This window comes from Podarcis melisellensis, assembly GCF_964234715.1.
Source record: "Podarcis melisellensis genome assembly, chromosome: 8".
Taxonomy (NCBI): Eukaryota; Metazoa; Chordata; class Lepidosauria; order Squamata; family Lacertidae; genus Podarcis; species Podarcis melisellensis.
Genome location: NC_138540.1, coordinates 11,998,862 through 12,123,192, shown reverse-complemented (window position 1 = coordinate 12,123,192; position 124,331 = coordinate 11,998,862). Strand labels below are relative to the sequence as shown.

The following is a 124,331-nucleotide window of genomic DNA, read 5'->3' as shown; positions in this document are numbered from 1 at the left end:
CCGCAGCTTCCTTGCTTCGAGGGGGGCTTGCCACCCCTTCGATGCAGCATATTGAGATCAGATGCTTTGGGTTGAAGCAGGAACGCCGCACAGCTGCCTTGGGAACAGTTGAAAGCGATCTGCCTGTGATTTGCATCTCATGAATAAACCAGCGCTCGTTTGCATGTCCCCTCTCCTACCTGACTGTCTCCCCTTCAAAAGCGACTCGCATTCCCATCCTGAAAAGCTTTGAAGCTGTTTTTTCTTTCTTCTTAAGCCTGCCAAGTGCTCTCGGTGTGGTTTTGATGGCCCATCCAGGCATCTTTTGAGAAGACTGCCAGTGAGCTTAAGAGAGGCAGGATGATATATTTGGCCCAGTGAGGCTTTGGTACAGGGTGGAGAGAGGAGACGGCAAATTGACCATTTGCTCAAGAGGAGCCCTTTGATCTGAGGCTGCAGTCGCTGTGGATCATTGCAAAGTGGGCACCTGTTTCTCCTGAGAGCATCAGGAGGCCTGGCTGCAACCCACCCCCATCCATCTTCCCTCCCTCCACCCCCTTTTTTTCCCCCTTCTCCCCCTAATGTCTCAAGAAATGAAACAGATTTGTAAAAATGTTACATGGAAAAAATACGAGGCATTACACTTACTTCTGTAAAACAAGAAAATCCTTAACAAAATATACAAACTAACTGGGTCACCTCAAATTGGGGACCACTTAGCCCATGGGTAGGCAACCTAAGACCCGGGGGCCAGATCGCCTAGTCAATCCGGCCCACAAACGGTCCGGGAATCAGTGTGTTTCTACATGAGTAGAATGTGTCCTTTTATTTAAAATGCATCTCTGGGTTATTTGTGGGGCCTGCCTGCTGTTTTACATGAGTAGAATGTGTGCTTTTATTTAAAATGCATCTCTGGGTTATTTGTGGGGCATAGGAATTCATTTCCCCCCCAGTATATAGTCCGGCCCCCCACAAAGTCTGAGGGACAGTGGACCAGCCCCCGCTGAAAAGGTTTGCTGACCCCTGACGTAGCCCAACCTCCTGTTCTCACAGTGGCTAGCCAGATTCCCCAATTGGAAACCCCCAAGCACGACCTGGGCACAACAGCAGCAACTTCCCAGCTAGACCAAATGGCTGGGAGGTTGCCTGCTCTTGATAGTGTTATACTTTCTCTCAAGGGTCCAGCTCCGAGGGTCCAGCTCCGAACACTGTCCAGCTCTGAGGGTCTTCTGGCAGTTTCCTCCCTGTGAGAAGCAAAGTTACAGGGAACCAGGCAAAGGGCCTTCTTGGTAGTGGCACCCACCCTATGGAACACCCTCCCATCAGATGTCAAAGAAATAAACAACTACAGTGGTACCTCAGGTTACATACACTTCAGGTTACATATGCTTCAGGTTACAGACTCCGCTAACCCAGAAATATTACCTCGGGTTATGAACTTTGCTTCAGGATGAGAACAGAAATTGTGCTCCGGTGGCAGCGGGAGGCCCCATTAGCTAAAATGGTGTTTCAGGTTAAGAGCAGTTTCAGGTTAAGAACAGACCTCTGGAACGAATTAAGTACTTAACCCAACTGTATCTTACTTTTAGAAGACATCTGAAGGCAGCTCTGTTTAGGGAAGTTTTTAATGTTTGATTTTTGATCGTGTTTGTAATATTTTGCTGGGAGCCACCCAGAGTGGCTGGGAAAACCCAGCCAGATGGGCGGGGTATAAATAATAATAATAATAATAATAATTATCAGCCATTATGTAGTAAGGTTAAAGCTTACTGGGAAATGATATACAGTGAAATGAAAAGGATGTTTAAAAGAACCTTTGTAAAAAAACCAAAAAAAAAACCAGAAGCTTTTCTTTTGGGAATCACAGGGACAGAACTACCTAAGCTGTACAGAAACTTATTCATGTATGCGACTACAGTGGCAAGAATGTTACTTGCCTCAAAATGGAAAAGAAACAGAAGTCCCAGCAAAGGAAGAATGGATACAAAAACTTATGGAATACGCAGAAATGGTGAAAATTACCAGGAAAAAATAAGAAATCAAGATAACAACCTTTTTATAAAAGAATGGAAATGGTTTCTTGAACATTTACAGACAAATTGTACACAGATAAGAACATTGGCAGAATTATTGTATTAACCTGCCATTTCATATATTTATGAATATACCTGCCAGTATATATTTAAAGAAGATGTATAAATGAGCATATTAAGTTAATTTGGATATGCAGAAGATATTAAAAATAAGTTTAAGGAACCTCAGAAGGAGGGGGAAGGAAGTCAAGGAAGGAAGTCAAGTTTTGAAATGTTAAAATACTGGAAAATTATTAATGCATAAACCTGAAAAGTATAAATATTTTTTTTTTTTTAAAGAAAGAAACAGGTCAAATACCTGAGTGGTAGATCTCAAAAAGTTCCAGTTTCAATACCTACCACCTCCAAGGGAAACTGGGAAGGAGAGAGAGATGCTGAAAGGCTGGACAGCTCCTGGCAGGGCAGACAGCGCTTAAGACCCATTAATGTGTGCTGTGAGGACATTTCTCAGCAGGGAGGGCTGATGACCACTAGAGCAGGGACAGCAACCTTTTTCAGCCATGGGCCTGTCCACCGTCCCTCAGACCATGTGGTGGGCCAGACTATATTTTTTTTGGGGGGGGGGGAATAAACGAATTCCTATGCCCCACAAATAACCCAGAGACGCATTTTAAATAAAAGCACACATTCTATTCATGTAAAATCACCAGGCAGGCCCCACAAATAACCCAGAGATGCATTTTAAATAAAAGCACACATTCTACTCATATAAAAACATGCTGATTCCCGGACCATCCGTGGGCCGGATTGAGAAGGCAACTGGGCCGCATCCGGCCCCTGGGCCTCAGGTTGGTGACCCCTGAAGTAGTGCTTGTGGGACTGTGGGCAGGGCAGCTGAGAGTTGGGGGGGCAGAGCTAGGAGGGGGTAATTTCAGGCAGAGTCTGCTTATTCTGGTTTTCTCCCTTGGAACACACACACACACACACAGCAATTCTCAGATCTAGAGGAGAGAGAGTGGATACACAGAGACCTCTCAGGTATCTAGGAATCAGTGTTGCAGGGGGTTAGAATGGATGACCCTTGGGGTCCCCTCCAGTTTTAGGATTCTAGGATAAATGTCTACACACAACTGTAATTATTTGATTACTGCTTATCTGAAGAGAGGTAGACAGGAAGTGCCGCAAGGAATCTCAATATGACTCTGGGGCCACGTAGATTGGTGTTGTCAGTGCTGACCTCTGACAACCCTCCAAGATATCGAGGAGAATAATAATAATAATAATAATAATAATAATAATAATAATAATAATAATAATAATATTTTTTATTTATATCCTGCCCTCCCCAGCTGAAGCCAAAGTAACACAGCATTCTAAAATCAATTCATTTTAAAATCAATTCAGAATCAAATTAATGGCAACCATTGGGCTAGATTACAGATTACAGAAGGAGGGGGTCAGACTGTGCCTTGGCCAAAGGTGGAACAGCGCCGTCTTCCAGGCCCTGCAGAAAGATGTCAAGTCCTGCAGGGCCCTGGTCTCTTGTGACATGACAGAGCGTTCCACCAGATCGGGGCCACGGCTGAAAAAGCCCTGGCTCTGGTTGAGGCCAGCCTAACCTCCCTGTGGCCCGGGACCTCCAAGATGTTTTTGTTTGAAGACCATAAGGTCCTCCAAGGGACATACCAGGAGAGGCAGTCCAGTAGGTACAAGGGTCCTAGGCCGTATAGGGCTTTAAAGGTTAAAACCAGCTCCTTGAACCTGATCCTGTACTCCACCAGGAGCCAGTGCAGCTGGTATAGCACTGGGTGAATGTGATCCCGTGGCAAGGACCCTGTAAGGTGTCTTGCCATGGCATTCTGCACCCACTGGAGTTTCTGGGTCAGTCTCAAGGGCAGCCCCACGTAGAGTGAGTTACAATAATCAAGTCTGGAGGTGACCGTCGTGTGGATCACAGTGGCTAGGTCAGGGCGAGAGAGGTAAGGTGCCAACTGCTTAGCTTGGCGGAGAAGTCTTCCCAGCTCAACTGGCAGATCCTGCAGGTGCGTGGGTGGAACTGTGGAAACACAACCCAAGCAGGAATCGATAGCCCAGATGGTGCCTGTATAAAAAGCTTAATGGGGTTCATTATGCTTGTGAGGCAAGCTAGACTTTGTCCCCATTATAAACCTGCCATGAGATTAAGGGGAAGGAAATCTGGGCAAAGGCCCATCTAAAGGAGCTGCAGGTTTTCCAGAGGTGGAAGCAAAATTATAAAATTCAGGGGAGGCTGCTCATGAGGACATAGCGAGTCAGAGCCCCACACTTGTTTCCTTCTGTCCCTTGCTTCTTTTGGCACCCCTTTCTATCCCCAAGGAAAACCAGAAAGGTTCAGAGCCTTGGCAACTTATTCATACTGATATTTGTGGTCCAATTCAACTGATTGTCTCATGATGGGGAAAAACAACAAACTGGAGAAACAGCTTTTTTGCTTGTATATCTTGCTAGTATAAATTTGGTTATGGAGAACAAGCAAGATTGTACAAAACTTGTCGAATGTTTAAATGAAAAAGTTTAGAGCGTTTACATGCTAGATGAAAATGGATTGATTCAAATTGGGCACATTGAGAAGGGTATTGTAAGTAAAATACCCTCTTTCGAACTTGGGGCCGAGTGTCTCCTCTTGTTTCTTGCCTCAGGTTGCTGTATTTCAGGGGTCAGAAAACTTTTTCAGCAGGGGGCCGGTCCACTGTCCTGCAGACCTTGTGTGGGGCCGGACTATATATTTTTTTTGGGGGGGGGGAATGAATGAATTCCTATACCCCACAAATAACCCAGAGCTGCATTTTAAATAAAAGCACACATTCTACTCAGGTAAAAACACCAGGCAGGCCCCACAAATAACCCAGAGAGGCATTTTAAATAAAAGCACACATTCTACTCATGTAAAAATACCAGGCAGGCCCCACAAATAACCCAGAGAGGCATTTTAAATAAAAGCACACATTCTACTCATGTAAAAACACCAGGCAGGCCCCACAAATAACCCAGAGAGGCATTTTAAATAAAAGGACACATTCTACTTGTATAAAAACACACTGATTCACGGACCGTCCACTGGCCGGATTTAAAAGGCGATTGAGCTGCATCTGGCCCCCAGGCCTTAGTTTGCCTACCCATGGTTTAGGCACTAGGCAGAACTGAGCTCAGGTCCCCAATAAAATATTTGAGGAGCCTGGGTCCCCCAAAGTTGATGGGTGTTGTTATTCAAATGGTGTCCGTGTGCCCCATCATGTGAACAATTGTGCAAGGCAGGGGTTACTTCCCCCCCCCAATATTTTGTTCAAGTTGGCAGCCCTGCTGCCTAGCCTACCTCGCAGGGCTGCTGTGGAGATTAAATGACGTGGGGAGGGGAGAACCATCAACTCCACGTTGAGTTCCTTGGAGAAAAATGGTGAGGTATCACAGCAGTCACGAAATTAAAAGACGCCTGCTTCTTGGGAGGAAAGCAATGACAAACCTAGACAGCATCTTAAAAAGCAGAGACATCACCTTGCCGACAAAGGTCCGTATAGTTAAAGCTATGGTTTTCCCAGTAGTGATGTATGGAAGCGAGAGCTGGACCATAAAGAAGGCTGATCGCCAAAGAATGGATGCTTTTGAATTATGGTGCTGGAGGAGACTCTTGAGAGTCCCATGGACTGCAAGAAGATCAAGCCTATCCATTCTGAAGGAAAATCAGCCCCGAGTGCTCACTGGAAGGACAGATTGTGAAGCTGAGAAGAAAAGACTCCCTGGAAAAGACCCTGATGTTGGGAAAGATGAAGGGTGCAAGGAGAAGGGGACAACAGAGAACAAGATGGTTGGACAGTGTTCTCGATAGCACGAGTTTGACCAGACTGCGGGAGCCAGTGGAAGACAGAAGTGCCTAGCGTGCTCTGGTCCATGGGATCAAGAAGAGTCGGACATGACTAAACGACTGTGTGTGTGTGTGTGTGTGTGTGTGTATACACCGAAGAATTGGTGCTTTTGAATTCTGGTGCTGGAGGAGACTCTTGAGAGTCCCATGGACTGCAAGAAGATCAAACCTCTCCATTCTGAAGGAAATCAGCCCTGAGTGCTCACTGGAAGGACAGATCGTGAAGCTGAGGCTCCAATACTTTGGCCACTTCATGAGAAGAGAAGACTCCCTGGAAAAGACCCTGATGTTGGGAAAGATGGAGGGTACAAGGAGAAGGGGACGACAGAGGACGAGATGGTGGGACAGTGTTCTTGAAGCTACCAGCATGAGTTTGACCAGACTGCGGGAGGCAGTAGAAGACAGGAGTGGCTGGCGTGCTCTGGTCCAGGGGGTCACGAAGAGTCGGACACGACTAAGCGACAACAACAAAAAATCAGTGCAATCCAATGCAACAAACGTGCGCTGCTACTGCTGATCTCGGGATTTGCCTCCCCGCAGCCGCGCGCCGCCCTCCTTCCGCGGGCGGCCAATGGGAGCGGCGCACGGGCTGGTGGGCCACGTGACGCCTCGCCTCGCCTCGCCCGGCGCTCACTCGGCTCGCCAGTGCGGCGGAGGCGAGCAGCAGGGAGGCGGAGAGGCGCCGCTCCGGTAAGCGCATCTCGGAGCGAGGGGGAGGCTCGGACGCCTGGGTCCTCCTGCGGTCGAGGCGGCGGCTTGGGCGCCTGGCTCGCTGCGCACAGGTGGGCTGGGGCCGACCTTGCGGACGAACGGGAGAGACACCCCTTACCCGGGTCTAGCTAGCTCCGTCGCTGTCCGCCTTCACACGTGCAGTGGCGAGCGCGTCCCGCAATCTCGTGTTTTCGAGGGCGAGCGGGGACTTGCAAGGGGCGCCCCTTCCTCTCTCATCGGGGATGTTTCCCTGCACGCCTCTCCTGGCCTTTGCCAGCGTCACGTCGGAACGCGCGGGCGCGCGGGTCCGGTCAAGGAGACAGGCCCGCCGGCCTCCCCCCACTTCCCCGCTGCCTTTGAGCAGGGGAGGCATCCACTCTGCATCACGGGGCTCATGGGTCCGGGATGGGGTCGGAGGGGGAGTTGGACGAGAGGGTTCCTGAGCTTGTGCCAAGCGCCGGGGTTGCATCCCCCTCCGAGTGGATCTTGAGCGAGTCGTGGCGCATTCACTCCAATAGGTCTACTCTGAGTAGGGCAGGCGTCGGGTACCACCCAGGGCCTCGCCCCCTCCCGCCCCTGCTAGCGATGCGCTCTTGGCTGTTTTCCCATTTACAAAATTGCCGAAAACCAGCTTAAGACAATGTCTTGCGTGCAGAAAGGTCTTTCCGAAGCTGGAAATGCGCCAAACGAATCAAATAGCTGGCTGTGACAATGGAGGGGTTGCTTGGAGAGAATGTTGCTATTTTATGCCCCCCCCGCCCCATCCTTCCTCGTTTCCCCCCCCCTCCTCCTCCCCCCCCCCACCTTCAAGTGGTCCTCAAAGTCTGTCAAATCTCGTTAAGGCTGAGGGGAGGCCTTAAGAACGAAAGCTCTCCCCCCCCCCAGCCCAGCTCCTTCTAAGCTGCAGTCTCCTTGCTGCAGGGAAGGCTGGAGAGAGCTGGGAGGGATGCGTTGGGGGGGGGTAGTGAGAAGCTGGCAGGGTGGCAAGCACTTCTCCATCCCCTATGGGGGTCCTGGGGGGGGGGGGGCGACTGCGCCTGACCTTGATTTGCGGGCCGACCTGCCGTGCTTTTCCAGACGTCTTTTGCTTGCAGTGGGGGGTCGATGCTCAGGGGGAGACGTCTCCTTGGACAGGAAAGCCCCCCCAGCGTGACTTCCCTTTTGTGGGGGGCGGGCAGCTGGTGAACCAAATGGGGTCTGTGACCAGAGAAGAATATTTGGACGCACCTGTCTTGCATACAGTTTTCATCCCAGGTAGGGGAGAGACTCCCTTCTGGAAACCCAGAGAGATGCTGCCAGTCAGTGTAAGCAGTATTAGGAGGACCAAGTGGCCTGACTCTGTATACGGTAGCTTCCTGTGTTGTGGTGATGATGGGGCAAATGTCAACAGAATCGGGAGGACTTTAGTTCAGTGGTCTCTAGGTGACAATCTTACATGGTTAGGGACAACTTCTCTATTCTGTTCCTTCTGCAAAGGACCCTCTTGCTAGTTTTTTTAAAAATGTATCACATTTCTATCCCATCTAAGTAATGTATCACACTTCTACCCCATTTCTCTAAGGCGGCATACACTGTTCTCTCCCTCCTTGTTCAGATCTACACAACAATCCTGTGAGGGAGTTTTGGCCGAGAGAGGCAGCGTCTGGCCCAAGGTCACAGACCCAGTGAGCTTTGTGATAGTGGGGGACATAAATCCTGCTCTCTCTCAGGTCTTTGTCTGGAACTCTAACCACTATGCCATCCTTCCCTTTTGCTCTTCCAGCTGCTGGAGCTCTTCCAGCTTCTGGTGGCTCTGGAAGGAGGCTGTTGAGTTGCGGAAGCGGCAGGAGTGGCATGAGGAATTCTTGCTGGCTCATCGAAGCCACGTGTGGTTTCTGGTGGTAGCTGCTGGCGCCCCGGGTCTCGTGAGCCTGTGCAGGCCGAGGTGGCAGAGAGGACAAGCAGGGCCAGCTGTACCAGTAGGTCTCTCGCAGCTGATTCTTAGTGGTGTGACTGGGCAGCACAATCAATTCATTCTCATCATCGTTCGTTGCATTGGCAGCATGGGTGAGACTCCCTAGGAACCTGTGGTGCTGAGCATTTTTAAGTGCATGCAAAATGGCCCAGGTTATCCCCAATGACAGCATCTCCATGCAGGGCTCCGGTGCATGAAACCCTGGCGAGTCATCGCTGCCAGTCAGTGCCGACAATATTGAGCTTGGTGGACCAATAGGAGGCAGCTTCCTTTCCTCCCATTCTAAGCATTCTAAAACAAGGATCTAGTCCTCAAGGTTCTGTACAAAGGGCTGATTTTATTAGAAAGCTGAAAGTTGTACAGATAGATTAGCATCACCAGCAACAATCTGCAGTGTCTTTCTGGGGTTTGGGGAGGGGTTTTTACCCCAGCCCTACCTGGGGGAGATGTTAATGGCCCTGTTCATCCCACACCTTCAGCCAAGGTCCGGACTGGATACTTTCTGCTGCCACGGTTCCCCAAAGAGAGCCGTTTCCATACGGGTTAGGCTGGGAGCAGTATATGCCTCTCGTATCAGGCAGGTAAAGGGCTTTGCTACACGTGTGTGTGTGTGTCCATTGCATGCGGGCAAGCACACGCCACGGGCATCAAAGCACGTACAGCCTATATTTGGCTGCATTGTTTGGCCTGGGAATTGCAAGAGTCCCCAGTGACTCATGTCTACGACGTGGGCAGGAGTGGGAGACTCAGGGAGGGGGCGGCGTGGCGTTTGTTCCAGCCGATGGCTGTGGATGCGGGAGAGATGGCTCATGTGAAAGAGAACTGTGTCTTCCTCTGTGTGCGTGTGTGTCCCTCCATGTCTGGCTTTGCTCTGCCTTCTGCCACGTTTTTCAAGTCCCCTGTCTCCAACAACCCATCATGTGGCTCTCCAAGGGCTCAGCTCGCTTTCAGGCCACTGGTTGGAAGGCACAGAGGAGAGGCTCAATAGGTTTGGGGGCTCCAGAGCTTAGACAAAGGTCTGGGCAGAGGCACAGTGCTCCATTTCTAAATGGGGATTCAGACCTGCGTCAAATCCAGGCAATCTGAGCCAGGGGCCTGATTCTTTAGTTTGCAACACCTTGGAAGGATGAGGATTTTTTTCAGCAGCAAGGGGGAAGGCATTCTGCACATGCACGGAAGCCCTGCCGTTTTTTACTAGGACATGTTGTAGGGACTGATCTCGGTGCCGGAATAAGGGGTGGGCTGCATCTCTGTGTGTGTGTGCCTGAGGCCCGTTGGCAGTCAAACAGGAGGCAGTGCTTGGTCATAAGAGTCACGGGATTCTAGAGCTGGAACAGACCACCTGTGGTCATCTAGTCCAACCCCCTGCAATGCAGGAATCTCAACTGAAGCATCCATGGCAGATGGCCATCCAACCTCTGCTTAAATACTTCCAAGGAAGGAGAGTCCACAGCCTCCCAAGGGAGACCATTCTGCAGTTGAGCAGCTCTGACTGACAGAATAGTTCTTCCCAATGTTTAGCCGGAATCAACTTTCTTGTAACTTAAAGCCGTGGGTTCGAGTCCTACCCTCCAGCGCAGAAGAAAACAAGCATTTGCTCCATTCAGTTTTGTCTCTTTTAAAGCTGGATAAGTTGGTGGCCATCACTGGATCCGGTGGGAAGGAGTTCCATAGTTTAACTATGTGCTGCGTGAAGAAGTCAAGAAGTTGCTCTCGGTGAGAGCAGTGTTGCAGCCTCGTAAGAATATACCAAGCTGCTTTGGATCAATTCTGAGCCCTGGTCTTGCCATCTCAGAGTTGCTCCTTTTCCAGAGTTCCAGACAAGGGAGCCTTTCCCAGACGTACCTGGAAATGCTAGGGCCGGAACCAAGCGTTTTTTGAATACTAAAGACGAGTAATGGTCTTTCCTTTTAAAAAGAAACCAAGGTTCTAGTCCACATGTTTCTGAACAAAGAGCTGATTTAAAGAGGAACAGGGAGGGTGCGTTAAATTGGGGTCACACGTCTGGCCCACCTAACACAGGGTTGCCTACTCTGATTGGCAGTAGGTTTCAGGTGCAGGGCCCATTTCCAGCCCAGCCGGTGGAGGTGCTCCCAGGAACTGAGCCTTCAGTCTTCTGCATGCAAAGCACATGTCCTGCCACCAAGTCACAGTGGCACTTTCCCAAAACGTTTTGGCATTGTTGCCATTTGTAAGTGGCAAGTCTACCTGCGTTGTCCCTGGCTCTTGGAGATGACTGATGTCGCAAGGCCCGTGGCTCAGGTGTGGTGGCTGCCTTTTCCCTCGTCGTGTGACTGGATGGCTTGTTCATTGCAAATGGCTTCTGCTGGAGGGTTGGCCACTCTACGGCATGACTTCATCCTGGCATTCCATCTCCCCTGCCTCTCCGCTCTCTGTTTGTTTGTTTCAGCGCTCGGGAGGTAGGTTTTTCTCCCCCTCTGAACTGCACATTGCAACAGCTGATGCTGTAATTAATGGCTGGATCTCTCTCTAGCTCCCAACTCTGCCAGATTCCAGAATCTGGCGTCCGCCTTAGTGCCTTTGCACCTCCCACCCACCATCCTGAGCATGGCAAGATCTCGTTGGCAGGTTTTCTTTTTCGGAGATACTGAAATATCTGTGCAAAAGGAATTGATGCGGCACAGTTGCTCTGCTCTGCGCGAACAGAGAATGAGTGGCATCTCTCTCTGCACCTCGGTTATTCTCATCTGTGATATGGGAGCGGCGATGCTAGCCTCCTTTGCATCGCTGCTGTAAACATGTGGAAGGGTCATGCCGGAGTAGCTGGAGAGAGCGGTGATGCGGGTCTTGCATCGCTTTGGCGTTCGCTTGGGGATCCATGCAGACCAGGGGAGATGGCGCTGTGTTTGAGGAGGTTAGCAAGGGAAGTAGGGTGAAACTGCTCTCAGGTTTAAGGTGCTGGTTTTAACCTTTAAAGCCCTATACGGCCTAGGACCCTTGTACCTTCGGGACCGCCTCTCCTGGTATGTCCCATGGAGGAACTTATGGTCTTCAAACAAAAACAACTTGATCTCCCGGGCCACAGGGAGATTAGGCTGGCCTCAACCAGAGCCAGGGCTTTTTCAGCTGTGGCCCCGATCTGGTGGAACGCTCTGTCACAAGAGATTAGGGCCCTGCGGGACTTGACATCTTTCCGCAGGGCCTGCAAGACAGAGCTGTTCCACCAGGCCTTTGGCCAATGCACAGTCTGACCCCCTCCTTTGGGAATCCTTATAGAACTCTAGCCCAATGGTTGCTATTAATTTGATTTTGAATTGATTTTAGAATGAATTGATTTTAGAATGCTGTGTTACTTTTATTGTTGTTAGCCGCTCTGAGCCTGGCTTCGGCTGGGGAGGGCGGGAAATAAATAAATAAATACCGTCTGACCAGAGAAACAGCTTGCTATCAGTCCCAGATAGGCTGTGCAAGCACAAATATATATAAAAAGTAGGGGGACCGAGCAGGCAGCAATAAGCAAGACCACCAAGATTCTAGTCCACATGTTTCTGAACAAAGAGCTGATTTAAAGAGGAAGGGTTGGGTTGACAGCAAGCCTTGTTAGAGTAGTAATGCCCTTAGTATGCCAGCCTCTGCCCCAGGTCCTCCCTTCCCATCTGGCAATGGATTTAAAGAGTATGATGCCTTGGCCTGTGGTCTTGGATAAGAGAGAGCTGATTTGTCTCTTGATGTTTCCCATACAATGCACATGCTCTGTTAACTTGCACAATATGCATAGGATGCTGTCTTGTTTTTCACAATGTGGTTCCCTACAGCCAGTGGTTCGAAATCACCCAGGCGCTAGGCGCATTTTGCACCTGGCCTTCGACCGCGTGAAGATGCCTGGGTGCCAGGATGGCACCTGATATCTCCACCATCTGGGGATCATTGGATCTGGACCGTTTTCACATGTTCCATCCTGTAGAATCCTATCAGTTATATTTTATCGGAATGAATTTCTGGAACCAAAATGCTTTTTTTCTGTGCAAGCTGAGCAGGAGCGATCACCCTTAGGAAAAAGATGTTGGAATAGGCCAATAGATATGTGGACTGTCCCTGGATCAAGTGACTTTTCTTCTTTAAGTTCTCAAAACTCTTAACCTATCTCAAGGCAGTCATCTGAACTAGTCAGATGTTTAACAGAATCAATCACAGTTAATCCATCATTTGAAAATAAGACTTTAGAGCCATCTTGCCCCAAAATAGCAACTAGACATTCTGTTTTGGCAACTGTAACCTTGGCTTAAGGAGCCATTTGGCGCCTAGATTATATACCGTATTTTTCGCTCTATAGGACGCACTTTTCCCTCTCCAAAAATGAAGGGGAAATGTGTGTGCGTCCTATGGGGCGAATGCAGGCTTTCGCTGAAGCCTGGAGAGCGAGAGGCATCGGTGCGCACCGACCCCTCTCACTCTCCAGGCTTCAGAAAGCTATCCGCAAGCCGTGCGCGCCTGGCGGGAGGTCCCGCCGGGTGCGCGAGGCTTGGGGCGGCAGCCTGCAGCCCGAAGCACGCGGAGCCCTCCGGAGGGTGCCCCGTGCTTCGGGCAGGTGTGCGCAAGGCTTGGGGTGGCAGCCGCGCCTGGGGGGGTGGAAATATATTTTTTTATTCACTTCCCCCCCAAAAAAAAACAAGGTGCGCCCTATGGGCCGGTGCACCCTATAGGACGAAAAATACGGTATCTGAATTTCTAACACTGCCTCCAGCCCAGCTTTAGATGCGTTTTGACTAATTAGCCTTCCATGGAATACTACCCATTTTTCTATGCAAGGTTCTCCATCACAGCTGTTTGCTGGTGCTCTCCAGATATTTTGGGCTACACCTACCATCAGCCCCAGCCTGTGTGACTGGGAATTGTGGGAACTGCGGTCCATAACACCTGGAGGCATCTATCAGCGGCTGTACAACTGTTTAGGCAATCATCTTTCCTTGTCTTTTCCCCAGAGATGTAGAAGCTTGGACCTCCAGCATGCAAAGCATCTGTGCATCTGCTAAGAACACTCGTACGCTCTGCTGCGTTAAACCTTTGAGTCCATTTGGCTCTGTGTTGTTGGCACTGACTGGCAGCAGCTGCCACTTTCCATTGTCTCTCTTCCCAGCCCTCCTTGGAGAAACTGCATTGGCGATTGAACCTGGGACTTCTTGCAATACAAGAAGGATCCTTCTCTTGAAGATTCTGAGCCAGATGTCTTGTCCATCTAGCCCAATATGGTCTACACTGACTGGCAGCAGTGGAACTTCAGGGTTTCAGGTGTTGCCAGCCCTACCTGGAGTTGAAGCCAGGATTGAACCTGGGACCTTCTGCCTGCAAAAACAGATGCTCCAGCACTCGACCCTCCCTTACTGAGAATTCACCTCCCCGTGGCGCATAGCATTTGCCCATCTAGCCTGGCACTGCCTGCTTTGAGTGGCAGCAGCTGCCCAGCAGAGAGAGCCCTTCTCCCTCTCCTCCCACCTGAAATCCTTTTTATCTGGGAGTGCTGAGAATGGGACCATGCAGACCCCACCCCATTAAAAAAACGGCTTGCTTGGTTTCCTAGTCAACGCGGATGCAACTTGACCTTCCAATATTGGCAGTTGAGCAGATGGTTGCGTTTTGCTTGCCTGTTTTTTTCCTCGTCTCTCTCTCTCTCTCTCTCCCCCTCCAATCTCTGAGAAATGCCCAGAGTTGCGGCATCACTCGTGGAGCCCACAGAATCTGAGAGGCTGGCTGTGTGTTGGGGGCGTTGGGGTGGGGTTCTGTTGGCTGCAAAGTGTTCAGGGATGTGTGTGTCATTGTCTTGTGATTTATTCTAGGAGGAGCAGGCTGTGTGTATGTATGATGTACCCCAGCCATGTGACTGCGTTGCCCCATTCCGGTCACTTTTTCTCAGTGGCCCCTCAGATGCCCCGTTAGGAAGACCCCCCAAGCAGGACATGGGTGCAACCACAATACTCTCCCCTGAAGGATTCAAGTAGCAAGGAAGGAGATTGCAATGAAACATTAGGAATAGCTTTTCAGATAATAATTTTTATTATCATCATCATTTATATATATATATTTAGTCTTTTTTATTCTTAAAATAATTCAACATTAATACACATACAAACATACATTTCATACAACATACCAACATACCTACAACATACCTACATTCAATCCCACAGATAATTCCCAACACCATCCACCACCCCTCACCCTTTGTGTTAGACTTCCAATCTAGGTAAAGGTAAAGGTACCCCTGCCCGTACGGGCCAGTCTTGCCAGACTCTAGGGTTGTGCGCCCATCTCACTTAAGAGGCCGGGAGCCAGCGCTGTCCGAAGACACTTCCGGGTCACGTGGCTAGCATGACAAGCTGCATCTGGCGAGCCAGCGCAGCACACGGAACGCCGTTTACCTTCCCGCTGGTAAGCGGTCCCTATTTCTCTACTTGCACCCGGGGGTGTTTTCGAACTGCTAGGTTGGCAGGCGCTGGGACCGAACGACAGGAGCGCACCCCGCCGCGGGGATTCGAACCGCCAACCATGCGATCGGCAAGTCCTAGGCGCTGAGGTTTTACCCAGAGCGCCACCCACATCCCTACAATCTAGACTTCCAATCTACTCAATTGCAATTTCTTTCCACTTCTGTTACTTTCTTTCACACACCTTTAACCTAATTTCATGCTTCTTTTTCTATTACACATTGTTATCCATCTTATTTAGTATTCCAATATTTGAAACGAAACTTGTTTATTCTAATAGGAGTTCTGATTTTTCGATATAGTTTTGCAAGTATCTTTTAAACACCTTCCAGTCCCTGTCTGCCTTCTCTTTTGAGATCCTTCCAATTTCTCCCATTGTTTTGGATATATTGTAGTACTCCAATAATTTGGCAAGCCACTCTGTCTTTGTTGGTACAGTACCACTTTTCCAATTTTTCGCAATCAATAGCCTTGCGGCTACTGTTGCATATAAATATAAGGTCTTGTCTTCTTCCTTTAGGCTTCCTGGTGCTATTCATCATCATCATAATTTTAAATTTGTACAGTGGTACCTCGGATTACATACGCTTCAGGTTACAGACTCTGCTAACCCAGAAATAGTACTTCAGGTTAAGAACTTTGCTTCAGTATGAGAACAGAAATCGTGCGGCGGCAGCAGGAGGCCCCACTAGCTAAAGTGGTACTTCAGGTTAAGAACAGTTTCAGGTTAAGAACGGACCTCCGGAACGAATTAAGTACCACTGTATACCGTCTTTCTATCTTACAGTACTCAAGGCGGTTTACAAGCTGAAGAAACAAAAAATGTACATCTTAGAACAATCTAATGCAATGCAAAAATGTGACAATAAAACATAACTTTAAAATAGGCAACCTATGTCAAAAAAGTAACGTTCAACAATCATTAGAATAGTATTAATTAATAATAATAATAACATATAAAAGTTAAACAGAAATCCACTCAACAGTTACAATAAATAATTTCTAAACTATAATCAATAAAGCAGCGACATAAAATAATACAATACAAATTGAGAAGCAGAGACTTGAGAGTGAGGCAAGGCAGGTGGAAGGAGGCCTTGCCTGACGAAGTCTCTCCCCTTAGTTTTCAATTACAATCCAATAATAGCCTCATTATAAAAATACCAATTTATTATACAATTATTAATACCAATAGTTCACATACTGAATTATATAATTTAGATAAGGTGCCCCCCCCAAGTGCTAGAATAGGGGCCTCCTTATCTAAATTATATAATTGGGAATTTGAACTATTGGTAGGAATAGCTTTTCTGAGTGTGAAAGCCATTTGACAGTGGAACAGATGCCCTCAGAAGGTGATGGACTCTCCTTTGTTGGAGGGTTTTTTTTTATTCCAAAAAAAGGTTGGATGTCACCTGTCATGGATTTTTTTAAAGCTTTGACTCATCTATTGCAGAGTGTTAGACGAGAAGACATTTGGGGTCCCTTCCAGCTCTACATTTTATCATTCTTGTGCATAGCTGTCAACTTTTCCCTTTTCTTGCGAGGAATCCTATTCGGAATAAGGGAATTTCCCTTTAAAAAAGGGAAACGTTGACAGCTGTGTTCTTGTGACCCCTTCCCCACCCATAGTGGGCATAGGATGTGTGTGTATTTTCCAATCCTAAATTGGGACACAGGTGGCACTGTAGTCTAAACCACTGATCCTCTCTTGGGCTTGATGTTTGGAAGGTCAGCGGTTCGAATCCCCGCGACAGAGCGAGCTCCTGTTGCTCTGCCGCAGCTCCTGCCAACCTAGCAGTTCGAAAGCACACCAGCACAAGTAGATAAAGCGGTACCGCTGTGGAGGGAAGGTAAACAGCATTTCCAGTTTCTGTCACAGTGTCCTGTTGCCCCAGAAGCGGTTTAGTCATGCTGGCCGCATGACCCGGAAAAGCTGTCTGTGAACAAACGCTGGTGCCCTTGGCCTGAAAGCAAGATGAGTGCCGCAACCCCATAGTCGCATTTGACTGGACTTAACCGCCCAAGGGTCCTTTAAGATAAAGGTAAAGGGACCCTTGACCATTAGGTCCAGTCGTGGCCAACTCTGGAGTTGTGGTGCTCATCTTGCTTTACTGGCCGAGGGAGCCGGTGTACAGCTTCCAGGTCATGTGGCCAGCATGACTAAGCCGCTTCTGGAGAACCAGAGCAGCGCATGGAAACGCCATTTACCTTCCCGCTGGAGCGGTATCTATTTGTCTACTTTGACGTGCTTTCGAACTGCTAGGTTGGCAGGAGCAGGCACTGAGCAACGGGAGCTCACCCCGTCACGGGGATTCGAACCGCTGACCTTCTGATCGGCAATCCTAGGCTCTGTGGTTTACCTTTACCTTCTTACAGTTCTGTCATTCTTGTGACACCTGCGCCAGCCACAGTGGGCATAGGGTAGTGTGTGTGTTTTGCAGCCCTAAAAGGGGAACTCCCAGGATCGCTGTCCAGGGTGCTGAATGATTCCTACTGCCTCTTGCCCTGGTGAGGTTCCTGCTGAATGCTGTCCGTAGGGGGCGCTTTCTGACCATGGCTCAACCACCCATCCTCTCCTGACAGACATCTCTCACCCTCCCTGTAAATGAGCAACCAATCCAATAGGCAAAGCTACTTTGGTAATCAACCAGGCATCTCCAGGTGCTCATGTGTGTTTGGGGGCCGGATTGGACCACCATTGGTGCGTAATGGCAGATGTTCTTGGCTGTTTTCAAGGCTTGGAGATATCTCTGCCAGTCCACGACGAGCTCAAGGAAACTGGTGGCAGTTCAGAGTGGCATCGCCTGTTGGGTTTGGCTAATCTTCTTGGCTGCTCAGTCAAACCACAGGCTGGAATCAGGACACCTGTTGTTATCTCATCTTTTGGGTGATGCTCAAATTTGGTGGTAGGCCCTGATTTCCTGCAATAAGCGTCACAGGAGTTATAGGCTGCTTAGAAGACAACTCCCATCATCCCTAGCTAACAGGACCAGTGGTCAGGGATGGTGGAGTTGTAGTCCCAAAACATCTGGAGGGCCGAGTTTGCCTATGCCTGGTCTAGATGCACCTTTGCCAACACTAGGTGCTCTATATATACTTTGGACTGCAGCTGCCATCAGTTTCAGCCAGCGCATGAAGGGAGTTATAGAATAATAGAATTGTAGAGTTAGATGGGACACCCGAGGGTCATCTAGTCCAACCCGCTGCGTTGGAGGAATCACAGTTGTTGTTGGTAGCCGTTCAATGACAGAGGAAACACTTTGTGCATTCTCAGAAAACACTTCTGTTATCTTTCATATGCCTCGATTGAATCCTGGTAGTAAACATGAGCTCTTTGAGCGAAATCCTGATCTCCTCTGACTCCAGTTAGGCCTGTGTAATGTTGTTTTGGGGACGCGGGTGGCACTGTGGTCTAAACCACAGAGCCTACGACTTGCCGATCAGAAGGTCGGCGGTTCGAATCCCCGCGACGGCGTGAGCTCCCGTTGCTCAGTCCCTGCTCCTGCCAACCTAGCAGTTCAAAAGCACATCAGAGTGCAAGTAGATAAATAGGTACCGCTCTGGCGGGAAGGTAAACAGTGTTTCCGTGTGCTGCTCTGGTTCGCCAGAAGGGGCTTGGTCATGCTGGGCACATGACCCGGAAGCTGTATGCTGGCTCCCTCGGCCAATAAAGTGAGATGAACGCCGCAACCCCAGAGTCGGCCACGACTGGAGCTAATGGTCAAGGGTCCCTTTACCTTTAATGTTGTTTTGTTTATTGCATTTGTATCCCATTTAAAAAAACTTTTTAAATATAATTTTCAGGTTTATGCATTTCAATAATTTTACAGTATTTTAACATTTCAAAACTTGACTACCTTCTCCCTCTTTCTGCAGTTCCTTAAATTTATTTTTAATATCTTCTGCATATCCAAATTAACTTAATTTGCTCATTTATACATCTTCTTTAAATATATACGCTTATGAAATGGCAGGTTAATACAATAATCCTGCCAATGTTCTTATCTGTTTACAATTTGTCTGTAAATATTCAATAAACCATTTCCATTCCTTTATAAAAACGTTATCTTGATTTCTTATTTTTTCCAGTAAGTTTTGCCATTTCTGTATATTCCATAAGTTCTTGTATCCATTCTTCCTTTGCTGGGACTTCTGCTTCTTTCCTTTTTGGGGCGAGTAACATTCTTGCTGCTGTAGTATCATACATGAATAAGTTTCTGTACAGTTTCTGTACAGCTTGACTGCCTTTTCAATTCATTATATATCATCTCCCAGTAAGCTTTAACATTTGTATCCCACCTTTTGCCCCAAAGGAGCTCCAGGCGGTATACATGGTTCTCTCCCTCCTCATTTAATCCTAACAACACCCCTGTGAGGTAGGTTTAGCCAAGAGCAGTGGCGTAGCGTGGGGGGTGCAGGGGGGCCCGGCCGCACCGGGCGCAACATCTGAGGGGGCGCGCTCGCACTCGCAGTGCTAAAATCAGTGCTAAAATCCACAGGTTAGGGGGCGCAAATTACTTGCCTTGCCCCGGGTGCTGACAACCCACGCTACGCCACTGGCCAAGAGTGAGTGACTGGCTCCATGCAGTGGGGGATTTGAACCCTGGTCTCTCCCACATCCTAGCCCCACACTCTCTAACCACCATGCCACATTGTGTCCTACTGGGAGTTAATAATAAACACAAGTACCTTTTTTTTTTTTTAATTGTTTCCCTCCTCCCTGTTTTATCCTCCCAACAACCCTGGGAGGCAGATTAGGCTGGGAGGCTGAGTGACTAGCCCAAGGCTGAGTGGCAAGATTTGAACCCAGGTCTCTCCCAGCTCTGAGTCCAGCACTCTAACCCACTACACCGCCACTGGCTCCTCCTAATTCAGGGGTGCCCAAACTTTTAAAAGGGTTTTACCCCAGGACATATACTGCCACGGGGGCTGGATTAAATCAACCGGCGGGCCGGATTAGGCCCCTGAAACGGACTTTGGACATGCCTGTCCTAATTGCAATGAATATACTCTGAGTAGAACTTAGTTGGGACGCGGGTGGCACTGTGGGTTAAACCACAGAGCCTAGGAATTGCCGACCAGAAGGTCAGCGGTTCGAATCCCTGTGACGGGGTGAGCTCCCGTTGCTCTGTCCCTGCTCCTGCCAACCTAGCAGTTCAAAAGCACGTCAAAGTGCAAGTAGATAAATAGGTACCGCTCCGGCGGGAAGGTAATCATCGTTTCCGTGCGCTGCTCTGGTTTGCCAGAAGTGGCTTAGTCATGCTGGGCACATGACCCAGAAGCTGTACGCTGGCTCCCTCGGCCAATAAAGCGAGATGAGTGCCGCAACCCCAGAGTCGGCCACGACTGGACCTAATGGTCAGGGGTCCCTTTACCTTTACCTACAACTTAGTTGGAGCCATACCCCTCCTTTGCTCAGCACAGAATGCTTTTCCGGGGCGTAGAAAAGAGGCAGGCCTCTGGTCCGCAAAAGGGACATTTGGGAACATCTCAGCAAAGAGACTCTTACTCGCTGTGCCCACCTGCCTGGCACCTGTTGGCACTCACTTGCAGGCTGGCACCGTGGCACTAACTAACCTGTCCCCGGGGCGGGCACTGGCACAAGCACTGAGTGCTGCTCCTTGCGCTGCCCTGCTGCAGATGATAAGGCAGGTTGCCTGGCAGTCAATTTCCTGAGATGCCCGTGCCAGCTTGTGCCCCTGCAAGACCCACTCGGTTGCTGGGAGCTGCCCAAGTGCCCTCTGGGACCTTGCTGGAGGAGTTTTGCTCCAGCCTGTGCTGGTTGGACAGGTTTGGCCGGGAGGAGGCGGGGAAAATACAGGGCCCCTCCCTCTTTCCCTCCCTCCTTTTCTCCCCAGCCAGATTCTGCATGCTTTTGCTGCAGCCAGGCATCTGTGTTTCTGCTCCATGGACGGCCTGATCCGCAGGCGCCTCCTCTGACTTCCCCTGCCCTCTGTTGCCGCCATGGGTTCCAGGAAGCGGAGCTTCACCTTTGGGGCTTATGGAGGGTGAGTGAGTGGCTGGGGGGGGGCAGCTCTGAAGGCCAGTGGGAGGGAGCTGGGAGTTGGCTGGGGGCCAGTGCCGTAACTGGGAGAGGATTGGAGCAACACGGTGTGCAAAAGTGCATCTCAGTGTAACCTGCAGTTTCCTAATAGTATATATTTAAAGTAGATGAATAAATGAGCAAATTAAGTTCATTGGATATGCAGAAGATACTGAAAATAAATTTAAGGAACCGCAGAAAGAGTGGGGAGGGAGTCAAGTTTTGAAATGATAAAATGATTGAAACGTATAAACCTGAAAATCATAATTTATTTTTTTTAAAAGTGCATCTCCGTGTGACGTGATGGAAACTTGTAAAATGATGCACAGTGGATAGAGGAAAGGTTTCTTTCTCCCTCGCTTTTAATACCAGAACCTCCCGCAAAGCTGAACTGTGGGAGGTTCAGGATATTAAACTGTGGAACTCCCTGCCTCAGGAGGCCAGGATGGCTTTCAAAGAGGATGGGGCAAATTTGCAGAGTAGGAGAAGGCCATTGATGGCCACTACTTGCAATGGCTGTGCTTTGCCACCAGCAGCCCCCTTGCTATCTCAGTCTCTAGTGATAGAATCATAGAGTTGGAGGGGACTCTGAGAGTCATCTAGCCCACCCCCTCCAATGCAGGAATGACAGCTCAGTAATTCCTGACAGGTGGCCCCCTAACCTCTGTTTGAAACCCTCCAGTGAAGGAGAGTCCACCCTTTTCTGTTCCACTGTCAAACATACTCCTTCATTTGTCAGCCTGGAGTGCAAAATTGCTCCAGGTTGCTGGACTAGAAAGAACACTGGGCAACATGTCCGTGTGGAGACTGACCACTTTTTTTGCAGGATGCAGCAGGTGCTATGAACGGGGGGCAGGTGTGTGCTCAGGTGCAGCTGTGCTGGGGACTGAGTGCGAGTCATGACCTCCACAGAGTAGTGCCCATCTGCCTGTTCCTCTTTCCAACTGCCCTCTGTTTTGGGTGAAATGCAGGCTTGGACGTGTAAACGAATGAAGACTGCCTTGCGCTGAGTCCATTGCTTTGGTCCAGTGGAAGGGAACCTGTAGCCCCCCCACCCCAGGTGTTAGGATCATGGAATTGTGGAGTTCTAAGGGGTCCCCAGTGGTCATCTAGTCTGACCCCAGCAATGCAGAATAATTGAATATGTTGAGCTCCAGCTCCCAGCAGCCACTGCGGCCAGTCGTCAGGGATGGTGGCAGTTGTGGAGAGTCTTTCTCTCCACCCCTTCATTAAAAGAAGGCAGAGATTCCTACACTGCAGGAGGGGTTGATTCTATGAAATATGTTGGCTTTGGATTTGCTGATGAGAGTCAGAGCTCAGGGACTTGGATTGGGGTGGGGTCCTGGGTTCGAATCCCACCTCTTCAATGGTCTCCTTGTGGGGCTTTAAGTGAGGTCTGCTCTCTTGCCTCCATCAGTAAAATAGACTCTCAGCTCACAGCTTCATCGAGGTGGTTATGTTTTGTTCTGTTGCCTTCAGCCTTGACCATGTCTTAGAAACCAGCTTTATACTGAATCAGTCCATCTTGGTTTATGTAGTGCAGTCCTATCTACCCTGACTCACAGTGGGGACTTTCCAGGATTCCAGGAAGGGAACGTTCCTCCCTAGAGATGCCATTGGGAATTGAAGCTGGAGCCTTCTTCTGTATGCCAAGCCGAGACCCTTCCTCCTTTTTTAGGGCAGAGGGGCTATTAATTCTTTACCGTCAGCCATCCAACGAACTTATGTGTTATTGCTGGGTTGAGCAGGAGCATCTGAATGCAACACCCCCCCTTATTTAAAAATAGAATTTATAAACTGCTTGATTGTCAAAAAGAAAATTCAGAGTGGTTTCCAAAGAAGAAGAAGAAAGCGCTGAAATAAATACAAAGAAAAAAATAGCAATAAGCTGTATAAAAAGTTAAAGTAGCAATAGACTAAAACTCACATCGACTTGACTAAACATCTTTCTAAATACCCCTCCCACAAGCCTTTTAAAATTGCACATAGAGATATATGCATTTTGCAAGCTGAAAGACTGCATTATTCTCCATTCTGCCCACCCTACAAATCTCCCACCTCTGCTCAACTACATCATGGAAACATTCCCCTGTCTCCGCGGCTGCCTTGATCCTTCTGCCCACTGAGTGTGGGTTAGACTCAGCTCCTCATCTGTGCCCATGGACACTGCCTCCCTCCTGTGGCTGCAGTTGCCCCTCCAGGGCAGGGACAAGGCTGCTTCTGTCCCCCTGGCCTTTAGGCTCCCAGCTTAGGTATTTCCCTTGTGGGAGGAGGTTGTGACCTCCATGCCGCTGCAGCAGAGCCGGGAAGGAAAGCCCCCACAGCCTGGGAACCGTGGAAGGGTTCCTTCCTGGGATAGGGCCAGGAGCGCCTTCTAATGATGTTGTCGGTGCTTCTGCAGCAAAAATTCCTGCATCATGGGGGTTGGAGTACCTTGGGGGTCCCTTCCAGCTCTACAATTCTGTAGAGTTGTAGTGTTGTAGCAAAAGGGCACAGCAGGAAATCAGGGTCCGCATATATAAGCAGCAGCAGCAACAAAGACAAAAGGCAACCATGAAATGAGAGCGATTTATCGGCTGCCGTCCAGGAAATAATTCCCTGGTTTCTGAAGAAGTACAGAGCGAGAGGAGATCTCCCGGAGATCTCGTCAATTATCATCGGCATTGTTTTGCGGAAAGGAGGCACAGCTTGGATTAATTCTGCACTCCGCGCATGTAGACCTGTCCCCATGGATGTTTCAATCATCGCTTTCATTGTCTCGCAACCTCACTTTGTCTTTCTGTAACTTAGACCTGCAGCCAAAGTCTTCTTCTGTCAAATCTTTATTTATTTCTTGGTTGCATTTATATCCCACATCCCCCCACCCACCCACTGCAAGGAGTCAAGCTGCTGTGCACACAATTCTCCCCTTCCTCATTGAAACCCCACATCAACAATGAAATTCCTGTGTTGCAGGGGGTTGGATGATGCCTTCCAGGGTTCTGTGATTTTACAAAGTGAGGCAGATGAGGATGAGTGGCAGCCTCATGGCCCAGTGAGGATTTGAAGCCTGGTCTCTCCCAGGTCCTAGTCCGAAGCTCTAACCACAACACCATCAGATCAGAGTTGGATCTTCCGCCTCTTTGCACACCCATGACATGTGGCTCTCGTTGCCTGCTCTGCATTTTAGATTTCATTTGCAGAGAATAGCATGGGGAAGAGGGGTTTGTTATTTTTTTAGCAGGGGCCGGAAAGAATCATAGAATCATAGAGTTGGAAGAGACCCCAAGGGCCATCGAGTCCAACCCCCTGCCAAGCAGGAAACGCCATCAGAGCACTCCTGACATATGGTTGTCAAGCCTCTGCTTAAAGACCTCCAAAGAAGGCAACTCCACCACACTCCTTGGCAGCAAATTCCACTGTCGAACAGCTCTTACTGTCAGGAAGTTCTTCCTAATGTTTAGGTGGAATCTTCTTTCTTGTAGTTTGGATCCATTGCTCCGTGTCCGCTTCTCTGGAGCAGCAGAAAACAACCTTTCTCCCTCCTCTATGTGACATCCTTTTATATATTTGAACATGGCTGTCATATCACCCCTTAACCTCCTCTTCTCCAGGCTAAACATGCCCAGCTCCCTTAGCCGTTCCTCATAAGGCATCGTTTCCAGGCCTTTGACCATTTTGGTTGCCCTCCTCTGGACACGTTCCAGTTTATCAGTGTCCTTCTTGAACTGTGGTGCCCAGAACTGGACACAGTACTCCAGGTGAGGTCTGACCAGAGCAGAATAAAGGTAAAGGTAAAGGTACCCCTGCCCGTACGGGCCAGTCTTGACAGACTCTGGGGTTGTGCGCCCATCTCACTCAAGAGGCCAGGGGCCAGCGCTGTCCGGAGACACTTCCGGGTCACGTGGCCAGCGTGACATCGCTGCTCTGGCGAGCCAGAGCCGCACACGGAAACGCCGTTTACCTTCCCGCTGGTAAGCGGTCCCTATTTATCTACTTGCACCCGGAGGTGATTTCGAACTGCTAGGTTGGCAGGCGCTGGGACCGAGCAACGGGAGCGCACCCCGCTGCAGGGATTCGAACCGCCGACCTTTCGATCGGCAAGTCCTAGGCGCTGAGGCTTTAACCCACAGCGCCACCTGCGTCCCTCCAGAGCAGAATACAGTGGCACTATTACTTCCCTTGATCTAGATGCTATACTCCTATTGATGCAGCCCAGAATTGCATTGGCTTTTTTAGCTGCCGCGTCACACTGTTGGCTCATGTCAAGTTTGTGGTCATCCAGGAACTCCTAGATCCTTTTCACATGTACTGCTCTCAAGCCAGGTGTCACCCATCTTGTATTTGTGCCTACAAGAGTGCAGCAAAGGTGTCAATAGCACAGCTGTCAACTTTTCCCTTTTCTTGCGAGGAATCCTATTCGGAATAAGGCAATTTCCCTTAAAAAGGGGGGTGGAGTTGACAGCTATGGTCAATAGGCAGGGAGTTCCCAAGATTGGGTGCTGCTGCACTAGAAGATCCATCTTGGATCATCACCACTGAATCCTTGACTTTCTCAATCTGCGTCGGGTATCTGAAGCCAGGCGGCATCTTGCCACCCTGCCATCGCGCTCGGATCTAATCGCTAAAACTGCAGCAGGTGGGAAACAGAGAGTCACAGAATGTAGAGTTGGACACGATCCCATTGAGTGTGTGTGTGTGTGTGTGTGTGTATGGTGGAGAGCTGGGCTCCTTCTGGGCTTCCATGGCCGCTCCTCCTTCCCTCTGCGAGGCTGTTTGTTTAGATGGAATAATTCAATTAGGGCTGGGCAGTAAGTGCCTGGCACCAGGCTGTGGAGAGCCTGGGGAGGAGGAGGTGGGGGGAGCCAGCTTCAGAGCAGCCCCAGCTCAGCAGCTTCCCAGCAAAGACTCCCTTGGCATGCTCTGATGGTTGAGTCTTCCTCTCCTCTCCGCATCCCTCCTCTGTCTCTCTCCACCTTCTCCCCATTTTCTTCAACACTACTAGCAAGTGGTTAAACTGTGAGACTGCAGCCATCTCGAGTAAAGATGTAGGAGCCAGCTGGACCTCATCTGGCCTGCGTGACAGCTGTGTGACGTTAAGCCGGGCTCCTCTAAGTGCAGGGAAACCCATGCCTGAAACTGAATTTGCTCTGTGTTTGTGCACTTAAGGGTTTTGTAAATATCGAATTTATTCTGCGTTTGCCAAATCGTTGATTTTTTGTCCTTTTTGGATTTGCTGGCTGTCATGGGCCGGCTGGATGCATCAGGTGGGGAACCCCCAGGGAAGAAGGCTCAGAGCCGGGGGATTGGTGATGGGGCGATGATGAGTGGTCACAGGGAGAAGAGGAGGAGGTGTCAGAAACTGCAGAGGTAACAGGGTTTAGTGAGCAGGAAGAGGCTGTGGCAGAGAGCAGTCCGGAGACAGAGGCAGTAGCAGAGGCTGCAGAGGAGGGGGACCATGAGGCAGGCTGCTGAAGAAGCCAGGGGGTCTCCCACCCCTGCTGAGATCAGTTCCATTTCCCACTGGTCTCTCGGAATGCATAGAGAAACGAAGAAGGCAGAGCGAGGAGATGCAAGATGAAGGAGCCTGAGATTGCTTGGGAAGTACCCAAGGGAGTAGTAGTCTTGGAGAGCTGTGGGAAACTGCCTCACTGGGGCAAGATCTACTGTGCTCACCAGGCCTGCACTGTTTTGCTTCCTTTGAATAAAGAGTTAACTTCACTGACTCCGGGTCTTTTATTGCTGACCTACTCCAGACTTTGGCTCCTGAAACTGACTTCAAAGCTGGAATCAGCCGGTCTGGATGCTAAAAGGTCCTGCAGGCAATTGATTAAGAACATGGAACAAGCCATTGTCAGTCCAGCTAAAGAGGGTCCATTTAGCCCCAGTCTCCTGTTTCCAGGAGTGGACATCCAGTGGGGTGTGAAGGCAACAGCCCTCCCCTGTTTTTCCCTCCCTGTCCCTTAGCGGCTGGCATTCGGAGGTAGACTGCAACCATAAAGTGAGGCTCTAGAATTCATGCCAAACTCTTGAGTTATGGAATCTCTCCTTCAGATTCCCTAAAACTAGACCAAATTACTGCTCAAAGACTGATCCGCCAAAGACTGGATGACATCGATCTACAGCGAAACTATATGCTGGGGGGAGGTGTTTGTTCGCCCCAGAACATTGGTATCACTTTAACTTACTGTGTTCCATCATACCTCTCCTCCCTTTCGACTGTTGCCCATAGACTGGCCTTCACCAAAGCGAGGTTCAACGTTTTTCCCTCTAACGTCCTGAGACATAGATTCTCAAAGGGCCAAGCCCCCGCCACGTGCGAATGTGATAAGGAGACGCCGGAGTCGCTCCAGCACATCATGTTCACTTGCCCCCTGTTCAATGTGCCACGGGCAAATTTGCTGGGATCAATCATACAGAAACTAGAGGGTACCCCACCAAAATTCCACCTTGCTCAAATCTTGCAGGATAAGGATACCCATACGACCCTGAATGTGGCTAGGTTCCTGTTGCTGTCTTTACCCAAAAGCGACGCCAAGGAGCACTACAAGCTAACTAAGGCGTAGTATGCCATTCTATTTTATAGTATTTTATTGCTACTGTGGTGTTTTAGCGGCTGTTTTTTTTCCCCCACGTGCACAAGCTGTTATTTATGTGTTGTTTTTACCTGTATGGGCCTATGGCCGTAATAAAATATTGTTGTTGTTGTTGTTGTGAGGCTCTATTTGGAAGCATCATGGCTAACCCAGGCGTCTCTGATGGATAATAATAATAATAATAATAATAATAATAATAATAATAATAATAATAATAATAATAATTTATTTATACCCCGCCCATCTGGCTGGGTTTCCCCAGCCACTCTGGGCGGCTTCCAACAAAACACTAAAATACAATAACCTATTAAACATTAAAAGCTTCCCTAAACAGGGCTGCCTTCAGACGTCTTCTAAAAGTTTGGTAGTTATTTTTCTCTTTGACATCTGGTTCCACAGGGTGGGCGCCACTACCGAGAAGGCCCTTCCCAAAGGCCTCCCCAGCCCAGCTTCCTGCTTCCAACAGTTGTCAGCTATGTGGAAGCCCCCAAGCAGAGCACAAGGTTGGGGGGGGGGGAGAGAGGACTGTTTTGTTGTTGTTGTGTCCTTGTTATCAGAGGTAGACTGCCTCTGCACATGGAGCTTCCATCTCACTAGCATAGGTTCCACAAATGTGTCCCTTTCCATAGGAACCTGGTGAATCAGGCAAAAAAATGCTGCAAGCCAACCATCTCATTCAGGGAAGCTCGCAAACTGGCAGCCCTCCCTCTCCCAACGACTGAGAGGCCGTCTGAGGGGCCACCATCGCCCATCCTCCTGTTCATTGCAGACTAGGGGCTGCTGGCCCCTAAAATGGCTGCATGAGGGCATAGGGGATGGGGGCTTCTTTTGTCCCCTGGGGGGGCTAGAGGAGCTGTGGGCGATGCTGGCTTGACCTCTCTCTCTGGTGACGAAGTGACCTGCTGCACAAGACTTGCTGCACAAGCCTTGTGTCAACCCCAAACACAGCAACCGGTTCCCCGGCCAGACAGACAGGTTTTGGACGGCGCAGGGAGAATCCCAAAACAAGCCTTGTTTTTCAGTTGCTGCTGCTCACATTTGGCCCACTTTGGGGTTGTGGCTGTTTTTGGTGGTGGGAAGGGGGGGGGGAGTTGAAGGTGGGGAGAGGCCGGGGAGGAGCAGAATTTGTAAACAGTAGGCCAGAGCTTTCCAAAATGTGTCTCCGTGCTCCTCACGGGGCTGGAAAGGGGCACGTTTAACCTCCGGTTTGCTAGTAAAAGTGAACCGCCGCGTCGTGAAATGATGCACATCTAAAAAAGCACAACTGTCATCTTTTCCCTTTTCTTGCGAGGAATCCTATTCGGAATAAGGGAACTTCTTGACAGCTGTTGACAGCTATGCTAAAAAGCGTGTGACCAATATTAAAAGTTTGGAAAGCTCTACTGCAGGTCTAAATTCAGGACAGATAAGAGAAAGTACTTCTTGGCTCAGCGCAGAGTTAAACAGTGGAACTGTTATGTCCCAAGTTCAATAGGATCCAAAAGGCGGCAGTCTGATTGGTCCACAGGAGCCACCCAATCCAGCTCCAGGTGGAAGGGAATCCGCAACCTGATTGGCCTACAGGAGAATCCCGGAATTAGCCAATCACGTGGGGCCCATTGTGTAAATAATGTATATAAAGCAGACATTCTGGGGGAACTTCCATTCTTCCTCACCACTATGAGCTGAATAAAGAGCATGAAATCCACTCTCGACTCCGAGTATATTTCACCCCCTTTCTGATAAGACTGTCCAGGTCTATTTAGACCCTGAGCACCATCTAGTCCAGCCCCCTGCAATGCAGGAATATGCAGCTGTCCCATGCGGGGATCGAACCTGCAACCTTGGCGTTATCAGCATCGTGCTCTAACCAACTGAGCTCTCCCTCTGCAGGAGGCATTGATGGCCACCGACTTGGATGGCTTCAAAAGAGGATTAGGCAAATTTGTGAGGGGGGGATAAGGCTCTCGCTTATGAAGGGCAACTAGCCACAGTTTCAAGGGGGGGGGACGCAATAGGGGAGAGTATTGCTATTCATTCATTCATTTTATTTGCTGCATTTATCTCTCACCTGGAACTACAAGGAGTTCAAGAGTGGTTCTCCCCTCCCCCCCTCATTTGAACCCCACAACAAGCCTGTGAGGTAGGTGTAGCTGAGACAGCGACTGGACCCCAAGATCACCCAGTGGAAGCTTCATGGCCGAGTGCAAGGATTTGAACCCCTGGTCTCTCCCGGGTCCTAATCTGACGCTCTAACCACTATGCCACACTGTCTCTCCAGGTGGTCCTGTGTGGACCAGGCACTTGGTGCTCATGCTGGACTAAGATGGGCTGCTTTTGGCCTGATCCAGCTGCTGCTGAGCTCTTCCGGTATTCTCACCTGTTCACACACTGCATTTCCTCCCAATGAAAACCCAGGACTGCGTGCAGATGGGGAGAATAACAGGGGGCAATCATATAGCCCCATACAACTTGGGACCTGTTTCCCTATGAAATTGTAGGTACCTTGTTTTCATCTGCTTTATTGCTTCAGTCGGTGGAATTGGCCCTGTTCCAGGTGCCACAAAATACCCGCTCCACATTTGTATCTCCCGCTTGGACTACTGCAATGCGCTCTATGTGGGGCTACCTTTGAAGGTGACCCGGAAACTACAAGTAATCCAGAATGCAGCAGCTAGACTGGTGACTGGGAGCGGCTGCCGAGACCACATAACACCGGTCTTGAAAGACCTACATTGGCTCCCAGTACGTTTCTGAGCAAAATTCAAAGTGTTGGTGTTGACCTTTAAAGCCCTAAACGGCCTCAGCCCAGTATACCTGAAGGAGCGTCTCCACCCCCATCGTTCTGCCCGGACACTGAGGTCCAGCTGCGAGGGCCTTCTGGTGGTTCCCTCATTGCGAGAAGCAAAGCTACAGGGAAACAGGCAGAGGGCCTTCTCGGTAGCGGTGCCCGCCCTGTGGAACGCCCTCTCATCAGATAAACAACTCCTGACATCTTAAGGCTGCCCTGTTCAGGGAAGTTTTTAATGTATGACATATTAGTGTATTTTTGGTCTTCGTGGAAGCTGCCCAGAGTGGCTGGGGAAACCCAGCCAGATGAGCGGGGTACAAATAAATTATTATTATCATCATCATCATCATCATCATCATCATCATTATTGTAAGAACTCGACTGTTTGGAACTTTGGAACTCCCTGCCCATTGACATCACAGCCTTCACTGTGCTTTTTTGGGGTTCCTGCTTAAAAATAATTATTATTACTTAGGCAAGCCCATCTCGATGCTTAGAAATTCTGAGGTGGTTTTTAATCTGCTTTTTAGTGTTTTGACTCTTTGTACATTTTAAAGTACGGTTGTGATTGTTTCTTGATTTTACCTTTTGAGTCCTTTTTTTTGCATTCTAGTGGCGTATCCAGTTTATGAAATTATATACACACATGCATAAACACGCACACTTTCAGAAAGACATCAGTCAGGAATCATGTGGCCACCCACCCTTGTCACCCTTCCCCGAAAGCTCTGACAGAGGCAAAACTGTATTTAACTGTTGGTGACAAGGTGAGATATGCCTGCCTGGTTACTAATCTGCCCGTGTCTTTTCTTTTTCCCCTTTCTCCTCTCTCTGTCTGTCTGTCTCCAGGGTGGACAAGACAACCGTCTATCACCGGAGCCTGCGGTGAGTGCAAATTTTGCCTTTTGTCGGACGGGGCGGGTTGGGGAGCTTGCCGGTGGAAAGTCACTGCCAGCCAGCCAATGCAGAACTGCATGGTCTAACTCAGTCTAAGGCAGCTAAGGTAAAAGTAAAGGGACCCCTGACCATTAGGTCCAGTCGTGGCCGACTGGGGTTGCGGCACTCATTTTGCTTTATTGGCCGAGGGAGCTGGTGTACAGCTTCTGGGTCAGGTGGCCAGCATGACTAAGCCGCTTCTGGCGAAACCAGAGCAGTGCACAGAAACGCCGTTTACCTTCCCACTGGAGTGGTACCTATTTATCTACTTGCACTTTGAGGTGCTTTTGGACTGCTAGGTTGGCAGGAGCAGGGACCGAGCAACGGGAGCTCACCCTGTCGCGGGGGATTCAAACCGCCGACCTTCTGATCGGCAAATCCTAGGCTCTGTGCTTTAACCCACAGCGCCATCCGCGTCCCTCCAAGCCAGCTACCAACATCTTAAAGGCTGCAGCTTAGTGGCAGGGCACCTGCTTGGCATGCAGAAGGTATCGGGCTTAGTCCCCTCTGCCTAGCACCTCCAGGCAGTGGTGGGAGAGACCCTTCTATCAGTCCTTACCCCATATAGTTGAACCAGTGGTCAGACTCATTATGTTTCTGGTTAAACATGAGGACTAGAATCTTAAGCTTTGATGAAGGTGTCGGAGGTCAGCAGCAGAGCACCTGTCTGGCATGTAGAAGGTCCCAGGTTCAGTCTCTGGCAGCAGCATCTCCCAGAATAGAAAAGAATTGTAGGAAAGGACCCCCAAGGCTCATCTAGTCCCAACCCCCTGAAATGCAGGAATCACAACAAAAGCATCCTTAGCAGATGTCCACCCAACCTTTTGAATGGCACCTGCCTGAAATCCTGGACAGCCGTTGCTGCCAGTCAGTGCTGGCAATAGTGAGCTAGGTGAAGGTCTGACTCTGTATATAGCAGGTTTCCTATGTTCCTATGTGTGTGTGTTTCTGCCACCACTAGGCTGGTCTCTGGAACTGAGGACTCTGCCCCCCCCCTTGGCACATGACCCGTGACTCCTGGGCACCCGGCTGCAAAACAATAGGAGCCACTCAGAGTCCCTCCTGGCACTGTGCCCGCTTTGCTTGCCTCCGCCTGGCGTGCTTGCCAGTCCTGGTCTGAAAGGAGCATTTGTTGGCACGCAGGGCCCTTGTGTCTGGAGGGCTCCCTGCCCTTCCCTCAAGGGCTCTCCCACCCCAAACACTGCCCCGTGTGAATAGCAAGGCAGCAAACCTCCTCCACAGGGCGGCACAATCCAGAATGCTGCTGCGAGAGGCCCCCGCAAAGCCAATGAGCAAGCCAAGCCACGTACTCAGGGAAGGGGAAATGGGGAAGCTTCTGGGGGCAGAGGGACAGTTCCTTCCTGATCACCTATCACAGAATTGTAGAGTCATACTTCTGCTCCTGCCAACCTAGCAGTTTGAAAGCACGTCAAAGTGCAAGTAGATAAGTAGGTACCACTCTGGCGGGAAGGTAAACGGTGTTTCCGTGCGCTGCTCTGGTTTGCCAGAAGCGGCTTACTCATACTGGCCACATGACCCGGAAGCTGTATGCCGGCTCCCTCAGCCAGTAAAGCAAGATGAGCGCCGCAACCCCAGTCGGCCATGACTGGACCTAATGGTCAGGGGTCCCTTTACCTTTACCTTTACTTCACCAGATCTTAACCTATTACAGTACAGTCATACCTCATGTTATGTTTGCTTCATGTTACGTGTTTTCAGGTTGCGTCCTGCGGCGACCCGGAAGTACCGGAAAGGGTTACTTCTGGGTTTCACCACTTGTGCATGCACAAATGATGTCATGTGCATGCGCAAAAGTGGCGAATCGCAACCCGCACGTGCGCAGACGTGCCGCTGCGGGTTGCGTTCTTTTCATTTTGTGAACGGGCCTCCGGAATGGATCCCGTACCACTGTATTTGTAAGAATGGAATCCAAATATCGTTGGATTTGTCCATGGCAAGTTTGCATTTATATGGAAGTTGTTCCTATGTTGCGAGTTTGAATAAGTCCTTTATCCAACTGTAGAAGGGAGCTGCATGTTTATTTTTCAGTCTTTTTGCTGTGGTAAGGGCACAGAGAGTCCACTCATAGTGTCCTTTGGTAAGGTTCCATGTGCCAGGTACATACCGTAATTCAAGGTGAAGTACAATAACAACCTTGTGAAATACACAGTTTTGGGTCCCTCCTCTTTGTTTTCCCTTCTGCACGGGTTCTATTTCTCTCTTTCTCTTTCTCTTTCTCTTTCTTTGTTTGCGTCTCACCATGTTTGGTGCACATATCGTTATGTACTTTTCAAACATTCAACAAAGATGTTAATATTTTTTAAAAAAAATAAATAAATAAATTATAGAGTTGGAAGGGAACCCCAGGGGTCATCTACTCCACCCCCTGAACTTTTGGCCAGTTCCTGGATGTGAGTGGAAAGGTGGGTGCGATGAGTCCCTCAGCTCACCTGGAGTTCAAAGGGCAGAGAGGAGCTGTGAGGCCTGCCTTGGTGTGGGAGACTTTACACGTATGTGTGACATCCAAATTGTTGTTGTTGTTTAGTCATTTAGTGGTGTCCGACTCTTCGTGACCCCATGGACCAGAGAAAGCCAGGCACTCCTGTCTTCCACCCCCTCCCGCAGTTTGGTCAAACTCATGCTGGTAACCTCGAAAACACTATCCATCCATCTTGTCCTTTGTCGTCCCCTTCTCCTTGTGTCCTCAATCTTTCCCAACATCAGGGTCTTCTCCAAGGAGTCTTCTCTTCTCATGAGGTGGCCAAAGTATTGGAGCCTCAGCTTCACGATCTGTCTTTCCAGTGAGCACTCAGGGCTGATCTCCTTCAGAATGGAGAGGTTTGATCTTCTTGCAGTCCATGGGATTCTCAAGAGTCTCCTCCAGCACCATAATTCAAAAGCATCAATTCTTCGGCCAAGAAGTCCCTACAACATGTCCTAGTAAAAAAAAACAGCAGGGCTTCTGTGCATGTGCAGAATGCCTTCCCCCTTGCTGCTGAAAAACTCCTCCTCCCAAGGTGTTGCAAACTAAAGAATCAGGCCCCTGGCTCAGATTGCCTGGATTTGACGCAGGTCTGAACCCCCATTTAGAAATGGAGCACTGGGCCTCTGCCCAGACCTTTGTCTGAGCTCTGGAGCCCAGAACCTATTGAGCCTCTCCTCTGTGCCTTCCAACCAGTGGCCTGAAAGCGAGCTGAGCCCTTGGAGAGGCACATGATGAGTTATGGGGGACAGGAGAGGGAGGGCAGAGGACAGGGACCCCACTCTGATGCCCGGAGGCCAGCTGCTGTGAGCAAGAAGCTCTTCCTCCTCTTGGGATAAGAATCCTGCCTTTGCAAAGCATGATGCCTTGGGGCTCAGCTTCTGCCCGGGGGCTTTTGCGGGGGGAGGGTGTCTTCTGGCACAGGCATTCCTCTCCTTTCAGGTTGGGGAAGGGAGAGTGAAAAAGGCAAAATCCATGCGAGGGATCATTAGGTAGGGAATTGAAAATAAAACTGCCAGCGTTGTAATGCCATACCTCACTCGGAATAATGCGGTGAGCAGTTCTGGATAAAAGGTAAAGGGACCCCTGACCATTAGTTCCAGTCGTGACCGACTCTGGGGTTGCGGTGCTTATCTCACGCTATTGGCCGAGGGAGCCGGCATACAGCTTCCGGGTCACGTGGCTGGCATGACGGAGCCACTTCTGGCGAACCAGAGCAGCGCATGGAAATGCCGTTTACCTTCCCGCCGGAGTGGTATCTATTTATCTACTTGCACTTTGACGTGCTTTCGAACTGCTAGGTTGGCAGGAGCAGGGACCGAGCAACGGGAGTTCGCGCCTTGGCGGGGATTCGAACCGCCGACCTTCTGATCAGCAAGTCTCTGTGGTTTAATCCACAGCAGATTGTGAAGCTGTAAACGGTTCCAAAAAGGGCAATGGAAATATCAAGGGGGTGGAGGGACTCCCCTGTGAAGGAAGGTTGCAGCATTTGGGACTTCTTAGCTTAGAGGAAAAGTGACTCGGAGGAGGCTGGGAAAAATGGAGAAGAGTTTTCTCCCTCTCTTCTAATACTTGTGGGCATGTTGTTGCAAGATTTAGGACAGTTAAAAAGATGTCCTTCTACACAGGGCACATAGTCAAATTATGGAACTTGTTCCCGCAGGAGGCAGGGATGTCCACTAATTTGGATGGTTTAAAACATGGGTAGGCAAACTAAGGCCTGGGGGCTGGATCTAGCCCAATCGCCTTCTAAATCCGACCGACGAACAGTCCAGGAATCAGTGTGTTTTTACCTGAGTAGAATGTGTGCTTTTATTTAAAATGCATCTCTGGGTTATTTTGTTCTTTTTTTCTTCTTTCAAAATATAGTCCGCCGTCTGCCCCCAAGGTCTGAGGGACAGTGGACCAGCCCCCTGCTGAAAAAGTTTGCTGAGCCCTGGTTTAAAATGAGGTTTAGGCCAATTCATGGGGGAGGGCGGCTATTGACAGCTGCAAGCCACAATGGCTATTCCCTGCACCCAGAATCAGAGGCAGGAATGTTTCTGAATACCAGTTGCTGGAAATCACATGAGGGGAGAGTTGCACTAATGGTTTATCCCAGGCATCTGGTCAGTAGGGCTGGGCAACGTCTGGTTTTCAACAGGGTGATATATCACCAGCTAAACAGCTCTATGGTGATGTATTACGATGTCTGAAATAAGGGTGGAGCTGTACAGATGCATTGGCTGGCTCTACTTTTTATTTTTATTTGTATGCTAACGGTTTCTCTTGTGATTTGCTGCTCCCTGCATGAGGCCGGGGAGAGCTGAGCCGACGGGGGCCGCAGGAATCAAGAGAAGCTTTGGCTGGCTTCACGGTCCCCCCCCCTCCATTGTGATAGCACACAAACACACACAATGATTCATGATATGTTGCCAGGTCAAAAATTATGAAACCGGTATCACAATATGGACTTCAAACCAGTTTGGGGCGGTGTGTCAATATATTGCCCAGCCCTGCTGGTCGGCCAATGTGGGAACAGGATGCTGGATTAGATGGGTCGCTGGTCTGATCCAGAAGCCTATTCTTATGTTAAAAGGTGATCATTGCATGGCCTGAAATAGGGGCTGGTTTGGGCTCCCCACACACACACACATTTGCAAAAATGGACAATCCTTGATGTGCTGGGTCAAGGCCTTTTCGCTAGTTGCCTTCCTGGCTTATGGTTCATGCCTTTTTGATCAAAGCACCGGTGGCAATTATAACCTGAAACATCTGTGTGTGTCTCTGTGTGAGGTTGGCTATCTCAGCTACACAGCAGTCAAGCCCATCTGCCAGGTGGCTCCAAAACCAGCTTCCTCTCCCGGGAAGGAACCTAGAAAGCTGCTGTATATATCGAGGCAGGTCACTGGCCCACCGAGCTCAGTAATGTCTACACTGACCGGCAGCCAGGGCCTGAGACAGAGTGGGTCACACCTGGAGATACGGCTGCAAGTTGAGCCTGGGACCTTCTGCCACTGAGCTTCGCCCCTCTAGAAATAAAATAAGTTCCTAGTCCTCATAGTTCTGAGTAAGGGGCTGATTTAAACGGGCCTTCTAGCAACTCAAAGCGTCAGACCATCCAGCCATCCAGTAGGTCTCAGAGAGAGAGTCTTACTTGGAGATGCTGCCAGCCTGAGACCTTCTACATGCCTAGCTGGTGCTTGTATCTACTGAATGGACTCTTGCTCAAAGCTTCTCCACTTCCTGCCCCACTTTGGGCAGGTGCTAAGCAAATGGCCTGGGCAGAGAGGCGTGGGTGGGGTGTCACATGCTATCTTCAGTACCAAGGACAGCTCCTCTCCCAAAAGTCGCCTGTACAGCTCATGCAAACAGCATATGTAAATATATAAATTTTATTGTGTTTCTGTTCCACCTCTTTCTCCAAGGAGACCAAGGTGGCATACATGGTTCTTTCCCTCCTCATTTAATCTCCACAACAGCCCTGTGAGGTAGGCTAAGCCGAGAGATAAGAGTGGCTGGCCAAAGGTCAAACAGTGAGCTTTGTGGCAGAGTCGGGATTCGAACCCTGGCCTCCTGGGTCTTAGTCTGACACTCTAACCACTACACCGTGCTGGTGGTTTGAAGTATTTGGCATCCTTTTGCATGTGTTACCTCCCCAGTCCTGAAAACCAACCCTGCAATGTAGGCCAGTGGGATTTATCTCCATGCTGCAGGTGCACCTCCTCTATGAAAGAAAGGTGGCCGTGTTTGGGACTTTTTGGTTTAGAGAAAAGGCAAGGAAGAGGCGACGATAAAGGCCTGTAGAATTATGCACATTGTGGAGAAAGTGAATAGAGGAAAGTTTCCTCCGTCTCATAACACTGGAACTCGTCGACAAGTGACAAAGCTGAATGTTAGAAGATTCAGGGCAATGATGAAAGGAAGTCCTCCTTCGCACAGTGCAGAGTTAAACTGTAAACCAGCTCTATGGCAAGTTGTGCCCTTTACGCATGAGGAGCGGTTGGGATCGTTTTCAGATCGGCTCAGTGGGTTCTTGGATGCCAACTTGCATTGTGACACTCTGCCTTCTCGCTCTTGCCGACGCGGGCAATTGGCCGTCCAAATCTCACTGCCGCGGCCGCCGTGCGACAAAATTGGCCGCCCTCTCGTGCTGTTTTGCGTCGCTGGCGCACTCAGGCGCACTGGAACTCATGTACGCGGGTCAGCACGGTTTGGCAGTGCGCAGGTGCCCTTTTGCTGTCGCTTCCGCTCCCGTGCGCACGCAGGGAGAAGCAGAGAGGGGACTCTGTTGATGCCCCAGTGGCAGCCTTGTGGCCGGGGCCCTGGGCTCGTGCGACAGAGTGGAAAAATTGGCGGCGGCTGCGCTTAGGAAACCGAGGCTCCCGGATGAATTATTCAATGCCAGCATAAATAATGGACGGCTACATGAGTCACTCGGTTTGTTTAATTTTGCAATTTGCTGCCTCGCCTTGGCTGGTTCCTCGACTGCGAGGTGCACTGAGGCCCAGATCTTTGGCACCCGAGGGTGAGTTCGGAAGCGTGGAGAGTGGGTGCCTTTGCCCTGGGCAAAGCTGGCATAGAGGTCAGGGAGCAATGAATGATGTGAGCTAAATTGGTTCAAAGAGGCCTCCTTGGCTGGGGGAGGACACTCCAGGAGCAATCTCTCCTGACCCCCTGTCCAAGGTGATCGGTAAGCGTTGGGGCGAAGCCCCCGCCTGATCTTCCGCAGGTCATGGAATCGGAAGATTCACGTAGCACATAGTTAAAACCGTGGAACTCTCTGCCACAGGAGGCAATGATGGCTACCAACTTGGGTGGTTTTAAAAGAGGATTGGACAAATTTGCAGAGGAGACTAGGCCACAAAGGCTCTGCTTTGCCTCCATGGTCAGTGGCTTCTGAATACCACTTGCTGGAAATTGCAGGAGGGGAAAGGATCCTGCTCGACAGTTTCCCATAATGGGCTTCTGGTTGACCACTGTGAGAACAAGATGCTGGACTAGGTGGGCCATTGGTCTGAGCCATTGGGCTCTTCTTATGTAGGTCACCAGTTCAGAACCACAATGTCAGGTGTGCGTGCAGGAGCCAGACCCTGTGACCGATAGGACTCCACAAGACTGGGGCCTTCCTAAGTTTGTTCTGAAGAGGCAAGGTGCGGCCACACAGGTGAGGCCGATTGGTAACTCACAGCACCTGGTGGCAAGAGCTGGGAAGGGATATAAGGTCAGCATTTCCCTTCGGCTCTTTGCCACAGCAACATGTTCCCTGCCCTGCTGCGTTTGACTCCTTGCTTCTTGATCCTCGGACCCTGACTTCGTGACTCCTTGCTTCTTGATCCTCGGACCCTTGACTTCGTGACTCCTTGCTTCTTGATCCTCGGACCCCTGACTTCGTTACTCCTTGCTTCCTGACTCTCGGACCCTTAGCTTCTTGACTCCTGGCTCTCTGACCCTCAGACTCTTGGCTTTCCGACTCCTGGCTTCCGGACTCCCGTTCCTGCTTCCACCCCGCAATCTTGCCCCCAGTCCCAACGTCCCCAGCCAGGACTTTGATTGCCAGTGAACCGGACTGTGAAACACAAGCCTTGTTTTAGGTGCTGCCCTTGACCTGCTATGGGTGCTGCTAGTGCAAAGGGTTTGACTTCACCCCCAGAGGCTCACTCCATTGCCTCTCGAGACAGATGCTAACAACAAGAGGGAGCTGGGTGCCTGAGGGAGGTGTCTCTCTGCAGGTTGATTTCTGCCTGCACTTTGTTCAGGTTATCAGACTCCAAGGGCCTCCTGGCAGTTCCCTCCCTGCGAGAAGTGAGGTTACAGGGAACCAGGCAGAGGGCCTTCTCAGTAGTGGCACCCGCCCTGTGGAATGCCCTCCTGTCAGATGTCAAGGAAATAAACAATCATCTGACTTTTAGAAGACATCTGAAGGCAGCTCTGTTTAGGGAAGTTTTTAATGTTTGAAGATTTATTGTGTTTTTAATATTCTGTTGAGGGACGCCGGTAGCGCTGTGGGCTAAACCACAGAGCCTAGGGCTTGCTGATCAGAAGGTGGGCGGTTCGAATCCTCATGATGGGGTGAGCTCCCGTTGCTCAGTCCCTGCTCCTGCCAACCTAGCTGTTCAAAAGCATGTCAAAGTGCAAGTAGATAAATAGGTACTGCTCCGGCAGGAAGGTAAACGGCGTTTCCGTGTGCTGCTCTGGTTCGCCAGAAGTGGTTTAGTCATGCTGGCCACATGACCCGGAAGCTGTACGCCGGCTCCCTCGGCCAGTAAAGCGAGATGAGTGCCACAGCCCCAGAATCATCCATGACTGGACCTAATGGTCAGGGATCCCTTTACCTTTTTAATATTCTGTTGAGAGCTGCCCAGATTGGCTGGGTAGAAATAAATTATTATTATTATTATTATTATTATTATTATTATTATTATTATTATTTATTAATTCCCTCCTCATTTGGAAGCCACACTCCCTCTGGGATTGGGGCTTCTCCAGTGAAGGTGCCCAGCTCCCCTACCAGGGGAACTGGCAATGCTGGTTTTCTGCAAGGCTTCCATAGGAGCAGTTAAGACCATCCTACTCTCTGTTGTGTTGTGTTGAAGCAAAGGTAGGGGAACATCTTTGGAAGCTGCTGGGCTGAAACTCCTTGACGATTGGCCATGCTGGCTGGAGTGGGGGGCTGCTGGGAGCCTGGAGATCCAACGTTCAGTCTGTTGATGTCTTGGGTAGAAGGAGCTGCTCCCACCATTGGTGCACCCAGCCCAACCCATGTCTTCTGATTGGCAGTCACTCTCCAAGGTATGAGAGAGGGCTTTTCTGGCTGCGAAGCTGTGACTTCCTGCATGCAAACCTGGCTGGGCTATGACAGTGAATACTGGACATTTGCAATGCTTCAATGGAGAAAAAAGTGCCTAACAGAATATGACCCTTTCACCCAGAACTAATCTGAATGTGTCATCCTGCCAATTATTTGTACGGGGGCGGGGAGAGGGATTTTCACTTCCAAGCCATAATTAATATATTAGTATAATTAGTATATATACAGTCGTGCCTCAGAAGTTGAAGTCAGGAGTGCCTGGCATGCTCTGGTCCATGGGGTCATGAAGAGTCAGACACGACTAAACAACAACTTTGGAAGTCAAACGAAATCCGTTCCGGAAGTCCGTTCGACTTTCATAACATTTGGGAACCATGGCGCGGCTTCTGATTGGCTGCAGGAAGCTCCTGCAGCCAATCAGAAGCTATGGAACCCACGTCGGACGTTCGGGTTCCAAAGAACGTTCACAAACTGGAACACTCACTTCCAGGCGTTCGGGGAAACGTTTGTCTCGCAAGGTACGACTGTATTAGTAGAATATATCATAGTTGTTGGACTAAAGACCTGGGTGCTGCATTTTGCAGTCGCCTTGTGAAGACCAAAGGTCACCTTTATCAAGATCACTGGAGGAGGTCAGTGATTCTTTTCAGCAGAGCTGGTTGGAGGGTTTCCTGCTCTGGAGGGTAGGACTTGAAAGGAGATCCCGACAAAGCATCAAGAGGAACTTTCTTAGAGCCAGCGCTGTTCGACAGTTGAATGGTCTCCCTCGGGAAGTGGTGGACTCTCCTTCCTTGGAGGTTTTTACCCAGAGGTTGGGTGGCCATCTGTCAGGGATGCTTGAGCTGAGGTTCCTGCAATCCAGGGGGTTGGACTAGATGATCCTTGGGTCCCTTCCAATTCTACTTTGACCTTTGACCATGACCTTTTCTGGCTTAGCAATCTACAGGTAACTATTACGTATATGAGACTGGTGTCAATTACCCAGGAAGGATATTCTTACTGATTTATATAGCAAGTGGTGGGTTTAAAGAAAGAAAATAGAGGAAAAAGCAGGACATTAAAGAAAACATCACCTCACATTAATAATACAGCGACAATCAATACATCCATCTCAGAGCAAACATATAAATCGATACGATATTGCCAAGTGAAAGGTCCAGATAGGCGTTCAAAATAAATGGCCATCTGTAAGAAATGGGCTCAGACGTAGGAAGGGCAGCAAGCCTCTTTGATCTATAGGGTGAGAGAGGTTGGCTGTTTTGTCCTTCCAGGTTCAAGGCAGAAGTCTTGGGGCCGCCAGAAGGACTTACAGCCCCAACACTTCCGTTGCCCAGCCCTTATCTCCTAGAACTGCAGGAATATAATTCGAAAAGATGCAGATACTTGCAAATGTCAAGGTTTTCTCTTAACACAAGGATTTATCCCGTAGTCCGTTCCCCATGACATCACCAGGGGCTGCTCCTAGGTCGCATGTCTGGGCCCTGAAAACTTGTGGCCTGGGATGCCACCTTTTTCCACCTTCGCCGCATGAAGCAATTGGTCCCTTACCTTTCCCGCCCCGCCCTGGCCACAGTGATCCATGCGATGGTCAACTCCAGGCTTGACTACTGTAATTCGCTCTATGCAGGGCTGCCCTTGAAACTGTCCCACAAACTCCAGCGGGTGCAGAATGCTGCAGCGAGGCTCCTCACGGGGTCTCTGCCATGGGAGCATATTCACCCAGTGCTTTTCCAGCTGCACTGGCTCCCTTTGGAGTACAGGGTCAGATTTAAGGTGCTGCTTTTGACTTTTAAAGCCCTTCACGGCCTAGGACCCTCGTACCTACGGGATCGCCTCTCCCGGTATGCCCCACGGAGGACCTTAAGGTCCATATATAGCAACACCCTAGAGGTCCCGGGCCCTCAGGAAGTTAGATTAGCCTCAACCAGAGCCAGGGCCTTCTCAACAGTGGCTCCGGCCTGGTGGAACGCTCTGCCTCATGAGACCAGGGCCCTGCGGGATCTGATTTCTTTCCGCAGGGCCTGTAAGACAGAGTTGTTCCACCTGGCCTTTGGCTCAGAATCAGTTTGATTCCCTCCCCCTTTTTCTTCTTCCTTTCTCCTCCTATAATGAGATTGCTCCCTAATTGTTTTAATGTTGTATCTTAATCTTTTAAATTGTATTTTAATCAACTTGTTTTTATTATTGGTTGTTAGCTAGCATCTGATAAATTTGGATCATTTGGGTGTCCTCGGGGGGGGGGGCTGGTTCTGGGCTGCTGATGGAGAGGTCAGCGACCCCCTCCTCACTGCCTCTCTCCAGGCTCCTGGCTCCTGAGAAGCGATTTCCACCCAAGTGAGGAAATCTCTATCAGTTCTTTAATCGTGGGAAATGGATTTCTTCATTAGGCATTAGGCGCTGCTCCTAAGATGCTATAATATTTAGCCAGCAGACGGATGAGTTGGCTGCAGTAATGATAGCAAGGGGTGGAGAAGCTGTGTTTTGACTTACTCTTGGCTTCACAAATGTTTGAAAGGGGCTGTGTGTTCATGCACACACTTAAAAAACAAAAACCTCTTGGGACTAAGTTTTTGTGGGGTGGACTTGCTCTGTTGCAAGATGGGACTGAGGTCTTCTTCTTCTTCTTCTTCTTCTTCTTCTTCTTCTTCTTCTTCTTCTTCTTCTTCTTCTTCTTCTTCTTCTATCCCTCATAGCTGGGTAAGATTGTCTTCCATAAGCACGGTTTTAACAGTGAGTCCATAAGTGACTGTGGAGGCCAATTCTGGATCCACATATCCTTCTGCAGTGGGGGCATAAGTTTCCAGGCAGGAGTTGATCACGGTGAGGTTTTGCCAAGCATGCCTTCCTCTTAGCACGTTTCTCCCTTTCGTCCTGAGTTCGAGCGTCTTCAAAGCCCACAACACCTTTGGTAAAGGCTGTTCTCCAGTTGGAATGGTCGCAGGCCAGTGTTCCCCAGTTGTCGGTGTTTATCCTACTTTTTAAAAATTTGCCTTCAGAGAGTCTTTAAACCTCTTTTGTTGACCACCAGCATTACGCTTTCCATGTTTAAGTTGGGAATAGAGTAGTTGCTTTGGAAGACGATAATCAGGCATCCTCACAAGATGATGATGATGATGATGATTATTATTATTATTATTATACCCCGCCCATCTTGCTGGGTTTCCCCAGCCACTTTGGGCGGCTTCCAACAAAACACTAAAATACAGTAACCTATTAAACATTAAAAGCTTCTCTAAACTTTTAATGCTTTTTAACTTTTAAAGCTTCCCTAAAAATGACTAGTCCTACAAAGTTGATGTTGAAGAATCATTGCTTTGCTACTGGTAGCATACAGCAATAGTGTATCCCCACAGATGTTGGGCTCCAAATCTGTCATGCCTGGCTGCTGAGGCTGATGGGAGTTAAAAGAGTCCAACACCATCTGGAGACCAGCAGGTTTCCCTGTGCTGAACTTGACCATCACTTGCCATTACTGTCCCTCTCTCTCTCCATCACAACTCTGCCTTCATTTAAGGTAGAGACGGGGAACCTGACACTTTCCAGTTGCTGCTGGACTCAGAACTGCCATCATCATCCCTGGCCGATAGGGACTGAGTTGAGACACTGGCTGGCAGCAGCAGCAGCAGCAGCTCTTGGAGGTTTCCGATGTGGTGTCTCTTCCCAGCCCTTTCCTGGAGCTGCTGCTATTGGGGATTGAACTTGGGGCCTTCTGCATGCCAAGCAGGTGTTCTGCCGCTGGGGCATGGCCCTTCCCCAGTGCAGGGCTATATAAGAGCCTGGCTCTGCAGCTAATAATACATTTTTACCCCAACCCCAAATCATGCAGGCACCCACAGCCTCTTTCCCAGCATAAAAGCACTAACTAACTTGGGAATAATATGGGAATAACACTAATTGGGCAATAAGGATCTGGGGATTTTGAACCTCAGGATAAAGCCTTATTGTTGTATTTTTTATCCTGCCTTTCCTCTGAGGAGCTCAAGGCATGCTTACCTTCCTCCCTACTTATTTACATGACAACCCTGCGAGGCAGGTTAGGCTGAATGACTGGCTCCCAAGAACACAAACCAAATGTGTGGCTGGATGGGGATTCGAACCCTGATCTCTCCCATGCCGTAGTCCAAGACTCTAACCCATGAGTAGGCAAACTAAGGCCCTGGGCCCGGATCTGGCCCAATCACCTTCTCAATCCGGCCCTCAGACGGACTGAAAATCAGTGTGTTTTTATATGAGTAGAATGTGTCCTTTTATTTAAAATGCATCTCTGGGTTATTTGTGGGGCATAGGAATTCGTTCATCATTTTTCCCCCTTCAAAATATAGTCCGGCCCCCCACAAGGTCTGAGGGACAGTGGACCGGCCCCCTGCTGAAAAGGTTTGCTGACTCCTGCTCTAACCAATACACCACCGCTGCCTCTCTTAAGAACACACGCCAGGAGACACCCCTTCAGAGGGGGGGCCCAAGCTGTGGTCTGTTCTTCTGGAGAAGTTACTTCTTTATCATTCCATTAACTTTTTCTCCCAAGAAACTTGGTGTGATGTGCATGATTCTCTCCTCCTCATTTCCCTGCTTTAATCTCACAATAACCTTGCAAGGAAGGTTAGGCTGAGTGACTCTGGCAGGCCCCAGGCCACCCACCGGGCCTTCGCAGCCTAGCAGGGGATTTGAACCGGGGTGTCTCCCATGTCCCAGCCCAACCCTCTCTTCCCACTATACTGCGCTACCTCTCCATATGCCAGCAGTGCCAACGCAGTGCCCCTTTGCTCTTTGGAAAGGGAGAAATCTGCTCCTGGCATTAAGCAGATGATAGATATATCTATCTATCTGCCTCGAAGAGAAGAATGGACTTTACCCTCGTTTCTGGGTAACGTTTGCCAAGAACTGTTCCCCCCCCCCTTCCCCTGTGGGCAAATGATGATGGTAATTATACAAGATCCGTAGTCATTTCCCGCCCCCTCCCTCACATACACACACACACAAACAAACAAACACACAAAGCATGATTTCTGAAGAAAGTAGGAATTGTGCAAGAAGGCTCCAGGCCTGGATTTGAGATGTTCTGACGGAGCCCATTAAGCCTCGCTGCTTCCCATCCACCACACTTCCAAAATCGTTTTAGGTAACTCCTGGAGGGCATGTTTCTAGTCCCCAGAACATCTTCCGTGTCTGTGTCTTGAGATGTGGTGTGTGTGTGTGTTTATCACCAAGTCTGAAATGAAGGCAGCCCTTGCACCAAAGGTGGTTTTTGCATAAATTGGTGCATCATCTCAAAATGAATTCTCCTATTCTCCCTCTGTTCTGGTGGAGGAGCAGGGACAGGAAGCAAGGAGCTGAAATTTCTACAAATACATCATGATTCTCCAACAGCTCTGTTCTGCAATCTCCTTCCACTTGCATAGAAATGTCGGCTTTCCGGCCATTGCTTTTAATAAGTCAAAGGAACTTAGTCCTGTGCAAGAAACCCTCTTCGGACAAGATCAGAGAATATAACACAAAGAGCCAGAAAACTGGTGGCCCTGTTGATGTCGGTCCGGAATATGAAAAAGACTTGTGTGAACAAATGGTCAAGCTCCAGCGGTTGTATGGTGGTAGAGATATGACCAAATTTCCAGAATTCAAATTTCAGGATCCCAGACTTGAAGAGGAACAGAAGTGATGTGATAGAAAGTGGGGCTTGCCTTCCCTCTCCCCCTAATTAACCTCCATCTCCAGGGGGGGCGTTGACCTCCTTGGGGCCTGTGACATCACTGCCCTCTTCCCTTCCTCTCTCCCAATTAACCACCTCCCACAGCCCCCCCCCCAAATGGCGTCACCAGGGGCTGCCCCAGGTCTCAGCCCTGAAATCCCAGGGTCTGGGGTGCTCCTGACCTGTCAACCCCAGTGGTGAGCCTTTAAGGAGAGTCAGTGTGGCATAGTGGTTAGTATGTTGGAGGGACGCGGGTGGCGTTGTGGTCTAAACCACCGAGCCTCTTGGGCTTGCCGATCAGAAGGTCGCGGTTTGAATCCCCATGACGGGGTGAGCTCCCGTTGCTCTGTCCCAGCTCCTGCCAACCTAGCAGTTCGGAAGCACGTCAAAGTGCAAATAGATAAATAGGTACCTCTGCGGCGGGAAGGTAAATGGCGTTCTGGTTTCTGTCACGGTGTCTGGTTGCGCCAGAAGTGGTTTAGTCCTGCTGGCCACATGACCCAGAAAGCTGTCTATGGACAAATGCCGGCTCCCTCGGCCTGATAGCAAGATGAGCGTCGCTACCCCATAGTTGCCTTTGACTGGACTTAACCGTCCAGGAGTCCTTTACCTTTACGTTTGACCTAGAGTGTTGGATGATGACCTGAGAGAGACCAGAGTTCAAATCCCTGCTCAGCCATGCCTCTCAGCCCAGTCACTGCCTCTCAGCCGAACTCACCTCACAGGGTTGTTGTGGAAATGAGGAGGAGTGCCATGAACACTGTCTTGAGCTCCTTGGAGGAAGGTGTAAAAGGTAAAGGGACCATTAGGTCCAGTCGTGGCCAACTCTGGGCCTGCGGCGCTCATCTCGCTTTATTGGCCAAGGGAGCCGGTGTACAGCTTCCGGGTCATGTGGCCAGCATGACTAAGCCACTTCTGGCGAAGCAGAGCAGCGCACGGAAATGCCATTTACCTTCCTGCCAGAGCGGTACCTATTTATCTACTTGCACTTTGACGTGCTTTTGAACTGCTAGGTTGGCAGGAGCAGGGACCGAGCAACGGGAGCTCACCCCGTCGCAGGGATTCAAACCGCGACCTTCTGATCGGCAAGCCCAAGAGGCTCGGTGGTTTAGACCACAACGCCACCCGCGTCCCTCCAACATACTAACCACTATGCCACACTGACTCTCCTTAAAGGCTCACCACTGGGGTTGACAGGTCAGGAGCACCCCAGACCCTGGGATTCGAACCGCTGACCTTCTGATCAGCAAGCCCAAGGCTCTGTGGTTTAATCCACAGTGCCACCCGTGTCGCTTGGAGGAAGGAACGTGTGATATAATACAGTAAACGAGGGGAATTAAGACTAAGAGAGCTGAGTGGGGGATGCTCTGTAATCTCACTGTATACAAGTTGTACAAGTGACAATAAAGTATTTCAATTCAATATAAATGCATTAAATGAGGTGGGAGGGCTGTTGATTGATTAATAAATAAGCTGTCAACCATCCTGCAATCCGGGGGGGGGGGTGTTGGTCCCTCTCCACTCCCCTGTCCCTGGGAAGGCGAAGGCAGGGAGCCTGGGAACACACGGCCAATGCTGGCTGCTCAGAGCTGAAGTCCAGTGTGTTGCAGGCAGGCCAGAAGGCTGCTGTGTTTCTCAGAGCCAGTGGCTCGGTTCCAACCATGATAACTGCACCTTGGGAGAAGCATCAAGCCGGAGCATGAGAGGCAGAGCAGCCTGGCTGTTAATGCCGGAGGGTCCTGGTTTTGTTTTGCTTTTGGCTGAGCAATTGCTGTTGACGTTTTAGAATTCTTTCCTCCAACCTTCAGGTTTGGGGTGGAGGGGCGCCACCTGGTGGCCTCTTGTGGTTACTGCAGGTAGTGTTTTTCAGGAGCCGGAAGAGATTTTGCAGCCGCCGAAGCTTTTGTGGAGTTGCCGGTGTTTATCCTCAGCTTCTTAAAAAGCAGAGACATCACCTTGCCGACAAAGGTCCGGTGTTTATCCTCAGCATCTTAAAAAAAAAGCAGAGACAAAGGTCCGTATATTTAAAGCTATGGTTTTCCCAGTAGTGATGTATGGAAGTGAGAGCTGGACCATAAAGAAGGCTGATCACCGAAGAATGGATGCTTTTGAATTCTGGGGCTGGAGGAGACTCTTGAGAGTCCCATGGACTGCGAGAAGATCAAACCCCTCCATTCTGAAGGAAATCAGCCCTGAGTGCTCACTGGAAGGGCAGATCCTGAAGCTGAGGCTCCAATACTTTGGCCACCTCATGAGAAGAGAAGACTTTCTGAAGAAGACCCTGATGTTGGGAAAGATGGAGGGCACAAGGAGAAGGGGACGACAGAGAACAAGATGGTTGGACAGTGTTCTCGAAGCTACCAGCATGAGTTTGACCAAACTGCGGGAGGCAGTGGAAGACAGGAGTGCCTGGCGTGCTCTGGTCCATGGGGTCACGAAGAGACGGAAACGACTAAATGACTAAACAACAACATCCTCCGCCGACACAAGCGGCTCTGGAGTGCAGGCCTTTCAATCCGCTGCCAACTCTTTGTCGCCACAGTCAGAGAGAGGCAGCAAGGCTTCCGATTATCAGTTGCTGGAAACTGCAGGAAGGGGAGAGTTGCTCTTGAGTTCGAATCCTGCTTGCAGGCTTCCCATAGGCCTCTCGTTGGCCACTGTGAGCAGGAACCTGATTCGCCCCAGCCTCTGTGCACCAAAGGCTCTGTGCGCCTGCAGATGGAATGCTCTGGTTGAGAGAGAGAGAGAGAGAGAGAGAGAGAGAGAGAGAGAGAGAGAGAGAGAGAGAGAGAGAGAGAAGGGATAAATATAAACCGTCCCAGCTTCCTTGAAGGGCTGTGTCTTGCTGCTTCTCTTTCACTCCTGTCACCAGCTGTAACTAAATGCATCCATCTCTCTGCTTCTCTGCATCCAACATCTTCCTTGCAAATTATAATTCCCCCTCCAGGATATCTCTCTCTCTCTCTCTCTCTCTCTCATGTCTTCTTGGGAGCATGCCTGGTCAAGAGGTTGTAGCCACAGCTGTTCACGGCCTTTGCAGAATTAGCTCCAAATTTGCATGAAATTTGAGTGAGTTTTATTTAATGCAAATTGAAATTTGCTGTGGCTCCATCAGGCCTTTTACTTGTTGGTCTTTCCAGGGGAGGGGAGACTTTGTGATGGTTTAGAAACACATTTCCCACCCCTAAGTTCATTTTCTCCTCCATTCTGTGGATTTCTTCTTCATCTTCAAATCTCCACCACCATTTAAGATCTCATTTCACCTTCAGTTTTATTAATATAGAATCATGGAATTGTTGGATGGGATGCAATGCAGGAATAATTTTTTTTTTTAAAGAGAGGATTAGAGCGATTCATGGAGGAGAGAGCTATTGATGGCTACTAGACACGATGGCTGTTCTCTGCCTTCACGGTTGCTGGGAACCCCAGCAGGGGAGAGTGGCCTTGTGTTCAAATCCTGCTTGTGGGTTTTTCCTTGGGGCACCTGGTTGGCAGCTATGGGTAGATGGACCCAATAGTCAAAAAACAAATTAAAACACAGAGTTGTCTCCAGCTAAACTCTTGGGCTAGACCCCTTGAAGTGAATGGACCTAAAGAAAATCATGTTCATTAATTTCAGTGGGTCTACTCTGAGTGCAATTAACACAACCCACTGTCAATGTAGTTTTTTGGATGAACACAGCAGCATGTATATATTTGTTCTATGTTGTATTGTTTTAATTATGACCTGATTAAATTTTATTTCCTTGCTAATGCAAATTGAACTGAAGCCTCCATCGACTGTGGGAGGCGATGGGCAAAATTTATAACCTTCCCAACTCAACACTCTTGCTGCCCAGAGATGCAGGCATTGTCAGAGTTGCGGGTCACCTGGCCAGCAGGTTTAACTCTGAAGGTGTTCTCCCAATGAATGTACACTCCCCCCCCCCAAGATAAGAGAGGCTGTGGGTTCAAAAGGTGCCTTTGCTATGCAGAAACTTTTTGTAGCCTTGGGAAGGAGTTGCACTGGGCCTGAATGAGCTCTGGAGTGGGGAAGCAAAGTTATGGGGCAGGAGCCTGGCTCAAGGCGAGGCAAAACTGCCTCTTCCTCTCCTCGGGGACTGAATCTTCTGTGTGTGTGTGTGTGTGTGTGTGTGTGTGTGTGTCACCATGAGGCTTAAATCACATGATGTCATAGCAGAGGGTCCCTGAGCACATGCAGATAACCTTTCACTTGCAGTCGAGCCTTTAAGCTGTGATTCCTGGATTGCATGGGGTTGGACTAGATCAGGGTTCCCCAAACTTGGGTCTCCGGCTGTTTTTGGACTACAACTCCCATCATCCCTAGTGGCCAGGGATGGTGGGAATCATAGTCCAAAAACAGCCGGAGACCCAAGTTTGGGAACCCCTGGACTTAGATGGGTTCCCTTCTGATTCCATGATTCTTTGGTTCTGTTGATCTGGGACTGGCTGACAAGCTCACACAGGCTGGGGCCGTGTGTACATTGAAAGCACAAGACTTTCGCTCCCAGAAGACTCTTGGGAACTGTAGCTTGCTGAGGAAACCAGACGCTGCAGCTTTTGGGGGGGGTATGATAAACTACAGTTCCCAGCATCCTTTGTGGGAAGCCACATGCTTAGAAGGGACTCAGAGGGGTTCACCTCTGCAATTACTCAGCCATTTTCAGGAATTAAAGCAACAGGAGCAGCAACCCAGTGCGCCAGGATCTGTTTTGATTTGAGGATGCTGAGTGCCTGAGTGAAAGGAGAAAAGGGAAAGGGGCTTGACCGCCTCCCCCTCTGCAGCGCACGATTCTTTGGGAGAAGACGGCCCCATGATGGACATGAAGGCAGAAACCCAGGAGGCAGTTTAAAAAAGAAAAAATGATGTTGTTTTTCCCAAGGACACCCCTTTGCTCTGGTTGTCACTCTGCCACCCTGACAGCGTGAGCAAACAAACAAGGCTCCCCTGTCAAGCTCATCTGCATCTCCTGCATACCCAGGGCAGGCAGCTCTCCTGTTTTGCAAAAACAGAGCGGGGATTTGATGCTGGGGGGAGTCAGCAGCCCCCAGGAGGAGGGGAGAAGCCCAGCTGGGGAGAGGCAGGCCTCCCAGGAGCAAAAGAGGCAGGCAGCCTGGCTGGAGCCGCACACAAATAAGTTTCTGCATTTGCTCAAATGATTTTAACAAAAGATCGCAATAATAATAATAATAACAGGACTCTAAATCAATAACAGTCAAATTTGTGCAGGAGGAAGCTATCGGTGGCTGCGAGTCAGAATGGCTGTGCTCTCCCTCCGTTGCCAGAGGCGGTGAATGTCGCTGGAAATCAGAAGCTGGGAGCGTGACCGTTGCGTTCAGCGCCGCTTGTGGCCTCCTTCCCTTTGGGGCATTGTGAGAACAGAAGGCCAGGCAAGATGGGCCAGTGGACTGATCCAGCAGGATCTTAGTTTCCTTTTGATTCCCAAATGGAGCCTCCATGGACAGAGTCAGTCTACCTTAGAATGGCGATTGAGAATGAGAGATGGCTCTTGCTTGGGAGCGTCCCAGAATGAACATCTGGTTGGCCTCTGTCAGGACAGGATGGCTTGGATGATATAATAATAATAACAATAATAATAATTGTGTGGACAAAACTCTGATCTCACGTAACTGGGACAGGACAATGGTGGCTGCTTCTGTGCCAGCTTGGGTTTTGGGATGTGTCACATGCTGGCGACACCCGAGACCTGCAGCTTGGCTTATGCAACGGTGCCTACTGCCTGCCCCTTGGTCTCTGACGCCCGAGGTCTCTGCCTCAGGGTAGGGCCGGCCCTGGTGGTGGGCGACAGGAGCAGCAGGCACCCAGAGCCTTTGGAGGGAGCGTCGGTTCGAGGGCTCCCTCTCTTGGGCACAAGGAGAGCCTGGGTTGCCAGGAGAGAGGATTCATATTCGCCTCCTCCCTCCTCTGTGCGGGAGGCTGGAGTTCGGAGCACGATTTGTCACCATAATTACCCGATTACCCGATGGTAATTGCCAATCAATTACTTGAGCCGCCTCCTCCTTGTCCCTCTCTCCCCAGCATCCCGTTGCCATGGAAACTCTTGAAGTAGCGTCTTGTGTCTCTCTTCTGCCTTTCTCTGCCACGTAGGCCATGGTTGCTGCTGCTGCTGCTGCTGCTGCTGCAATGCCAGGGGCCTCTCAGGATTCAGCCGGTCTACCCCTGGCCATGTGGGCACCGAGGTTGAATCCTAAGCTTCAGAGGGAGGGAGGGAGGGAGGGAAAATGCTTTTTTTTGTTGTTTTTTTAATTCAAAATTAAAACAAAACATATTATCCAAAAACATATCATCCTTATTTTTTTCCCATTTTTTCTCTCCCCCCCCCCCACAAACCCCCCACCCCCACCCCTGGTTTCCCTCAGTTCCAGTCTTTCGTTTCTCTGAGAATGCTGCTTTCTGCATGTTACAAAGTTGTATAGATCCTCAAACTATTTAGCTGATTATTATCAATAAAAAGTTTGTGAATGTTTATTCAAAACCTGCCAAGGAGTCCAGTTTGCTTTGTTGCGTCTTCAGATACTTTGTAAAGGGTTCCCATTCATCTTTAAAGTCTCCGTTATCCTTGTCCCGTAGCTTATATGTCAGTTTTGTCAGTTCTGCGTAGTCCGTCAATTTTTCTTGCCATGATTCTTTAGTTGGGGTTTCTTCAGTCTTCCATCCTTGTGCTATTAGAACTCTTGCGGCCGTTGTCACATACATGAAGATGTTTTTCAGCTTTTTTGGCAGATCTTTCCCTACAATCCCTAACAAAAATGCATCAGGTTTTTTTTAACAAATGTTAAATGGAACATTTTCTTCAATTCGTTGTATATCAATTCCCCCCCAAAATTAATTACATTACAATCCCACCACATATGATAAAATGTCTCCTCCTTTTCCTTACACTTCCAACATATATTTGAACTAGTAGTTTTGTACATTTTGTACCCATCTATGGCACGGGTAGGCAACCTAAGGCCCAGGGGCGGGATCCAGCCCAATCGCCTTCTAAATCCAGCCCACGGACAGTCTGGAAATCAGTGTGTTTTTACATGAGTAGAATGTGTCCTTTTATTTAAAATGCATCTCGGGGTTATTTGTGGGGCATAGGAATTCATTCATTTTGCCCCCCAAAATATAGTCTGGTCCCCCACAAGGTCTGAGGGACAGTGGACCGGCCCCCTGCTGAAAAAGTTTGCTGACCCCTATTCTATGGCATGCAGCCTGACCTTTGAATTTCACTGTTGCTTGATGTTTAATGGTGCCACTGGGTGGCGTCCCTTTCCCAGTTAGGAATCTCGGATGAAAATCCAATTAACAGAAAACCAGTTGAGGTGAGATGTGTGTTTTTTAGAACTGCAAGTGCTTCTTAGATATGTCACAAAATCGTAGATTTGGAAGGGGTCTTGAGGGTCATCTAGTCCAACCCTCTTCAATTCTAAAGATTTAAACTTTTACTATTTATTTTTTTTACTATTATGATTTTTGGGGGGGACGCGGGTGGCGCTGTGGGTTAAACCACAGAGCCTAGGACTTGCTGATCATAAAGTTGGCGGTTCGAATGAGCTCCCGTTGCTCGGTCCCTGCTCCTGCCAACCTAGCAGTTTAAAAGCACGTCAAAGTGCAAGTAGATAAATAGGTACCGCTCCAGCAGGAAGGTAAATGGTGTTTCTGTGCGCTGCTCTGGTTCGCCAGAAGCAGCTTAGTCATGCTGGCCACATGACCCGGAAGCTGTACACTGGCTCCCTTGGCCAATAAAGTGAGATGAGCGCCGCAACCCCAGAGTCGGTCACGACTGGACCTAATGGTCAGGGGTCCCTTTACCTTTACCTATTATGATTTTTATTAAATTTTCTGTTTTACAATTTCAAATACTCATTTTACATCCTTAAATAATCAGTGACTTCCCTTCTCTTTCCATGGTTCATTTTACATGTCTTAAATCCCTGCATATTTTACAAAAACTATACCAATCGCTTTTCCATTATTGCATCCATCACAACTTATTTACACTGTCGAATTTATCTTAATGGAAAGAAGATAAAGTCCCTCCCAGAGATGAATGGCAGATTAAGTTGATGCATTATGCTGAAATGGCTAAAATGACTAGAAGAATCAGAAATCAGGAAGATCAAAATTTTAATAAGGAATGAAAATTTATAATATAAAAAACCATTGTAGGCAGCTGAAACCATTACAGTAGAAGGATTGGAATAACACTTGCAGTTTAATGGTGAATTTTGGACACAATGGAGAGGTAAAAGATTTGGATGATCATAAAAGATGAAGAGGAAATATAGGCCCCATAAAGAGGAGGAGGGAAGTTCAGGAGAATCTTTGGCATTTTGTTTCTATGTTGTATGTTGGGTATGTGATTGTAAAACTTTAATCTGAAAAACCAAATAAATATTTATTTATTTTTTTAAAAAAGAATTTATCTTAATGTTGCCAGCGTTTTCAGCTGTATACCATTATTTCCCATATATCCCATAAAAGTTGTTTTCCAATCTTCTTTTAACGTATGCTTTTCTCGTTCTCTTGTTGTGTATGTTAAGTTTGCAAGTTGTGCATATTCTGTCAACTTAAGTTGCCGTTCTTCTTTGGTTTGGACCTCGCAAAGAGTTAAACCTCGGTTGGGGTCACATCTGTGTCCCTCCAGATGTTGCTGGGTGCTCTGGGTGTCCCTAACCATTGGCTAGGATGGCTGCTGTACATTGCGGGAGGGGGTCCTCCGACATCTGACACCCCCCCAGCACTGATCTAAGACCTTGTCAAACTCCACATCAAGAGGCTGTTTCATGTTTCAAAGCCGGGAATGTCTGACCTGGCAATGGCAGCACTGGCCTGAGCACATGCAGAGTGCCTTCTGCCAAACCCCTGTGAACCCTCCTTCACTCTTCCCATCTCTTCCCATAATCCTTTGCCCCAGCTGCAGGCAGGTTCCAGAGCAGCAGCTGCTGCAACAGCAGCAAAGGATTCTGGGAATAACCTGTTTGCCCAACGGTCAGTGAGGTGGGGTTCGTTGCATGGTTCCTTCTCTCCTCTTCCGTTTCCGAATATTGGAAGCCGTCCTAGGTGACCCACAAAGCTCCTGATTCAGCTTTATAGCCAGGATGAGAAAAATAGAAAAAAACAAAGGCCAATGTCTCAGTGAAGGGGAAAGATGATTCACCAATTGGGATGATTGAATTGCAAAGGGTTGACTGTCGCAATTCTATGATTACAGTGGTACCTCGGGTTACATACGCTTCAGGTTACGTATGCTTCAGGTTACAGACTCCGCTAAACCAGAAATAGTACCTCGGGTTAAGAACTTTGCTTCAGGATGAGAACAGAAATTGCACAGCAGGAGGCCCCATTAGCTAAAGTGGTGCTTCAGGTTAAGAACAGTTTCAGGTTAAGAACAGACCTCTGGAACAAATTAAGTACTTAACCTGAGGTACCACTGTACGGTCCCCACTTCCTTCCTCCTTGACGTGCTTTTAGGAGCCAGGAAGCTTCAAAGAGGTTGGGTGTGATCCTTGACGCCTCCCTTTCCAATGAGGTGCAGGTTACAGCAACAGCCGAGGCGACATTTTTCCACCTTTGCCACATCAAGCAGTTGGTCCCTTACCTTTCCCGCCCCGCCCTAGCCACAGTGATCCATGCAATGGTCATCTCCAGGCTTGACTACTGTAATTCGCTCTACGTGGGGCTGCCCCTGAAGCTGTCCCAGAAACTCCAGCGGGTGCAGAATGCTGCAGCGAGGCTCCTCACGGGGTCTTTGCCTTGGGAGCATATTCACCCAGTGCTTTTCAAGCTGCACTGGCTCCCGGTGGAGTACAGGGTCAGATTTAAGGTGCTGGTTTTGACCTTTAAAGCCCTTCGCAGCTTAGGACCATCGTACCTACGGGATCGCCTCTCCTGGTATGCCCCCCGGTGGACCTTAAGGTCCATAAATAGCAACACCCTAGAGGTCCCGGGCCCTAAGGAAGTCAGATTAGCCTCAACCAGAGCCAGGGCCTTCTCAACATTGGCTCCAGCCTGGTGGAACGCTCTGTCTCATGAGACCAGGGCCCTGCAGGATCTGATTTCTTTCCGCAGGGCCTGTAAGACAGAGCTGTTCCACCTGACCTTTGGCTTAGAATCAGTTTGATTCCCTCCCCCTCTTTCTTTTCCCTTTCTCCTCCTGTGAAGAGGCTGCATCCTAATGTTTTAATGTTGTATTTTAATCTTGTTTTTTAAATTGCATTTTAATCAATTTGTTTTTATTATTGGTTGTTAGCCGCCCTGAGCCAGGTCTTGGCTGGGGAGGGCGGGGTATAAATAAAATTTATTATTATTATTATTATTAAAGGTTTAAACCCTGGCGAGCGGCTGCCAGCCAGTGTAGACAATATTGAGGCAGATGAAGCCAATGTCTTTGTAGAAGGCACCTTCCTGTGTTTTAAGGGAAGGACCCTTGCTCAGTGGAAGAGCCCCTGCTTGGCATACAGAAGGTTCCGGGTTCAATCCCTGCCGGCAGCCTCTCCAGGTAGGGCTCCCTACCTGAGACTCTGGAGAGCCGCTGCTGCCAGTCAGTGCTGGATGGGCCCAATGGTTTGACTCGACAGAAGGCAGCTTCCTAGGTTTCTATTCAAATCAGCCCTTGATTCAGAACCATGAGGACCGGGATCTTATTTTATTTTTAGAGGACGGAAGCTCATGTGCCTTTGCTTCTAGAAGGTTCCGGGTTCAATCTCTGGGGAAGAGACTCCTTGTCTGAAGCTGCTGCCAGTCATTGCGGGCAATACTGGGCTAGAGGAACCAATAGTCCAGCTGGGTGAAAGGGTCGCCTCCACATTCAGATCCGCTCCGGACGGCCTGGACATTTTCCATCTCTGCTGAACTCGAACCTGCAACCCTTGGGCTCCTGGACACTGTCCCCTCTTCTAACAGGACTTTCTCTTTTCCCTCAGCAAACACAGTGATGGGCCAGCCAGCTTCTCCTTCAGCGGCCCCTTAGAACTGCCTTCTCTTGGCGCCATCCTCCCTCACACTGCTCTCCGCCACCCCAAGGTAAGAGTCCTCATCACTTTTCATTTTGGGCTAGAATCGTAGAGTTGGGAGGGACCCCTGAGGTTCATCTAGTCCAACCCCCTGTAATGCAGGAATCTCTTTGCCCAATGTGGTGCTTGAACTCACGACCCAGAGATTAAGAGTCTTGTGCTCTGCCAACGGAGCCAACGGCCAGGACCACATAACACCAGTCCTGAGAGATCTGCATTGGCTCCCAGTACATTTCCAAGCACAATTCAAAGGGTTGGTGCTGACCTTTAAAGCCCTAAACGACCTCGGTCCAGTATATCTGAAGGGAGTGTCTCCAACTCCATCGTTCTGCCTGGAAGCTGAGGTCCAGCACCGAGGGCCTTCTGGCAGTTCCCTCACTGTGAGAAGCCAAGTTACAGGGAACCAGGCAGAGGGCTTCTCGGTGGTGGCACCCGCCCTGTGGAACGCCCTCCCATCAGATGTCAAAGAGAAAAACAACTGTCAAACTTTTAGAAGACATCTGAAGGCAGCCCTCTTTAGGGAAGCTTTTAATGTTGAATAGGTTATTGTATTTTAGTGTTTTGTTGGAAGCCGCCCAGAGTGGCTGGGGAAACGCAGCCATATGGGCAGGGTGTGTGTGTATAAATTTATAAATTTATTTATTTATTTATTTATTTATTTATTTATTTATTTATTTATTTTTATTTCACTGGCTCAGCGAAAGTGCCCAAGAGTAGCCTCTCGCAGCCCCTTCGCTGCCCAGCTGCCGCACAACACCCCTGCAGGGCTGCCAGTGGGTCTTGTTCTCTGCCGCTTAGGCAACGAACTGCAAGGAGCAGATCGGCTTTATTTAAAGCCTCTGCCCTGCCCTCAAACTGTGGGGCAGGAAGATGGCTGGTTCTGCAATGGTTCCTGCGGGACAACTAGCCCAACACCCTGCTGTGTCACTTGCCAGCCAGCACAGAAGGCCCCAGGTGCCATTCCCTGGCAAAGTCTCCAGTCTTTCTGCTGCCAGTCCGTGTAGGCAATACAGAGCTAGGTGGTCTGACTCTGTATCAGGCCCCTAGTTATGACTCAAATCCATGAGGACTAGAATCTTGCATTATTTTGTGGGCGGAAGACCTGGAGTGCTGTAGGTGGGCACCGAGCGGCTTCTGGTTACGACCAACCCCTTGAGACCCAAAGCAAGCTCCCTTCTCCACAAAGGTGAGTCCTTTGGTCTCAAGGGAGACCAAACCTCTGTCTCTCACCCAGCAAGGCAAGGTACCGGAGAAGGTACCTGCCAACTCCACCTGCCTCTGGTTGCATAATAATAATAATAATAATAATAATAATAATAATAATAATAATAATTTATTTATACCCCGCCCATCTGGCTGAGTTTCCCCAGCCACTCTGGGCAGCTCCCAATCAAGTGTTAAAAACAGTACAGCATTAAATATTAAAAACTTCCCTAAACAGGGCTGCCTTCAGATGTCTTTTAAAGATAGGATAGCTGCTTATTTCCTTCACATTTGAAGGGAGGGCATTCCACAGGGCGGGCGCCACTACCGAGAAGGCCCTCTGCCTGGTTCCCTGTAACCTCACTTCTCGCAATGAGGGAACCGCCAGAAGGCCCTCGGCGCTGGACCTCAGCATCCGGGCAGAACGATGGGGGTGGAGACGCTCCTTCAGGTATACAGGACCGAGGTCGTTTAGGGCTTTAAAGGTCAGCACCAACCCTTTGAATTGTGCTTGGAAATGTACTGGGAGCCAATGTAGGTCTTTCAAGACCGGTGTTACGTGGTCTCGGCAGCCGCCCCCAGTCACCAGTCTAGCTGCCGCATTCTGAATTAGTTGTAGTTTCTGGGTCACCGTCAAAGGTAGCCCCACGTAGAGCGTATGGCAGTAGTCTGAGCGAGAGATAACTAGACCATGTACTACTCTGGCGAGACAGTCTGCAGGCAGGTAGGGTCTCAGCCTGCGTACCAGGTGGAGCTGGTAGACACAGAATTAACCTGCGCCTCCATGGACAGCTGTGAGTCCAAAATGACTCCCAGGCTGCGCACCTGGTCCTTCAGGGGCACAGTTACCCCATTCAGGACCAGGGAATCCCCCACACCCGCCCGCCCCCTGTCCCCCAAAAACAGTACTTCTGTCTTGTCAGGATTCAACCTCAATCAGTTCATTATAAAATCAGTTCAAATCAAATTAATCGCAACCATTGGGATAGAGTTCTGTGAGGATTACCAAACGAGGGGGTCAGGCTGTGCCTTGGCCAAAGGCCTGGTGGAACAACTCTGTCTTGCAGGCCCTGCGGAAAGATGTCAAGTCCCGCACGACCCTATTCTCTTGTGACAGAGCGTTCCTACCAGATCGGGGCCACAGCTGAAAAAGCCCTGGCTCTGGTTGAGGCCAGCCTAACCTCCCTGTGGCCCATGACCTGCAGTTCTGCCCTCTTCCTTCCTTCCTTTCTGCCCACCACCTCCAGCTCACCCCCCATCTCCTCCCCTAAGTTGGGGGGTCTTGTTACCAGGCAGGTGGGGGAAGGGGCTCGCTGTTTCCTGAGGCTTGCAATGATTTGAGTCGTCCTCCATGCGAAACTCCCCCACCCCACCCGCCTGCCCGTGTGTGTGATGCATAGCTCCAGCTTGTGGGTGGTCCCCATGGCAACAGAGGCGCCCCCGCAGGTCTCTGGGGTGAGGAGAGCCTGAATCATTAGGGCTCCGGAGGAGGAGAAGGAGGCTGTGCCCTTGGCCCAGCGAGGGGCCACTTTGGCATTCGGGGCAGGATTCCTGCTTGGCCGCCTTGCTGCCTGGCAGCGATAGGCACTGTCCCTCCTCCGTTGTTCGAGGCAGGTGAGCTGGTGGGCATCCTGTGAAACTGTTTGGGGATGGAGAAAAAAAGGGGTTTCTGCACACAGCACAGACTTGAACTGTGGATGGCTGCCAAACCCAGTAAAGGTAAAGGTACCCCTGACCATTCGGTCCAGTTGCAGACTCTGGGGTTGTGCACTCATCTCGCTTTATAGGCCGAGGGAGCCGGTGTTTGTCCACAGACAGCTTCCGGGTCATGTGGCCAGCCTGACTAAGCCGCTTCTGGCGAACCAGAGCAGCACACGGAAATGCTGTTTACCTTCCTGCCAGAGCTGTACCTATTTATCTACTTGCACTTTGACATGCTTTCGGACTGCTAGGTTGGCAGGAGCAGGGACCGAGCAACGGGAACTCACCCCGTGACGGGGATTCGAACCGCCGACCTTCTGATCGGCAAGCCCTAGACTCTGTGGTTTAGACCACAGCGCCACCCGAGTCCCAGAGAATTGCCCAAACCCACGTAAGGCTGTCAGTGGCTATTGGGAGGTATTGATGCTTCTGAAGAACACTCGCTGGGAGCTACAGAAGGAACGACTGTTGCTGCTGTCCTCAAGGTCCTGCTAGTAGGTTTGGGCAATTTGCAGGGTTTGGCCCCTGTAAAACATGAAGCTGGCCCAGATGGGCCGTTGGCCTGATCCAGTGGGTTCCTATGATGTTCTTAGCATCTTTTCCTTCAAGGGTGGTGGGGAGTGCAGAGCAGGAAATTCATGGAATCATATAGTTGGAAAGGGACCCTGAGGGTCATCTAGTTCCACCCCCTGCAATTCAGGAATCTCAACTAAAGCAGCCATGGCAGATGGCCATCCGACCTCTGCTTAAAAATCTCCAAGGAAGGATAGTCCATTACCTCCCGAGGGAGACTGTTCCACTGTCAAACTGTCTGACTTTGACTCTGACTCTGAGTTCCTCCTGATGCTTTGTCGGGATCTCCTTTGTTGTAACTTGAAGCCATGGGTTCGAGTCCTACCCTCCAGAGCAGGAAACCCTCCAACCAGCCCTGCTCAAAAGAATCACTGACCTCCTCCAGTGATCTTGATAAAGGTGACTAGAAGCCATGGGTTCGAATCCTACCCTCCAGAGCAGGAGAAAACAAGCTTGCTCCATCTTCCATTTGACAACCCTTTAGATATTTGAAGATGGCTATCATATCTCCTCTCATCCACCTCTTTTCCAGGCTAAACATACCTAGCTCCTTCAACCGCCCCTCATATAAGGCTTGGCTTCTAGACCCTTAATCACCCTAGCTGCCCTCCTCTGCACACATCCCAGCTTGTCAACATCCTTCTTAAATTGCGGCACCCTGAACTGCACACAGTATTCTAGGTGTGATCTGACCAAGGCAGAAAAGAGTGGTACTATTACTTCCCTTGATCTAGACACTAGACTTTTGTTGATGCAGCCTAGAATAGCATTCACCTTTTTTGCTGCTGCATCACACAGTTGCCTCATGTTAAGCGTGTGGTCCACTAAATCTTTTTCACATGTTCTACTAGTAATTTTCCCCCATCTTACATTTGTGCGTCTGGTTCTTCTTGCTGAAGAGCAGAACCTTACATTTGTCCCTATTGAAATTCATTTTGAAATTCATTTTGAATCCCAATTCTGTCTTCAGAGGCATTGTCTATCCCTCCCAGTTTGGTGTCATCTGAAAATTTGATGAGCATCCCCTCAATTCCTTCATCCAAGTCATTTCTAAAGACGTTGAACAACAACGGGCCCAGGACAGAAGCCTGCTAACTTTTTTTCCAGGATGACGAGGAACCATTAATGAGGACTCTTTGTGTTTGGTCCATCAACCAGCTACAAACCCACCTAATAGTTATCTCACCCAGTCCATATTTTACCAGCTTCTCTGCAATAATACCATGGGGGACTTTGTCAAATGCCTTACTGAAATCAAGATACACTATGTCCACTGCATTCCCATGATCCACCAAGCTTGTAACTCCATCAAAAAAAAGAAATGAGATTCGTGTGGCATGTCTTCTTTTTGATAAACCCAAATTATAATTTTAAAAACCAGAGTGTGTGTGTGTCAGAGGGTGTACCACTTCAGGGCCTGCCTGCCTGCAGAGACTGTTGCCTCTGATGCCCATCTCCAAATCCTTGTTTTAGACCAGGGGTCCGCAACCCTTTTCAGCCATGGGCCGGTCCGCTGTCCCTCAGACCATGTGGTGGGCCAGACTATTGGGGGGGGGGGAATGAACGAATTCCTACACCCCACAAATAACCCTGAGACGCATTTTAAATAAAAGCACACATTCTACTCATGTGAAAACACCAGGCAGGCCCCACAAATAACCCAGAGGTGCATTTTTTTATTTTTAAAAAACACGGTACTTTTATTCTGCTGGAAAGGTAAAGCTGTGAAAACGCCTAAAGCTGTGAAAACGTACACACTGAGTGATTACTTCAGAAAGCATTTTTGTGGTCTTAGAAGTGACAGTCCTGATGTTTTAAATGTTAAAGCTTTCTCCACAACCACACGTTCCTTTGATGTTTGGGTTATTGAAAACAAATTCACCGGACAGTTTGTCTTCTATATAGTCCATTTCAGTTCCGAGAACTGTGACTTGCGCTTTCTTTTCGATAAACACTCTTAACACCATCCTGTACTACTTCCTCATCAGAGTCCCCCTTTGACTTTGTGTATTCTGGTGTATAAGAAAGCCCATTACAGCCTCTTGTATGGACACCAACTTTAACACCTGCATGGTCAGGTTTGTCTTTAAGCAGTTGTTTTATCTTCTGCACAGCAGATGGGGTCAGTGTAAGGGCGGCTCTAGTGGCCTGAATCGTCCTCTTGCTCATGGCCTGAACGGTGGCTCTGACCATGGAAGAGGCCATCTCTCCCGCTCCGCACATTCAGCCCCGTCCTCCGAGGTTATCTTTTATATAAATATATATAATTAATTTTTATTCAATTTCCAATATACATTCCATCCATGTTTGACATCCACTGCTAACATATACATCTTTTAGACTTCCCTCAGCCTATCTGACAATTTTCCATATTATCACAATTACATTTCTTAAATTTATATTGCACTTTAACAATCTTAATCTTATCATATCTTTTAAGCAACATTTCTATCAATCATTTTCACAGAGCTTCTTGAAAGCCAACAAGCGTTAATTGCTCCTCACATGCATTTTTTATATACTCTGTAAATTTATTCCAGTCCTCGGTGAATCTCTGATCGCGTTGGTTCCGAATTTTCCCCGTTAATTTGTCCATTTCTGCATATTCCATCAATTTCATTCTCCATTCTTCCCTCGTCGGCATTTCTTCCTGTTTCCATTTCTGGGCCATCAAAATTCTAGCTGTTGTCACTGCATACCTAAATAACTTCACATCCTTCTTTTTAATTTCATTCCCTAATATTCCTAATAACAATGCTTCTGGTTATATTTCAACATTTTCTTCATCTCATTATAAATCATTTCCCAGAAACCTTTCACTTTCTTACACTCCCACCACATATGATAAAATGTTCCTTCTTATTCCTGACATTTCCAACATTTATTACTGACTTTATACATCTTACCAAGTTTCGCTGGTGTTACATACCATCTATATATCATTTTCATAACATTTTCTTTTATTGTACTGCATGCAGTGAATTTCATATCCTCCGAGGTTATCCATGGACACGGCGCATGGAGCGACCCAAGAGATGAATTTTAAATAAAATAGCACATTCTACTGTCTGACCACTGTCTGACCATCTCGTCCTCTGTCGTCCCCTTCTCCTTGTGCCCTCCATCTTTCTCAACATCAGGGTCTTTTCCAGGGAGTCTTCTCTTCTCATGAGGTGAACAAAGTATTGGAGCCTCAGCTTCATGATCTGTCCTTCCAGTGAGCACTCAGGGCTGATTTCCTTCAGAATGGAGAGGTTTGATCTTCTAGCAGTCCATGGGACTCACAATAGTCTCCTCCAGCACCATAATTCAAAAGCATCCATTCTTCGGCGATCAGCCTTCTTTATGGTCCAGCTCTCACTTCCATACATCACTACTGGGAAAACCATAGCTTTAACTATACGGACCTTTGTTGGCAAGGTGATGTCTCTGCTTTTTAAGATGCTGTCTAGGTTTGTCATTGCTTTCCTCCCAAGAAGCAGGCGTCTTTTAATTTCGTGACTGCTGTGATACCTCACCATTTTTCTCCAAGGAACTCAACGTGGAGTAGATGGTTCTCCCCTCCCTGTGTCATTTACTCTCCAGGCGACTCCCTGGAAAGACTCCCTGGAAAAGACCTTGATGTTGGGAAAGATGGGAGGGCACAAGGAAAAGGGGACGACAGAGGATGAGATGGTGGGACAGTGTTCTCAAAGCTACCAGCATGAGTTTGACCAAACTGCGGGAGGCACTCGAAGACAGGAGTGCCTGGCGTGCTCTGGTCCAGGGGGTCACAAAGAGTCGGACACGACTAAACGACTAAACAACTCATGTAAAAACACGCTGATTCCCGGACTGTCCACAGGCCAGATTTAGTTTGCCTACCCCTGTTTTAGATTCCTTTTCGAAATGGGGAGAGAGTGCTGTTCAGTCAGTGCTCCATCCCTGCGAGGAAGAGGAGCAGGAGGCAGCCTCTGCAGAAACCCAAAGGCTTGCTTCTCTTCTCCCTTCCTCCCTCCCGCCTCTGAGATGCAAATGAGGCACACAGAGAGGTGAAAGGGCTCCTTGTTTGGGGCTCCAAGAGCGGCTGCCAATGTCAATGGAGCAGAGTCCTTCGGCAAAGGAAGTGCCTGCCTGGAATCTCCTGCCCCCCTCCACCTTCCTCCTCTGGGAGAGAGTGGGGGTGTGTGGATAGGCTCATGTGAAAACCACCAGCAGAAATGCAGGGAGGAATCCCAGCCCCAGTGACTTCCCCAGGGCACAAGCCTGGGCATTGTGTTTGGAAGTCCTGGGCTGCCCAGATGGCAGGACTCACTGAGGAGGTGCAAAAGAAAGCAGAGCAATATGTTTGGTACCATCCTGGCAGCAGGAGTCGCTGGAAGGAGACGTACAAGGCACCATCCAACCACCTTAGGGACCCCGCTCCAGATTTGTGCGGGTTTTACTCCCGAGCCTTCTTTTCTCTCAAAGATATTGCATAAGGCAGCAGAAGTTTATTTTGTTATTTTTTTATTTCTATAGATTTATTTATTTGGCTTTTCAAATTAAAGTTTTACAATCACAAACACGCAACATACAACATAAAAACAGGATTCCACAGAATCTCCCGGACTTCTCTCCTCCCCTTTGTGGGTCCTATTATGAATCATTTCCTCCTGCATCTTTCATAATAATCCAAATCTTTTGTATCTCCATTATATCCAAAATTCACCATTAATCTGCAAGTGTTATTCCAATGCTACTGACGATTATAACTGTTTACAGTGGTTTTTAAGATAAATCATAGATTTTCCCCATTCCTTTTTAAAATTTCGGTCTTCCCGATTTCTGATTCTTCCGTTCATTTTTGCCATTTCGGCATAATCCATCAACTTGATCCGCCATTCTTCTCTGGTCAGGACTTTGTCCTCTTTCCATCTCTGGGCTAGCAGAGGTTTAGGCTCAGAGTTTTCCTTCTCCTAGATGGGCTACCTTCTCCAGTGGATGAGCCCCACCTGCCCCTAACTTGGCATTTTCCCTTAACACCTTCCCTAGGATTTGAACCTGTTTTCCCTTAGAACTCAGCTTGCCTTTGTTCCAAGCTGGGGAGAGCTCAGAGCAGCTGCTTGGCATGCAGAAGGCCACAGGCTCGACCCCCTGGGAGAGACTCCCCAACTTGAAATCTTGGAGAGCTTTTGCTGCCGGTCCGTGTAGGCAGCACTGAGCTAGATGGACCAGTCTCCTGCCTCAGTCTAAGGCAGCTTCCTGCTTAAACCAGCCCTTCAGAACCGTGAGGACTGGGATCTTGACTCATTTTTTAAGGGAAGGACCGCAGCTGCATGCTGGAGCCCCTGCTGGGCCTGCAGAAGGAAGGCCCCAGGTTCAGTCCCCGCTGGCAGCATCTCCTGCCCGAATCCCTGGAGAGCCATTGCTGTTGTGAGGCAAGACCTGCCACTGAGCATTGGCCTAATCAGCACTGGCACGACACCGACATCTCTGTGAAACAGAAGATTTAAGAATTGGGTCCCCAAAATGCATGTTTGTTTGGGCTCAAAGAAAAGTGGAAGACTCCTAGTATTTAAGACAATATTGCATTGGAAGATCCGACTGTGCACAAAACACTTTCCTATGTTTGCCTCTGGAGGGCGGCTTTGCTTACTGGTGGTGAGGGAGGCACTCGGCGCATGCTCAGAGGGCCATGCCCATCATGGCTCCATTTGTGCCGGGCTTAAGAATCCCGAGATTTGAAAGAGATTCTGGCCCTGGTGTGTGAGAGAATCAACTCCACTCTGAGAAGAAGGGGAAATGAGAGAAGGAGGGGGTGATCTTGGGCTATCCTCATGAGACCTCCCCCCCTCCCTCAAGGACCTGAGAGTCTATTGAGGATCTGCTGTCCTCACTTTCCCCATATCAATTAAAGGATCAATTAACTGGTTAAAAGAGCACTCTTGATTCTCTCTAATTAACTTGCTTTGATGGCCTTAATTGCAAATACGGACGAGGTGGTTGGGGGCGAGGGGAGGGCGAGAGAAGGAGAGGATTATTATTATTTCCTCAGTTCTGCTTTCACAGAGTTATGGCTGGAGGCTGTGCGCACGTGTGTGTGTTTGTGTGTGTGTGTGTCCTGGGTATCTGAGAGATCTTGGATTCCTTAAGAGAGAATGAAAGTCTGTACCTTGAAGAATCATAGAATTGCACCATTATTACCCATAAAACAGAAACCGCTTAAAACATGGGGGAAAGACACGCATTAGGAAGCAATCCAAACCTAATAAAATCAAAGCACACAAACATATATCATACTTATTTAAAAATACAGATAATCACAATAAAAACACAGCAGCCTTTCCTTAAAACACAGTTATAGAGTTGGAAAGGGGACCCAATGGATTATCTGGTCCAACCTTATTGTAATTTTAGGCCTTTAGGCCAAGCATTGCCTTGTTTTATATGTTTGTGTGTGTTTATATACACACACACAACATATAAACACAGAGAATTATGCATTTGCAGCTTACAAGCATGGAAAGAAAATAAAGTCCCAACCAATTGGTTTTCCATTATTGCATCCATCAAAACTTATTTACATTGTTGAATTTATCTTAATGGGAAGAAGATAAAGTCCCTACCAGAGAAGAATGGCAGATTAAGTTGATGGATTATGCAGAAACGGCTAAAATGACCGGAAGAATCAGAAATCAGGAAGACCAAAATTTTAATAAGGAATGGGGGGAATTTATGATTTATCTTAAAAACCACTGCAAACAGTTAAAATCACTAGTAGCATTAATGGTGAGTTTTGGATATAATGGAGATGTAAAATGTTTGGATTATTATAAAAGATGCAGGAGGAAAGGACTTAATAATAGGACCCACAAAGGGGAGGAAGGAAATCCAGGAGATGCCCTAGAATTTTGTTTTTATGTTGTACGTATGTTGGATATGTGACTGTAAAACTTTGATTTGAAAAAGCAAATAAATATAAATATCATCATCATCATAGTTCTGAATGGAACAAAAGACCCGCAGACTATGAGCATTTAAATAAAACAATTTCTTAATGCCAAATGATAAATTTTGAGAAATGATGGGAGGTGCTCCTCTCTTCCGTCTCCTCCTCCATCCTCTTCTTCGCTGCTGTGAAACTTTGCCTTCTCCAGATGTGAGTCCTGGAGAGAGAAGCTCTTTTTTCCTGTTAGGAGGTGAGGGGAATCCTAGCAGCGAGGCGCCTCCCCTCCACCTTCCAGACTCCCTCTCTCCTCCCATTCATCCCCCTCAAGTGTAGGCCAGTTGCCATGGCGACCCCAGTGGTCCAGGCCCCAGCCAGCCAGCTTCCCTCCCTGCCTCCCTCCCCCCATCTCTCTTACACACACACACACCCGGGAAGGGTTGCATCCGGCTGCAGGGACCTGCCTCTCCTCCGGCAGCACCTGGCTCCACGCCCAAAGAGTACACACAGCGCAGCAGATCCCAGCAGATCCGCCAGGAGGGCAGGGGAGAGCCCCTGGAAGGCTTGCAGAGCTGGCTTCCCTGCTCTCCCCACCGGGCTCCTGCGAGCAAGGAGGCGGAAGGGAGCTTTCGCCATGGAAGCTGCCCATCCCGAGGCAGAGGCACAGAGCCTCCAGCGCCCCGGGCCGGGTGTGGGCAGGATCTGAACCCGAGACCCACGAAGCAGCAGCAGCAGGAGAAGGAGGAGGAAGGCTGATGGCCGAGTGGCAAGCCCTCCCGGGGACCCCCGGGCTGCCCCCTCCTCGGAGGAGGGAATCCGTAGAGGATGGCTGGAGCGTAAGTTAACCCCTCTATGGGGGGCTGTGTCTTGGCTTTAGGGGGTGGCGGCTGCCACAGCCTCTGGGGGGGGGTCTGGGGGTCCCTGCTCCTGATGACCCTTGACTTAGGGGAGCAAAGAGAGCAGGCCATCAAGGTGGGTGGGGGAGCTGGGGGGGGGAGGCAGGAAACGTACAGGAGTTTGGTGGTGGTAGAGCGAGCAAGGGGCTCTATCTGGTGTTGGTCCTACTCAGAGTAGACCCACAGGGTTTCCCACTGGGTGGCCGCAGTGAGGGCAGGGTGCTGGGCGTGATCTGGCTCTTCTTGCATTTCCATGGAACTTCCAGGTCCAGAAGCAGTCTATCGAGATTCCTAGGTTCTTAGGGGTATTTGGCGAGAATGCTGGACTAGATGAGCCTGTTTTCACTCATTCAAGTGGATGTGTAGGGCCGTTGATTTCAGCGGGTCTACTCGGAGTAGCCAGATCCAGGGCAGGCGGAGTGGTTTTTTTGCAAATTCAAAAAGCAGAGTTGTCTTGCCGGGTCCCTCTCTCTTTCTCCCCTGCCAAGCGCTGACCTCCTTCCAAGAAAAGTCATTAAGCCAGCCTTGTGAGGAGAGAGCCTGTTAACCCTTTGTGTGCTGCGCTTCTGGGCTCTCTCACCTGCTGTTGCTTTGTGCAAGGGGGGTGGGTGGGGGAGGGCGACCCTGATCTTCTCCTGGGTCCTGGTGAAGCAGCCATGTTTGTGGGCACGGGGTATGCCCAGGACCCTGCAGATCTGACAGCTGGGGAGGGGTGAAGGAGGTAAAGTTCTTCTCTTGAACCCTATCTCTGTCGCTGCTGTGGATTCGCTACATAGACCCTCTCTCAGACTCAGTGCCACCTCTGTGAAATGGGAAGAAGGCCAGCCTACCCCGCCGGGTTGTTGTGAAGGACCGTTAAGATCCTTGCCAGGGTTGGTGTTAGGGGATGGTCTGAACCCTTGGGGTGTTTTTCTGGTTCGCGGACGTTGACTGGGCCCAGATCCAGTAACCCTCTGACCCCCAGTGATGCTCAGACGCACACCCCACCACCTTAAAATTTCCCTGGGTGACCTTGGGGGCCACTCACTGCCTCTCTCAACCTAACCTACCTCGGAGGGTTGTTGTGGGAAATTGCCCACAGTCTTTTGAATACCCCTGATTCTTGCATCGTTTTCAAGTGCCTGTTTAAAAGTGGATCTTGCCAACTCTCAGGCTGTGTTTAAAGCCTCTTTTTGGGGGGGGGACAGGGTTTTTTTTGGGGGGTGACTATTTCTGACCCCTCCCATGCAGCCAACCATCACCCACTACTCGCTTTCTCCCCGATCTCTTGCAGAACACAGAGCTGTTTGAAATGATTGAGAAGATGCAGGTGAGTCAAATTTACTTGGCAAGACCTGCCTGGACTTGCACCCGGGTCTGACAGAGGTAGACCGGAGGGTGACCAGACACTCTAGGGCAGTCTAGGGGAAATGTGGGCAGGACACGGGCTCCTTCCTGCCTCAGGGGATAAAGGTGCTTTTAGGACAGGGAGATCTTTGGGCTAGAAGCAAGGAAGGCAGGGCACGGAGAGGCAGCTTTCAAGAATGGCCTTCCCCAATTTGGCAGGGTTTGTGTGTGTCTGATTTGGATTGCAGCCCCCAGCAGACAGCGCAGGAGATGGTCAGGACTCTGCACTTGTAGAGTCGGAAGGGTCCCCTAGTGGTCATCTAGTCCAACCCCATGCAGTGCAGGAATCGCAGCTCAAGAATCCCGGATAGGTGGCCACCCGACCTCCGCAGGGCCTGTAAGACAGAACTATTCCACCTGGCTTTCAATTTGAACTTAGCCTGATCTTTTATTCCCCTTCCTTCCCTCCCGCTCCCCTTTTTATGAAGATTACCCACTCTGGGATCTCACAGCTAATTCTCCCCTGGTCTCCTCGCTGGCCCAAATAGGACTAATTCAGCCAGCTAGCCCTGGTGATCATCTAATGTTTATTGGATGGATTTCCCCCCTAAATTGAATTTATTGTTATTCACGTTTTATACTGTATTTTATGCTGTTTTTTGTTGCATCAATTAAGTGTTTTAAATTTGTTGTTAGCCGCCCTGAGCCTGGTTTTCTGAACCGGGAAGGGAGGGGTGTAAATAAAAAATTATTATTATTATTTATTAAAAACCTCCAAGGAAGGAGAGCCCACTGTCTCCCGAGAGAGTCCGTTCCACCGCAGGGGTGTGCGCATATGTGCGTGTGGGAAAAATGCATCTCTTTGTGCTACGTGATGCAAATTTATACAATTAGTCATTGCACGAAGACGGTGGATTTATCTAAAGTGTCTTCTGTGGAAGCTGAATGATAGAAGATTCAAGACAAATGAAAGTCCTCCTTCGTGCAGTGCATCGTTAAACTGTGGAACTCCCTCCCACTGGAGTGATGTCTGCCAACCTGGATGGCTTTAAAAATGAGAATTAGACAGATTCAGTAGCCTTGACAGCTGTGCTCTGCCTCCTGGCTGGAAACCACAGAAGGAAGGGTGCTGTGATGCTCAGATCCTGCTTACAGGATTCCCATAATATGCACCAGGTTGGCCGCTGTGGGATTAGGATGCTGAACCAGAGGAGCCGCACCCTTCAGCCTGATCCAGGAGGCTCTTCTATTTAAGCTGCTCTGGGAAATTCTTTCACAACAAAGCACCAAATGACTCACAGGAGCCTGGCTGGTTGTGGGGCAGGACAGGCTGGGGGGGGGAGCGGATGGGAGACGGCTTTGGTATTGCTCATTAAACAGAAGAAAGGACCCCAGATCTGTGCATGTGAGAGAGAAAGAATCTACAGTTGCAAAGGGAACAGACCTCTCGTTTCTCTGCCCCCACTCCTCCGCCCGCCACCTTTTCAGGGATTTAATCTGCAGGAAAAGGTGGTGTTGGAGGATTCCTGGCCGCTGTGAAATCGCAGCTTCCTGGAAACTGTCGCTGAGGCATTGGGGGATCCGCGCTCTGTGTATGCTCAGAGGGGATTTTCAGAGAGGGGCTGCCCCAGCTGAGAGAGAGGCGATCCTTGATGTTGCTTCTAGGCCTGAAATGTGGAGGAGCTTTGTCCTGACCCCCCCCCCCAAATGCCACAGACCTGGCTGTCTTTAAAAGCAGGGAAATGGGCAAGCGGCTTTAATTCCACATACAGAAGCGTCCTCTCAGAACCGCCTCTCTGTCAACATACTCCTTTGTCCTGCAAACATCATTGTCCCGTTCCGCCTTGCCTGTCCTTGCCAAGCAGGATGTGTCGTCTCGGTCCTCCCCGCCCCCCACCTGTTCTCCACAGCAAAGGTGCTCTTGGCTTGCATGGGGGGGGCATGGCCAGGTGTTGACTCTGGCCCATCCATGTCTCTTGCAGGGCAGCAGGATGGATGAACAGAGATGCTCCTTCCCTCCTCCGCTGAAGGTATGTCCCTCCTTTCCTCCTCCTCTCGGGTACCCGTTGGGCATTGGGGAGAAGAGGGCAGCCCCAGGCAACCTGGGCCTTCCTGTTGCCCCCCATCTGCTGGGAAATGGGGTCTTGCAGCCTGGAACGGGTGGGCGTTTCTGCAGTGGGTATTCTTTAATAGGCCAGCCTTCCTTTTAGCTTGGATTTTGGGGGCTCCCGGCCTGTGCTTCTGCCAAGCTCTGCATGACTGGCAGAGACCCCTCTGTCCCCTTCCCCTCTCAACTCGGGGAGGTCCCTCCAGCCAGGAAATGCAGCAATGTTTGCAAGCCGCTGTGTGGGGCTGTCACCCGGTGCCCCAGAGAGATCTGCCTTGCCTCGGATACTTCCAAGGAGTGGGGCTGGGGTTGTATCGCCTTCAGGCTTAGAGCCTGCACTGCACAAGGTCCCCCACTGGCAACATCTTCAGGTAGGGCTGCCTGAAATCCTGGAGTGCTGCTGCCGGTCAAGGTAGGCAACACTGAGCCAGATGGCCTAGTGGTCATAAGGCACGTCCTTATTTAAATCAGAAACATGAGGACTAGAATCTTACTTTGTGGGGAGAGATGCTGCCAGCCAGTGTTGGCATTGCTGAGCTAGATGGACCCAAGGGTCTGTCTTGGCATTAAGGCTGCTGCTTCCGTTCTGGCATCCTGTTCTCCCCACCCCTGCAGCCCACACACACATGGCCTGTGACTTTTGCTCTAGGTAGAGCCCAGCTGATACCTCATTCTGCCTCGTTTCGCCTCCCGATCCTTGTGGCAAACCCATGTGGCACAAGTCATGTGGCTGGCAGCCTTTGAGGCTTCCTTCAAATTGTGCAAGGAGCCGTTTCGGTCAATTTTTACACAGACGTGCCCGCCCTTTTTTCTCCTTTCCCACAAGTTGGTTAACCCGACTCTACTTTGTGTTTTGCAGACTGAAGAGGACTACATCCCCTATCCCAGCGTCCACGAGGTAAGGGGTGGGCGGTGTCGCAGGGAGAGAGGGATGTTTGTCTTCTGTGGGCTGTGGTGGTTCTTCCACAGGCAGGAGCAGTCTACCTCTGGCAGGGTGGTTGCTTGGAGCAAGCGAGAATAAGTGGGCAGGTAGAAGCTGTCTCCTTCGTACCCAGAAGCATCGAGTTGGAGTTGGCCGCTTCTGGAGAGTGATGTGTTCTACCCAGCTCAGTTTGGCACTGTGGGTAAAACCTCAGCGCCTGGACTTGCCGATCGCATGGTCGGCGGTTCGAATCCCCGCGGCGGGGTGAGCTCCTGTCGTTCAGTCCCAGCGCCTGCCAACCTAGCAGTTCGAAAGCACCCCTGGGTGCAAGTAGATAAATAGGGATCGCTTACAAGCGGGACGGTAAATGGCGTTCCGTGTGCTGCGCTGGCTCGCCAGATGCAGCTTGTCACGCTGGCCACGTGACCCAGAAGTGTCTGCGGACAGCGCTGGCTCCCGCCCTATAGAGTGAGATGAGCACACAACCCTAGAGTCTGGCAAGACTGGCCCATACGGGCAGGGGTACCTTTACCTTTACCTAGATTTTGAAGGAACATCCCTGCGTTAGTGATGGCCCTTGAGTCATACTGGTGCCAGATGCTGCCCAGTAAGTGGGGCTTTGGTCTGAAGCAACAGTAGCTCGCTGTGACTTGTCTGCAAAGCATTTTGAGGATAAAATCGCTTGCTTCCACCGGGATCTTGACTTGGGATCTTGTTGCAGCAGATGAATCTCATGGAGTGTCCAGAGCACAGTCTAGTCCAGTTGTGTTGGATAAGGTGATTAATGCCTCCTTGCGAGAGGAGGTGGTCAAGGAACTCTTCCATCAGCTTCGGCTGGAGGCCCAGCTATGCCCCTATCTGGACAGGGATAGCCTAACTTTCTAGGTTAGATTGCTGCAAGGTGTTAGACATGGGGCTGCCTCTGAACGCCGGGAACTTCAGCGGGCGCAGAAATCAGCAGCCATTTGGCTCACCAGGGCAAGACAGTTTGACAGTATAAGTCCAATCCTGGGGAACTGCACTATCTGCCAATTAGCATCAGGTCCCAATTCAAACTGCTTTGAATGGCTCCGGACTGTAATACCTTTCTCCATATGAACCAACCCTGCGATCATCATCTGAGGCCCTTCTCAGGGCTAGAAGGTGGAAACACAAGAAAGGGGCCTTTTTCGTGGTGGCTCCCGTTTGAGGAATGCTCTCCCCAGGGAGTTGTGTTGCAAACTGCCCTGTGATCCTCAGATGAAGGGTGGTACAGAAAAGTAATTTAAAAAATTAAATTAAATAAAGAGGCACTTGAGAGGCAAACCCCCAACGGACCATTCCTGGTTATCTACAGGCACCTCAATCTTCTCTCGTCCCTCTTCCAGGTTCTGGGCCGAGAGGGCCCCTTCCCCCTCATCTTGCTGCCCCAGTTTGGGGGCTACTGGATCGAAGGCACCAACCACGAGCTGTCAAGCATCCCTGAGACAGAGCTGCTCCAGTCCCCGACCTGCAAGGTGAAGTTGGAGAGCAACCACACAGCCCGGCTCTACCGGAAACACTTTCTGGGCAAGGCAAGTCTGTGCCCCCTCTGCAGGTGACAACGCCCTCCCTAACTCCTTATGGTTCCCACCCACTTCCTTGACAAAATGCCTGAGCAGTTCCGATTGGCCAGTTTCCATTCCGTTCTAAGCTGCACACACACACACCATGCATTTAAAGCATGTGACTCCCCACTCCCTGCCCACCAAATAATAACAACAGCAGCAGCAATAACAATAACAATAATAATAATAACTTATACCCGCCTATCTGGCTGGGCCTCCCCAGCCACTCTGGGCGGCATCCAACAGAATATTAAAAGGGCTGCCTTCAGATGTCTTCTAAAAGTCAGATAGTTGTTTATTTCCTTGACATCTGGTGGAAGGGCGTTCCACAGGGAGGGCGCCACTACTGAGAAGGCCCTCTGCCTGGTTCCCTGTAACCTCACTTCTCACAGGGAGGTTACCGCTAGAAGGCCCTTGGAGCTGGACCTCAGTGTCCGGGCTGAATGATGGGGTTGGAGATGCTCCTTCAGGTATACTGGACCGAGGCCGTTTAGGGCTTTCAAGATCAGCACCAACACTTTGAATTGTGCTTGGAAAGCATATTGTTAAAGATGCTAGTAATTGTAGCCTAGTGAGGGGGTGAACTACAGAACCCAAGGTTTTTATTTATTTCGTGTTCTTTATTGCCACAATTCACCCTAAGGTCCCAGGGCGGGTTTAATACAACAAAAAACCAAAAAACAATTCAAAGCAACTTAAAACCAAAGGGGCCCTAAATACCATTTGATTGTAAAATAATAATAATTCAAAGCAGTTTACAAAGAAAATAAAACATTAAAAATTTCAGGAAGAACAATAAAAAAAAGATTTAAAACTTTTTCAAAAAATTAAAATCAGCAGTATATTAAGAACAGGTTAAAACACACATCAACATTCTACATGCCTGGACAGACTTTGCCTAAACTAAAAGGTTTTTAGCAGGTGTCAAAAAGAGCACATCAGGCAGGGAGTTCCAAAGTTTTTGCGCTGTCATACTGAAAGATTGATTCCAGCTTGCAAGCTTAAGTCAGGTGGTCCATAGCGTGTTTGTGGATTTGTGTCCAAAGACAAGGAGACGGCGCATCCTTTGCATTAAATTATATTGATTTTTAATTGTATTTTTATTGCTGCTTTTAGTTTTAGTGTATTTTATTGCGTTGCAACTTCAATTCTGGAGTTCAAAATGTTAAATGCAATATATAAGAAATCGAAGGGGGCATTAAAAGCGCAAATATAAATCCTACAACATTTGGCTCAACGGGTTACAGTTGCTATGACAGGCAGGCAAATTTTTACATGGTTCGTCAAAACCCTTCATAATTTCCAGGTGGTCCGTGGCCCCTTGGTGTGTGTTCCCAAAGCACGCAGCGCATAGCAATTGGTTAATCTGTGGGGGAAATAAACAATCCGAGCTAAAAATTCATATCAAGGAAAGATAGCCAGTAACAGAATAAAATTAATTCTTTGATAACCTCTGCATGAACAATCTGACAGCCAGGCGACTGATAAGCGTCAAGGCAGGGAATCTTTAGCATCGAATGAATAAGTTAATGCAAGACATAAACATTTCCATAAATTGACCATTGTTAAGCAGGGAGATTAGGTGCAGAGTCCCACTTGGGGGCCAAAACTAGCTGGGTTGTTTTTTTGGGGGGAGCAGGAGGGAGACATCTCAGCTTGGCATCTGGAGCCTTCAGCTAAGGCAGGTGTGCGGAAGCTTTGCCCCAACTGGATGTTGCTGGACTACAACTCCCATCATCCCTGACCGCTGCCTGGCCTTCCCTAGACCGATGGGAGTATATCTGGCGGGCAACAGGTTCCCCAGCCCCGAAATAGACCATCACACACCTTCACTGCCCCAGCTACCTTCCTCGGCACTCTGCCTTCTCCTAATGCTTGGAAGGGCAACCTGTGACCCCCAGATGGTGCCACACTCCATCACCCCTGTTAGCCATACACCTGGAGGACCAAAAGTTGACCACATCAGAGGTGAGGCTTCTCTTCCTAATCCTCTTCCTCCTCCTTCTCCATTCCTGTTCCAGTCCCCTTTCCATGTTCTGTTTGCCAACAAATTGTTTTGGAGGGCTTTCAGGGGTCACCTTCCTGGCCCAGCGGGTCCGTGGCGACATGGGGGTGAGCTTATGAGGGTTGCCCTCCAAGTGGGAACCCTGCCCTCCTTCTCTGGGCATCGCCAAAGTCCTCTGAGCAGGCTGATTTGCATTTCAACCTGTTGTTTTCCTTCTTTTTTCTTTCCTCTTTGCGGTCCTCGCCAAGCGGGAACTGCTCCGTGTGTGCCAAGGGTGGGGCTCTGGGCTGTGCCAGGGACGGCCTGGGTAGCTTTGTGCCACCCTGGGAGGGCAGAGTGTTTATCGCTCCAATTTCCCCTTTTCTTCCTCTCCTCCAGCAAACACAGGTCCCAAAGTTTAAGGCTGATTAGAAAATGCTCACACTGTCAGAGGCAGTAAATATTCCTGGATATAATAATAATAATATACTACTACTACTACTACTACTACTACTACTACTACTACTACTAGAGGGACGTGGGTGGCACTGTGGGTTAAACCACAGAGCCTAGGGCTTGCCGATCAGAAGGTCGGTGGTTCGAATCCCCGCAACGGGGAGAGCTTCCGTTGCTCGGTCCCTGCTCCTGCCACCCTAGCAGTTCGAAAGCACGTCATAGTGCAAGTAGATAAATAGGTACCACTCCAGCGGGAAGGTAAACGGCGTTTCCGTGCGCTGTTCTGGTTCGCCAGAAGAGGCTTAGTCATGCTGGCCACATGACCCAGGAGCTGTACACCGGTTCCCTCAGCCAATAAAGCAAGATGAGCGCCACAACCCCAGAGTCGGTCATGACTGGACCTAATGGTCAGGGGTCCCTTTACTGCTGCTGCTACTACTACTAATAATAATAATAATAATAATAATAATTTATTATTTATACCCTGCCCATCTGGCTGGGCTTCCCCAGCCACTCTGGGCAGCTTCCAACAAAATATTAAAATACAGTAATACATCAAATATTAAAAGCTGGAAACCACAGGAGGGGAGGGGGCTCTGGTGGGTTCCCTTTGGGGGCATCTGGTTGGCCAAATTGAAAACAGGACATGGTGGGACTTGGTTGCAGCCCCTTTCTCCCGATCCAGCAGACTCGTCTTATGTTCTTGGGAGGTTTAATGGTGTCTCTGAATCCTCTTTTGAATTTGCTGTGTACCCAGGAAAGATGGCAAGGGGTGTATAAAGGCAGTGCTTCGAGGGGAAGGTATGGGGGTCCCTTGGGAGCTGGTGGACTCTCCTTCCTCCCTTGTTTTTTTAAATAAAGTTTTATTAACACTTTTCACTGTGCAACAAAAGACAAGCTAATTGCACAAGAAATAAAAAAAAATTAAAGAAGAGAATAAAAAAAGAAAGGAAAGGTAGAAGAGAGGGGAAATTCAGGATCCTCTCTCACAAATACATCTTAACTTTTCTCCCATACAGAAAAGGGCGTGTCCTCCCGGTTCTCGCCTGGGGGGGGCACCCCTCTCTCCTCACCCTGAGAGATTTCCTCTTCCCTGTCTCTCATACAGGGACCTGTTCCTTCTGTTCAGCACCTTAATTTGCATGCAGTTCTTACCCAAATAAAGTGAGATAAAATATTCAGAGAAGCTGTTGTGTACCGAGTTGAATAGGTTCCAAAAGGCAGCAGTCTGATTGGTCCTAGAACAATAGGATCCAGAATGCAGCAATCTGATTGGTCCACAGGAGCCACCCCAATCCAGCTCCAGGTGGAAGGGAATCCGCAACCTGATTGGCCTACAGGAGAATCCCGGAATTAGCCAATCACGTGGGGCCCATTGTGTAAATAATGTATATAAGGCAGACATTCTGGGGGAACTTCCATTCCTCCTCACCACTATGAGCTGAATAAAGAGCACGAAATCCACTCTCAGCCAAGTATATTTTAGAATACTGAGAGAAAGAGAAGAGTAATAACAACATGGAAACCTTCCTTTGAGGATTTTAAGCAGAGGTTGGAGGGCCACCTTTTAGGAATGCTTCAGTTGCGGTTGCTGCGTCACAGAGGGTCAGACTAGATGAGCTTTGGGGATCCCTTCCAACTTGACAGTTCTATGGCTCTCTCTTTTCCTCTCATGAAAAACATATCCTTCCTCCTTGCCCCACACCCCTCCTCCAGCTTGCCTTTACGCAAATCTGTGTGCTGTTCTTTAGTAGTAGTAGTAGTAGTAGTAGTAGTAGCAGTAGTAGTAGTAGTATTTATTGAATTTCTGGCTGGGGCCTTGTCCATAAAGGTTAATGGAGAGATGGAAAAGTTGCTGAAAGGGGCAACTGAACAATCAAGGGGACCGAGGGAAAGTTTGCAGCTTTCGGGGCTTGTAAGATGAGGGGGAAAGGTGGGGGGCACGAAAGGGTGTTTTTCAGGAGTCACCTTATTTCTGTGACGGCAACGTATGTTTTTTAAAAACTGCTTGTCATATTGCATTTTAATTGCGGCGATTGTTCTCGTTACACATGGGATAGGGCAAGCTGTTCTCCCCCTCTCAAAGCACCAGGGTCCCGTGGCCCCATTAACTGAGACTGGAAGCTGGAAGTTGCTGGGTAGACCAAAAGAGGGTCTCCTCTTTTTCTGCTGGTTTTGAACTGTGGAACTCGGAGCCGCAGGACAGGCGCCAACTCCCGGGCGGACAGATTCAAGGGAGAAAAATTTGCCTCTCGCGCATGGAGCCTCCAGGCTCATGAGCAGTTTACCAGCTGCTAATGGGAAAGACAGCAAGGGGAGACTTCCTGCTTTGTCGGCTTTCCCAGAGAGCATCTGGTTGGCTAATAATAATAATAATAATTTATTTATTTATACCCCGCCCATCTGGCTGAGTTTCCCCAGCCACTCTGGGCGGCTTCCAATCAAGTGTTAAAAACAATACAGCATTAAATATTAAAAACTTCCCTAAACAGGGCTGCCTTCAGATGTCTTTTAAAGAGAAGATAGCTGCTTATTTTCTTCACATCTGAAGGGAGGGCGTTCCACAGGGCGGGTGCCACCACCGAGAAGGTCCTCTGCCTGGTTCCCTGTGACCTCATTTCTCGCAGGGAGGGAACCACCAGAAGGCCCTCGGCGCTGGATCTCAGTGTCCAGGCTGAACAATGGGGGTGGACACGCTCCATCAGGTATACTGGACCAAGGCCATTTAGGGCTTTTTAGGGCCAAGTTTTCAGGGCCCAGACATGCGACCTGGAGGCAGCCCCTGGTGATGTCGTGGGGGACGGACTACGGGATAAATCCTTGCGTTAAGAGAAATCCTTGACATTTGCAAGTACCTGCATCTTTTTGAATTATATTTCCGCGGTTCTGGGAGATAAGGGCTGGGCAATGGAAGTGTTGGGGCTGCAGGTCCTTCTGGTGGCCCCAAGACTTTTGCCTTGAACCTGGAAGGACAAAACAGCCAACCTCTCTCACCTCACAGTAATACTACTAATAATAATAACAATAATTTATTATTTGTACCCCGCCCATCTGGCTGGGTTTCCCCAGCCACTCTGGGCTGCTTCCACAAAGACCAAAAATACACTAATATGTCATACATTAAAAACTTCCCTGAACAGGGCTGCCTTAAGATGTCTTCTGAATGTCAGGTAGTTGTTTATCTCTTTGACATCTGATGGGAGGGCGTTCCACAGGGCGGGAGCCACCACCGAGAAGGCCCTATGCCTGGTTCCTTGTAGCTTTTCTTCTCGCAATGAGGGAACTGCCAGAAGGCCCTTAGTGCTGGATCTCAGTGTCTGGGCAGAACGATGGGGGTGGATACACTCCTTCAGGTATACTGGACCGAGGCCGTTTAGGGCTTTAAAGGTCAGCAACAACACTTTGAATTGTGCTCGGAAACGTACTGGGAGCCAATGCAGATCTCTCAGGACCAGTGTTATGTGGTCCTGGCGGTCGCTCCCAGTCACCAGTCTAGCTGCCGCATTCTGGATTAATTGCAGTTTCCGGGTCAGCTTCAAAGGTAGCCCCACGTAGAGCACATTGCAGTAGTCCAAGCGGGAGATAACTAGAGCATGCACCATTCTGGCGAGACAGTTCGCAGGCAGGTAGGGTCTCAGCCTGTGTACCAGGTGGAGCTGGTAGACAGCTGCCCTGGACACAGAATTAACTTGCACCTCCATGGACAGCTGTGAGTCCAAAATGACTACCAGGCTGCGCACCTGGTCCTTCAGGGGCACAGTTACCCCATTCAGGACCAGGGAGTCCCCCAAACCCGCCTGCCCCCTGTCCCCCCAAAACAGTACTTCTGTCTTGTCAGGATTCAACCTCAATCTGTTTGCCGCCATCCATCCTCCAACCGCCTCCAGGCACTCACACAGGACCTTCACTGCCTTCACTGGTTCTGATTTAAAAGAGATGTAGAGCTGGGTATCATCTGCATACTGATGAACACCCAGCCCAAACCCCCTGATGATCTCTCCCAGCGGCTTCATAGAGATATTAAAAAGCATGGGGGAGAGGACGGAACCCTGAGGCACCACGGAGCTGGGAGTCTGCATTGCAGTAGTAGTTTTCCTCCATTCTTATATTCAACTTTTTCCTCCCCACCACCAACCCAGGAGCACTTTAACTACTACTCTGTGGACGCGGCGTTGGGGCACCTCGTCTTCTCCCTCAAGTACGACGTGATTGGAGATCAAGAGCACCTGCGCTTGCTCCTGCGGTGAGTGGGAATAGAGGGGGAGCTGCGGGGGCAGGAAAACCCAAGTCTTGAAACCCAGGGCAACTGTTGCTGCCACTGAGAACTGATCTCAATGGAGCAAGGGCAGCTCAGTGCCAGGCAGCTCCCTGTTTAACTCAGAACTTTATTCGGAATCATGAGGACTAGAATTTTTAATTTTGTTTTCAGTGTGTTATCTCTCTCTCTCTCTCTCTTTGTTTCTTTCTGGTGAAACTTACTGGGAAAATAAGAAATCTAGATAACAAATCTTTTTATAAAAGAACGGAAATGGTTTATTTAACCAACAAGCTGCAAACAGATAAGAACATTGGCAGGAAGTATTTACCACAAAATGGGAAGTCTTTAAAGTGTATTTGAAAAACAGCAATGACAGTTTGAAATATGTGGCAGCATTTGAATAACTTTGGTAGGAGTTTTAAATCTGATGGAAAACCTAGGACAGAATAAATAACATTAAAGTCAAAATATGCTATAATATGGCAGTGAATAACGGATGAAAAATAGAAGTAAGGAGTATAAGTGAGCTATATAGGAAAAAGTCATTTTTATGTTAAATGTATTGTGAGTAATATTTATTGTATTGGTGTTGTTCTTGTTCTTGTTCTTGTTTTTATTTTCTTCCTTTTTTTAGTTGTTAGGAGGTGATGGATATTTGTGTATCTTCATTATTTTCTTTTTGTATGTGGTGTATTAAAATGAAATAAAAACTTTTAAAAGAAAGAAAGAAAAGAACATTGGCAGGATTATTGGAATAACCTGCAGCTTTTCATAAGAGTATACATTGAAAGTAGATGGATAAACGAGCAAATTAAGTTAATTCGGATATGCGGAAGATAATTAAAAATAAATTGAAGGAACCGCAGAAAGAGGGGGAAGGTAGTCAGGTTTTGAAATGTTAAATTGATTGCAAAATTAGTGAAATGTATAAACATGAAAAGTATATAAAAATAAAATAAAAAGCCCCAAGTGGCAACTTCTCCTGGTAGGCCTGGGAATTTCCTCTACCTGAAATACAATGCTCTTAGCCACAATGGCTTCTGAGTCCCACTCGGTCTTGTGTTTGAATCCTGACTGCTGGTTTCCGATAATGGGTATCTGGTTGGTCCCTGTGAGAACAGGAGGCTGGACTGGATGTTCCTAAGCCCGAGGTCAGCAACCTAAGGCCCATGGGCCGGAAGCAGCCCATGGAGGCTGTTTAACTGGCCCCCGAGCCGCCCCTGAACCAAGCCACATGCTTGGTGAGTCCCTGCGCGCTGTGCTAGATCAGTGCAGCACGGCGTGGGGACTCTCTTCCCTGGCTCCAGAAATTGTTTCTGCACATGCCCAGACACCGGAAATCGTGTCTGTGCATGTCTGGGGCACCGGAAATCGCTTCTGCGCATGCCCAGATGCCGAAAATTGTGCCTGTGCAGAAACAATTTTTGGCGTGTGGGCACGCACAGGCACATTTTCCGCCGTCATGTTGTGCCAGCCCGGACCACGGAGGATCTCTGCGGGAGTGATCTGGCCATAGCTGTCAACTTTTCCCTTTTCTTACGAGGAATCCTATTCGGAATAAGGGAATTTCCCTTAAAAAAAGGAAAACGTTGACAGCTATGGATCCGGCCCATGCCCAGTAAGCCTTGCCGACCCCTGTTGCTAAGCTCTAGAGAGCCGTTCCCAGTACATGAAGACAGTGCTGTACTGCACTAGATCAGTGTTTCTCAAACTTGGGTCTCCAGCTGCTATGGGACTTCCCATTAATGCTGGGGCGAGGCAGAAAGGGGAAGTCCCCCTCTCTTCCCTCGATCTTTTCTCGGGAGGTGAAATCTTCTGCCTGGCTTCCGCCCATCTCCTCTGCCCTCTTCCCCCGCAGGACGAAATGTCGGACTTACCACGACGTCATCCCCATCTCCTGCCTGACCGAGTTCCCCAACGTTGTCCAGATGGCAAAGGCAAGTATTGGGGGTGGGGGTGAAAAGGGTGTGATGGGAGGGAGGGAGATGCCCTCGGACCCTTGCCTTGCAAAAGCACTGCTGGTGTGACCCATAGGTAGGCAAACTAAGGTACGCTGGCCAGATCAGGCCCAATTGCCTTCTGGATCCGGCCTGCGGATGGTCCAGAAATCTCTGCGTGGATCGCAAGCGGACACATTCTTTGCCTCTCCCTCCCACGGCGGCGCCTCCCTCCCTCCTCCTGGCTTCTCCCCGCCCTGCCTAGAGGAGGAAGGGGGCTGGGCCTTGTTGGTGCCAGAAGCAGCAGAGCTCGAGCGGGGGCCATTTTAAGCAGCTCCTCTCCGGAGCCCTTTCTTGCACCGCTCATCGTCCCTCCGCCGCTGCCGCCAGCCCCTGCCACTCGCAAGACACAGCTAAGCAGCCACTGGGGCTCATAGTGCTCTTGCATCTCTCCCCCCCCCTCAAAAAATATAGTCTGGCCCCCCACGAGGTCTGAGGGACAGCAGACTGGCCCCCTGCTGGAAAAGTTGGCTGTCCCGTGCTGTGACCTGTCAGTCAAGTCAGAGACTGCCCCCCAGGGGACAGGAGTTGTGTCTGGACCATTGATGGATTCAGCCCGACAGAAAGTGCAATTCAGTGGGGGCGACAGTAGGGAACTGCAATCTCTCACACACCCCTCAGTTATTGCGGCACCACGATGGCAGAAGCTGCACCTGTTGGACTTCTTCTCTGCCCCAAAAAGGAAAATGGCTGTTCTGTTAGCAGAACGGCGGCAGCAGTGGCCTGGATGGAATTTCCTCTTGTGCCTGTGCAAAAGGAACCAGTTCCTTTTGTGATCCTGGAATCCTAGAAATGTAGAGTTGGGTCCAACCCCTTGTGATGTCTTAGTGTCTGTCTGTCTCTCTTGGCCGCAGTTGGTGTGCGAGGACGTCAACGTCGATCGCTTTTACCCCGTGCTGTACCCAAAGGTAGGAGCGAGGAGGAAACTCGCTGAAATATGGGTATTTATTTGGTTTCTTGGACGCCTTCTCCTGAAAATCAGTCTTGAGGTAGTGCTCAACAACCTGGATGCTTTCTTAAGGGAAGGCTATATCAAGCATTTTGTAGTATTCGGAATTAACTGATCTGATATAAAAGCTCTGTGGCTGCCTCAGAGTTAATTTATAATAAATGTCTCAGGACTGCAATACCTCTAGGACCACCTCTCTCCATATGAACCTACTCAGACCCTGAGAGCAAGAGGTCCAGAGGATAGCAAGACAAGAACAGGGCCTTTTCTGCCGTGGCTCCCCCTTTGTGGAATGCTCTCTCCAGGGAGCCTCACTGGGCACCTTCATTGCATATATTTAGGTGCCAGGCAAAACCGTTGCTCTTTAACCAGGCCTTTGGCTGGCTGGCATCTAGTGCCCTTTTAAAATGTGTTTTGGAAGGGGGGGAGTTAATGGGTTCTCTTGTTTTTGTTTTTATTGCGTATTTTGTGTTTTATATTTCCTCAGGAGGTCCATGCCTCACAGTCTTTCCATCCTATGTATATATGCAGAAAGTATTAAAAATAAATTTGAGGAACCGCAGGAAGAGGAGGAAGGAAGTCAGGTTTCGAAACGTTAAAATGACTGTAAAATTATTGAAACTGAAAACCAGAATTTTAAATTTTCCATCTCCTATCTCCTTCCTGTTCTGCAGCTTCAGAAGTGTTTTCTATAAAAAGCAGTTTATTCTTACCTAATAAAATACTTCAGCCAGCTTTTCTGAAGCTGCAGAGCAGGAAAGAGAGAGGAGAAGGCAAATTTAAAAGCCAAGAAAGGAACTTTTGGTGGGGGTGAGATGTGTCGGGAGCCAGAGGCAATGGGGTTTCCTGTGGCCCCCATGCCTCAGGCTCCCCTCCATGTGTGCTACAGCAGGATCTGGGGGAATCCCTAGTTCCCAGGGAATGTTTGGACCAGGTAGATATGGTTGACGTCTGAGGCTCCGCTCGCTGAACTCACCAGATTTTCTCCCCCCCCCCCCCGCCGCCGCCAACCTGCCCCGCCCCCTCTCCAGGCCTCTCGACTCATCGTGACCTTTGATGAACACGTCATCAGCAATAACTTCAAGTTCGGTGTCATCTACCAGAAGCTGGGCCAGGTGAGTACCCTGGCTTCTTGCCAGGGAGGCAGGTGAGCTCTGGGGGGGGGGGGATATAAATATCCAGGAGGTCCTGGACCAGATGAAGGCACCTTCTTTGAGGAGGAAGCAGTGGCAGAACAGGTCTGCAGCTGAATCATCCCAAAAAAATTATAATAATAATTTTTTATTATTTATTATTTGTACCCCACCCATCTGGCTGGCCCCGCCCCCAGCCACTCTGGGTGGCTTCCAACCAAATATTAAAATACAGTAATGCACTAAACATTAAAAGCTTCCCTAAACAGGGCTGCCTTCAGATGTCTTCTAGAAGTCTGGTAGTTGTTCTCTTTGACATCTGGTGGGAGGGCGTTCCACAGGGAGGGCACCACTACCGAGAAGGCCCTCTGCCTGGTTCCCTGTAGCTTTGCTTCTCGCAATGAGGGAACCGCCAGAAGGCCTTCGGTGCTGGACCTCAGCATCCGGGCAGAACAATGGGGGTGGAGACGCTCCTTCAGGAAGACCCTCCAGGATGACCTAAGCGCAGCAGCCCTCTCTCCTCCTGTGGCTTCCAGCAACTAGCATTCAGAAGCATCGCTGCAGAGCATAGTCCTTTACTCGGAAACTTGAAGGCTGGAATTTTACTTTCTTTTGTTTGGAAGTCCCTATAGCTTAGTGGCAGAGCATCCGTCCTGCCTGCGGAAGGTCTCTGGTTTGGTCCTGCGATTCCTGCTTTGCATGAAAGCAAGCCGTCAGACTAGACGGCTCCTTGGGGTCCGTTCTCTCCCTCTCTTTTTTATAAAGCGCCTTTTTTTTTTACTCGTTTTCAGGACGTTCAACTTCCGAAACGTTCCAATCCCGAGGCGCGGCTTCCGATTGGCTGACAGCTAGGCTTTTTTTGCAGATCGGAAGCTGCATCGAACGTTTGGGTTTCGAGGAACGTTTGAAAACACTTACTCCTTCTTTTTCCAAAATTTTACTGATTTTCCAAAATTTATAAACAAACAAACAAACATAAACCCTAACTGTAATTATTCCACTCTTAATAACATTGTTACGTGACTCCCTCGAACCCCGCTGGCTGAGTTTCAGTATATATCATTGTACCAGTTTTCCAAAACAGATTTCTCATAAAAGTTACTTAATCAATTAACGTCTTTCTTTCTTTTCATATTAAATTTAAACATGTTATTCTGTAACATCACATATTTAAACCCTAAGCCTATCTAGTGTTTGAAAGTATTTCTATTTAAATTATCTTAGCATATTTAACTAAATAGTCTATAAATTTCCTCCATTCCTCCTGGTACTCCTCCTCCTTCTGGTTGCGGACTCTTCCAGTCAGGTCGGCTAGCTCCGAAAAGTCTATCATATTCATCTGCCATTCCTCCACTTTTGGCACTTCTTGTGTTTTCCAATTCTTGGCCAACAAAATTCCAGCTGTAGTTGCAGCATACAGAAACAGTCTAACATCTTTCTTGGGCAATTCCAAACCTGTTATTCCAAGTAGAAAGGCTTCTGGTTTCTTAATAAAAGTATATTTCAACATTTTTTTTTCAATTCATTATAAATCTTCTCCCAGAAGTCTTTCACCTTGGGGCAGTTCCACCACATATGATAAAAGGTTCCTTCTTTTTCTTTACATTTCCAACATAGGTTATCACTATAGGTCAGTGTTTCCCAACCGGTGTTCCGCGGCACACTGGTGTGCCGTGAGACCTTGCCTGGTGTGCCGTGGGAAGAGCGAGAGAAGGCGCCTGCACGGAAAGAGGAGCGAGCAGTGCGCCTGCACGCCGCGGCGCCCGAGATCGCTTCTCCCCACCGCCCCTTGCTTCAAAAGAGGTCCGGGGACAGCGGGAAGCGCTGCCCCCGGACCTCTTTTGAAGCAAGGCTTTGCGGGGAGAAGCGATCTCCCCGCAGCCCCTTGCTTCAAAAGAGGTCCGGGGGCAGCGGGAAGCGCAGCACTTCTTCCCCGCTGCCCCGGACCTCTTTTGAAGCAAGGGGCTGCGGGGAGATCGCTTCTCCCGGTGCTCCGAAGCGGGGCGGGGGGGCGGGAACCTCGCACCCCGCCGCCGGGCATCGGAACGATGCCCCGATGCCGGGCGGTGGGGCGGGAACCTCGCACCCCGCCGCCCGGCATCGGAACGATGCCCCGATGCCGGGCGGTGGGGCGGGAACCTCGCACCCCGCCGCCGGGCATCGGAACGATGCCCCGATGCCGGGCGGTGGGGCGGGAACCTCGCACCCCGCCGCCCGGCATCGGAACGATGCCCCGATGCCGGGCGGTGGGGCGGGAACCTCTCCCCCCGCCGCCCGGCATCGGAACGATGCCCCGATGCCGGGCGGTGGGGCGGGAACCTCTCCCCCCGCCGCCCGGCATCGGAACGATGCCCCGATGCCGGGCGGTGGGGCGGGAACCTCTCCCCCCGCCGCCCGGCATCGGAACGATGCCCCGATGCCGGGCGGTGGGGCGGGAACCTCTCCCCCCGCCGCCCGGCATCGGAACGATGCCCCGATGCCGGGCGGTGGGGCGGGAACCTCGCACCCCGCCGCCCGGCATCGGAACGATGCCCCGATGCCGGGCGGTGGGGCGGGAACCTCTCCCTCCGCCGCCCGGCATCGGAACGATGCCCCGATGCCGGGCGGTGGGGCGGGAACCTCGCACCCTGCCGCCCGGCATCGGAACGATGCCCCGATGCCGGGCGGTGGGGCGGGAACCTCGCACCCTGCCGCCGGGCATCGGAACGAGGTCCTGGACCTCTTCTGAAGGCAGGCGGGGGCAAAAGTCTTTGCTCCCCCCGCCTGCCTTCCCGGGACAGCGGAGACTTCTCCGCTGCCCCGGGCGATCTTAAAATGCTGGCGGGCGGGAGCGAAGCGTTCGCTGCCGACCCCCAGCATTTTAAAATCTCCTCGGGGCAGCGGAGACTTCGCTCCCGCCCGCCAGCATTTTAAAATCGCCCCGGGACAGCAGGGGCTTTTAAAATGCTGGCGGTCGGCAGCAAAGCCCTCCTGTCCCCGGAGCTTGCGGGGCGGGAGGTGGGAAGAAGGGCTTTTCTTCCCACCGCCAGCCTTCAGAACAGCCTTCTGAAGGCTGGCAGTGGGAAGAAAAGCCCTTGTCCCCGTCCCCCCCAGCCTTCAGAAGAGGTCGGGGGACAGACTGTCCCCGGACCTGGTCTGAAGGCGGTTTCCCTAGGAACGCATTAATTGATTTTCAATGCATTCCTATGGGAAACCGTGCATTGCAAGACGAAAAACTCGCAAGACGAAGAGACTTGCGGAACGAATTAATTTCGTCTTGCGAGGCACCACTGTACTTTTTATATAGTCAATATAGGCACAGAGTTAATTTTTTTAACATTTTCTAATGGTAGTGTGCCTCGAGATTTTTTTCATGTAAGAAGTGTGCCTTTGCCCAAAAAAGGTTGGGAAACACTGCTATAGGTTATCCACTGTATTAGTAGTTCCCTGTGGACTGCCCTGCCTCTTGGGTTTGCTGGCTGGAGGGAGCCACTCTGCACCAGCATTGGAGACCCCCCTTCTTCTCCCCCTGAACAAACGGCAATACCTCTGCGCTGCTTCAGGGATGCTGGATTCCTCCCCATTCCCCCCCCCACACACACCTCTGGCTCCTTCACACCTGAGAAATCAGCTCTGAGAAGGAGAGGGGTACCCCCCCCCCAGGCAGCACACAGCTGCCTCCCCCTCCAGAGCATGCAGGAGGGCCTTTTCTTAAAAAGCTGAGCTAAATTGAGTGCTCTCGTGCCTCCTGCGCAGCTTTTATCTTGAGGAAGTCATGACAAAGCTCTGATCCTTTGGGGTGGGGTAAAAAGACGCAGTCAATTGACAAGTGATTCTCAGGGGATGAAAAGGGAAAGTGGGGAGGGAGGGGGAGAGACACCATGATCCAGCTTTCACAAAACCACCCACCACCCTCTCTATTTAAAATGTTTGCATTTTAAGCCTGTTAAAAGGTATGGTTTTGCCAGGTGGCGGGAGCTCCATCTAGCGGCCCAGGTTGGGATCGAGACCTCTTGAAGTTAACGGACTGAAGCCGTTTCCCCTGATATAGATACACGTTTTTGCAAGACATTTCCCCCCCAGATGCGTTTTTGCTTGTTATTTTTTTCACTGGTACATGCGTTTTATGTCCACTTTCTCCTAATAACCTATATTTTCGCACCCAACAATTTTATCCCCCACCCATCTTGGAGAGCTGCGTTGCAAAATTTAGAGAAGTGCGAGCTTCGAAGGATAGCTGAGTTTGGCATTATTCTTTCAGAGCGTAAACTGCCCCTGCTTGGTCTATACAGTGGTACCTCGAGTTTAGTACTTAATTCGTTCTGGAGGTCCATTCTTAACCTGAAACTGTTCTTAACCTGAAGCACCACTTTAGCTAATGGGGCCTCCTGCTGCCGCGCTGCCGGAGCATGATTTCTGTTCTCATCCTGAAGCAAAGTTCTTAACCTGAGGTAATATTTCTGGGTTAGCGGAGTCTGTAACCTGAAGCGTATATAACCTGAAGCGTATGTAACCCGAGGTACCACTGTAGATTATTCGACCTCTCAGCCCCCCTCAAAAGGGTGCAGCACCCACAGATTAAAACCCAATGAATTACAACCGGCATGACTTCAGATTTGTGGGGGTTTTCCTGCAACCGTGAGACCTACCAGCCTGAAAATGAAATGAAATGACAGAGTGTCTTGTACAATCTGGGCGTGGGGTTTTGGTTTCCCATTCCAGAGCAGAACTTGAACTGGCCGTTCTTTCTTCGCACTTGAAGGCTGCATTCTTCATCTCAGCACCCCGGTTTGAAACTTGTAGGCATGGCGGGGGGGGGGGGGAGGAGACTTGTGTTGCTGTTATGACCCAGTTGGGAGCCTGTGAGAATAGCCCTCCTGCAGATCCCGCAAGATCTACCAGTTGATTCTGATCTACTTTCTGTCCTGAATTTGGACTTAGAGATTGCAGCCTGATACTTTTCTCATTAATATATCTATTTCTATAATTCAGGGGTGAGCAATTTTTTTCAGCAGGAGGCCAGTCCACCGTCCCTCAGACCTGGGGGGGGGGGGGATGAATGAATTCCTATGCCCCACAAATAATCCAGAGATGCATTTTAAATAAAAGCACACATTCTACTCATGTAAAAACACCAGGCAGGCCCCGCAAATAAGCCAGAGATGCATTTTAAAATAAAAGGACACATTCTACTCATGTAAAAACATGCTGATTTCCGGACCCTCCGTGGGCCAGATTTAGAAGGTGATTGGGCCAGATCCGGCCCCCAGACCTTTCTTTGCCTTCCCATGGTCTATATCATCTCTCTCTCTAAACTAAAAACTAAACTAAACTAAAACTGAAGCACATCCTTCTCCCTAAAAGCAAAAATGATCCCTCTCCCCAATATGGATGGCTTTAGAAGAGGATTGGTCAAATTCATGGAAGGGAGAGGGCAATCGCTGCAATGCTTTTGAACCCCAGTTCCTGGAAACTACAGGAGGGGAGAGAGCTCTTGTTCCTGGGTACCATTTCAGCAGCTGCTTGACCACCTGAGGACAGGATCGCGGAGCCCCCATTGGCTGAATCCAACTAGCACAGGAGTCTTCTTAAGTTAACTGGGGTGCTAACAGGAGAGGGCTGTAAGCTCTTACGTCTGGCCAGTCCTTTCCCCTTCAAGGTGGTCTGGGTTAGGGATGCACAGAGACCTCCTCCCCCCACCCCATGGCTGTAAGCCAAGCCCTCTCTTTGAGCATCAACACATACAACTCTGCCTCTTATCTGCAGACTTCAGAAGAGGAGCTCTTCAGCACCACGGAGGAGAGCCCAGCATTCGTCGAATTCCTTGAATTCTTGGGCCAGAAAGTCAAGTTGCAGGACTTCAAGGGGTGAGTAGAGTCGGTACAGAGGGAGAACAGGGGGCTCCTTTACGTCTGCCCCGCCCCCAAGACCCAGCTGCATGCCAGGGAGGAGGGGCACAGTTGTTGTTTTTCGCTCCTGAAAACACTCAAAGCTGTTGAAGGCACAGCCCTTGAACTGGTCTCAGGCCTGTGTCTTTCTGTGGGGTGCAGGTTTCGGGGGGGCCTCGACGTGACCCACGGGCAGACAGGGACAGAGTCGGTCTACTACAACTTCCGAAACAAGGAGATCATGTTCCATGTGTCCACCAAGCTGCCCTACACGGAGGGGGATACTCAGCAGGTAGGGACGTGGCTTCGATGGCGGAGGAAAGCGCAGCCAGGAGGGTAGAGGAAAGGCGTAGCCGGCAGTGCACCGGTGGAAGCACCACCTTACGAGCTGCTGGCACTCACAGCTTGCCTTGACTTGGTTGCCTCCTGGCCTGAAACCCCCTTTGTGTGTGTGTGTGTGTGTGTGTGTGTGTGTGTTTTCCTCTCCCCCCACCTCCTGGGTGAGCAAAAGCGAGTGGGACTGAAACAATGACCCTCTCCTCTCCTCTCTCTCCTCCTGCTCATAGCTGCAGAGGAAACGGCACATCGGGAACGACATCGTGGCCATCATCTTCCAGGACGAGAACACGCCCTTCGTCCCGGACATGATCGCCTCCAACTTCCTGCACGCCTACATTGTAGTTCAGGCCGAGAATCCCTGTACGGAGAACACACTCTACAAGGTGGCTGGGCTTTTATTGGTGGAGTCAGTTATCTCCGGGTGCCGGAACCTGGAATGGCGATGGGTGGTTGGGGGGACTTTACTATTATTACCATTAGCATTATTGATTCAAATGATTACCCATCTTTCACCAGCAGGTACCGTATTTTTCGCTCTATAAGATGCAGCAGATCATAAGACGCACCTAGTTTTTGGAGGAGGAAAACAAGAAAAAAAAATATTCTGAATCCCAGAAGCCAGAACAGCAAGAGGGATCTGGCTTCTGGGATAGCCTCTTGCTGTTCTGGCTTTTGGGATAGCCGCGCGAAGTCTCTCCCAGGCAGCGGGATGAAGGCTTCCCCTGCCCGGAAGAGGCTGCGCGCGACTAAGCTGCCCTCTGTCCCTTCCCCCACCTCCCACAAAAGCCAGCCAAGAGCCGTGCACTCTTTAAAGGGAGCACGGCTCTTGGGGGCTTTTCTGGGAGGTGGGGGATAGCCAGGGATAGCTGTGTGAAGCCTCCACAGGGCAGCCGGATGAAGCCTCCCCACTGCCCTGCGGAGGCTTCGCGCGGCTAAGCCAGAAGCTAGAACAACGAGAGGGAACACTGCGCAGCGCTCCCTCTCGCTGTTCTGTCTTCTGGGATAGCCACGCAGCTTGCATTCACTCCATAAGATGCACACACATTTCCCCTGACTTTTTAGGAGGGGAAAAGTGCGTCTTACAGAGCGAAAAATACGGTAATTGACAGCAATTAAAAACTGAAAACAGTTAAAGCAGGCTACAGTCGCAGAAAAAGGGTGGGCCCTATCAACACCCAGGGCTGTCAGAGGCCAGGGGAAAAGGGTGTGTTGTACAGTGAAGGTGTCCGGCGGACCTCTCTGGGGTGGGAGTTGCACAACTTAGGGGGTGCTGGCTTAGAGAAGGCTCTGTCTCAGGCCGCCACCACCCAAACTTCAGAGGGAGATGGAGCGATAAAGGGGGACCTTCCAATCCTACTACCCATTTTAGCTGTTTATAACAGTCTTTAAGATAAGCCATAAATGTTCCTCATTCCTTGTTAAAATTTTGGTATTCCTGATTTCTGACTCTTCCGGTCATTTTAGCCATTTTAGCACAATCCATCAGGTTCATCTGCCATTCTTCTCGGGTAGGGACTTTGTCTTCTTTCCATCTCTGGATAACTTCTAGGCACCTTCTGGAACTTCCCGGTTTCATCTCTCTCCCACCCACCTCTTTCTCTCCAGGTCTCTGTCACTGCCCGGGACGACGTGCCTTTCTTCGGACCTCCGTTGCCCAACCCGGCCGTTTTCCGAAAGGTGAGTTTTCCTACAGCCGACCAGCTGGGCTTCAAGGCTCCTTCCTCCTTCACCTCTAGGCTCCCCCGGTGTCAAGGAAAGTGAAGAAAATTGGGGGTACCTCCCTGTACCCTCTGTGAGCATCAGCTGCCACTGCCTCTGAATGAGGCAACTGGGTCTCCAGACCTCCCACTACCACCACCACTGGCCAATCAAGCCTTGGAAGAGGAATCCTATGCAGCCATGGCTAATGTACTGAGCGTGGTGCATTCATGACAATACCCTCTTCAGTCTGAGATTGTAATTTAATTACCACATGCAAAATGACCCAGGTTAATTTTATCCAGGGTTAACAGGAGTTGCTTGCAACTTAATTTTTTTTTTATAAGATACTTATTAAAGTTTTACAAAAAACAAAAAACAAACACATACATACATACAACAGAGAAAAACAAACAAACATAGAAATACATAAGAAAAAAGAGAAAATCCAATTTTTAACTTTATCCTTATTTAACCCTGTTTCTTGACTTCCTCACACCTCCCTTTTTTGTGTTCCCATTTACCCAGTCAAATTCAGCAAATCCTTACCTCCTTTCAAATCTCATTATTAATTACATAGTTCAACCTAATATGTCTCCAGTCTTTCTTCTCTTTTAAATTCGTTCTTACCTATCCCTTATAACTTAATCTCTTATATCATATTGTTTAGATTTGACATAATACAACTCTGGTCTTGCACACTTTTTTAAATCATTTTTGCAAACTCTTTCTAACTTTGTCACTAATGCCATATTATTCTTATATCCAACATCACTTTAACATTCATAAATTTTGCAGTGTTTCTGCAAGTAGTCTTTAAACTTCTTCCAATCCTCTTCCACCGACTCTTCTCCCAGGTCTCGGATTCTGCCATCTCCATATAGTCTATTACTAGCATCTGCCATGCTTGCAACTTAAAACCTAGGCAGAGAGAGAGAGAGAGAGGTGTTATGTCTGAATCAGGCCAGAGTGTTTTTCCGCACAGTGTTTTCCACTTTGGTATTTTCTATCTAGGGGATTAATTTAGGTTGGCTCTGGGTGGGATTCAAATGAGTTTTATTCTTCATGGAACAAGATTCTGCCCTGCTCTGGAGCACTGGAGAATTTCCAGTGCAGGTTTATGGGGTACACAGAGAGAAAAGAGGGAGGGGAAAGCCCTATTTTTGTTTTTATTATGTATTTTATGTTTTTATATTGTGATTTTATGTTGTAACCGCCCTGAGACCTGCAGGTGTAGGGTGGCATACACATTTAATAAATCATCACCATCATCAGCAGCAGTGGGTCATCATTTGCCTTTACCTGTCGTCAGGGAAAGGGCTATGGCTTGGTTGCAGAAGTACTTCCTTTGCCTTTGCAGAAGGTCTATGGCATGGATAGGCAAACTAAGGCCCGGGGGCTGGATCCAGCCCAATCACCTTCTCAATCCGGCCCGTGGATGTTCTGGGAATCAGCATGTTTTTATATGAGTAGAATGTGTCCTTTTATTTAAAATGCATCTCTGGCAGCCCTCTTTAGGGAAGCTTTTTTTTGTGTGCTAAGTCTGGATGGACAATTGCTTACATAAAATTATTTTAATTTTTTTAAATATTTATTTATACAACAAGAAAAAAACCACACACAAAAACACAAATACCAAATTACACACAAATTACAAAAATAACCATAGACACATAATTTTCTTGGCAAACAATAAAACATCTATTGGTCTTAACACTAATGACCCAACTTCCCGTCTATTCCATATTTCAAATTCATATTACTTATTGCCAATACACATTTTTTTTCATAATATAAATAATATTATGAATATTATAAATAATAAAGTATTATTATTATTATTATTATTATTATTATTATTATTATTATTAGTGGGGCATAGGAATTCGTTCATTTTTTTCCTTCAAAATATAGTCCGGCCCCCTACAAGGTCTGAGGGATGGTGGACTGGCCCTCCGCTGAAAAAGTTTGCTGACCCCTGATCTATGGGTTCAGTCAGGAATGGCGGGAGCTGCGTTCCGTTTCCCATCTTCCCGTTTTCCTTGCTCAGGGCCCCGACTTCCAAGAATTCCTCCTGACGAAGCTGATCAACGCCGAGTACGCCTGCTACAAGGCAGAGAAGTTTGCCAAACTGGAGGTGAGGAGCTACTCAGCTGACAGGGGTTCGACTGCTTCTTGCTAACTTCCGGGTGGCGGGGGGTATTGGGCTAGTCTAGACCTCCCCGCCCACCTCTCTTCCAAGCTTTCCCCGTCCCTCTCACCGACCAGCCCTAAACCCCACCCCGGTTCCCTCCTGGCTGCAGGAGCGCACGCGAACAGCTCTGTTGGAGACCCTCTACGAGGAGCTACACCTCAACAGCCAGTCCATGATGGGCCTTGGGGGAGATGAGGACAAGATGGAGAACGGCAGCGGGAGCAGTGGGGGCTTCTTCGAGTCCTTCAAGGTGGGTGCGTGTGAGCAGGGGCCGTCCCTGAGGTAGATGCCTCAGGTGGTGGAATCCAAGGGGTGGCTCTCTGGGCCCCACCCCCCCAAAAAAAACCAGAGAAGAAGCGGCTGCATCAACTTCTATGTCTGGCAAGATGCCACAGAGGCCTCTCCTCTAGAGAGATCTTGCCGGAAGCCGCAGCTAAATGAAGGTCAGCGGAGGCGGCAAGGGGTGTGTGCATGGCGCACGCACAGAGCAGCACTTTACCATGTTGCCCCAAGCTGTGAGACAGGATGCGTCACCCCCACCTGTGCGAGAGAGGTGTGGGGAGCAGGGGACGTCACTCAGGGTTGAGAGGCATCCCCCCCAATGCCTTGTTTGGGGCACGAGGATTTATGCACATGGTCGCTGGCTTTCGTCGGCGGTTCCCAAACTTTTTTGGAGCCCCACTGCCCCTTGGTTCCATAAGTACATCCCTATAACCTTCTACCCCATCAGAAGCATCACGATAAAATCCAATACAGTCGTACCTCGGCTCCCAAACGCCTTGGGAGTCAAACATTTTGGCTCCCAAACAATTGAAAACCAGAAGTGAGCGTTCCGGTTTTTTAACGTTCTTTCAGAAGCCACACGTCCGATGGGGCTTCCGATTGGCTGCAGGAGCTTCCTGCAGCCAATCAGAAACCGTGTTTTGGAGTCAAATGTTTCAGAAATCGAACGGCCTTCCGGAACAGATTCTGCTCGACTTCCGAGGCACGACTGTACAGTGATGGTTGACTGCATGTGTTTTCCTAATCTAGCTATTTGGTTTGAGTAATTCAACGCAACCAATCAGCTGGTTCCTGCCATACTAGATATTGCACAAGAAATATTTTTGCCCGTTCTTGCTAATGCAAACAAAAGGGCGAGAGAAATTCATGGTGTGAAATTATTTCTAAATAAGCTGTAGAAGCTTTCCCCTGCCACAGATGTATGGCAACAACTTTGCAATAAAATCAATAGCTGTTACCAGTCTTCTCACCACTCTGAATCCTTAACAGCATCTTTAGTTAGAGCCAGGGATGTCCCCTACCTGAAACTCTGGCGGGGAGTCATCACAACCCTGAACTAGGTAGATCCAAGGAGGTTGGCACCATAAGAGGCAGCGTCCTCTTTACAGCTGCCTTTTTTGTTCACAACCATGAGGACTAGGAACTTGACGCCTTTTTTGTAGGGGGAGGGGAGAAGGGCCACAGCTCAGTGTCAGAACACCTGCTTTGCATGCAGAAGGCCCCAGGTTAACAATCCTCAAAGGTAGCATCTCCAAGTAGGGCTGCATCTAAAAACCCTGACTGGGAGCGGCCGCCGAGACCACATAACACCGGTCTTGAAAGGCCTACATTGGCTCCCAGTACATTTCCGAGCACAATTCAAAGTGTTGGTGTTGACCTTTAAAGCCTTAAACGGCCTCGGCCCAGTATACCTGAAGGAGCGTCCCCACCCCCATCATTCTGCCCGGACGCTGAGGTCCAGCACCGAGGGCCTTCTGGTGGTTCTCTCACTGCGAGAAGCCAAGTTACAGGGAACCAGGCAGAGGGCCTTCTCGGTAGTGGCACCCTCCCTGTGGAACGCCCTATCACCAGATGTCAAAGAGAACAACAACTACCAGACTTTTAGAAGACATCTGAAGGCAGCCCTGTTTAGGGAAGCTTTTAATGTTTGATGTATCAAAGTATTTTAATATTTTTTTGGAAGCCGCCCAGAGTGGGGGAAGCCCAGCCAGATGATGATGATGATTATTATTATTATTATTATTATCCGTTGCTGCCGGTCAGTGTAGACAATTGCTGAGCTACATGGGCTCTCCCTATAAAGCAGCCTACCTGCGTCGCATTGAATTTCATCATAGGATCATAGCACTGCAGCTAAAGAATTATGAAGTTTCGGCGGGTGGGCGGGAATATCTGCGTCTGGGCAAAGGCCTCCCACTCCCCCAGTCTGACCCCTCTCAATTCCCTGCCCCATTGCCCAAGGTCTGTAGGGCCGGGAGCCTGGCTGCGAGGGTGAAGAGGGAGGGGCTCCGGTGACACGACATCCGTTTCCCCCCTTTGCAGCGGGTGATCCGCAGCCGCAGCCAGTCGATGGATGCCATGGGACTCAGCGGCAAGAGGCAGAACACCGTCTCCACCAGCCACAGCGGGAGTTTCGGCCACAACAACCCCGACATCGCCAAAGCCGCAGGCATAGTGAGTGTCCCCCTCCCCAAATCCCCTGGTTTCCTCCCGAGTCCCTTGATTCACCACCCCGCCCTTCCCCCCTCCCGCCACATCTCCTCCCTAGTAACGCCTGCCCCTTCTTGACCTAGCCGCTCTGAACGCCTCATTCCTCCCCCTCCTTATCTGTGCCCCCCCCAGTTAAAAGTCATTTCCCAGGTTGACCCTCCCGTCCCCTTGCTTCCTGCGCTGAGCTCCCTCGAAACGAGTTCATTAATAATCGGCCAGCTCCTTGCTCATTCAGCAATGCATCACCACTTTGGGGAGTGAAATTGACTGGACCAGATTGCAAACAGGGTTTTCTCCCCACCCTTCCCCTCCCGGAAGTGAAATTGACTGGACCAGGAGCTCCTGGTTATCCGGTCCAGTCAATTTCATTCTTGAAGCGGGAGGACAGGGAGGAGTTGCCTATGATGTGGTCCAGTCAATTTCACATGTGTACACCCTTATTTGGGGACGCGGGTGGCGCTGTGGGTTAAACCACAGAGCCTAGGACTTGCCCATCAGAAGGTCGGCGGTTCGAATCCCCGCGACGGGGTGAGCTCCCGTTGCTCGGTCCCTGCTCCTGCCAACCTAGCAGTTCGAAAGCACATCAAAGTGCAAGTAGATAAATAGGTACCGCTCCAGCGGGAAGGTAAACGGCGTTTCTGTGTGCTGCTCTGGTTCGCCAGAAGCGGCTTAGTCATGCTGGCCACATGACCCGGAAGCTGTACGCCGGCTCCCTCGGCCAATAAAGCGAGATGAGCACCGCAACCCCAGAGTCGTCCATGACTGGACCTAACTGTCAGGGGTCCCTTTACCCTTTACACCCTTATTTGACCATTATGGACTTCTGTAATGGCCTTGGCTCAGTAGTAATGCTATCCCGGAGTCATAGAATCATAGAATGTAGAGTTGGAAAGGACCATGGGACTCGAACCCACCGTGGGACTCGAACCCATGACCCCCAGATTAAGAGCCTTTTGCTCTGCCAACTGAGCTACCTGCTTTGTGTGCAGAAGGCCCCCAGGTTCAATCCCCTGCAAGCATCTTCAGGTAGGGCTGGGAATCTCAAACCCTAGAAACCTGCTGCCAGTCAGAGCAGACAGTACTGAGCGAGGTGGACCCCAAAAGCCTGGCTTAGTACAAGGCAGTTTCCTACGCAAAGAGCAGCCATTAAGAAGGAAGGGGAAGGGGCAGATTAAATGTGCTTTTCCTCCAAGCCACCCTTGCAGTGAGATTTCCATCAATCCATTTGGCCCTCCCAAGCAGCCAGTTCTCATTGTGGCTGGCGGCAAAGTCATGGCCAAGAGCAGGCACACTTTGGGTGCGGTGCTTGCGAGTGGCCAGTAGGTGGCACCCGCACTCCAGAGCTGGGGCAAAGTTAAGAAATTAAAACAGCTGGGAGTCTCCAAGCAAGACCATGGTATTTCCATGTGCCCCCCCACCACCACCAAAAATAAAATAAAAATGAGCAGGCGGGGGCGGCCTGTTCGGTTCTTATTTTAGTTCCAGGGACCTAAGGCTTGCACGTTCCGTTGCTCTGAGCCGATCGGCACGAGATAACCTTAGGCACACGCGGCCCCCGCCTCCCTTTCATGTACTTGCAATCGCTAACTCAGGTGCGTGTACCTCTGAAAGGGTGCAAAAGTCCAATTATTCCACCTCCCGTCTGGGCTGCAAGGACGGCAAGCTGCGGGGGTGTGGGGTGGGCCTGGATCAATGTGGTCACCGCCACTTTCCTGCCCTAGCAGCATAGGAGGTGGGTACAGGGGTAAGACGCTTGGCACTTTCATCCTACAGTGCCCTGGTTAGGAGCAAGTGGGGGGAGTGTTTTGACCCTCCAGATGTTGCAGAGCTCCAACTCCCACCATCCCTTGCGGTGGCTCCTCTTCTGCTAGTAAAGTGTGGGTCTTACAGTGGCTCTGGGTGCCCCACTCCCGTCATATTGCAGCAGGGTTGGATGCAGTTGGCACCGTGGTCTAAACCACTGAGCCTCTTGGGCTTGCCGATCAGAAGGTCAGCGGTTCGAATCCCCACTAGGGAGTGAGCTCCTGTTGCTCGGTCGCTGCTCCTGCCAACCTAGCAGTTCGGAAGCACGTCAAAGTGCAAATAGATAAATAGGTACCGCTCCGGTGGGAAGGTAAACGGCACTTCCGTGCACAGCTCTGCTTCGGCAGAAGCGGCTTAGTCCTGCTGGCCACATGACCCGGAAGCTGTACGCCGGCTCCCTCGGCCAGTAAAGCAAGATGAGCGCCACAACCCCAGAGTCGGTCATGACTGGACCTAATGGTCAGGGGTCCCCTTACCTTTACCTGGACTCTTATTCTTATTCTTCTTTGGCGATCCCTCATAGCTGGGTAAGATTGTCTTCCATAAACACAGTTTTAACAGTGAGTCCATAAGTGACAGTGGAGGCCAGTTCTGGATCCACACGTCCTTCCACAGTGGGGACCTAGGTTTCCAGGCGTGAGTTGATCACGGTGAGGGTTTGCCAAGCGTGCCTTCCTCTTAGCACGTTTCACCTTTGCGTCCTGAGTTCGAGCATCTTCAAAGCCCATGACACCTTTGGTAAAGGCTGTTCTTCCATTGGAGCGCTCGCAGGCCAGTGTTTTCCCAGTTGTCAGTGTTTATACTACATGTTTTTTAGATTTGCCTTGAGAGAGTCTTTAAACTCCTCAACTCTACAATCTTATGATTTATGACCTCTGGCCAGGGGCCATGTTGTTTGGAGCTCATGGGAGTTGGGAGTCCAACCTGGAGGGCCAAATTTTCCCCGTCCGTCGACTAGACTGTTACTTGCCTTCACTGCCCAGACCAATTTCCATCACAGCTCTGCCTTCCTCTCATGTAGAGATGGAGAATCTCTGGCTTTTCAGCTGAGCTTTGACTCCCCAGCTGGTGGCAGGGGCTGATGCGAGATGAACCGTATTTTTCACTCTATAAGACGCACTTTTCCCCCTTCAAAAATTAAGGGGAAATGTGTGTGTGTATTATGGAGCGAGTGCAGGCTCCGGGGGCTTCAGGGGGCTTCAGCGAAAGCAACGCGAAGCCTCCGGAGTGCGAGGGGAGCTCTCCGTCTGCGCTTCGGAGTCTTCGCGTTGCTATCGCTGAAGCCACCTGAAGCCCCCGGAGCACTGCAGGAGTTCCTGCGGCGCTCCGGGGGCTTCAGGCAGCTATCCGCAAGCCTTGGGAGCGCAGCAGGAGTTCCCGCTGCGCTCCGAAGGCTTGCAGCTAGCCGCCTGAAGCCTGGAGAGCGAGAGGGGCCGGTGCACACTGATCCCTCTTGCTCTCCAGGCTTCGCTTCCCTGGAGAGGCGCTGCACAGTTTTCCCTCTCTGTGCAGCGCCCCTTCAGCTAAGCGGGAGGAGAAATGGATGGGGCTCCGTTTCTCCTGTCGCTTTGCTGAAGGGGCGCTGAGCAGAGAGGGGGAGAATTTTTTTCCCCTGTTCTTCCCCTCCTATGGTCCGGTGCGTCCTATAGAGCGAAAAATATGGTACCGGTAGTTCAGCAGCCTCTGGGTGGCCTGAGATTCCCGGCCATTTTTTCCTAGCGGTTGGGGCGGGTAGGTAGCCCAGCTTAGCAGCGGACTGGAGTCCCACGGAGGCACCGCGAACAAGGGTGCTGGGGTCAGGCAGAAGGGTGGCTGGGCACAGATCAGGATGAGGAGCCTGGCGTATGGGGCGGAGAAAAGGGGTCCCTGCTGCCCTATTCCAGACAATACCCACAGCTGCTCCCCATTGCAGACCGCGGGCAAAATCCAGCCAACACCCCCCCCAAAATTGCTATTCATACCCCAAACTGACCTGCTGTGACCCAACACGAGGTTCCCCCCAAATTGCAGCATTTTGCTCCCTGCTTTCTACCTGCGCCATGGCCGATTCCATGCCCACCCCCTCCACCCGGGACCCTGGCATAGCTGTCAACTTTTCCCTTTCCTTGCGAGGAATCCTATTTGGAATAAGGGAATTTCCCTTTTAAAAAAGGGGAAAGTTGACAGCTATGGGCCCCGGCCTACCTTTGAGCTTTAGCCCATTGTTATGATGACCTGGCACCATTTTGTTTTGCATGACCTCTCTCTTTCTTTCTTTCTCTTTCTCTCTCATTCCTTTGTTCCCCCTCCCTTTCCTCTCCCTGTCCTTTTTTTTTCTGCGCTCTCTCTGCCCGCTTACCACAGTCATTGCTTGTCCCTGGAAAAACGCCAACTAGGTACGGACGACGAGGCAGCGCCATAGGCATAGGAACCATAGAAGAGGTGGCTAGTTTTTCTCTCTCTCTCTCTCGGTGTCTCTCTCACTGCCTCTTGCCCTGTGGCTGCCCCCTACCCCCCTCCTGCATGCTGGAGGGGCACACCCCACCCCTGGTACTCCCCATCATCCCTCTAGACCTCCAGTGGGGGGCTGGGGTGCAGGAGGTTAATAATTCTCGCTCCCTCCTGCAAAAGTATTTTGGTGAAACCGAAAGCTTGCTCACTACTGGGTAGCCTTTCATTCGGTCCTAATAATTTTACTTATGTTTCAATCAGCTTTTTTTTTGGGGGGGGGGAGAGCAATTAACAACGATTTCTCAAAACAGGATGACAGTACTAAGGTTGTATTGTTATTGTTGTTGTTGTTGCCATAATTATCCCGCCCTCCTTTTGAATCAGATAAGGGGAACCTTCTCGGCAGGGCCTTCTCGGTAGTGGCGCCCGCCCTGTGGAACGCCCTCCCACCAGATGTCAAGGAAATAAACAGCTATCAGACTTTTAGAAGACATCTGAAGGCAACCCTGTATCAGGAAATTTTTAATGTTTTGCCATTTTTTATGTGCTGTAAGCCGCTCAGAGTGTTATATTATTATTATTATTATTATTATTATTATTATTATTATTATTATTATTATTATTTGTTGCTGAACTACAGTTCCCATAGTGATTGCCTACCTTCTATAGCAATGATGGGAGCTGTAGTTCAGCAACATCAGGGTGGACCAAAGGTTCTCCCCGCCTTCTCTGTAGGAACCCAGTCTCCCAAGTTTTTCTTGTTAAAAATACCGTATTTTTTGCTCTATACGACTCACTTTTTCCCTCCTAAAAAGTAAGGGGAAATGTGTGTGCGTCTTATGGAGCGAATGCAGGCTGCGCAGCTATCCCAGAAGCCAGAACAGCAAGAGGGATCACTGCTTTCACTGCGCAGCGATCCCTCTTGCTGTTCTGGCTTCTGAGATTCAGAATATTTCTTTTCTTGTTTTCCTCCTCCAAAAACTAGGTGCATCTTGTGGTCTGGTGCGTCTTATAGAGCGAAAAATATGGTAAATAACTGAATAAAAGGATTGTGTTAGCTGATGGTGGCGTGAGGAGGATGCCAGCCCCACAGAGCACACCTTGCCATGCTTTTCCATTCACTCGAGACACATCCTGCCTGACCCTCACCCTTCCTCTTTCCCGCAACTAGGGAGTCCCCCGTTATAAAAGGAGGCACTCTGCTGCACACCGTCAAAGTGAAGTCCGGATCCGTCTTGCATGACTCCCTGTTTCCCCAGCTCAAAAGTGTCACGGAGGGTGCTATAAGATTTGTAGCTGCCTTTGCAGATCCTTCTCTGTATATTCTGCGCCAAGCTTTACCCATATGCCTTTACTCAAGGATGTTGGGTTGCAGGGACTAACCTTCATTGGCCCCGGACTGGCTGAAGCAGACAGAGACAGCCATCTACATTGCAGCCTTAAACAGGCTAAAACTACAGTGGTACCTTGGTTCTCAAACTTCATCCGTTCCGGAAGTCCGTTCCAAAACCAAAGCGTTCCAAAACCAAGGCACGCTTTCCCATAAAAAGTAAGGCAAAATGGATTAATCCACTCCAGACTTTTAAAAACAATCCCTAAAGCAACATGAATTTTACTATCTAACGAGACCATTGATCCATAAAATGAAAGCAATAATCAATGTACAGTGGTACCTCGGGTTACAGACGCTTCAGGTTACAGACTCTGCTAACCCAGAAATAGTAAGAAATAGTACTTCAGGTTAAGAACTTTGATTCAGGATGAGAACATAAATCGCACGGTGGCAGTGCAGCAGCAGCAGGAGGCCCCATTAGCTAAAGTTGTACCTCAGGTTAAGAACAGTTTCAGGTTAAGAACGGACCTCCAGAACAAATTAAGTTCTTAATCCGAGGTACCACTGTACTGTACTATAAAATAAATAAGACAGTATTGTAGATGATTTAAAAAAAAATATTATTATTATTTTTTACCTGCACTGATGATACTTATTGTTTGAATGGGGGGCTTTTATCCATTTCCACAGTCACACAATCAATCGATCAGTAGCTGAACTGGGTTCTACACAATCACAAAAACAAACGAACCGAAAAAGGCTCAGAAACAAAAATGCAAAATAAATAGCAAGAACAAAAGCGCCAAACTTAATCCATTCCGGAAGTCCGTTTGACTTCCGATATGTTTGAAAACCAAAGCGCAGCTTCTGATTGGTGCAGGCGCCCCGGGAACAGTCAGACATTCAGCTTCCGAAAAATGTTCAGAAACCGGAACACTTACTTCCAGGTTTTCGGCGTTTGAGAACCAAGGCGTTTGAGAACCAAGGTACCACTGTAGTTCCCGTGGCTCCCACGCCAGGGAGCCATGGGAACGGTAGTTCTGGGAGAATACCGTTTTGGGATCCCTGCTGGAAAACATGGTGGTAGTTATCCCTACCTATGACTCTAGCGTAGAAACACCTGCAAAGGCCTGTGATGGTGGCACCCTCCTGCCCACAAGCTCCTACCATACCTTCGTTTCCACGGCAGCCATTTTGTGGTGGCCAACCCGGTCCCAGTCGCTTGCCCTTTTTGCACCCTTCTCTGCCAGCGCCCTGCTTCCCTCCTTTTACGAGCGCATTGCCAACTTTCTCTTTCTCTCTGCCTGATGGGCTTGCCTCTCTTCCAGTCCCTGATAGTCCCTGGAAAGAGCCCGACACGGAAGAAATCGGGGCCCTTCAGCTCCCGGCGGAGCAGCGCCATCGGGATTGAGAACATCCAGGAGGTGCAGGAGAAAAGGTGGGGTGCAGGGGGGGGGCAAGTGAGGTGGAAGGGATGGAGGTGGGCAGTTTTGCAGCTGCTTCTATTTTACTAACAGGTTCTTCTCGTCTTGTCATTTTCTTAACTGTTTTTCAATCTAAACCAGTGTTTCCCAACCTTTTTTGGGCAAAGGCACACTTCTTACATGAAAAAAATCTCGAGGCACACTACCATTAGAAAATGTTAAAAAAATTAACTCTGTGCCTATATTGACTATATAAAAAGTACAGTGGTGCCTCGCAAGACGAAATTAATTCGTTCCGCAAGTCTCTTCGTCTTGCGAGTTTTTCGTCTTGCAATGCACGGTTTCCCATAGGAATGCATTGAAAATCAATTAATGCGTTCCTAGGGAAACCGCCTTCAGACCAGGTCCGGGGACAGTCTGTCCCCCGACCTCTTCTGAAGGCTGGGGGGGACGGGGACAAGGGCTTTTCTTCCCACTGCCAGCCTTCAGAAGGCTGTTCTGAAGGCTGGCGGTGGGAAGAAAAGCCCTTCTTCCCACCTCCCGCCCCGCAAGCTCCGGGGACAGGAGGGCTTTGCTGCCGACCGCCAGCATTTTAAAAGCCCCTGCTGTCCCGGGGCGATTTTAAAATGCTGGGGGTCGGCAGCGAACGCTTCGCTCCCGCCCGCCAGCATTTTAAGATCGCCCGGGGCAGCGGAGAAGTCTCCGCTGTCCCGGGAAGGCAGGCGGGGGGAGCAAAGACTTTTGCCCCCGCCTGCCTTCAGAAGAGGTCCAGGACCTCGTTCCGATGCCCGGCGGCAGGGTGCGAGGTTCCCGCCCCACCGCCCGGCATCGGGGCATCGTTCCGATGCCGGGCGGCAGGGTGTGAGGTTCCCGCCCCACCGCCCGGCATCGGGGCATCGTTCCGATGCCCGGCGGCGGGGGGAGAGGTTCCCGCCCCACCGCCCGGCATCGGGGCATCGTTCCGATGCCGGGCGGCGGGGTGCGAGGTTCCCGCCCCACCGCCCGGCATCGGGGCATCGTTCCGATGCCGGGCGGCGGGGTGCGAGGTTCCCGCCCCACCGCCCGGCATCGGGGCATCGTTCCGATGCCGGGCGGCGGGGTGCGAGGTTCCCGCCCCACCGCCCGGCATCGGGGCATCGTTCCGATGCCGGGCGGCGGGGTGCGAGGTTCCCGCCCCACCGCCCGGCATCGGGGCATCGTTCCGATGCCCGGCGGCGGGGTGCGAGGTTCCCGCCCCCCCGCCCCGCCCCGCTTCGGAGCAGCGTTCCGAAGCGGGGCGGCTGGGGCAGGTGTTCCCGCCCCCCCGCCCCGCTTCGGAGCACCGGGAGAAGCGATCTCCCCGCAGCCCCTTGCTTCAAAAGAGGTCCGGGGCAGCGGGGAAGAAGTGCTGCGCTTCCCGCTGCCCCCGGACCTCTTTTGAAGCAAGGGGCTGCGGGGAGATCGCTTCTCCCCGCAAAGCCTTGCTTCAAAAGAGGTCCGGGGGCAGCGCTTCCCGCTGTCCCCGGACCTCTTTTGAAGCAAGGGGCGGTGGGGAGAAGCGATCTCGGGCGCCGCGGCGTGCAGGCGCACTGCTCGCTCCTCTTTCCGTGCAGGCGCCTTCTCTCGCTCTTCCCACGGCACACCAGGCAAGGTCTCACGGCACACCAGTGTGCCGCGGAACACCGGTTGGGAAACACTGATCTAAACCTTGAGATTTATTTTTTTGTCCTAAAGTTCATCCAGGTTGCATTTTCCAAAGCAATACGAGAACCGCAACACAAAACCTACTTTTAAAATTTAGTTGAGATTCCTGCATTGAAGGGGGTGGGACTAGATGACCCTCCAAGTCCCTGCAAATGTATGAAATCCGCAATTCTCCACATTTCGCAGGGCAGTTCTCCAGCCACGTAATGTGTACATATATATTCTGCATACCATTGCCTTAGGAGACGTCCCTTTGCAAAAATGTGTATATTGGGCACAATTGTGTACAAATGTGTGTATTTCAGGAGAAATTCACACTAACTGCTGTGCCAACTTTTAAATGCCCGGTGAAAGCTTTCCTATTGTATACAGGCAATTAAGAATACCGTGGAACCTCGGTTTTCGAACGTAATCCATTCCAGAAGACTGTTCCGAGTTCCGAAACGTTTGAAAACCGAGGCACAAAGGGATGTCTGCAAATTCAATAGATGTTCGACTTCCGAGGCGCGTTCGAAAATGGAAGCAATTATTTCTGGGTTTTCCAGCTTCCGAAATGTTCAGCTTCCAAGACTCCTGAAAACCGAGGTTCCACTGTACATCCTTCCGCAATATTTAAATTATGCCTTTTAAAAACCTTTTTAATACTTTTTTTTAATTGCACAGTTTTGCGATTTACTGCTGTAGTTTGCTACAGTGCTTTTTAATGATGTAGCTGTATTTAAATATTTTGTATTTTTTAAAACCCCACAACTTTTCGAAATAATAAAAATTCCCAAATGTGGAGAACTGAGTTTAAGAGTGAAAAAAAAAAGAGAAATCGAGGAGGGGGCCCAAAATTGACAGTGACTGTTTGCCTACTGCTAACTCCAGCCATGCTCCCATCAGCGCCCCACCCCCCAGCATCACATGATCGTGGCAACCAAGCCCTCCTCCCTCCTCCCCACTCCCAAATTCTTTTGACTTGACCAGCAAAGCCAGCTGTATGTGCCCCACAGGGAAAGCCCCACTGGGACCCAGAAGACTCCGGACAGCGGCCATGTATCTCAGGAACCCAAGTCTGAGAACTCATCCAATCAGAGCTCTCCAGAGATGCCCACCACCAAGAACAGGTTGGCAAATGTCTATTGGCATAAAGTTGGCTGGTTGGGGACGAAAGGAGAGGAGCGTTTCTCCTGTGCTTGGGTCTTAGTGGGGGCTTCCAGTCAGGGCATCTGGTTGGCCACTGAGAGAACAGGATGCTAGACTAGGTGGGCCATTGGCCTGACCCAGACAGAAGGCTCTCCTGCTGTTCTTCGGTTCTTCATGCAGTGGGACGCAGGTGGCGCTGTGGTCTAAACCACGGAGCCTCTTGGACTTGCTGATCGGAAGGTCGGCGGTTCGAATCCCCGTGACAGGGTGAGCTCCCATTGCTCTATCCCAGCTCCTGCCAACCTAGCAGTTCAAAAGCACACTAGTGCAAGGAGATACCATATTTTTCACTCTATAAGATGCACTTTTCCCCTCCTAAAAAGTAAAGGGGAGCGAGTGTGTGTCTTATGGAGCGAGTGCAGGTGGGAGGCTCTGCTCAGTGCTCCATTTAAAGAGCCGTGTGGAGCGTGTGTGTGGCTCTTGGGGGCTTTTCCCTAAGAGCCACACACACACTCCATGCACTCTTTAAAGGGAGTGCAGCTCTTGGGGGAGCCTTAGCCACATGCAGTCTCTCCCCAGCAGGGGATGAAGGCTCCCCTTGCCTGGGAGAGGCTGCGCACGGCTATCCCATAAGCCAGGACAGCCAGCGGGATCTAGGTGCGTCTTATGGTCTGGTGCATCTTATAGAGCGAGAAATACGGTAAATAGGTACCACTGTGGCAGGAAGGTAAATGGCGTTTCCGTGCTCTCTGGTTTCCGTCACGGTGTCCCGTTGCGCCACAAGCGGTCTAGTCCTGCTGGCCACATGACCCAGAAAGCTGTCTGTGGACAAACACCGGCTCCCTCAGCCTGATAGCCAGATGAGCGCCACAACCTCATAGTAGTGCAGTGGTACCACTGGGGGGAGGGGGAATTATGCACAGTCAACTCCTGAAACAGATTGCCTTGGCAGATCATGACAGATCACTGTCTTAGTTCTCGATGGGCCTTCTTTCTCTCTCTCCTTGCAGACCAGATCCTGTAGCCCCCAAACCAGACGCCCTGCGCGATTTCTCACGTTCCTCCTCCAGTGCTAGCAGCTTCGGCAGCGTGGCAGAAGAGCAGGAAGGGTGCCACGATGAAGACACTGGCATGGTAAGAGGGTCTCGACAGGCCAGAGCTCGGCACATGCAGGGAAGCTGCGATGGCGCTCCCAACTGTTAAGGCTCAACAAAGCCCCGCTGCCCCTCCGGCTCATGAGGAGACCCTCCTTGGAGCCCGAAGAGGATGTCCTCTTCAGATTCTGGGGTGGGTCTCCTCGCAAGCCACTAGGACTCTCCGGGGGACTCCCCAGCTCCAGGTTTCACTTCTGGGCTCCCAGCACCAGATGCACACCGTTGCATAATGCATAAATGCAGAGTTGTTTGGTTTTAAGTTCTGTGTGTTTGTAAGGTTGTCAGTAAGCACTTGATTTACTGTATCTGCCAGAATACAAGCCGCACCTTTTTTTTCCAAATTCCAACCGTGAAAAGTTAAAAGGGCGACTTAAATCCGCGACCTTACGAAAATGGGCTTTTACGATATCGCTGCTGAAACAGACAAGCGGTGAAACGGAACCAAAAAAATTGTTTTATTGGCGATTTGCGAGCTTGAGACCGTTCATTTGCCATTTACGGGTGTGAGTACCTGAAGAATTGTAGCACCTGAACAGCGATTTTAGCGATTGTAGGGTAACTTTTGCGGGCTTGCGAGATCAAAGGCTTAAATTGGCTCGGAGTTACAATTCTACCAACTGCAGCGATTTTCAGCCTGTAACCCAATTTTAAGGGAGAGGCTTGTATTCGGGTATTGTCTCCCCCCACCCTTGAATTCTAAAGGTGCGGCTTATTTGCGAGTGCGGCTTATATTTGGACCAATACGGTATATTGTTTATTAAGAACAGTGCAGTAATTTCCCTTCTGTCTCCAGTCAAAGCAGCCACTACGAAGAAATTATCTTAACACTCTAGACTGAGGTATACCCTGTGGATGGGAAATTAATAACATTTTTCAAGTCTGTTTTGCTGCCATGTGGATAACCGCAGACAAGGCTTAACATCTGTTCATACATTGGTCCTGGAAGACAACACTTTGCGATGGGTAATTGTTTTAAACGTTCGTAATAAATGAATAAAAAAGTAAGAACTGAGATCGCAGGGAAATGGACTGGAGAACACACAAGTAGTGAGAGTTCTGTTACGTCAAGGATGTTTGCAGAATACAGTGGTACCTCGCAAGACGAAATTAATTCGTTCTGCAAGTTTTTTCGTCTTGCGAATTTTTCATCTTGCGAAGCACGGATTCCAACCCAAAATCCAAAAAACCCAAAAAAAGTTTTAAAAGTTTAACTTACCAAAAGAAGTTTTGCAAAAGAAGTTTTGGAATAGCTTCAAAAATCACCAAAGTCTTCAAAAACCTCAAAAAAGGAAACAAACTTGCAAGATGTTTTCGTCTTGCGAAGCAAGCCTATAGGGAAATTCGTCTTGCGAAGCAACTCAAAAAACGAAAAACTCTTTCGTCTTGCGAGTTTTTCGTCTTACAAGGCATTCGTCTTGCGAGGTACCACTGTAAATGCCATCGATTACAGGTGATAAAATGATCAGTTTGGCAATGCTTCCCTCTCTCTCACATGCCAAGGAAAAGGCCGACATTAGCTACCCGACCCCTTCTCCCCCACCCACCAACACTGTCTTCCTTTTTGTGTCCACCCCCCCAGGAGAGTCAGTCCTCATCAGGCACCCCCCACAAGCGGGACTCCTTTATCTACAGTACCTGGCTGGATGACAGCCTCAGCAACACCAGCGGGGGCAGCTCACCAGGTACCGGATTCCACTTTAACACCCCTCTCCGTTCTGCCCTGTGCAGTCCTTGCCTTGTCCACTGCAACACCCCTGCGAGGTGGGCCATCCAACCCCCATTTTGCATGTGTCAATCAGCGTTAATCACCACTTAATTATCTCTGTCGACAGAGTCTCGACAGAGACGACTAATCAGCCCTGTTGCCTCCCCGGAAGTCCTTAGTGCTCATATCCCCTAATATACACATTTTTGGCAAGCTAAATTTTTGACCCAACCCTTCCTATCAGCCTAGCCTACCTCACAGGATTACCGTGCGGATTAACTGAGCTTTTCCTCCAAGGTGGGATATAAGTGCAATAAATAAAACAAATAAATGAAATTTACGTTCGATGCTAGTTCCACTCAAAGGAGACCCACTGAAAGTGATGGACGTGGCTGACTTTGATTCATTAATTTCAAGGTGTCTGCACCGAGTAGGACTTATTTGAATGAACTTCCATATGATACATTCATTAATGTCTGTATATTGATGCCCATTTCCCCCAATATATCTTGATTTATTCTTTGCATTCATGTCTCACCTTTCCCTCCTCCCCCCCTCCGATAAAGGAGCTCTTTATTTATTTATTTATTTTAAATGATATTTTATTGAGTTTTAAGAATAACAACAAACGGAAAAAGGAAAAAACACATACACAAAAATATAAAGTTATAAAATACAAAAAAATACAAAAGTTTAACTTAGGAAAAAAAGAAAAAAGGAAAACAAAAAAGAAAGGAAAAAGCACATTAAAAAAACACACAAAAATCCCTCTTTTTCATTTCTCATCTTTGATTCACTTATTTTCCTGACTTCCTCACATCTCCCTTTTTTGTATCCCTTTTGAAAATTAGTTCAGCAAATTCATATCCAATTAATTTATCTATTATCAATCCAATCTTATTTTTTACCTCGTTGCTAGAACCCCTTCAGTTCATTTCAATGTCATTAACATTCAAAAATTTCACAATGTTTCTGTAAATAAATTTTAAATTTCCTCCAATCTTCTTCCACCAACTCTTCTCCCTGGTCTCGGATTCTGCCAGTCACTCTTTATTTAATCCCTACAACGACCCTGTGGTGTAGGTTAGGCTGAGAGGCAATGGCTGGCCTCCAAGGCCACTGAGTGAGCTTCATGGCTGTGTGGGCAATTTGAACCCTGGTCTCCCAGGTCCTTCATTAAACTGGCTCCTTGTACACATCGTCTGGCTGGAGAGCTGAATTTGGAGAAGAGCAAAACCCAGAGAATAGCTGTGTTTTCCTTTCACGCATTGCTGAATTAGGTAGGCCCGTTCTTAAAATGCAAACCAGACCGAATTTCTCCACTGCTCCCATCCGGGTTTAATTAATCAAGGCTAACGAAAATGAAGCCTACAGGTCCCTCTGTGTGTTATACGTTACCACCAGATGTTCACAGGTCCTGATGCTGCTGTGCTTGCCTCTCCCTTCTTCCCATCTGTTCTTCCTCTCCCCTAAGGCACGGAGCTCATTGGCCTGCGTCATTGCGCTTCCTTTCCCAGGGATGGGGGGAGATGTTCTGCTCAAGAATCAAAGCATCTTTTGCCTGCCTCTTGCTCTCCTCTTTGCCTCTTATTCTAAGGTTGCCAGATGTTTTTTCAAAGAATCCAGGGACACTTTTTTCTTTTGAAAAGAGGAAAAAAATATTTTTAAGAAACACATTTTTTTAAAAAAAGTATTATCTTCTCTTCTGTGGTCTCCTCTGTCTCATGGCCTTCCTCTGGGCCTCAGCCTGTTCTCTTGAAGCTCTAGCTGCCATGGAGTAGGCTCTGGTTGGGCCTGGGCTCAGCCATGTGTCCCAGTGCTCTCCTGCCTCTCCTTCTCAGCGGCAGCAGTGCGGCAATGTCAGGGCTCCCCTCTTTTTCCTCCTTCCTCTTTCTCTCTTTCTTCTCCTTCTCCTCCTCTCCTCCTTCTCTCTGCATCAGTTCCAGGGGTTTTACTGGCTCTGGAGCATCGCTGGGCAGATAGCCAGGCACTCTCGCTACCAGCTCGATTTGGGTTGCGGGGGGGTCAGCGGTTCCCCCAGTTGACACACCAGATGTCCCCGGTTCCTCCTTGGCAGCGGCAGTCTCAGCAACCCGGAGCCAGCCTGGTAGCGCAGTTGGCTCTGGCTGGCTTCAGGAGCTGCCCGCTGCCGTGGCGCCCGCCATTTTGCCTTGCTGGAAGTCCCCATATGATGTGTCTTGCGCCATCGAACCAATCACACAACATTCATTCCCTACTAATAAATCTGCAACACTTAAAATATAAATCCGGGGACATTAAATGAAATCCGGGGACAGATTTTGTCCGGGGACAGATTTGTAAATCCGGGGACTGTTCCCGGGAAACGGGGACATCTGGTCACCATATCTTATCCTGGAGGATCAATGTCAACTGACCTTGCTGGTTTTGGTCTGCTGTAACACTTTAAGGCAGAGATGCTTCTGAATACCCATAGCTGGAAACCGCAGGAGGAGAGAGTTGCTCTTGCACTCGGGTCCTCTGTGGTAGGGTAGAAGTCTTCAACCTTTTTTAGTCCACAGCTCCCTTGACCAACTACATCCTATCTGTGGCACCCCAGTGGGGCTCAGGAGCCAGTTAGGTCACACCTTGCCTCCCGAGCTGCCAGCCTCTTGCCCTTTTTTCAAACACCTTCCCTTGTGGAGTGTTCCCTAGGCCTCCTCTCCTTTCCCCTCTCCTGGGAGTCCTCCAGGCAACAGCTGCAGCCACCCCAGGTCTCTGAGCCACCTCAGCTCTGCCAGCCAGCTCTTCTCTCTCTTTGGCATCCCTCGTAGCCGAGTAAGATTGTCTTCCTTAAACACGGTTTTAACAGTGAGTGCGTAAGTGACTTTGGAGGCCAGTTCTGGATCCACACATCCTTCCACAGTGGGGACATGGGTTTCCAGGTGGGGGTTGCCAACTGTGCCTTCCTCTTAGCACGTTTCTCCCTTTCATCCTGAGTTCAAGCGTTTTCAACAGTGGCATAGCGTGGGTTGTCAGCACCCGAGGCAAGGCAAGTAATTTGCGCCCCCTAACCCGTGGATTTTAGTAGGGGCAGAGAGCTGCGAGTGCGAGCACGCCCCCCCCCTGCACCCCCCAAGCTACGCCACTGGTTTTCAAAGCCCATGACACCTTTGGTAAAGGCTGTTCTCCAATTGAAGCGCTCACAGGCCAGTGTTTCCCAGTTGTCGGTGTTTATCCTACATTTTTAAAAGATTCTTCTTGGGAGAATCTTTAAACCTCTTTTGTTGACCACCAGCGTTACGCTTTCCATTTTTAAGTTTGGAATAGAGCAGTTGCTTTGGAAGACGATAATCAGGCATCCATACAACATGACCAGTCCAACGAAGTTGATGCTGAAGAATCATTGCTTCAACCCCTGGCCACCCCCAGAGGGACCATTTGCCTGCGGAGCTTGAAGCCGGGGCTGCTGCAACAAGCAGCCGTGCAAGCCTTTGGGAGGCAGAGATGCAAGAGGGCACCCGAGGAGGGAGGGAAGGAAAGAGGGACAGAGGCCAGTGCTGCCCATGTTATCCCTGACCATCATTCAAGGCAAGCAACATGGCACACTGGTTAAAAATCACTGCCGTAGGGGAATCCAGTTGGCCACTGTGAGAGCATGGTGGGTCCCCATTTAGTCTCTCCCTGGTAAAGGCTATACTTAAGTTGTTATTTCCTCCCCTGTCCCATTCTCCATCTTTCCAGGCCCTTCTCGCTCTCCGCAGCCAGACCCCAGGAAATCTACGGACCCCTCTTGTCCAGAAATAAAAATCCAGCTGGAACAGTCCGAGCGGCAACCTCCCCACCTGGTGAGTGTGTGTTCCACAAACCCAGTCTTCCAGTTGCAGGGCAGAGGCCTGCGAGTGTCTGAAGCTGGGATATGGGAGGAGGCGAATAGGAGGCAGTGGCACAAGGTGGGGATGTGGATTATTTTCCTGTGGGTGCATTAGGAAAAGGACACCCTTCTGGTGTCTGTGGGACAGGGGCTGATCTTGCAGATGAAAGCGGCGGCTGACACATACAATCAACCAACACAAAGTTAAACTACGGAACTCCCTCCCACTGCATGCAGTGCTGGCCACCAACCTGAATAGCTTTAAAACAGGGTCAGACAAATTCAAGAGCTATCGATGGCTACCAGCCACAATGGATCTGCCCCCGCTCTCGGCGGCAGCAGTGCTTCTGGATCCTGGTTGCTGAAAACCACAGGAGGGGAGAGTGTTGCTCTTGCACCTGAATCCCGCTTGCTGGTATTGCATAACGGGCAACTGTTCAACCACTGTAGGAACAGGATTCTGGACTAGTTGGACTATTAGCCTGATACAGCAGCCGGGCTTTTTTATGTCCTTATGGAACCTCCGGGTTCAGAGGCAGTCTGTCTAGATTTCTAGCTTCTTAGGGGTATTTGGCCACTGTGGCAACAGGATACCGGACCAAATGGACCATTGGCCTGATCCAGCAGGACAGTTCATATGTTCTTAAGCAAGAATTAATATAGCCACTTGTACCCATGGAAAAGTGTGTCATTGGGCAGAAGGCACGAGGATTAGGGCAGTCTGGGAGGAGGTCGTGGGGCTCTGCCACTGAGGTTTCCCCCTTGCACGAGCTGATCCGTTCTGTGGTTTCCCTCGACTCCCCTTGCACGTGGCCTTAATGTTCTCTTCCTTTCTGTGTGTCCCCCGCAGAGCTGCTAGCCCTCCCTGCCCAGCCTCCGTGGATGCCTCTCCCCACAAGGTCAGACCCTCTTTCGCGTCTCGGGGTTCACCCTGGCTCCCAGTGCGGTGAGCAAGCCAGCAGGCTTTGGGCAAGTCTTCCCAGCCCCTCTCCGAGCAACACCTCTATTGCTCCAAGTCGTCAAATGGGAAGGAGGGCTGCTTCCTCCCTTCCACTTCTTGCCTTGGTGGGGCTGGCATTTCCTGCCCCAAAGAACCCTGCTCCTCCCCAGGGGCACCCCATAAACACCCAGCCCCTTCCTTTGTGCCACCCTCTTGTGATGACCACGTGCACGTAAGGCATGTTCTTGAACTTAACCCTTTTCCTCCTTCATGTTTCCTCCCCCCACCCCACCCCCCAAAATAACTCTAAATAGCTCATTGGTTTTTAAGCAGAGGTTGGACGGCCACCTGCCAGGGATTTTTAGCTGTGATCACTGCATGGCGGGGGGGGGGGGTCAGACTAGATGTCCTTGGAGCCTCTTCCAGTTCTACAGCCCAGGGATTCTATTCCCCTATTCCTTGTGGTCTCCACCCCTCCGCTCCCTTCTCCACGATTAACCCCCAATCTTCCAGTCCCGTTCCCCATCATGAAAGGGTGAGGATGCCTTTAGGAGGACAAGTACAGTGGACGCTTGGGTTGCGAACATGATCTGTGTGGGGTGCACATCCGCAACCCGCAGCATTCGCAACCCGTGTCTGAGCACACGCAGGTTGCGGTTTGGCGCTTCTGCGTATGCGCAAAGTGCGATTTAGCACTTATGTGCATGCACGACTGCCGAAACCCGGAAGTAACCCGGTTCCGGTACTTCCAGGTTTCGGTGTATCCGCAATCCAAAAAATGGCAACCTGAAGCGGCTGTAACCCGAGGTATGACTGTACTGCATTTCCCATCTTTCCCAAACTGACTTCCTCCTCTTCCTCATCCGCCCTTCCCCTACAGCACACGGCGAAGAAGCACAAGCTGAGGGAATTGCGGAAGGCCCCCATCTTCGTCACGGCACAAGACTACTGTCCGGCCAGCAAAGCTGACCTGCCCAAGCCGCCATCTTAAGCAAGCAGCTGCCTCCCCCATCTCTCCTTCCGGTCTCTTTTGGCAGGGCAGCAAGGTATGCTGGGACTGGCCAGGCCTTGAGAAGAGGCTCTCGAGGTCCCTGCCTAATCCCCGTCCCTTCCATGAGCTGTGCTCGACACCCCCCATCTCACCCCATTATTAGCTCTGGCTCTCCGTGGACGACGTCTCACAGCCAGCCGTGATGCCTGCCAGGCCCAACTGTGAAGCCAAGATGAGGACATGGCGCCCTTTGAATCAAAACATGGACAATCACCCAACCACATCCAGATCTCCCCGGCCCTTTTCTGCAGCGGAGATGTCTGTTTCGCTTGTCTCTAGAAGCAAGGGGCCACGGGGTGGCTCTGCGGCTCTCGCATCGCCATCAGACTACCTTGGGAGAGGGAAACCAGCGTAGTAAACGAACCAAGAGCTCAGCAGTCTGGGTGCTTCGAGGGCACCTAAGAGAGGGGAGAGCTCCGGATCGGGAGCTTGGAGAGAAAAACGAAACCTTGGGAAGATTCTCCAGCATTTCTGCACACCGGGGGAGCGGAACCGGAGACCGTGTCCCAGAAGCGCTGCGGCTGTGGAGTCTTAAGCCGTTTTGTGGTTCGCTAGAGGCTGGGACAGATCAACCACTCCTTTCTCCGTTTGTATAACAGCCATGCTCCCTGTTCCTGTGTATATATCCTGCCATCAGCTGCTATCAGAAGTGGCACTGTGAATCCCGCCCCCCCCCTTTGTCTACAGCATAGCCTTGCTGCTGTGCTCATCCACACAGTCCGAAATCCTTTCTTTCCTAGTGGCACATCTGGCAATAACGGGAGCCAGGGCAGAATTGGAGGCGGCGTCCGGGTAACTGTGCAGAAGGGTTCCCAAATATACGAACCCCGAAGACAGGGTGGATTGGCAGGGTTTGGGGGTACCCTCGTCCTCCCAGGCAACGCGTGACTCTCTCTCTTTCTCTCTTGTTTTTTCTCGAAGTTTATCCCAAAGAATAATTGACAATTGACTCTTTATTTATTTTTTGTTGCCGTGGGACAGCTGACGTCCAAGGCACTTAGAAGAACAGCCAGTGAACTGCTTCTGTCCCATTTATCTCTCTTTTTGGTGGGGGAGCAGCAGCCCGTTCCACATTAACACCCTCCTCTTTGCATGCTGCGTGTGGTCTCTTCATCAAGAAAAACCAGATAGAGCCAGACAGAGATTGCCCTAAAGAAAGGGGGGAAAGTCGGGATACGGGATAGGGGTTGCATCGCCATATTCCCTAACGGGAGTTTATTGTTCCCTCCAAACTACGGCCAGTCTGCATCCATGCTGTACAGTTTTTCGGGGTGGGGGAGTGGGGATGCATTGTTCCCTTGCAACCCCCTTTCCTGGCTCTCTTCTCCTGAATCTGCCAATGTGCAGGACCAGAGAAGAACATGTGCCCGGATCCCAAAGTACTTAATTTCAACCCGCCTTCTTGTGACTAGATAAATCCTGTGAACGTCTGGGCCCATCTGTGTCACGTGTGTGTGTGTGTGTGTGTGTGTGTGTGTCCCTCCCTCCCATCCTGCCGTCCTCTGTTTTTGTTACTTTATTTTTTAAAGATGCACAAAAATCCATGAATTAATGTTCAGGAACTAAGATTTCCTTCTCTCTCTCTCTCTCTCTCTCTCTCTCTCTCTCTCTCTCTCTCTCTCTCTCTCTCTTAATTTTTAAGCTCCGAGGTTGTGTTGGTGTTTCCAGTGACATATGTATAAAAAAAAAAAGACTAAAATGAGAAATCTATTTATCGCTATTGTAAGAAGACTCTATTTGTAAAATGCTTTTTAAGATATACAGGCTGTAAAATAAAACAAGAAATCCATGCATTTCAATCGCTGACAGAGCTGGTCGGGCCTTGTGTTTGTGGGGAGAGGGCAGGTGTGGGGAGGGAAACCTACTTATTTATTTTATTTCACCCAAAAAATAATGTGCCGCTTTTTAGTAAAAAAAAATTTTTTTAAAGTCCTCAAAGTGGTTAACAAAAAAAGAATAAATACTATGAAATTATCAGTTAAAGACAAGGATTTAAAAGTAGAATTGAAATCATCGACAAGCTAAGAAAAATATTAAAACACATGCCAACATTCTACAGTGTGTTTGCCTAAGCAAAATTGTTTTTAGCCGACCCTAAAAGCATAGCAAAGGCGCTTGCCTAATGTCAATAGTCAGGGAGTTCCAAAGTGAGGCTGCTGCCACACTAAAAGATTGGTTCCTTACAAAGGCGGAATGGGCATTTCGTGGCAGCTGTAACAGGGCTTGTTCTGCACTTCCAAAGGTTTTGCTGGGTTTCCACAAAGAGAGCTTTGTCGCTACCAACCAAAAGCCCCACTTAGTCAAGCAGCCACCTCTAGAAGTCCAAGGGTGGTTGCCATCCCCTGTGGTTTGGCTTTTGGGGATGATGATGATGGTGATGATGATGATGATGATGATTATTATTATTATTATTATTACCCCACCCATTTGGCTGGGTTCCCCAGCCACTCTGTGAGGCTCCCAACAGAATATTAAAAACAGAATAAAACACCAAACATTAAAAACATCCCTAACCAGGGCTGCCTTCAGGTGTCTTCTAAAAGTCAGATAGTTGTTTATTTCCTTGACATCTGATGGGAGGGCATTCCACAGGGCGGGTGCCACTACCAAGAAGGCCCTCTGCCTGGTTCCCTGTAATCTCACTTTTTCTTCTCACAGGAAGGGAACTGCCAGAAGGCCCTCGGAGCTGGACCTCAGTGTCTGGGTTGAACGATGGGGGTGGAGACGCTCCTTCAGGTATACTGGGCTGAGGCAATTTAGGGCTTTCAAGGTCAGCACCAACACTTTGAATTGTGCTTGGAAACATACTGGGAGCCAATGTCTTCCAAGACCGGTGTTATGTGGTCTCGGCGGCCACTCCCAGTTACCAGTCTAGCTGCTGCATTCTGGATTAGTTGCAGTTTCTGGGTCACCTTCAAAGGTAGGTCCACATAGAGCGCATTGCAGTAGTCCAAGCGGGAGATAACTAAAGCATGCCCCACTCTGGCAAGACAGTCTGTGGGCAGGTAGAAAGAGTGCCTCTGAGCTTATGAAGTGTGCAACTTTCCACTGCATTTGATAACCACACACATCTTTAGTATATATTTATGTATTTATTACACATTCATAGGTAAGACATTACAGTAATGTTCCCCGAACTTGTGTCCTCTTGCACCATCAGGGGTTCCAATGGTCCTTCGTGTCCCTTCCATGATTCTGCCAGCCCTAGCTGGGGCGGTTGTATTCATCTGGGCTGAAGGTGCAAATTGTAGACCCCAAACATCTGGATGGCAAAGGGTGGTTTGGGAGAGACCAGTTAGCCTCAAGGCAGCAGAAGATGGGGACAGACACATTTGGCCACCCCCAGGACTGAATCTCAACCAGCCAAGGTGCAAAAAAGCAGAAGGAGCCTGCCAAAACTTTTAAACCTTGACAACGAAGCAAGCAATCGAAAAGCGTCACTCAGGTAAGCAATGAGCCCAGCAGTGGAGCTAGGCAAAAGTGAGTGAGATTTTACCTGTGCAAAACAGGCTAGTTTATACAGACATCCATCCCTCTCTAACCTCCAAGGAAGGGGCACGATCAGAGTTCAGGGACATGCCCCCGCTCAGGCAAAAATCATTTTATTTTATTTGAATTTGAGTTTATTTTCAAAACATTCCATCAATACTGATTTATGAATTCTGCACAGAACTGAAGGTGCTCAGTTTTTCCCCCTTTTTTCCTTTTAATTATTTTTATTTTGACAAAGTAATAATCACAAATAAACAAAAATAAAAAATGTGCCCCCTGCCCCCGAGACCATTCCATTCCATTGTAACTATCCAACCTCCCAAAATTCCAACACCTCTTGCGATGGTTTGAAACCCTGAAACTCATTCTAAACGAGTTGCTTTATAGATGATTTTGAATGGTTTTCCCTCTTGTGGTTTCCCGTGCTTGGGCTCCCTTGGGTGGGATGTAAATTCGGAGTTGAATTCAAAGTTAAGGGGATCAGTCTGTCAACACAGAGATTACCCTCTGTTGGTTGTGGAGGGAGCCCTGCTGGACTATTGGAATTGCTGGCTCCTGATAATGCAACTATTTAGTTGAATTCAGCCCTTAATAAATAAGATAAATAATAAATACTTGAGGCTATGACTAGGGAGGCATATGGAGAGTCCCCAAAGGACTGGGCTGGGGAGTGCATTTGACCCTTTCCCCAAAACACCTTAGGTTCCCCTCCTAAATTTGGAACTCCCTGCCTTTTGCTATAAAAATTCTTGGTTAGCCTCCCTAGATGCTTAGAGAGTTGATGTGAGTTTTGTAGAATCATAGTAATTTTTAAAAGTCGGTATGAATTTTAACTCGTTTAGTATTTCAGCTTTTTGTACCTTTCAAACTACTGTTGCTTTTTTTTCCTTAGCGGCGATTTTATTCTTTTATCTCTTTCGTAAAGAGCTTTGAGGTTTTTTCCCTGCAGTATAACTTTTATGAACTTGTGAATAAATAAATTTCAGCAGGAATTTCAGCCACCCTCCAACCCCACAGCCTTTACTCAGACATGCACAGGAGCCCCTGAGCTTCCGTAACCAAGATGAAGTCAGGCAGGACCTCAAGGGGTTTGCCGGTTAATAAGATCGCAAAAGGATCTTGTGACCATTTCCAAGAAGTTAAATGTGTGTTTAACCTGTTGCGGCGAAATCGTGGGCATGGGAAGCTTTTGTGACCAGATGAACTAAATCATGGGTAGGCAAACTAAGGCCCGGGGGCCGGATTTGGCCCAATTACCTTCTAAATCCGGATGGTCCAGGAATCAGCTTGTTTACATGAGTAGAATGTGTCCTTTTATTTAAAATGCATCTCTGGGTTATTTGTGGGGCATAGGAATTCATTCATTCCCCCCTAGATAGATAGATAGATGATAGATGATAGATAGATAGATAGATAGATAGATAGATAGATAGATAGATAGATGATAGATAGATAGATAGATAGATAGATAGATAGATAGATAGATAGATAGATAGATATAGATAGATAGATGATAGATAGATAGATGATAGATAGATAGATGATAGATAGATAGATAGATAGATAGATAGATAGATAGATAGATAGATAGATAGATATGATAGATAGATAGATAGATAGATAGATAGATAGATAGATAGATGATAGATAGATAGATAGATAGATAGATAGATAGATAGATAGATAGATAGATAGAGAGTCTGGCCCCCCACATGGTCTGAGGGACAGTAGACCAGCCCCCTGCTGAAAAATTTTGCTGACCCCTGAACTAAATGCTGGCATTGGGAGTTTTGTGGTTTTTGCTGCAGGAGGCAACACTTCTGCTGCTCTGGAAATTCTTAACAATTTATGATAACAGTAAACAATAGAAAGAGGAAGAAACATAGATAGGGTGGTGGGACGTGACGTTCTTTCCTCTGATGACTTCTGCCCCTGTTCTTCCTCTGCTATTTTCCAGGTTAAACATTTTGGCACAAGATTCTCCCTGGGAGTGGGTGCACAGAGCACTGGGCAAAAACTTTGGCGTGCATAAAATAATAGCAGTGCTATTTTTCTAGAAAAGGACGTCCCGGACCGGCTCACTGCAAGCTTCTCCCTTGTTCTCTTAGAATGGCAATGGCATCCACCCGAGAGGTGCCGGAGGTGAGCTCCGGTGAGCTCCAGCTGGGAGAAAGGGGGGGAAAAGCCCTGATTAATCAGATCACAGAACTGTAGAATTGGAAGGAGCCCCAAAAGTCAGCGTCCCACTCCCCGCAATGCTGGAATCATATGTTACTGGTAGAAACATTTAATACCCATATTTTTCCATCTATAAGACGTCCCCTATTTTGGGGGCCTCTTACAATATTGGGCTCATGCCAAAAAACCATTTGAGCATTCCCCCCCCCCCAGCACTACCCGTGTATAAGACGAGCCTAAATTTTGAAGCTCATTTTGGGATAAAAAAAGCTCATCTTATAAACAAGAAAAGATAAAACACAGAAAAGAAAAAAGAAAAACCACAAGGAAAAAACAAAGAATTGAAATCCATTAGGCAAAAAGAAGAATAAAAAAAAAGACACAGCAAATCTTTCCATTACTTTCGTTTCATTAGCTTATTTCCCTGACCTCCTCACACCTCCCTTTTTTGTATTCTAAGTCAATTATCCATTTCAGCAAATCCTTTCCCTCTTTTCAAGTTTTTGTCCTGAAAATGTATCTTGGTATTAATATAAGTTTACTTTCCCTCCTTTCAGCAATTAACAGTCTATTTTTCTTAAATCTTTGTTACGTTTCTGCTAAAATCACATAAATTCATTCCAACATCATTCTAACATTCATTAATCTTACAATACTTCTGTAAATTTCTCCCAGTCTTGTTTTCTTGTTTAAAAGGATGTTTTTCTTGATTTTTCTTTTTGTGTTTTTAAAAACTTTAATAAATATCTTATATATAAAAAAAGCTCATCTTATACACAGAAAAATACGGTAATAAGTTGGCTGACTGGCTCTTCAGTTAGTCAAGAAGCCTAGCACTGGATGTAAATAAGAGGCAGTCGTGGTGTTTTCTTTTAATGTAGCAAACTGATCTGCAAACCAAGACTGCCCCATCATCAGCTGTAGAAAGAAAGCTCTTCCTTGCAAACCTTCCCAGAGCTGGTACTGGGGAATTGGGGGGCCTTTTAGGCGTTGTTTTGAAAGAGGGGTGGATTTCCATAACATTTGCAAGTGCTAATCTCTGTGTAATTCAAATTTATAATTATTGCCGCCGTTTAAATAAAAGCACGTACATCTCCCCCCCCCTCCAAGCAGGGAACAAATCTACCAGGTGAGCTAAATGTCTGTTGAGTGATTTGTGATCCAGGTGCTAATGTCTGGTGGTTGGTTGGTCTCTCTCGTGACTGGTCTCTCTCAAAGGGACTTTCCCTGGGCAGGTGCCTTCAAATAGAAGATGCATCAAATAAGACTCTCCTCTGACATTCTCTCAAACAGGACTGTCCTCTGTAAAGTATTTGACTACCCTATTAAAGCTATAGTGTGCAAGGTTTTTGTTTTTTAAAAGCAAGAACATTATACATACCCTCCAAGTGCCCCTATTTGCCAGGGACTGTCCCGGAATTACGAAAGCCTGCCCACATGGCTGCTTCCATCTTCCTCCCACTCTCCTGGCTTGCGTGAGGCTTCCTGCCCCTCAGATGAGTGGTTTAAGAAAGACCCCTCTGCCAGTCCAGTCATGACTGGACTTAACTGCAGTGGTGTAGCGTGGGGGGTGCAGGGGGGGCCGGCCGCACCGGGCGCAACATCTGGGGGTTAGGGTTAGAGGGCGCAAATCCACGGGTTAGGGGGTGCAAATTACTTGCCTTGCCCCGGGTGCTGACAACCCACACTACGCCACTGCTTAACTGTCAGGGGTCCTTTACCTTTACCTTTACATATATCAGTGAGTCACGGTATTTAGCTCCTGATAATATCACAAGGCTAAAAAATATATTGCCCAGCCCTAGTGGCATCTGCAAATTTGATGAGCATCCTCTCAATTCCTTCATCTTTTTTTTATATATATAGAATATTTATTAGGATTTTTTAAAGTATTGCAATAAAAGTGAAAAAAGAAAAAGAAAATAACAAAAATACACAAATAACAAAAATACAAAAATAAAAATACTTAAAAACACATATTTCCCATTTACTACTTTTCCTTTAACTTATTTCCCGGACCTCCTCATACCTCCCTTTTTTGTATTCCACTTCAAATTGTTGGTTCAGCAAATCCTTACCCTTAGATTTTTAGCTGTTTATAACCTTTTTTTTCATATTCTCTTAAAGCATTACAGCTGGAAACCACTTAATTTCCATCCAACATCATTCTAACATTCATTAATTTTACAATATTTCTGTAAGTAGTCTTTAAATTTCTTCCAATCTTCTTCCACCGACTCTTCTCCCTGGTCTCGGATTCT

At 49.4% G+C, this 124,331-nt stretch overlaps 1 protein-coding gene and 1 pseudogene across 3 annotated transcripts; one reads left to right on the top strand and one right to left on the bottom strand.

Annotated features, from left to right (window-relative positions):
- The first annotated feature begins 20,916 nt into the window (after positions 1 to 20,916).
- Positions 20,917 to 117,035, top strand: RAP1GAP (RAP1 GTPase activating protein). 2 transcript variants are annotated; one of them, XM_081923140.1, is made up of 25 exons: positions 20,917 to 21,029; positions 31,259 to 31,294; positions 57,239 to 57,338; positions 69,882 to 69,917; positions 71,917 to 71,964; positions 72,901 to 72,939; positions 74,331 to 74,516; positions 81,129 to 81,232; positions 83,106 to 83,184; positions 84,099 to 84,152; positions 85,225 to 85,308; positions 91,072 to 91,172; positions 91,356 to 91,485; positions 91,760 to 91,915; positions 93,138 to 93,209; positions 95,281 to 95,367; positions 95,534 to 95,674; positions 97,750 to 97,881; positions 102,064 to 102,141; positions 104,812 to 104,921; positions 107,586 to 107,699; positions 108,729 to 108,852; positions 110,452 to 110,554; positions 114,280 to 114,383; positions 116,230 to 117,035. In XM_081923140.1, the coding sequence occupies exons 1-25, from the start codon at positions 20,986 to 20,988 to the stop codon at positions 116,338 to 116,340; spliced, it is 2,373 nt and encodes a 790-aa protein (XP_081779266.1). In that variant the 5' UTR covers positions 20,917 to 20,985; the 3' UTR covers positions 116,341 to 117,035. The 2 variants fall into 2 exon arrangements, with proteins under 2 accessions (XP_081779266.1, XP_081779265.1); XM_081923139.1 differs by lacking the exons at positions 20,917 to 21,029; positions 31,259 to 31,294; positions 57,239 to 57,338; ... (2 more) ...; positions 72,901 to 72,939; positions 74,331 to 74,516 and adding an exon at positions 115,260 to 115,308 and having other exon boundaries at positions 80,838 to 81,232.
- LOC309375705 (iron-sulfur cluster assembly 1 homolog, mitochondrial pseudogene) lies at positions 62,541 to 63,046 on the bottom strand (annotated as a pseudogene). The gene has a single exon. The product of its transcript is annotated as an iron-sulfur cluster assembly 1 homolog, mitochondrial pseudogene (transcript).
- Positions 117,036 to 124,331: the final 7,296 nt, after the last annotated feature.

Bases quoted from the DNA above. Each gene is read 5' to 3' on its own strand.
- RAP1GAP (XM_081923140.1), top strand. From the start codon at position 20,986: ATGGGTTCCAGGAAGCGGAGCTTCACCTTTGGGGCTTATGGAGG. The intron at 84,153-85,224 runs GTAGGAGCGAGG...CCCCCTCTCCAG, and splicing joins ACCCCGTGCTGTACCCAAAG to GCCTCTCGACTCATCGTGAC. The intron at 85,309-91,071 runs GTGAGTACCCTG...TCTTATCTGCAG, and splicing joins TCTACCAGAAGCTGGGCCAG to ACTTCAGAAGAGGAGCTCTT.